Source organism: Vipera berus (genome assembly GCF_964194415.1).
Source record: "Vipera berus genome assembly, chromosome: 6".
In the NCBI taxonomy this organism is placed as follows: Eukaryota; Metazoa; Chordata; class Lepidosauria; order Squamata; family Viperidae; genus Vipera; species Vipera berus.
The window spans coordinates 61178610-61322788 of record NC_138208.1 but is presented as its reverse complement, the minus strand read 5'-3'; the positions used below and the strand labels follow the sequence as shown (position 1 = coordinate 61322788).

The window sequence follows — 144179 nt, the reverse complement described above, 5'->3', positions numbered from 1 at the left end:
TAATTGGGGGTACAGCAGACAGGATGCACGTAAAACATTCAGGCAGTAAGAAGAGAGTTCCGACGCGGGCTGGGGCGGATTTTGCCGAGACCAGATGAACTGCCAACGCTGCGACTCACTCGAAATTTATAGGGGCGACTCTTAGCACTTGGTTCTGAAGCTCCGAGTGGCGTGACTTGGCCCTTCCTTAGCGCTATAGATTTGGGCTACTGCACCTTCTATTTTATCAGCCCCCTCTCTCGCTTAACCCCCCCCCCTTTAATTATCCCCATGTGTTTATTTCGGGCCGCGCGAATCCCGACAATCACTAGTTGGCAACAAGGAAATAAAAGGTAGGGCCACCAGATTTGGAAAGCCTGCCTTTTCTGCGGCTGAGATCAACTGACGTTGAGTAATTCGGGAGTATCTCTTTAAACGAGCGTCTACGAGGCTCTACCCCGCTTCCTCCACCCTCCCTACCAGCGTCGGGCAACCGGCGATGAGCGACAGCGAAGAGTACGCGAGGGCCTGCGTAAAGGGCCCCGCCTTGGCCAGCGCCTTTAAGAGGGAAGTGGGACGTGATCAGGCCCCACCTCGCGCTCCCTTTTCGTTCACACCTGCTTGTAGGAAGGGGAGGGGGTCAGCCACCGAACATTACAATATTAAGGGGGGGAGGAAGCTATCGCGTGGCTTTTATATTTAGTCACGCGCATGCGGGTTGAGGGTAGACCGCTGCAGGGATTTCCTCGTCCAAAATGGCTGCCGCGATGGATGTTGATACTCCAAGTGGGACAAACAGTGGTGCCGGTAAAAAGCGCTTTGAAGTAAAGAAGGTGAGAAAAGGGAAAGCGATTTGACCTGTTATGGTAACGAAGCCGAACGGACTAGAGAGGGTGTCGCTTCTTTATTATATGTGAATGGGCAGATGTTTAGATTAGGCAGCATCCTCCTGGACCGAGTTTGAGAAGGGGCTGTCATGCGTGGGAATGAGCCGCCAAAGGCTATGGGAAGAAGAGAGGGATGATAGGAAAGTGAGGGAGAGGTTTACCGGTGGACTAAACTAGTCACTAGGCTTTTTAAAGACGGCATTTCGATTACCAGCTCTCGTAGTTCTTTGATTTGGGATGCTTGCGGGGGGCGGGGGGGACGGGACAGTCAGATCTGTGACCAAAAAATTACTGGATAAATGATACATCAGGGAATTGGCCCTTCTTGCTCCGTTCTAACGTCATACCAATCGGTCTTCCTAACCTACATGTATATGGCAATGTTTGTAAATATGAACATATTAATTTCCAATCAATATATGTCCTTATGACTTAGTCCCACAACTTAGTTCACTAGAAATGAAAGTGTTAGGTGTGTATGAGACTACAGGTGATTTGTAAGGATACTTGTAGCTGTCACTGTGGTTGGCTAATTGGAGTAAAAGCTAAAGACGAAGATGTATATAGGACCATCTCCATGGAACAATAATTCTTCTGAAATTTCATAGTAAAGGAAAATGAAATGCTTAAAAATAATCTTTGCTAACAGACTGAAAGCAACTGCAGCAAAATTTAGTTATATTTACTTGAAATAACATTTTTTCAGTTTTGAGTTACAAAACAATCTTTTCTAATTGGAGGGCACATTGAAGGAAAAAAGTCAAATTTAATTGCTATTAAAATGGATGTAACTAATGTGCGTTAAATTATTAAAACATTAAATATTACTATATTGTAGCTTTTAGCATATGTATTGAGTCAGATTGAGAAAAAGGTACTGGCTCAGCTTTAATGATCCACTGGTTATTGAAAATGTTTTTTTGTTTTTCTTATATTTCTTGTATGGGGTTCACATACACACACCTTATTTGATTTGGATTAATATGATGTATTAATATGGTAATTTGGAAACAGTAGTTTGAAACTTTAGCATGTAATCCATAGTTAAATCAAGTATGGCTTAATATGAAATATGAATAAGGCTTTGGGGGTTTTTTTGTTAATGAGAACAATAGAATACATTTGTGCAATAACACTAATGGTTGGGAAAAATCACTGGGACTGAATGAAAAGTGTTAATAAAATAACTAGATACGATTGATTCTGTGTATTGCTATTCAATGAAACATACTGAATGAAATATTGGGTCAGGGATGATGGAGGAAATAGGCAAAATTTATTTTTTTGTAGATACCTATATGCACTTAAATGTCTCTTTTTATAGTGGAATGCAGTTGCTCTCTGGGCTTGGGACATCGTGGTTGACAACTGTGCAATATGCAGAAACCATATTATGGATCTCTGTGAGTACCTTTAGAGAGAATATATGTGTTTGTGCATTGCAAGTCCTATAATTACAGATGTGCAAAGACTAATAGAAAAGTCCAGTGACATAATGAAAAAATAACTTCAAATGGAAACTAGAAGAACTTTGTGAAGTGTGACATAAAGCCTTCTGTTAATTTACTGAAAATACTGGAGATCTGCTGTAATGGATTTCATAAATTCTGTCAAGATAGCAATTTGATGCAGATTGTAGTAAAACATCTCTTGCTGTATCTTTTCTGTGTGATCAATTTTCCTTCCCTGCTTCAGAATATTGATAAGATTCTTGAAAAAAATATGCCCAGATTGTTTCACATAATATGGCATAAAAAAGCTAGCTGAAAGGAATGGCTAGATGCATCCAGGATTTGTTACTGTATCAGGAATCCAGAGATTATCTATTTTAAATGGACATATATTGTATTTCCACTGCAGTGCTTGTAGATTTACTGAAGGAGCATATCATCTTGGAGGCCAACACCATTCTTGGGCTGATACATCATATATGTTTTCCTTAGGGACAACCCTGGTGCTCTAATGCTAACCTCAGATTTGTAATATTGCTATATACTCTGTACATCTTCCTTAAAGAGTAATCCAAAGATGAAAGTTAGATCAAGAAGCCACAAATATATTACAACTAAGCTAAATGCATTATACTGTCTGCCAGTTGACTGCTGAGCCATTTATAAAATAGTGGTGTTAAATGTTAATGTGAAACTGTCTGTATGCATATCGCCATCCTTTTTACACTTAGGAAGGGATATCCAGCTTACTAGGATTGCAGATAAGAACTAACCAGTGATGCATATAAAAATATGAATGTCCCAGAACTTTGAAATAAGAATAGAAAACCTCTTTTTCTAGGTGAAAAACAAATTTGGGAGGAAATGGAAGAATAGATCATTTTTTAAGGATTTGACAGATTATATCAACTTGGTTTGCTTATGAAACTATGAATAGAAAAATGAAAAAGGTTTATTCAAACGGTAATTATAAATACATTGATTGTGTTTACTTAAAATGTTTAATTTCTGTCAAACCAAAATATAAGCTGCTAAAATCTAACAAATGTAGTACCTCTTCATTTTTCACTTTTTTGATTAGCTGCTTCTAATGTCGAAAACAGAAAAACCATTTACAGAACGATAAAATAACCTTTCAAATTGACAGAAAACAGGAAAAAATGAGAAAGGGAAGAAACATGACCCTGAATATACATATTGCCACATGAACAAGTATTGTGAGGATATTTTTGTGCTTCTAAATGGATTCATATAGATATACAGTGAAAACTAGATCTGTGTCTGTTTGTTTCAAATCTATCCTTTGGTGTTAAAATGGCCATATTATGTATATTCAACCAAATAAATGAAATTAAACCATTCTGCAACCGTATTCCAAATGTACATTTGTCTATGTTCATCACAGAAGGAAAGAGGTAAACATGATAAATCCTACCTTTGCTGGTATGACCCTGATTACTTCCTTTGAGAAAATGGGGATCTCAGATTAAAAGGGCTCTTCATTCTTAGGTTAGAAAAATCCTGCTGTATTTAGGTATCTAAAATCTGATTTTATAGTTTTTAGGAAATAGCTAGTTAAAGATTATATGCATATATATACATGATGCCCCAGGTATGGCACATTACAGCAATCTTAACTTTTTGATATTATCTACTGTCTCATTGTTCTGAAACCCCTATATAAAACTGGGCAGTAGAAACGGTATAAATAACATGGTTTTTAGAATATAAGTGGACTCTAGAATTTGGTTGCGAAATTTTCAACTCCATAAAATATTGCTACAAGACGCTACAAGTTTGTATTGGTTTAAAATTTACAATAATTGCTGAGAAAAATCAAACCAGCTGCCAGTGGAGTTGAGGACTGCCCCCGACCTCCGTTCATTCCGCCGGGGCCTGAAGACCTGGCTCTTCGAGCTCTCTGGCCCAGGCTGAGGAAATTTGATTTTAATGGGGGTTTTATTTGACAGGGGCACATACAATTTTTTCTTTTAAAACTTGTTTTAACTTTTGTATTCGGTTTTTTAATTTACCCTGTAAACCGCCCTGAGTCCTTCGGGAAAGGGCGGTATAGAAATGTAATAAAATAAATAAAATAAATAAATAAATAGTAATTTGGAGTTAATTTGGAATTAAGTTGCTTCTAATGGAATAGTAATTTGGAGTTAATTTGGAATTAAGTTGCTTCTAATGGAATCTAGTTCTCTTTCTCTTTTTCAGCTTAACTAGTGCCCTGAATGAATGGTTACTTGATAAAGGCTAGGAAATTAAAGCTACAAAAGTAAAATGGAATTCACAGTGGTTTATGACACAAATATTGTATTATCAATACTGTAGCTTGTTTTTAATAGCATTTGATTGTCCTTAAGAATCAGAATGATGGATTCAAAATGTAGTTAAATTTCAACTCTGCTTGTGAAGACCCATATGCAATCCTTAGTTTTCTGCCAAAGGCAGTTCATATTCTTCCTATGAACTATTTTGGTGAACATAATTTGCCAAAAATAAATTGATAATCCCAATTTGCCTTGAGCACCATTTCTTAATTTTGAGATTTGCAGTAAATAACCATTCAAAATTCAAATTAATGATTCAAATTAATAAATTTCCTTTGCCATTTGCAAAAAAATCATTGAGTCTGAAATATTGTTATTCCTCTTGATTTGTTTTCTTTTTACTTATTTTATCTATTTTTAATGTCTTGATATTAAATTTATTGTAAACTGTTAAGAGATTTCAATAGCAAGTATACCACATTAAATAAATAGAATTCATTTAAATTACATTAGCTAAATGTAGATAGCATAATTATGCCAGTGTTTTTACTAATTTTCCCTTTCTGTCACATTGCAAATTATTATTTGATGGCAGTATTTGAAGGCATTTAGGGCTGCACTCAGCCTTTGGAGAGCTATCAGTTACACATCCATGAAGTATATTCTAGTAGAAGGAATATTTTTATGCCCAGCCCCCCCCTTTCGGGGGGGGGGCTTTAAGACTCATTCCAGTCATGCATGGACACATTAGTCCGTGTCACTATGATTATGAAAATCAAGGTTGTATGCTTGGTCTGTTGGCTTCTATAGCTTCTTATGATGTAATGAAAATAAATGGAGAAATTGTCTATTATGTCTTATTAAGCCTTTTTTGTTACTCATGCAATATAGCTGTCTCATTTCTCCAGTCCCACATTTAGCAGAGAACATACTTGTTGTCACAGGTTCTTGTTTCAGCTATTCAAATAAATAGCTATGAATCCTAACATTAATGTTGTTCTTGTTCTTGCAGGTATAGAATGCCAAGCTAACCAAGCATCAGCTACCTCTGAAGAATGCACTGTTGCGTGGGGTGTTTGTAATGTAAGGAATCTATTTTTATACTATTTAAATACATTTATTATTCAAATTACTAATAATTATTTCCAGTAATAAAAAGATTACTAGAAGTCTTAAGAAGAAAAATATTTACAGCCAGCTTCTAAATTTGGAGGAATGCAGTGAACCTAATAGCATTCTCCTTTGTAACATAATTGAAACTTGTTTACTCTATTGTATTTAGTTGAAACTATTGTATTTATTTACTAATTTTTTATGCTGCCCATCTCATTGATATAGTGACTCTGGACAGCTTACAATAAAAAGGTAAAAAACAATACAAAGCAATTAAAATTAAAAGGATTACCGTATTTTTCGGACCATAAGATGCACCGGACCATAAGACGCACCCAGTTTTTAGAGCAGGAAAACAAGAAAAAAAATTCTTTCTCCTTCTCTCTCTCTCTCCCTCTCTCTTTCTCTCCCTCCCTCTCCCATTGTCCCTTCCTTCCTTCCTTCCTTCCTTCCCTCCCTCTTTGTCCTTCCCTCTCTGCATTAGAGCAGTACCCGCGGAGGCGGCCCTGCAGCCCGGCTTTCTCTTGCAGAAAGCAAGCTGAAACGGAGTGAGGAAGATTGCCAGAAATGCGAATCGGCCGATCTCGCGCTCCTGCAAACTCCCTCGCTCGGTTTCAGCTTCCCTTGCTACAAGAGAAAGCAAGCTGAAACGAGGCAGATTGCAGCAGCGCGAGATCAGCCGATTCGCATTCCTGGCAATCTCCTCACTCCGTTTCAGCCTGCTTTCTCTTGTAGCAAGGGAAGCTGAAACCAAGCGAGGGAGAGTGCAGGAGCGTGAGATCGGCGTTTCTCAGCACGTGCCGATTCGTGCTCCACTTGCAGAGGTTGGGGCTGGCCATACGGATCACCTTCGGACCATAAGACGCACCCTCGTTTTCCCCCCCACTTTGGGGGGAAAAAAGTGCGTCTTATGGTCCGAAAAATATGGTAAATAGAAAGCTAAAAGCTGAGAGGATGGGTCACATAGAGGGTGGAGATCTATATATCAGGCTTTGCCTTGTAATTCCTGGTGATAATTTTTACCCCAAATATGCTGCTGATCTCATCCTCTGAAGCAATTCTACAAAGTAAAAATAGAAATAAAAAAGTTTACAGCATGCTATTTTCATAACTTTCCCCCCTTTTTTTTAGCATGCTTTCCATTTTCATTGCATTTCCCGCTGGCTTAAGACTCGACAGGTATGCCCATTAGATAATCGAGAATGGGAGTTTCAGAAGTAAGTATCATACACTTGCCTAAATAACGGAAATATTGTTAACCACAGCATATATCTAATTTCAGCTAGGTGTTTTGATTATAGGTAGAGTTACATTAAAAGTGTTTTGGCAAGCTGAAATTGGCACTTCCATCTGCTTTAAAGGGATGTAGATGAAGTACAACATTACCACATTTGCTTAAAGGGAAAATGCATGAGCATGTATGAATTAACCCTTTAGGCAGAAAAAAAGTGTCATTGATAAAAGTATAGCATATACTTGTATGCAGATATTCAAGATTGCACATATATTTCATTACATTAGAATGATTGAGTACAAGTCCTCAGGTTAAAAATTCCCTGGTTTAAGAATAACCCCCAGTTAAGAATGGAGCCTACTGCAGCAAAATTTGAGTTAAATATACAGTGATTCAAGTTAAATAATGGTTCAAGTGCAATATACAATATTACTTATACAATAATATTGTTCCAGCTTACATACAAATTTGACTTAAGGGTAAACCTTGGGAACGGTAGAGCTTAAAATAGAATCCTGTACTCAGGATTAAGCATTTTTGGAAATAAAGTTAGTTAATCTAATGTCTATTAAGATACCAATAACAGTATAAAGTATATTTGTAAACTTAATTTGATAAATACAGATTTGCAACCAAAGAATGAGGCAGATTTGCAACTACATTAGTAACATTTATGGCCAAATGACTGTTAAATTTGATAAAGTATCAGTATTTATTGTAATAAGCAGCAATACAATCTCTGTAACATTGAGAGATTTCTGTTGACCTTAATTAATATATAAAGAATAAAATCGCAGCATCATAAAAGAATCAATAGAACTTCAGAGCAAGGTGATAATATTGCTTAAGATTTACAGAGATTTTGAACATTCTGTGTCATGTAATGTAGTGTGCAATACATTTCATATCAACTGCCCATGAGTTAAATATGGTATAAGCATGACGTTTCATTCCTTTTTAAATGGCAGAACTGCCAGCTTGTGCAAAACAGCCGTTAACAAGCAGTGTAATTTTCTTACCAACCAGAAGTGATTTACTTACACTTTCTTCTAGTACGTTTTTTCAAAACCAATTTAGCTAACTTTCCTGCTATTTCCTATTGTTCTCCAATCCAAGTACTAACCAGATAATGCACAGGCCAGGTTATTTGCAGGAACATCTCTCCCTGAGAATATCTGCCCATCCCACTTTGTTAGATATGCGCACTCCAGGTCCCCTTCCCTTAAATGTTGTCATCTGATGGGACTTCAGAGACATGTCTTTTTTCTGGCTGCCCCAGCCCTTTGGAGTAGTCCCCCCCATCTGAAATCTGAGGGATCTTACCCTTTTAACTTTCTGGTAGTCCATGGAGACTGACTTTTCCTTTATGCTAGGATGGGAGTTTTGTTGGGAAGCTGTTTGGCCTGGTGCCAGAAGGAGGTGTGTGTGTGTGTGTGTGTGTGTGTGCGTGCGCACGTGCACGCATGCATATATATACACACACACATGTATGTATATATGTATATATTATTTTCAATGGATTATTTTGAACCAATTAGAATCATTACATGAGATAAGCAGTTCTATAAATAAATAAATTTATCCCTGCCATAAATTATAAAGCTAAATAATTTTTTTGTAGCTTAGAAAAATGATTGTATTCTGACATAATTGCTGGTTAGTCCTAAAAGGAAAATACTTTTTTTTCTAGGTATGGACATTAGCAGGAGAGCCAAGATCCCCAAGTTTATTCTGTCTTAACTTAAGCCTTTCACAGTGCAAGTGGGCTGATTCTGTTATGCCATTTTTGTTTTTTCTTAATGCAGTCATTGTGAGTAATAATAAACCTTTTTGGTCTCCTGTTTGAGTTGCTTCTTGAATTTTCATAACTTTAATTATTTTAGTCATCAGTTCCTTGCAATTACATATTCTGAATAATTATTTACACATAATCCATAATTTGCATACAGTTGACTAATGCAACCTATAAAAAGCACATGGTCAAAAACCCTTGTGTAAACAAATGCAGCTGTCATCAAATCATAACATTTAAAACTTGTAGAGATCAGCAATATGAAGCCACTTTTCCATTTCTTACAAAAGGTAAGTATACTAGAACATGTTTCATGATCTACAACAGCAAAACCTATGCTAAATTAACTACATCATTCCTATGGGGAATTAGAGAAGTCCAGTAAGGTAGGTTTTTCTAAGTTAAGACAAGATGCTCATATAACAAGTAAAGAAAACTGGTAATTTCAATAAGCAATGAGCAATTCAGCTTGAATCTGATCGTGGGTTTTTCTGATTTCAGAAATAAATCCAGATTTATAACAGTAATGTTCATACTGCCAAAAGATGATACGAAACTGATCAGAAGTTTATAATTTTTCACAACTTCTCAATACCTCTACAAATGCATATATAGCATGGTTGTAGGAATTTTTAAACAATTTTTAAGCAAATAGTATAGTGGCATGTAATATCTCACAGACTGGTGAATATAAAATATTTTAATTATTCTGATCCACAGGTATCCAGACTGGTGCAGAGCAAAATGTTTGCAGGGCAGAAATTTTAGTAACATTATTTGTTCTTGTCCTATATATGCAGAGAATAAGAAGGCACTCAAAAGCTTCTAAACACATTTTAAGGCATATTTTATACAAATTTGTATAATTGAGTCTTAAATGTTCATGAATCTCTAATAAAAATAGTTTCATTCGACAATTAAAGGGGGGGAGGTGCTTGGGGAGGGGAAGGGTGGATGAATCCAAAAGGGATGAAATCCAATCCCTTATACTTTCAGTTCTTCCAGTATCACCCCTATGCACAACATCTTTTCTCAGGGTCTTCCTTCGGCTTTGGATAGGCAGTTGTTGCTTTATTGGTTGTTCCTATTAACACCAAATGAACTATGAATTATCCAGTAAGTAGTAATTTAGAGTGCCTCAACCTTTTCTGTTATTTATTTGAAACTCGGATCACATACATATTTTGTCATAATATCGAGTAATGCTAAGCATAAATTAACAGAAAAAGTATGCAGTGTACCTTTTTTCTAGGAAAAATTCAAGAAGTTTAGATATAAACTAGATAGTTCTTTATAAAAGGAGACATTCTGTAGCTGATACCACATTGAAAATACTCTCTTACTAATATTCGTGCAAATGAATTGGATACCCAAAATTGTGAGGTTTGAATGAGTAGCAATGGGAGAGGAAGACCTATGAGATAAGCTGATCCCAAGGTTTTAAATACAAATAGAAGCATTTTAAATTAAAGTCTACAAATAGATTGGAGTCCTATAAATTAGTAAAATACTACAATAATGTTCAAGCTTTGTTTTTAACAAGCTGCAACTTCTGAACTATTTTTAAAGATAATTCAGAGCACATCTTGTAATAGTTTAAATGGGAGGTTATTAGAATTAAAAATATTATATTAGCCTTTAATTATGTTACATTCAAAAGGATGTGAAATCTTTGGTTTCTTCCAGAGCTTAGTTATTTGCTTGTAAATGTTTCGTTACCCAAGTTGGTAACATCAGTGCTAGTGAGTATGAGATTTACTCCCTGTTTATATATAGTATCTTACCCTGCTAGTGTTGGTGAGGGTGTTTTTTTTTCTTGGTAGTGTCTATCTGGGTTTTGGCTGCTGGAGGGGGTTTTCTGGTCTTTTTGTTTCCTTCTTAACTTTTATTGTCTTTTGAATGGTATAAATATGGTTTATTTCTGTGCATCTGTTGATGGCTGATTTATCTGAATGTCAAACTTCTAGCTTTTCTGGATTTGGCAGGTACTAGGATGCTTACAGTTTATTAGCTGAAATTGTGGCTGAGTCCATGTGTTATAAGCTTAAGGAGATTTCATTGTGTCTTTTTACTGCTGGTTGGTATTCATGGATGTACTTTGCTAGTCTTCTGCCTATTTGTCCTACAGGCCAGCTGTTACAGCCCTTACACTGCTTAGTATGTTGTAGATGACTCCTGTTTTTTGTTCTTGGGGTCTTTTGGTTTACTTAATATGTTTTGGAGATCTTTATTTGATTTGTGTGTTACAATGAAGCTATGTGGTTGTAGTACTGTAGTCTGTTGATTGTCTCTGAGATGTTTTTGATGAATGGCAATGTTACCATTTTGATAGCTTTGTTGGTTGTGCTTGTAGTGAGTTGTGGACAAGCACTTTTTGATAAAGTTAAACCCCTCTTTCCCATACTGTACTACTTTTCAGATATGGGACAGAATTCTTGAAGCTTTTTTTAAAAAAAGTCACAAATGGCAATAATTAATCACATTAAGACACTGGCTACGTTTGACTCATCACTTTAAAGTTTTTCTTTCACAAACTTTCATAAAGTTAAATCAATTTTATGAATACATTATTCGCTTGCTCAGTCTAACATTTACAGTACATAATAGAAGAGGCATTTGTGGGGGTAGGGTAGGGTGGAATTACTGTAACAGAAAAATAAAGAATTGGAAGGGACCTTGGAGGTCTTCTAATCCAACCCCCTGCTCAGGCGGGAAACCCTATACCGTTTCAGACAAATGTTTCTCCAATTTCTTCTTTAAAACTTCCAGTGTTGGAGCACTCACAACTTCTGGAGGCAAGTTCTTCCACTGATTAATTGTTCTAACTGTCAGGAAATTTCTCCTTAGTTCTAGGTAGCTTCTTTCTACCCATTGCCTCTTGTCCTACCCTCAGGTCCTTTGGAAAATAGGTTGACTCAATCTTCTTTGTGGCAACTCCTTAGATATTGGAACACTGCTATCATGTCACCCTTAAGATCTCTTCATAGGATCTCCACTCTCTTAATCTTTATACTTGACTTAAGTATAGCAATATCTTAGTGATAAAGCTCCAGCCAGGCACGTAGTTTTTCTTTAGAAATGAAATATCACCTCATCTGAAATTTGGATGGAGTGAAAAAGCAGATTTTCCCAGTCTGATGGAGCATAAAGATAAACTGGCTTAGACATTTTTGGATTGTGTGATTATTGCTAGAGCAAACCTAACAGTGGCATAACAGAAATGAAATGTTTTTATTTTATTAAAAAAAACTATGTAAGGCATAGATCTATAGACCAAAACTAATAATCATGCAGTTGTAAACAGATACAAGAGCAAAAATAAGTACAATATCTACAACTGAGCAAAACAGCACTGAAAAACATAAAATAACCCTGACATATTTTTTCTGCCCCTTTTATCTCATTGGTTCCATTTCTGTTACGGCTTTTAAGAGCCTGTATCTTAGGTCCAATAAGGAAAAATGTGTTTATGTATCCTTTGAGATATTCCACGTACTGTGAATTGTTTCTAAGAATTTAATAAAACGCCTGTTAAAAATTACTATAAAACATAAAAAATAAAGTGGAGAAAAGAAACAATACCAACGACTTTTTCAATACTTGTACTTTTATTTATTATTGATATTGTTACTTATTTCTCACTTTGAAAGATGAGTATCTTAAAAGGTGAATTAGAAATAATTGTAATAAAAGAATAAATTTTAGAATTGTATGCTAAAAAAAACCCACCTTTAGTGTAGAATTAAATGGTTAACTAACTAATCCAACAAAAACATTAAATATAAATGGATTGAATAATATCACTGCTTCCCATTTTTAATTCCAAACTGATTAACAACTTTGGAGTTGCTGGCCTTGGGTGAGTTGCCAGATTATGGCCATTATTCCTCAAGGGCTGGGAACCTTCTATTCAGGACAGTCCCTTAGCACAGGGATGTCAAACTCAATTTCATCGAGGGCCGCATCAGCATTGTGGTTGCCCTCAGGGGGCTGGGTGGGCGTGGCCTACTGGGTGGGCGTGGCTAGAGTGTGTATGGCCTACTGGGTGGGCATGGCCAGCTCTACATCGTTCGCATCAAGGGTGCCTATGGGGGCCTGGGCAGGAGTGGGACAGATCTGAGGGTCTCTGGCAGAAGGAGGGTCTCTGGGCCAGGGCCAAGGCAGTGGGGGCCGTTCCCTCACTGTTTCCAGGATGGCTTCGCGGGCCACATGAAACCACTTCACGGGCTGGATCTGGCCCCCGGGCCTTGTGTTTGACATGTCTGCCTTAGCAGGTAATGGGCCTTTCCTTCAGTACCTCTCTGTGCTTCTAATGTCCTTTCCCTTCTACACACGCAAAGGAATGGAGAGATTGGCCCTCAACCCAAGAGAATATTTGTAGCTCAGGGTTGAACTGTGGGGTCCTTGGTGCTCTCTGAGCATGACTGTTTTCTTGAGACATTCTAGGTACCTAGTATGGTAATGAAACATCTGCAAGGAAACAACCTCAGAGAGCACCAAGGACCCCACAGATTGGTCTTCATTCAGCAGTCATCTTTTTGCTTTCAGGTGAAGACCTTGTGTGGTTGTGTTCACACAGTATACTTCTTTAGTTAATTATCCTTTTACTAATGATAAATTTTCTGAATTAGCAAGATACATTGAACCATATTATTTAGCATGCTGACTTAAAAGTTTTTGGCTAGTTTCAGTGTGCTACACACTTTTTGAATTGACATGTCATGTACCCACAGCAGATATGTTCAAACAATGCATTTGAGCCACATTTCAGCAAACATGTTGCATGAGCACAGGCAGTACAGTATTGCTTCTGCATGCAAACCCAGACAATTGGAATAACTGATCAAGCTAAATTTATTTTAATCAGAGATAAACATGCCATGAGAATTAATCATACAGAAATTCCTTTTCAGCATTAACTTCTAGTCATCCATCTGTCTTTTAGTAAGGGTTATTTTTAAGCTGCATTCACACAACTTGCTATATCATCAATCATTGTTAACAAACAATCTGTTCTAGGATATAGTGAGAATGGCGTTATGCTAAAGCATAATGTATATTTTTAACATAGCTATTATAAAAAATAAATGTGATTTTGATTTTTGGCATTTGAATAAGCTTTATAGGTAAACCCTTGATTAGCCAAATTCAAAGTAGGCAGTCATCAGTTAAATACACACAACCTTCAGAAATATTGATTTTACATTTATATTAAACTGCAAAAATACTGACATCAGTAGATGATTTTATAACATTCCATGATTGTTAGTGCTCTAACTTTTGCAACTAATTCACTCTGTTGCTATGGAGTAAAAGATATTTACTCAATCTATCCCTGTCTGCATTGCTGCAACATTTTATTACTTGCTGGTTCTTTCTTTACAAAAGTAGATAGTTTATTCGGTCTCCACAGGCTTAAAAATTAACTCATGCTGATATATTGGTTTCCATACACGTATGGAGATATGCATTTAACATTTCATGCTTTTCTTTTTATATACAAAATGAAATCTCTATAATGGGGCAGAGTAGGAAAAAAATAAAATCCAAATTAAATTATATTTTTTGAAGAAAATAACTATATGTATGGTAACATAAATGAAAATTACAAACATTAAATAAAAAACCTCACACAATTTCAAATTGTGAAATATAGAAACCATGGAGAAAAAGCAAGGTTAACCTTTTTAAAAGGGGGTTTGACTAGAAAATTCTAAAGCTTGGGAAATGTCCTCCCACTGTGGTTTGCTTACCTATGGTTTATTGAACAAGCTGATGTGGCTTTGTATTAGCCAAATACTAGTAAGGAAGGGTTACCACCATCAGGCAGCATGGTTACCACCAAAGCCTTCCCCCAGCAGCTGAAGCAGGAGCTGCAAACCAGTGCATAATTTGGAGCTCACCGGAGAGAGCTAACCCTGAGGGAAGGGTTGGTGTGGAAGTGGGGACAGCTTGCAGCTACAAATTTTGCAGCATATCTACGATGCTAAGCAAGCTGGCCATTTTGGGTTCTTAAAAACTTTGCATCTTGCCAATCGCCAGTTCTGGTGGCCAAAGATGATGAAGGACATTGAGAGCTATGTGAAAAGCTGTGTAATTTGTGCATCCAGCAAGAGACTGCCAGGGAAAAGCCCAGGGTAATTGCACCTGGTCAGACCCTGCACGGGATGCCCAAGCACATCATCTCTGACCGAGGGGTCCAGTTTACTACTAGGTTCTGGAAGGAGTTTGTGAGGATGGTGGGTCCTCCCAGGGGCTTAGTTTGGCTTTTCATCTGAATATGAACAGGGGCCACAAAATGAGCCAACGCAATAGTGGAGCAGTACCTGCGTTGTTATATCAACTATTGGCAAACTAACTGGGCAGGACTCCTGCTGTTTGTGGAAGTGGCATATAACAATGCAGTACACAGCAGCATTGGTTTCACCCCTTTCAGCTACCCATGGGGGTGGAGTTAGTGCCCATGACAGAATGCCCTTAGGAGCCTCCCTCCTCAGGCACCTGAACTGAGTGGGTAAATTTGTTCCAATATGTTTGGAGCGATGCAAAGAAAGCTTTAGCCAAAGCAACAGAGAGGCAGAAGAAACAGGCAGACAAAAAGCAAGCACCCCAAGGGAAATTCCATATAAGCCCCCCTTCCTATTGTGAAAATCATAAACCCGGTGACAGTAGAACTCAAACTGCTTAAAATACTGAGTAAGGTACATCCAGTATTCCACTACAGCCTACTGAAACCATTTTGAGGCTCTACAATGAGACCAGTGGGGAAGGCAGTCCCCAATCCAGTAATTGGGGAGGAGACACACTATAAGGTCAAGCGGAAGTTACAATACCTAATTCAATGGAAAGGTTATCTCATCTCAGAGGCTAGATGGATAAAGACTCACAATGTGGAAAGCAGATCGCTTAGTAGACCAATTCCATAAAAGCACCCCTGGAAGCCGAGGGCATTGCAACAGAAGTAATGGGTACTTAAGGTTTCAGGGTTCTCACCAAGTTTTAGGGGTTCAGCCTGTCAAGCTTCAAAATTTCTTATTTTGTTTTAGCAGTTATTATTTCTTAAACTGCCAACAGACGCAGATGGGAGGGGTATGATTGGAATGTGTTTGGAGCAGCTTAGTCTGGGAAGCAAGGTCATGCTAGATTGTTGCTAGGAAATGAAACAGTTTTCTCATAACAATTATCTGGTGCTTAATTGGGGAATGTAACTTATACCGTCATGGGGAAGGGGAGTTCCTATACATTTAAGTTGCTATTCTGGCGCCAAAAGGCCAGAGCAGTTTTTCAACTCATTAGTGCCGGTATGCTTTGCCTAATAAATTTTTTCATTAAAGATTAGAATGTCTCCAGGGTGCTTACTTCGTTGGGATCTCTAGCTGGAACTATGACAGTAAGATATGAGCCTTAGTTAACAAGTTACATGACAGAATAAGATTTAGGCCTCTTTAATTGCCCCCTTCATGGATTACTGCCTTGTCGTGGCGAAGGGGCTTGCGTAATTCAATGAAGCTATGAGCTATGCCGTGCAGGGCCACCCAAGACGGAAAGGTCATAGCAGAGAGTTCTGACAAAACGTGATCCACTGGAGAAGGAAATGGCAAACCACTCCAGTATCTTTGCCATGAAAACCCTATGGACAGTACCAAAAGGCAAAACGATATGACGCTGGAAGATGAGCCCCTCAGGTCGGAAGGCGTCCAATATGCTACTGGGGAAGAGCAGAGGGCTAGTACTAGTAGCGTCAGAAAGAATGAAGCGACTGGGCCAAAGCCGAAAGGACGCTCAGCTGTGGATATGTCTGGTGGTGAAAGGAAAGTCCAATGCTGTAAAGATTTTTTCTCCATAGGAACCTGGAATGTAAGATCCATGAATCAAGGAAAGCTGGACGTGGTCAAACAAGAGATGACAAGACTAAACATCGACATCTTAGGTATCAGCGAACTAAAATGGACAGGAATGGGTGAATTTAATTCAGATGACCATCAGGTATACTACAAGAATCTCTCAGAAGAAATGGAGTAGCCTTCATAGTCAATAAAAGAGTAGGAAAAGCAATACTGGGATACAATCCTCAAAATGACAGAATGATCTCAGTTCGAATCCAAGGCAAACCATTCAATATCACAGTAGTCCAAGTCTATGCCCCAACCACTGGTTCTGAAGAGGATGAAATTGACCGGTTCTATGAAGCCCTACAGCACCTTATAGAACTAACACCCAAAAATGATGTCCTTATCATCATGGGGGATTGGAATGCTAAAGTAGGAAGCCAAAAGATAACTGGAATAACAGGCAAGTTTGGCCTTGGAGTACAAAATGAAGCAGGGCACAGGCTGATAGAATTTTGTCAAGAGAATACGATGGTCATAGCAAACACTCTTTTCCAAAAACCCAAGAGACGGCTCAACACATGGACATCACCAGACGGTCAACACAGAAATCAGATTGACTATATGCTCTGCAGCCAAAGATGGAGAAGCTCTATACAGTCAGTAAAAACAAGACCAGGAGCTGACTGTGGCTCAGACCATGAGCTTCTTGTTGCAAAGTTTAGGCTTAAATTAAAGAAAGTAGGGAAAAGCGCTAGGCCAGTCAGGTATGAATTAAATCATATCCCTGTTCAATATACAGTAGAGGTGACAAATAGATTTAAGGAATTAGATCTGATAGACAGAGTGCCTGAAGAACTATGGACAGAGGTTTGCAACATTGTACAACAGGTAGCAACCAAAACCATCCCAAAGAAAAAGAAATGCAAGAAAGCAAAATGGCTGTCTGAGGAAGCTTTGCAAATAGCTGAGGAAAGGAGGGAAGCGAAAGGCAAGGGAGAAAAAGAAAGATACGCCCAATTAAAATGCAGAATTCCAAAGAATAGCTAGAAGAGATAAGAATGCCTTCTTAAATGAACAATACAAAGAAATAGAAGAAAACAATAGAATAGGGAGGACCAGAGATCTTTTCAAGAAAATTGGAGAGATGAAAGGAACGTTTCATGCAAAAATGGGCATGATAAAGGACCAAAATGGCAGGGACCTAACAGAGGCAGAAGAGACTAAGAAGAGGTGGCAAAATTACACAGAAGAACTATACAAGAATGAGCTTAATGTCCCTGATAATCACAATGAGGTGGTCACTGACCTCGAGCCAGACATCCTAGAATGTGAAGTGAAGTGGGCCTTAGAAAAGCTGAGCAACAACAAAGCTAGTGGAGGTGACAGTATTCCAGCTGAGCTATTCAAAATCTTAAAAGACGATGCAGTAAAAGTGCTACACTCAATTTGCCAGCAAATTTGGAAAACTCAACAGTGGCCACAGGATTGGAAAAGATCAGTTTACATTCCAATTCCAAAGAAAGGCAGTGCCAAAGAATGTTCAAACTATCGCACCATTGCACTCATTTCTCATGCTAGTAAAGTTATGCTTAAAATTCTACAAGCTAGACTCCAGCAGTATGTGGATCAAGAACTACCAGAAGTACAGGCAGGATTTCGAAGAGACAGAGGAACTAGAGATCAAATTGCTAACATACACTGGATCATGGAGAAAGCTAGAGAGTTCCAGAAAAACATCTACTTCTGCTTCATTGACTATGCTAAAGCCTTTGATTGTGTGGATCATAACAAACTGTGGCAAGTCCTTAAAGAGATGGGCATACCAGACCATCTTATTTGTCTCTTGAGAAACCTATATGTGGGCCAAGAAGCAACAGTGAGAACTGGATACGGAACCACTGATTGGTTCAAAATTGGGAAAGGAGTCCGGCAAGGCTGTATACTGTCGCCTTGCCTATTTAACTTATATGCAGAGCACATCATGAGAAAGGCAGGGCTAGATGAATCAAAAGTTGGAATTAAGATTGCCGGAAGAAACATCAGCAACCTAAGATATGCAGATGATACCACTCTAATGGCAGAAAGTGAAGAGCAACTAAAGAGCCTCTTGTTGCGAGTGAAGAAGGAGAGTGCAAAACTTGGGTTGAAACTAAACATTAAGAAAACCAAGATCATGGCATCCGGCCCTCTCAATTCCTGGCAAATAGATGGGGAAGAAATGGAGGTAGTGACAGATTTTATTTTCCTAGGCTCCAAGATCACTGCAGATGGGGACTGTAGCCAAGAAATTAAAAGACGCTTGCTTCTTGGGAGGAAAGCCATGGCAAATCTAGACAGCACACTAAAAAGCAGAGACATCACCCTGTCAACAAAAGTGCGTATAGTCAAGGCTATGGTCTTCCCACTTGCAATGTATGGCAGTGAAAGCTGGACCATAAGAAAGGCTGAGCGCCAAAGAATTGAAGCCTTTGAACTATGGTGCTGGAGAAGACTCCTGCGAGTTCCTTGGACTGCAAGACGATAAAACTGGTCAGTCCTAGAGGAGATCAACCCTGACTGCTCTTTAGAAGGCCAGATCCTGAAGCTAAAACTCAAATACTTTGGCCACCAAATGAGAAGGAAGGACTCACCGGAGAAGAGCCTAATGCTGGGAAAGATTGAGGGCAATAGAAGAAGGGGACAACAGAGAATGAGGTGGCTGGATGGAGTCACTGAAGCAGTAGGCATGAGCTTAAATGGACTCCAGAAGATGGTAGAGGACAGGAAGGCCTGGAGGAACATTGTCCATAGGATCACGATCGGTTGGACACGACTTCGCAACTAACAACAACAACAACAAATTCTAATTGCTGTAACCCTTTCCTTTGGTTTTGAGTACTGTGTGAATGTAGCCAAATAATAGATGTACTGGTTTAACATACTTTGTTCCAGTTATGTGATTTATCATTTGTAGCATAATCTTAGCATATTTATTCAAAGTCCTACTGTATTCAGTGTAGTTTATTGCCAGGTAAGTGAATATACTATTGAAACCTCAACTGAATTGGGGAAAAGGGACAGAATTTAAACTTATCTTAAATCAGGATTCTGTCAACTAAACAATTGCTTGTCAATTGATAACATAGTTCATGTTGATAACATATTTTAAAATAGGAAAATCCATGTATTTTGCAAAAATATGGATATGAAAATATTTTAGAGACAAATCTATACTTACCAACACATTGGAATATGTAGTGCTCTTTATAAATGTTGCACCATTTATTTTAGGTACATATCTACTGATGGATATTTGACACTCTTCTGTCTATATGAACTCTGCAATGCAAATTTTACATAGTTTATTGAGCTCCAAAAACAAAAATAATACAGAACAAATAATTTAAGAATTCAGTTTTTTGTATTCAGTTTTTTGGTTTTGTTTCCAGGGATTTTGCAATTTTTGTTGTTGTTACGTGGTGAGAAATAAATAAAACATTATAGTCAGCACTCATTTCAGAAAGTAATATAGCTAGTTAACCAGAGAAAAAGTTCTCAGCATGAAGTAACACATTGTTTTGACCACTACTAACATGGTGTTCCTCAAACGTGGCAATTGGAGTTGAGCTCCACATATCTTAAAGATGCCAAATTTGAGAAACATTGTACAGATAGTCCTCAACTTACAACAGTTCATTTAGTGATTGTTCAAAGTTACAATGGCACTGAAAAAAGTGACTTAAGACCATTTTTCACATTTACAACCATTGCAGTATCTCTATGGTCATGTGATCAAAATTCAAACACTTGACAACTGACTCACTTGGCAACCTTCTGACAAGCAAAGTCAATGGGGAAGCCAGAATCACTTAAGAACCGTGATTCTAATTTAACAACTGCAGTGATTCACTTAACAACTGTGGCAAGAAAGGTTGTAAAATAGGGCAAAACTCACTTAACAACTGTTTCACTTAGCCACGGAAATTTTGGGCTCAATTGTAGTTGTAAGTTGAGGACTACCTGTAGTAGCATATAATTAACAAGCTTTTCTATGGGAGTTGGTATTGCAGGGTTTAATCTGATTGGCTCAGATAGCCTTCAGCAGCTGTCCGCTTAGCTAAAAAGTGGCTACTGTCAGAAATTTTAAATTGCATCATTTCTTTCTTCAGAAAAAAAGTCACTACTAACTGAATGACAATCATATCAGATTCCCTATCTTAGCATGTAAAAACTAAATGAAGACAGGGATATATTTTACTTTCTGACATCACCCCAGCCTTTAATTATTACATACTGTAGCATTAAAAAAAATTCATAAAAAGCATTACAGTGGTACCTCAGTACTCCGTGTTAATTGGTTCTGGGAGGCACAATGAGTACCAAAAATGATGAGTACCAAACAAATTTTTCCCATAAGGAACAATGTAGTGAGTCACAAAGCAGCCGATTCCGACAGGTTCTAGCTTGTGCGTTGAGTACCCAACAAACGATAAGTAACAGGACAAAATGTTCATATCAAAATGCATTAAGTACCAAATTTGATGAGTTTCAAAGCAGTTAAGTACCAAGCTACCGCTGTACCCAGATATTCAAAATATGCACACTGAACACAAAAAGTAGTTTTCCTGCTTTAAAATAGTCTGCACAAAGATCAATAGAGATTTAAGTTTTATTGTCTGTGTGCTGAAACAAGTAATCCAACAGCTGATAAGAAAATGTTTAGAAAATGAAACTTCATACAAAATGGATAATTATAAAACATATCAATATTCTCCATTCTCCATAGTCATATTCTCCATTCTAAATAAAACCATATTATTAAGAAACCATTTCTAAAAAATAAGGGTTAGAAGGCAACCCATGCTGGATTTATTTTTTGCCTTGCCTTAAACCAGCAGGCTTGGGGGGGTTGGTGGTAATTCGCTTAAGAAAGAGAAAGTGCATTTTTTTGTGTGTATGCTTATGCTTATAGAAACATGCTTATGAAATATATACTTATAAGCTATATGCTTATAAAATGGTCCAATCAATAAGAATAAAGCTGGAAGGGACCTTGGAGGTCTTCTAGTCCAACCCCTTGCTCAAGCAGGAGACCCTATACCAGGGGTAGGCAACCTCGGCTCTTTTATGACTCGTGGACTTCAACTCCCAGAATTCCTGAGCCAGCTATGCTGGCTCGGGAATTCTGGGAGTTGAAGTCCACGAGTCATAAAAGAGCCGAGGTTGCCGACCCCTGCCCTATACCATTTCAGACAAGTGACAAGTCTCTTTTTAAAAAACCTCCATTGATGAAGCACCCACAACTTCTAACAGCAAGCTGTTCCACTGGTTAACTCTCCTCCCTGTTAAGAAGTTTCTCCTTAATTCCAGGTTGCTTCTCTCCTTGATTATGTTCCATCCATTGTTTCTTGTCTTGCCTTCTAGTGCTTTGGAAAATAAGTTGATCCCTTCCTCTTTGTGGCAGCCTCTCAAATACTGGAATATTGCTATCATGTCCCCCCTCGTCCTTCTTTTCTCTACACAAGGTAAACCCAAATCCTGCAACCGTTCTTCACGTTTCAGTCTCCAGGACTTTAATCATCTTAATTGCTCTTCTTCCAAAGTCTCAACATCTTTTTGTAATGTGACCAAAAGTAAATAAAATATTCCTTACTAAGGCTTTATAAAACAGTAATGATACTTCATGTGATTTTGATTCTGTGCCTCAATTTATACAACCAAGTATTGTATTAGCTTTTTGCCTGCTGCCACACACCGCTGGCTCATATTTAAGTGATCATCCACTAGGTCCCTCTCACAGTTACTGTGTCATGGTTCCGATAGATGAAACCCATCAAAAGAACTTCGAGGCAAAATTCTTCCTTAAAGAACATTTATTTGGGAAACAAAGTATCGGCACTACATAGTTGAACCCAAAAACTAAATTCCCTTCCCCCAGATACAAAGTAACAAATCAAGATCATGTGAAGTATTAACACCACTTTACAATGCCTTGATAAAGCCACACTTGGAATACTGCATCCAGTTTTGGTCACCACGATGTAAAAAAGATGTTGAGACTCTGGAAAGAGTACAGATAAGAGCAACAAAGATGATTAGAGGTCTGGAGGCTAAAACATATAAGGAACGGCTGCTGGAATTGCGTATGTCTAGTTTAATCAAGAGAAGGACTAGGGGTGACATGATAGCAGTGTTCTAATATCTCAGGGGCTGCCACAAAGAAGAGGGAGTCAAGCTATTCTCCAAAGCGCCCAAAGGCAGGACAAGAAGCTACGGATGGAAACTAATCAAGGAGAGAAGCAACTTAGAACTAAGGAGAAACTTCCTGATAGTTAGAACAATTAATCAGTGGAACAACCTGCCTCCAGAAGCTGTGAATGCTGCAACACTGGAAGTTTTTAAGAAGAGACTGGACAGCCATTTGTCTGAAATTGTATAGGGTTTCCTGCCTGAGCAGGGGGTTGGACTAGATGACCTCCAAGGTCCCTTCCAACTTTACTATTATGATTATGATTATGATAAAGTACAATTCCCACCTCCACTAAACTGTCATAAAGCACATTCCCCAATTAACTTAAAGCGTGGGCTTTCTCCTCAGGTCCTCACCCTGCCAAAACGTTATCAGCTTGTTCTTGGGTTCCCACAGCAGCGTTATTATTATGGCTAGCTGAGCTTATATCCCAACCCCCAACCCCCGCTGCACCTGATTTCTAAAAACAAGAAAAAGCATGTTAAAGGAGAAGAGAAAATGGCTGCATTTTCATCAGTTGTCAGAGCAGGAACATCCAATGTTAGCAGCGTTGACATCCGGCCCTCCTTACAAAAAGGACAAATCCTGTAATTCAAACAAAATCATATGTTAGGGGTTACCCCTTGGTTTGTTGGGGTGTTTTTCATAGAATTTACTAATGAGCCTGTCAGCTTTTACATCACTAGATTTTACCCATGTGGCTTTAGACAATGGATATCCTTTCCACTGCACTAAGTACTGTAACTTTCCCTTAAAAAGTCTTGAACAGGGGTAGGTAACCTCAGCTTTTTTATGACTGATGGACTTCAACTCCCAGAATTCATAAGTCAGCATAGCTGACTCAGATGTTAAGACTACCCCTGGTCTAGAATCAAAAATACACTTCACTTCATAATGAGTCTGTCCGGCTACCACAAGAGGCCCAGGTGCCTTCTTAGGGGGAGGTTATAAGGTGGAACCCCGAAAAGGTTTCAGTAGGCTACAATGGAACACACCCATCCCCCACCCTCCAGGGTGGAGTTAAATTGGTTAAAGTATTGCGCCCAACGTACTTGTTTCAGGGACAGCTTGTGGGGAGTTTTCAGTGCCTCTAGGTTTTTGTGATCAGTCCATATCTTGAAAGGCACCTTGTTCCCTTCTAGGTAGTGTTGCCAGTTTAATAGAGCCCAACAAATTACGAAGGCTTCCTTCCTCCACACTGCACATCTTCTCTCACAATTGGTGAACTGTTTCGAGGTGTAAGCACAGGGCTGTAGGACTCTGTCATGGTTCTTTTGCAATAGTACAGCTTCGATGGCCACGTTGCTGGCATCGGCTTGAATCACATTGGCTTTAGGACTGGCTCGACCACAAATAGTCTTTTCAAATTCTCAAAAGCATTTTGACAATTCATAGTCCATATTAGTGGCTGGCCCGGTCACGGCTTTCCCCCCTCTCTGCCTGTTTTCAATAAGTCCGTGAGGGGTAAAGCAATTTCGGCAAAGAAGGGGATGAACTGTTGGTAAAAGTTGGTGTATCCCAGAAAGCTCTGAAGCTGTTTGCGAGTCTTTGGGGTTTGCCATTAGATTACAGCTTTCACTTTAGCAGGGTCTATTTCAATGCCCTCATTGGAAATTCTGGAGCCTAGGTAATCCAGTCGGGTCTGATGGAACTCACACTTTGACAGTTTAACATATAGTTTGGCATTTAACATTTTTTAACACTTCTCGCACTAGTTTTATGTGGTCAGCCATATTTGTGCTGTATATCAGGATATCATCAAGATACACAAAAACTCCTTTGTACAAATGATCATGTAGTACCTGCATGAAGACAGCTGGAGCCCCCCTCTAGTCCGAAATGCATGACTTTAAACTGATAGCAACCCATGGAGCAGTTAAAAGCGGTTTTCCATTCATCTACTTCTCTTACCCGTACTCGGTAATATTCCTCTCTTAGATCCAATTTAGTGAAGATGCTCCCCTTTGCCAGGTGGGTTAGTAGGTCCTTCAGGAGGGGGAGGGGGTACTTGTTTTCTACACTCACAGCATTTAACCCTTTATAGTCTATGCACAGACAAAGCAACCTGTCTTTTTTCTCTTTAAATAACACCGGGGCTCCCACCTGAGATTTGGCCACCTCAATAAAACCTCTTGCTAGGTTCTTGTTCACAAACTGTTACAGTTCATCCATTTCGAGGGGGGTCATGGCATACATCCTCAGCCATGGGAGTTTAGCTCCTGGTAACAGCTCAATGTTGCAATCATTGGACCGATGGGGAGGCAGAATGTCGCATTCTTTCTCATTAAACACCTCCGCTAGATCTCGGTATTCTCTGGGGATGAATGGCTCGCCTGGTTGAGACAGGGTAGTTATCTTTGCTAACTCAGTGGGTGGCCTGGACTCCCCAGTAATGTTGGCCAAATTAAGGGGGGGCTTGGATCCTATAGGTAATCTCACAGTCCTCATTCCCTTTTCCCACCAAATAAACAGTTTCCATTTCTCCAACCAGGCTAGCCCTAGAACCACAGCCTCAGTCATCTTTGAAGCCACCATGAAGCGAATGAACTCCCAGTGTTCACCTATTTCTAAGCATATTGGCTCAGTCAATTGTGTGACTAAAGTTCCTCCCATTAAAGAGCCATTGGCTTGCTCAAATCTCACGGATTTAGAGAGCAACTTTGCTTGTATACACATTTTAAGGGCAAGTGGCAATCTAATAATGTACCAGGAGCACCCCGAATCCACTAGCACTTTCATATCTACTCGTGCACCAATCTTAGGGACTATGAGCTTGGCAGCGAGAGAAAAAGGTGGAACGGGTCGACTCACCATTGGATCGTTCTCCCATTCATTGTCACTGTCATAGGAGGACAGAGCAGTGGCAGGTCCAGCTTGGGCCTCGGCGCTCTCCTGTGTGGGCGACATGACTTGGGCAGTGGGTTCTTCAGTTTGACCTCTCTTTCGCTGGCTGCTGGGCTGGTTTCTTTCTCACCGGTGGTCCCGATCTACTTTGCTGTTGGGGCTATGGGACTTGCTGACTCACCGCCCAGTGTCCTTGCTGCCCACATCTGAAGCACTTGATCGGTGGACTGGCAGGTAACCTGGGGGTTTCTGTGGCCGCAATGGCTGGCAGGGGGGGCGCCTGGTCTGGTCTGGTTTCTACCTGGCTTCCTGAGGTGGTGGCTTCTTATTACAGGCAAGCTCAATGTCTAACCTTACGGCCACCTGATACCACTTCTGCAATAGGTTAGGGACAACTCAATAGACTCAAGCCTAGGAAAGGTGATTATCTAGTCCTTCCTTGAAGTGATGAACTGGAGACTGCTCAGGCCACCTCTCTATTCAGCCAGCTACTTTGCAAAACTATCATACATATTCCAATGCAGTCCTGCCGTCTTGTTTTATCTTATGAATTTGTTTCTCTGCTTTGGGGGCTATGGATGGGTCCTCGAACCTGGCTCTTAATCCAAGGAGGAAGAGGTGGAGGTTCCCCAGCTCAGGTGCTTGCTTGTTGTACAAATTGTTTAGCCACTCAGATGCTTCACCTTCTAAATTGGCCGTGACCACATCGACCAAAGCAGCTGGATTTGGGTAGAAATTATCATTGCGATTCATGTGGGAGCGTACTTGATTGAGGAAGAAGATCAGCCTCTCTGGGTCACCATCAAAAGTTGCTCTAAGAGGTGGTGCCACTATGGGCTGCCGCCCCCCGCCTCAGTGTGGCTGCATTCCCAATGGTTGCTGGCCTCCCAGCTGTGGTTGTTGCACCAATGGCCGCTGACCTCCCAATGGTGGCTGCAGCGTCCACTGTTGCTGCAGGTCCCCCAGCAGTTATATTTATATATTTTATATTTATTAAATTTTTATACCGCCCTTCTCCCGAAGGACTCAGGGTGGTGTACAGGGCAATAAATATCAAAATATACATACAAAAGTTAAAAAAGATTAAATAATTATGCCCAATATAATACAATAATTAAAACAATGTTAAAACCAAATCCAAACCCCAAACCCATCAGACCAGGCCGGATTGTTCAAATAGATAGGTTTTTAAATCGCGCCAGAAGGAGCAAAGGTCGGGGGCCATCCGGAGCTCAACCGGCAAGCGGTTCCATAGGTCTGGCGCGCCCACAGAGAACGCCCTCCCGCTGGGGGCCACCAATCAACATTCTCTGATCGGAGGCACCCTGAGGAGGCCCACTCTGTGGGAGCGCACTGGACGGAGGGAAGTTGACGCAGGTGCTGCTGTAGGTAATCCGGAACCAAGCCATGTAGGGCTTTATAGGTCATTACCAGCACCTTGAATCTCACCCGGAGGGCAGCTGGCAGCCAATGCAGCTCGCGGAGCAGAGGTGTAACATGGGAGTATCGGGAGACTCCCAACACTACTCGCGCGGCTGCATTCTGCACCAGCTGAAGCCTCCGAGTGGTCCTCAAGGGCAGCCCCATGTAGGGAGCGTTGCAGTAGTCCAAACGAGAGGTCACGAGCGCATGAGTGACTGTGCGCAAGGCATCCCGGTCTAGATAGGACCGCAACTGGCGCACCAGGCGAACCTGGGCGAAGGCCCCCCTAGTCACAGCTCCTATATGGTCTTCTAAGGAGAGCTGTGAATCTAGGAGGACCCCCAAGTTGCGAGCCCGATCTACAGGGGGTAATAACGCACCCCCCATAGTAAGAGATGGAATAATCTGCATTTCCCGAGATGCCGGCACGCACAGCCACTCAATCTTGTCAGGGTTGAGCTGAAGCCTGTTCCTCCCCATCCAGACCCGGACCGCCTCCAGGCAATGGGACATCACGTCGAGGGCATCACTGGGGTGGTTTTGGGTTGAAATAAAAAGTTGTTGTACATTCACCCCCACTGCTGCTGCATTCCCAATGGCTGCTGACCTCCTGGTGGCTGTGGCATCCCCAGTTGTTGCAGGCCCCCCAGCGGGCCTAGCGGCGGCTACTGCAACATCCCCAGGTGCTGCCTGCCCCCCAGCGGTTGCTGCACATTCAGGGGCTGTTGCCAACTCCACTGCTGCTGCGCTCCCACCTGTTGCTGATCTCCTAGTGGTGGTGGCTGCTGCATCCCCAATTGCTGCAGGGGCCCCAACAGTTGTGATGTGCAGGGCTATGTGATCAATAGTCACAATGGTCAGGGCTTTCACGGTACCTGTGGTGATTGGGACTTCGGCTGCCCCTGACGGTGGCTCAGCTCTTGTGTTGTAAATGGCACTCTGGAGTTCTGGAGGAGTGACAATGTCACATAGCTCTGCACATCACCATCAGTGCCACCTAAGCCCAGGACCTACTCAGGAGGGGGACTCAGATGTGAGCATTCAACAAGGTATAATGCAACAGCTGCGTGATCTCTTGGCTGGGCAGCAACAGGTGGGAGCGCCGCAACTGTTGGAGCCCCTGCAGCAATTGAGGATGCTGCAGCCATCACCACTGGGCAGTCAGCCCCTGAATGTGCAGCAACAGCTGGGGGGCCTGCAGCAGCTGGGGATGAATATGTAAAAAATTGCTTGTCTTTTGTTTGGTGGTGGTGATGATAGCAAAGTCATGGTAGGCATTTTCCAAATTTTTGACATGCCAAGCCCAAAAGGTTCACCACCACTGCCCTAAAATCAGGGAGAAGTGACTCTTAAAGAAGAGACTTATCTGGAGTCTGTTTATTAGGGCCCATATTAATTTGCTTTCCAGTAGCATATCATTTGGCCTTGGAGTACAAAATGAAGCAGGGCACAGGCTGATAGAATTTTGTCACGATGGTCATAGCAAACACTCTTTTCCAACAACCCAAGAGACGGCTCTACACATGGACATCACCAGACGGTCAACACAGAAATAAGATTGACTGTATGCTCTGCAGCCAAAGATGGAGAAGCTCTATACAGTCAGTAAAAACAAGACCAGGAGCTGACTATGGCTCAGACCATGAGCTTCTCATTGCAAAGTTTAGGCTTAAACTGAAGAAAGTAGGAAAAAGCACTAGGCCACTCAGGTATGAATTAAATCATATCCCTGTTCAATATACAGTAGAGGTGACAAATAGATTTAAGGAATTAGATCTGATAGACAGAGTGCCTGAAGAACTATGGACAGAGGTTCGCAACATTGTACAACAGGTAGCAACCAAAACCATCCCAAAGAAAAAGAAATGCAAGAAAGCAAAATGGCTGCCTGAGGAAGCTTTGCAAATAGCTGAGGAAAGGAGGGAAGCGAAAGGCAAGGGAGAAAAAGAAAGATACGCCCAATTGAATGCAGAATTCCAGAGAATAGCTAGAAGAGATAAGAATGGCTTCTTAAATGAACAGTGCAAAGAAATAGAAGAAAACAATAGAATAGGGAGGACCAGAGATCTTTTCAAGAAAATTGGAGAGATGAAGGGAATGTTTCATGCAAAAATGGGCATGATAAAGGACCAAAATGGCAGGGACCTAAAAGAGGCAGAAGAGATTAAGAAGAGGTGGCAAAATTACACAGAAGAACTATACAAGAATGAGCTTAATGTCCCTGATAATCACAATGAGGTGGTCACTGACCTCGAGCCAGACATCCTAGAATGTGAAGTGAAATGGGCCTTAGGAAAGCTGAGCAACAACAAAGTTAGTGGAGGTGACTGTTGAGTATTCCAGTATTCCAGCTGAGCTATTCAAAATCTTAAAAGACGATGCAGTAAAAGTGCTACACTCAATTTGCCAGCAAATTTGGAAAACTCAACAGTGGCCACAGGATTGGAAAAGATCAGTTTACATTCCAATTCCAAAGAAAGGCAGTGCCAAAGAATGTTCAAACTACCGCACCATTGCACTCATTTCTCATGCTAGTAAAGTTATGCTTAAAATCCTACAAGCTAGACTACAGCAGTATGTGGACCGAGAACTACCAGAAGTACAGGCAGGATTTCGAAGAGGCAGAGGAACTAGAGATCAAATTGCCAACATACGTTGGATCATGGAGAAAGCTAGGGAGTTCCAGAAAAACATCTACTTCTGCTTCATTGACTATGCCAAAGCCTTTGATTGTGTAGATCATAACAAACTGTGGCAAGTTCTTAAAGAGATGGGAGTACCAGACCATCTTATTTGTCTCTTGAGAAACCTATATGTGGGCCAAGAAGCAACAGTGAGAACTGGACACAGAACCACTGATTGGTTCAAAATTGGGAAAGGAGTCTGGCAAGGCTGTATACTGTCGCCCTGCCTATTTAACTTATATGAAGAGCACATCATGAGAAAGGCAAGGTTAGAGGAATCAAAAGTTGGAATTAAGATTGCCAGAAGAAATATCAACAACCTAAGATATGCAGATGATACCACTCTAATGGCAGAAAGTGAAGAAGAACTAAAGAGCCTCTTGTTGCAGGTGAAGAAGGAGAGTGCAAAACTTGGGTTGAAACTTAACATTAAGAAAACCAAGATCATGGCATCCGGCCCTCTCAATTCCTGGCAAATAGATGGGGAAGAAATGGAGGTAGTGACAGATTTTATTTTCCTGGGCTCCAAGATCACTGCAGATGGGGACTGTACCCAAGAAATTAAAAGACGCTTGCTCCTGGGGAGGAAAGCAATGGCAAATCTAGACAGCACACTAAAAAGCAGAGACATCACCCTGTCAACAAAAGTGCGTATAGTCAAGGCTATGGTCTTCCCAGTTGCAATGTATGGCAGGGAAAGCTGGACCATTAAAAAAGGCTGAGCGCCAAAGAATTGAGGCCTTTGAACTATGGTGCTGGAGAAGTCTCCTGCGAGTCCCTTGGACTGCAAGGCGATCAAACCGGTCAGTCCTAGAGGAGATCAACCCTGACTGCTCTTTAGAAGGCCAGATCCTGAAGCTAAAACTCAAATACTTTGGCCACCTAATGAGAAAGAAGGACTCACTGAAGAAGAGCCTAATGCTGGGAAAGATTGAGGGCAATAGAAGAAGGGGACGACAGAGAATGAGGTGGCTGGATGGAGTCACTGAAGCAGTAGGCGTGAGCTTAAATGGACTCCAGAAGATGGTAGAGGACAGGAAGGCCTGGAGGAACGTTGTCCATAGGGTCGCGATGAGTCGGACACAACTTCGCAGCTAACAACAACAAAGCATATCATATTCATGTGATTATTTTGATGATTGTCATGCCAATTATTAGAAGTAGGAAGTATGGCTCCCCTCATTCTCCTGAACTTTTCAGCAGTTTTCTGTACCCTTGACAACAGCATAATTCTCATTTAACTAGCAGGGCTGGATTTTGAAGCTACGGCTTTGCTATGTGTTCTGGGATTGTATCTAAAAGGTGGTATTGTTTAATATCTAGATTAAATTGCAGAGTGACTATAGTTCTATCTGTGCCAGCATGGTTAAATTGTGCCAACAATCTAAGAACATGACACAGTACCATAATATTGTGCAGTTGTTTTAATTAGATTTTACAGTACATCAAGTGCAACTTCCAAGCACTTTTTAAGAGTAGTCCTATTTAGAATGCATTGCAACAATCAAGCTGGATGTCAGCAAGGGGTTACAGTAGAGCTGAATGGTTAAGGAAGTGACACAGCTGGTCATAATTGTAAAAAGACAGTTCTCATAGTAGCTGCCACTTGCAAATCAAAGTATAACTGAAGATCAAAAAGCTCTCCGACTGAAAAATTACTTTTTCAGGGAGAGCCAAACAGGCCGAACAGCCCTGGGTCCAGCCATGGATCTATTTGGAGATTGCTCCAAGTCCAGTTTCCTACTTATTTATAACATTTTCATCTTGTCTGGATAATATTACAGCATTTTCCTGTCATTCAGCCCATTATTAAATTAAATTGTGGTACCATGCTCAAAGATTACAAGTGAGTATTGTAAAGAAAAAAATAAATGAGGGCATCTAACTAAGTGAATAAGCATTCCTCTCTATGTGCATTATTTTTATCCTGTATATAGTATACAAAACGTGGCTGAAATGTCACATGATTAGGGCAAAGTGGAAGTTGCTTGGACTATGGATCATACAGAAATTTCTTTCCCTGGTTCTTCAGAGAAGAGAACATACATTTGTCCCCATTTACAGCTCTCCCCAGGTAACATCATGGTAAGCTGATCTGTTTAATTCCTTTCCTTCAATTGTTGGTACTCAGAATTACAGTATGATAAAATTTATTTAGAAAGGACTTGGGAATGATGCTTATCATTTACATTGTAATGCAGTAAATCTCACTGAATGTATTCACTTTTCTATAGATATAGCTAAATATGATTCACAGTTTAAACTGATGATTATCCAAACACCTCAAATTCAGTTTTGGACTGACTGCTGTTCATGGCTCCAAATTCAGACAGCGTAGTTCTCTTTTCTGCAGTCAGAAAACTCCCCGCTAGGCTGGCTTGCTTTCCCTCTGACTTTGTCATATATACTTAGCAATGCTGTTTGATGCTATTTCTTCATTGCATCACTTTGGAAGTCTGGTTGCTATGGCAACTGAGCACAGCCTTAATAATCTGTAGTCCCCCTTTTACATGTAGATCTTATTCTGGATACCTCCTATGTCCATTGTGATATTCATTTCATTAATTAGCATAAGAAATTTATTTTAAAAAACACAAATTTGGAGTGGCCATCTAATTCAGGAAAGTGTCTTGTAGTACTAGCTTAACATAAAAGGGCTCATAATTTGTTATAGATTAGAAATGAATGGAAACAGTTTAACACTGGTATAACCCTGGGTCCAGCCCTCCACAGTGCTCCCTCACTTAGGCACCTCTGCTTGGCTGGAACAGGTGATGGGGTGGTGCTCAGTCTCTGTCAGCAGGCAGGTCATGTGATAGGGTGAGAGTCAGTTGCTCTTAGCAAGCAGGTCACGTGCAGGGAAAGTGTTCAGGTGGCTGGTCAGCTCCTTCTTCTTCTTCTTCTTCTTCTTCTTCTTCTTCTTCTTCTTCTTCTTCTTCTTCTTCTTCTTCTTCTTCTTCTTCTTCTTCTCTGTCTCTCTTCTTCTCTGTCTCTGTCTCTCTGTCTCTCTGTCTCTCTGTCTCTCTCTGTCTCTCTCCCTCAGGCTTGCCCCACAGAAACCTCTCCTCTTCTATCTCCTTCTCTCCCTCAGGCTTGCCCGACAGAAGCCTCCCATATCCCATCCCCTTCTCTCCCTCAGGCTTACCCCACAGAAGCCTCCCATATCCTATTCCCTTCTCTCCCTCAGGCTTGCCCCACAGATGCCTCTCATATCCTATTCCCTTCTCCCTCAGGCTTACCTCCTAAAAGCCTCTCCCATTCTCCCTTATTGTCTCCTCTCCCCGGCTTATCTTCCCCAACCTAGGCCTCAGCAGGCGCAACTCCTTCCTGCCCTCTCCTGACTCCTCCCCCGGGCATCTCCTCTCCCCAGGTATGTCTCTTCAACTCACCCTACTCCTGCTACATACTCCTCCTGCCCAAAATTCTTTGGTCCCCCAAAGAGTGGTAAGTGCTCACCAAGAATCTGGGGTGTCAGGGGATGGGTTAAAATTTCATCTAGCAGTGAGTACTGCCTCTTCTGTGCTGTGGCCCGGAGTATCATATGTTAGTCTCCTATGGGGATGTATTGCACATTTTGGTCTTTGTACCTTTGGTTCAGCTATAACAAATGAGTCATCCTCCCAAAACTTCTTGCACCCAAAGGTCTCTGGGGCTGGATGCCCATTCTCTGGTTCTAGCTGTTGTGAGGCAAGTAGAAGGATTGAGACTTTCTCCACAGGCTCCTCCATCCCAGGAGCCTCTGGAGCTGGTGGCACTCTCTGCAGTTCTCACAGCTGCTCAGACTGCTCATCAGCCTTCCACTCAGGTTCTCTAAGAACTTCTTCCCATTCCCAAGCTCTAGGTACAAACTCAGGGGCATCTGGCCAGAGCTGCTTAGACCCCATCTCAGTGCCTGATGTAGGGGGAGCTGTTGCAATGTTTTCCAATGACCACAAAGAGTTCATACAGCCCTCTTCCTCTTCACTGTCCTCCTCTTCTCCTTCCGTGGATTGAGCAGGTTGTGCTCGTCACTGGTCTCCTTGTTGAGCAGGGTTCAGTTGCTTTTGGAGCAGATGGCTGAGAGGCTCATATTGCCTCATTTAGAGGCAATAGATGATTTTGGTGCCATGCTTTCAGAGGCCCTGAACTCCCTTCCGGTCAAATCCGGTACACTGGCAATCCATGTAGCTTCTCACTGATGATGTATGGCTGAGAACTCCATCGGTCTGCCAGTTTATGCTTCCCAGGAGTGCCCATATTTCTCAATAATACCAGATTGCCAGGTTGCAAATCTTGAACTCTCACCTTCAGGTCATAATTTCTCCTGTTTCTCTGTTCTTGAACCTCTGAAATGGCTGGAGCCTTCTCATATGCCATTTTCAGATTCCTCTTCAACCTGTCCACCTAATTGCAGTGTGAAAAAAAATTGAATGAGGTTTTGTCCATTGAGATGCCAAATGCTATATCTACCAGCAGTCAAGCCTCCCTGCCAAACATCAGTCGATATGGAGAATACCCCGTAGCATCATTTTTCATGCTATTATATGCGTGCACAATGGTAGAAATGTGTTGTGTCCAATGTTGCTTCTTCTCTGCAGTCAGCGTCCCTAACATGTCAAGAAGAGTACAATTGAACCTCTCAGGATGTGGGTCTCCTTGTGGGTGATAGGGAGTGGTGCGTGACTTCTGAATACCCAGTATGTCCCACAGTTGTTTGACAAGCTTGCTTTTGAAATCTCTGCCTTGATTGGAATGTATGCACTGAGGTAGCCCATAGTGTACAAAGAACTTTTCTACAAGTACCTTGGCTACCGTAATGGCACACTGATCCTGTTGGGAAGGCTTGTCCGTAGTGAGTGAAATGATCAGTCACAACCAATACATTGTCCACTTGTATCTGGTTCCAGACAGAGGAAGTCAATGCAAACTAGATCTATGGGCCCATGACTTTGCAGGTGGCCCATTGGTGCGGCCCTGGATGGTAGGGACTTTCTTTGGATATAGCGCAGGCAGGATTAACAATAGTCTCCAACCTCCATTTTCATACAAGGCCAGTAGAACCGATCCCTCACTAACTTGAAGATCTTCTCTGGCCCCAGATGTCCATGCTCATCATGCAGTGCAATCAGGAGGAGAAGCTGACCATCTAACACTTCGGTGAGAGGACGCTGGCGGCTGGGCGGGGCTGACCTGTTTCTTTGTTGTGCCGAGCCTTTGTTGTGCTGAGCGGAGCTGGACCCCGAGTGAACTTGAGTCGGAATTTGGGCTCTGCTCATGCTTGTTTGCTTTATTGTGAGACTTGGGTTATGGCAGGGGGGAAGGGGGCTTCGATATCATGTTTTCCCCCCTCTCTGCCGCTCGGAGAGTTGGCTCCGTGAGCGCAGTGGACGTAGTGGACCTGGTGGCACTGTGGTTGCGGCTGTGGGGTCTGCTGTTTATTTATTATTTATTTATTTTTGGGACTTATATGCCGCCCTATCTCCCGAAGGACTCAGGGCGGCTAACAACAATAAAAACAACAATACAAAAGTTTTTTTAAAAATTAAATAAACAGCCCCAATAAATAAGTCAAACTAAACAATTAAAAATTAAAAAAACATTTTAAAAAACCCTGTCGCCAGTCCAGGTCAGCCTGATGAAAAAGGAAAGTTTTAAGGCCACGGCGAAAGGACCGGAAATCCAGGGCCATCCGGAGCTCAAGGGGGAGTTGGTTCCACAGGGCTGGCGCTCCCACAGAGAAGGCCCTCCCCCTGGGGGTCGCCAGCTGACATTGTCTAGCCGACGGCACCCTGAGGAGGCCCTCTCTGTGTGAGCGCACTGGGCGATGGGAAATTGTTCCCGGCAGCAGATGGTCCTGCAAATATCCCGGGCCTAGGCCATGTAGGGCTTTAAGGTAAGTACCAGCACCTGTTGCTGCTGTTTCTTCTCCTTGCCACTGCAGAGGTCACAGCTGTCCCTGTCGTCATGCCTGAACCCATTGTTTTGGGTCCATCAGCATTGTCATTGGGCTGCCTCCTCCCTCCTCTTCTGGACTTGTCATCTCTACCTCATTATGGCTTTTGCTGTCGCCGCCGTTGATTATTCCATTATCATCATGATTGTGGCTTTGGGACCTGCCACCGGCCGACTGAACTTTTCTGAACTTTTCAACTTTTCATCGATTTCATCTACTGGCACCCTCCATTGCCCGATGTTACCGTTACTGTCTCCCTTTATATGCCAGTGTATACCTTAGAAGAACTTTACTCGCTGCGAGATTCCCCCCTCTCGCAGGAGCATCCATCTGTTTTGCAGAAGCTCTTTCTTGATGATGGGTTGTAGGACCCTGAGAGATGGCATGCTGCAAAGAGGAGTTTGAGGGGATTTTTATTGAGATTTTTATTGAGATTTTTAAATAAAATTTTAAGTGGATCTGGGAGGGGGGAGGCCCAAGGGATCCGGAATTAACTTGGGGGAGTTCGACCCGGACAGCAGTCCAGACCATCGGATGGTCACGGGGGGGGAGTAGGGATTTGGGGGTGGACTCAGCTCCAAGTGAGGAGGGTCTTCCTATTTTGACAGTGATTGGGAGGGGCAGAGAGTGTGGGAGCAGAGAGCTCTATCGTAATCAGGGAACGGACCACCGCTGTCTTCAAGTGGTTGTCTGTTCCTGCCCTCATTGCTCTTCTCGCTCCCCCGGGGGCATAGGATTGCAGGACCCTGGGCTTAGGCTGGTTTATTTCAACGCCAGGTCTGTGGTGAACAAGGCTCCCCTCATACATGATCTCATTGAGGAGAACGTGGACCTGGCCTGCATCACGGAGACCTGGTTGGGCCAAGAGGGGGGTGTCCCCTTCTCAGAATTATGCCCACCAGGCTTCCAGGTGCTTCACCAGCCATGGGCCCAGGGCAAGGGCGGGGGCATGACAGTTATTATTAGGGAGAGTCTTTGTCCGCAAGTGGCCACTATCCCTCAAATAGGCGGGTGTGAGTCTCTCCTTTTAAAGTGGGGTCCTGGAGTTCAGTTGGGCCTATTGATTACATACCTGTCTCCCAGTTGCGTGTCAGCGGCCCTGCCCAAACTTCTCGATGTATTGTCCGGGTTGGCGATTGAGTTCCCCAGGCTCATAGTTCTGGGGGACTTCAATCTGCCTTCCATGGGTGAGGCATCTGAGTTGGCTCAGGAGTTCATGTCCTCCATGACGGCCATGGACCTGACTCAAATAATTCAGGACCCAACTCAACCTGGTTTTTATCTCTGGGCAGTGGATTAATGGCCTGGGTAGGGGAGATTTAACCATCCAATCCCTGTCATGGTCCGATCATTTCCTTCTCCAGCTAGACTTTCAGTATTTATTTATTTATTTATTTATTTAATTCAATTTATATACCGCCCTTTTCCTGAAGGACTCAGGGCGGTTTACAGGGCAAAATTAAAACAATACAATATAAAAATTAAAATAAAATTAAATCAATAGCCCCAAAATTTTAAATTAGAATTTAAAAACCTTAAAACCCCTCAGTCCAGGCCAGCTAACTCAAAAAGCCAGTTTTTTAGGTCCCGGCGAAACGAACGAAGGTCGGGGGTGATCCGGAGTTCCACCGGCAATTTATTCCATAGGGCAGGTGCGCCCACAGAGAACGCCCTCCCCCTGGGGATCGCCCGCCGGCATTCCCTGACCGGCGGGACCCTGAGGAGGCCCTCCCTGTGGAAGCGCACAGGACGATGGGAAGTTGATGCTGGCAGCAGGTGCTCCCTGAGATAATCCGGACCCATGCCATTTAGGGCTTTATAGGTCATCACCAGCACCTTGAATCTCTTCTGGTCCAAATCACTTCTGGTCCAAACTACTTGAGCACTAAACAAAGCCTGCAACAACATACAACCAAGCAGCCATCTGAGGTCCACTGGTACCTTTTGAAAAATAATTCACTGCCAACAAATGCCACTATCAGGAAAGATTCATTGCCACCTGTGTTTTCCCAGTCACAGATACTGACAGCTCCGATACTGCTCTGCACTGCTAGTACCAAATAGCTGACTGGCATGCCTGGTATTTGTGGCCAACAAACACTGGGAGGCGGAACCGACTAGGTGGTTCCACCCCAGTTGCCTGATGGACCCTGAGAGATTCCAGACGGAGCTTGGGACATTTCCTGCTTCCCTTGCCCACGACTCTGCCGAGGCCCTAGTGGCGGCCTGGGAGACGGTGGCTGCTGGGCCCTTGGATCGAGTTGTGCCTTTGCGGCCTCTGACCCGTTGCAAATCCCAGGTATCCCCCTGGTTTACCAAGGGACTCTGAGAGATGAAGTGCCGGAAAAGACGCCTAGAGAGCTGTTGGAGGTTCAACAGATCCGAATCAGATCGAACACAGCTAAGAACTTATCTTAAGTCTTACCTAGTGGCGATGGAAGCGGCAAAGCATGTTTACTTTTCCGCTCTCATTGCGTCCGCAGATAACCACCCAGCCGCCTTGTTTAGAGTGACCCGCTCACTGCTTATCTTAAGTCTTACCTAGTGGCGATAGAAGCGGCAAAGCGTGTTTACCTTTCAACTCTCATTGCGTCCACAGATAACCACCCAGCCGCCTTGTTTAGAGTGACCAGCTCACTGCTTAATCAGCGACCGAGGGATGACCCCTTGCAAGGTAGGGCTGAGGAATTTGTTACAGTATCTGCAGGACAAAATTGGTCAGATCCGGACTGGTTTGGACTCCGACTGGGTGGATAACAGCAGACATATGCAGACGCTGGGAGTATTACCATTTTCTGACTATTCTGAATCAAAGCTGTTGTATGGTAATTAATCCGTTGTTAAGACTTCTATGGTCTATATAAGCAGATGCCATTACCATTAACAGCTCTCTCTTTCCAGATAGCTGAACTCGTGGAAACACCTTTTATCATCTAAAAAAATACCTTTATTGCTTGTAGAGTAGGATACAACAGGTGGGGTGCGTTAAGATGATGCCTGAAGCATTTCCAAGGTCAGAAAATGGCAATACTCCCAGTGTCTGCACATGTCTGCTGTTATCACATGTTTGCTGGTTAATGGAGGATATCAGGCACAGAGCCAACAAGAAGGAAGTTAGCTCAGAAAAAGGGAAAATACATCACAAAGAGGGAGGGGTTAGCTGGCCCATTAGCATAATGTATAATTTCCCAAAACAGCCATGTGGTGGCAGCACAATATGTGTCAGGTGCCTGTCATAGAAATCCCGGTACAGCAGGGGTGTCAAACTGCCAGCCTTCAGGCTGGATGCATCATAGTGAAACCGCGCCCACCCCATTGTCGGCAATGGCAAAAAAGTCACGATATGTTGCAACACATCACGTGATGTGATTTTGACACCCCTGTGGCACCTGAGTCACTTACGCACCTGAGTCCAAGACGGTCCTCGTGTAGATGCCTTCCACTTGTACCAGCACCTTTGAAGAAGGGCACATCAAATGTTTTGGGATTTTGGCAGTGAGACAAACAGCATCTGGTCGGACAGCCCATGGTTGAGTCCTCAAAGGCTGTTGCTGAAGTCTTGTCACGTTGACCTCTGTAGGCCCTAAGATATAGGAGTCCTTCACTAAGGGAGATGCTCCCATCACTCCTATCACTGAGGGGAGCTTTGGGGCACTCTGTTCATGATGGGTGACACCAAGGCTGCCCTTGGTCACCGCTTTGACTGGAACTAACTAGTATTGCTGGGCACCCAATTGGTTCCCTCACTGGGGCCTCTCTGTAGTTTCCCAACTGGGCCGAATTTTGTGGTTTTTGCGGCTTTGTACAAGTATGCATGTAATGCTTTGCACCCCCACAGTTATAACAGATCACTGACCTTGCCAACTTGTCAGCTGAAGCGAAAAAGCCCATTCCTCCACTGACTAGCATAGTCAGACCTCCATTCAAAGGTGAACCACCCACTGCCGTCCATGAGGCCATCATATTGATCAAGTTAGATATTTGAGCTTGAATAGTGGTGAGCTAGGCATCATCACCTCCAGCTTTTCTCACTCAAGAGAAGGCCGCAAAGGCACAGAGACGAGCACTCTAACAGTTAGTAGGTACTGCTCTGATTCCACTGGCTGCCTAACCTTTCCTCTAATGTTATGGGCAGAGAAGTATAACTGACTTTACCAGCCAGTGGACAAAGGCAACTTAAGGGGGATACACATATTTTAACATTGATATATAATACCTAAGGACAATGTCTATGGAGATTCTCAGTCATCCAGGTCAGATGGGATGGGGTTGGGTTTTATAAATTTGTTTTAACTTTTTTAATGTGTACTAACTTATTCATGGGCATTGTTGTTTAATCGCTTTTAATTTTTGTATCTTGTTTTTTAATATGTATTGCCCTGTTCACCGCCCTGAGTCCTTCGGGAGAAGGGCGGTATACAAATTAAATTAATAATAATAATAATAATAATAATAATAATAATAATAATAATAATAATAATAATAATAATAATAATAATATTTATCCCAAAGTTGCTTTTTCACAAGGCAACTGGAGGTTTCTTGGATGAAAAGCGAAATGTCTTCAAAGAAAAACAAGAAAGACCAGTTGCCTTGAGAAAAAGCACCTTTGGGATACCTAAGGACAACTTAAGGTTGACACAGTCATTGGCTGCTGGGGACAAAGATAAAGCCAATATCTTACAGAGCCATCAGAAAGAAAAACTTGCTAGATATGTTTATACTATGGTTAGATATGAGAGGAGCTCCTCTTGTAGTGCCTTGTTTAATCTGTTAAGCCTGTACCTTTTCTCATCAGTTGAAGCATGCCATTCACTGTTCCAGTCCTTTAACTTTTTTGTTTAAGAACCACGTTGGCACTTCCTGCAAATATATCTGAGTTTGTTCTCATACAAAATACAAATCTGCATAAACATTGCAAGTCACAACTGCAGAGTCCATCACTTATGTTCAATGCTGCAGCAGTAAAATACTTGTACTGGTTATTCCAATCATCCCAGTTTTCTAAATTCATATAGTGCTGCATTTAAAGAACACATGCCTTCAGTGGCGTAGCGTGGGGGGTGCAGGGGGGGCCGGCCGCACCGGGTGCAACATCTGGGGGGGCGCGCTCGCACTCGCAGCTCTCTGCCCCTGCCTGGGTCACTCACTCTCTCTCACTGCAGTGCTGGCTGTGCGAATCCGATCCAAGCCGCCGGGTCGCCGCCCACTGTGGAGGGGGGGTGCAAATTACTTGCCTTGCCCCGGGTGCTGACAACCCACGCTACGCCACTGCATGCCTTTTCCCTCCGGCGTGCACTGCCTTTCCCTCATAGACTTCAACTCTTAATCAGTGAAACAGGATCCCACCTTCGTCACCACTGTTAAATAGTGGGTTCTTTGGCGCAAGAATGAAGACGCGAAGCTGAGTACAAGGTAACTCATAGTTTATTTCATGCAGAAACTGTACTGGGGAAAAGGCTGCAACTAGCCGCAATATACAGGTGAAACTCAAAAAATTAGAATATCGTGCAAAAGTTCATTTATTTCAGTAATGCAACTTAAAAGGGGAAACTAATATATGAGATAGACTCATTACATGCAAAGCAAGATAGTTCAAGCCATGATTTGTTATAATTGTGATGATTATGGCGTACAGCTCATAAAAACCCCAAATCCACAATCTCAGAAAATTAGAATATTACATGCAATCAATAAAACAAGGTGTGTACATAGAACAATATCCTTCCTAACTGAGGTGGAACTGGAGGGAGAACTGGGGAGCCCTGGAGTGCAACATGGGTCCCCTGAAGGAGCAAGCTAACTGAACTTCAGCAACCGCTCTGCCTACTCTGCCGAACAGTCTGACTCTGGGGTGGGCCAACCTGGAGAGGCCAGCCAGAGTGCATCAAATCCCCTTGACTCGGGAGCACAAAGGGACACAAGTCTACCCAGCCCACTGGGTAAGCTGGTAGACCACAAAGTGGCGGGAACTCCGAGATGTTCCTCTAGGGCACACAAGCCTCCTTCATATTTTGCAGATTACGTTGTAAAATAAAGAGCTATATATTGTTGTAATTCCTGTTGGCACTACACTACAGAAACTAGTGCTATGATGTAACTGTCTAATAGTGCCATTTTTGAAGCCTATTCATTGAGACATTGTTTAATAACATTGTAACCTACATTGTTTTTTTTTACTTTTATTATTATTATCACTTTTATTTTAGTATGTTTGGATAATGAGTCTTGACAATTGTTGAGACTAATTGGTGTTATTATGGTCTGGTCTAAGAGGGGAGGGGTGTTATGTACTGGGCTCTTAAAGATTACCACGTGGGTTGCTGGAGCAGCTAACGGCTCTCCAGCAACCCAGACTACAAGTCTCCTGTTCTGCAATTGGCTATCTCCAGGCAGCAATGGTTGATTCAAACCTATTGGCTGCCGCCTAGGGGCTAGGCTATATATTACAGCTAGTTGCAGCCTTTTCCCCAGTACAGTTTCTGCATGAAGTAAACTATGAGTTACCTTGTACTCAGCTTCGCGTCTTCATTCCTGTGCCAAAGAACCCGCTATTTAACACTTTCTGTAGAGGATCAGTGTGGAAATGTGTTGTCCTCACTGGTGGCTATGTTGATACCACCACTATACCATTCTTGCTTATCTATTTTCTGGTGTTGTCAGCCTTCTCATTTGTCAGTTTAACTTCCTGGCATGCACAAATCAAGGGTATGTAACAAGGAAGAGAAAGGCTGCTGTGCTTATCCTGAAATAATTTCAGATTTATTTTTGGTGTATCAAATAGTTTATGTTGTTGTTAGTTGCGAAGTCGTGTCCGACCCATCGCGACCCTATGGACAACGTTCCTCCAGGCCTTCCTGTCCTCTACCATCTTCTGGAGTCCATTTAAGCTCACGCCTACTGCTTCAGTGACTCCATCCAGCCACCTCATTCTCTGTCGTCCCCTTCTTCTATTGCCCTCAATTTTTCCCAGCATTAGACTCTTCTCCAGTGACTCCTTCCTTCTCATTAGGTGGCCAAAGTATTTGAGTTTTAGCTTCAGGATCTGGCCTTCTAAAGAGCAGTCAGGGTTGATCTCCTCTAGGACTGACCAGTTTGATCGCCTTGCAGTCCAAGGGACTCGCAGGAGTCTTCTCCAGCACCATAGTTCAAAGGCTTCAATTCTTTGGCGCTCAGTCTTTTTTATGGTCCAACTTTCACTGCCATACATTGCAACTGGGAAGACCATAGCCTTGACTATATGCACTTTTGTTGACAGGGTGATGTCTCTGCTTTTTAGTATGCTGTCTAGATTTGCCATTGCTTTCCTCCCCAGGAGCAAGCGTCTTTTAATTTCTTGGCTACAGTCCCCATCTGCAGTGATCTTGGAGCCCAGGAAAATAAAATCTGTCACTACCTCCATTTCTTCCCCATCTATTTGCCAGGAATTGAGAGGGCCGGATGCCATGGTTTTCTTAAAGCCAATGGAGAAATTTGCATTTGTGCTGACTATAAATGCACATTAAATAAGGCCCTCAAGCAACATGCTTACCCGGTCCCAGTGGTCAACCATATTTTAGCCTCCTTGCAAGGGGGTACTATTTTTGCTAAACTTCATTCAGCACAGGCCTATCAGCAATTGCCGGTTGATGAGGCCACAGCCGCAGCTCAAACGATCATGACTCACAGAGGGGCCTTCAAGGTTAAACAATTATAGTTTGGAGTCAGTGTTGCACCAGGTATTTTTCAGGGAATTATGGAGCAAGCACTAAAGGGTATTCAGGGCGTCTGCCCTTATTTTGATGATGTTCTTATTGCAGGGGAATCCCCAGAAGTGTTGGCCAGAAGGTTTAGGGCTGTTTTGCAGAGGCTTCGCGAAGCAGGCCTCAAATTAAAAAAGAACAAGTGTAGTATTGGGGTTTCTTCAACAGAATTCCTGGGTTTCCGAATTGATGCTAACAGCATTAACCCCACTGATTCTAAAGTGAAGGCCATTAAAATGGCTCCTAGGCCCAGATCAAAAGGAGAGCTACAAGCATTCTTGTGTCTCTTAAATGTCTATCGCACATTTCTACCTCATAAAACAGCAATAGCAGAGCCCCTCCACAGGCTTCTAGATAAGAAAGCTCCATGGAAATGGACTAACGTACATGAAAAAAGTTTCCAAGACTTAAAAGCACTGCTGTCAAAAAAGTCCACTGTAACTCACTACAAAGAGTCTAAACCTGTATGTCTTGCATGTGATGCATCTCCCTAAGGGATGGGGGCAGTTTTAAGCCACATAGAAAAAAATGGGAAACAGGTTCCTATAGCATTTTACTCAAGAACTTTGTCCTCTCCTGAGCGCAACTATGCTCAGATTGACAAAGAGGCCCTGGCCATCGTTGCTGGAATAAAACAATTCCATGATTATTTATATCGCAGGGATTTCATAGTCTACACTGACCACAAACCTCTATTGGGTCTGTTCACAACGGACAAACAAACCCCCCACATGCTATCTCCAAGAATGTTGAGAAGATCTATTTTTCTATCTGCATACAATTTTAAATTAAGTCACAAACCAGGCAAGGAAATGGGCCATGCTGATGGCCTCAGCAGACTACCACTGCCACTAATGGATCCAGATCCAGCTCTTGCTGCTAGAATATTGTCCATACAGGACATACCTGATTTTCCCCTCCATGCAGGGGACATTTCTGCTGAAACTGCCACAGATAAAATACTTAGTAGAGTGTTGTCATGGGTATACACGGGTTGGTTGGAAAAAAGTCCTGGCTCAGAATTTCAAAGCTATTTTGTCAGGAGGCATGAGTTATCTGCACATAAAGGGTGCATATTATGGGGGAACAGAGTCATAATTCCCACTTTCCTAAGAGACAGGGTTTTACAATCATTACATTAAGGCCATCCAGGCATTGTCAGAATGAAAGCTTTAGCTAGAAGCTACCTCTGGTGGCCTGGCCTTGATAAGGCCATTGAGGCTCAAGTCCATGGTTGTTATACATGCCAGCAATCTAGGCCTGAAATGCCACAGGCTCCAGTTCACAGGTGGGAGGAAATGCATACTCCCTGGTCTAGGGTTCACATAGACTACGCTGGGCCCTTTCAGGGGCAGCTCTTCCTGATAGTAGTGGATAGCCACTCAAAATGGCTGGAAGTAATTCCAGTTCTTAACATGACTACTGCTAGGGCCATCCAGGTGCTGAGAAAACTCTTTGCCACACATGGGTTGCCAGATGTCTTAATTTCAGACAATGGGGCCCAATTCACTACTGCTGAATTTCAGGCCTTTCTTAGAGCTAATCTCATCAGACATGCAACGTCTGCGCCTTTTCATCCATCTTCTAATGGGCAAGCTGGACGCATGGTGAGGACAACAAAGGAAGCACTCAAGTGCATTGGTGGCCCCCAGGGGGAGAGCGTTCTCTGTGGGCGCGCCAGACCTTTGGAACCGCTTACCGGTTGAGCTCCAGATAGCCCCCGAACTTCGCTCCTTCCGGCGCGATCTCAAAACCTTCTTTTTCGAACAAGCTGGCCTGGTCTGACGGGATGGGGTTGGGTTTTTATAAATAGTTCTAATTTTAATATGTATTAATTATTATGGGCATAATGGTTTAATTGATTTTTAATTTTTGTATGCTTTTTATTATGTATTGCCCTGTTCACCACCCTGAGTCCTTCGGGAGAAGGGCGGTATACAAATTAAATTATTATTAAATTATTAAATTGTTACAGGCAGGGCTTTTTTTCTCATAGAACGCTCAGAACAGCGTTCTGGCACCTTTTTTGCAAAAAAAAAAAGAGAAGCTCCCTCTATTGGCTTTCCTAAGCCTATTGCAGGGCTAGGCAATCTTGGCTCTTGTTTATGACTCGTGGACTTCAACTCCCAGAAATCCTGAGCCAGCCATGCTGAGGGGAAAGGGAGAGGTTTCCAAGCTGAGCCAGGCTGGCTCAGGAATTCTGGGAGTTGAAATCCATGAGTCTTATGAGCCAAGGTTGCCTACCCATGCACTAGAGGAGGACATTAAAATTATTTACAGGGTTACTTCTTTAGGAACTAAACTTTTAGAATCTAAAGCAGCTAATTCAAAAAAGCCAACAGGAAATAACCTCACATTTTTCATCTGCTTCTGTCTTTTGGAAGGTAAAATTAGATAACAAAATAATCTATTTCCTATGTTAACATCTCTGCAATGATGATTTCATAAAGGTAACAGGAAAGAAATGAGAAACATTTTTCTCAATGTAATATGTCTAATTTAGCTGATGCTAGAAAAAAAATAGTATCTTTTGTACTATTTTGTACTATTGAAAACTATTTTGAATCTAACCGTCTATTACAACTAAACCACTTTAAATTAAACAATTCTTAAGAATGAAATATTCTTAATTTGGACTTTACTTTTACTGCTTGGACTGTTGTGTGTTTTGAAAAATAGATTATTTAGAATCTAATTATTTATTATTATTTATTTATTTTAATCCCATTTATATCCCACCCTTCTCCGAAGACTCAGGTATGTTGCACTTCAGTCTTTAAATAATTAACCTAGTATATACATAACAATATATGATGTTTTCCATGGTGAGCTTAACATCAATAACAACATTTATTAAAAAGGCTAAAATAATTTCTGGTGGTATTATCTGTACATTAAATTTTGTTTAGTCACAGTCTTTCACTTTTCACATTCTGGAAAAGCAGTGGTCATGTATTCTAGCAAAAGATGTTACATATGTGCATAAGCGTAGTCAGTAGCATATGCCTTTTTAAAAATATCAAACATGCAAAGAAACAAAAATAAGTCCAGCACCTGCTCCGGCCCCGGGGGACAGCCCGCCGCCAACACCCCTCATGCCCGTGACCGCAACAGCGCCACCCCCCACCCCCCGCCTCCTGCGCCTGCCAAGATGAGAGGGTTTTTTAGAAAAAAAGCCCTAGTTACAGGTGACTCGCATCACAGATTGGCAGATTTTTACTCTGCCAGCATTCTACGCCCTGCACTGCTACAGGTAAAAGTCCAGCAGAACTGCATTGGGGGAGGCGTTTGATTACTAAACTGGACAAGTTGCATCCAGATAGAGTGGCAGCAGAAGCCTGTTGACCAAAGCCCCCAAGGGGGCTGCACATTGGCCATTGGGTTTGGGCCAGGAACTATGGTCATGGGAATCTGTGGGTTCCTGGTCAAATCACCAAGGCATCTGGACCCCTATCTTATGAAATGGGGGTGGAGGGAGGGCACGTTGTAAGACGACACATTGATCAGCTCAGGAAACAGTTTCCAGAACAGCCACTAAGCGAGGACTGCATCATAAGTCCCTCCCAAGGTCCTCAAACGTGCGGCCAAGCCAGCCCTCATATGCACTACCAGGATTTTTCCTTCTTCACTGAGGTGGAACCAGAGGGAGAACTGGGGAGCTCTGGAGTGCAACATGGACCCCCTGAAGGAGCAAGCTAACCAAATCGCAGCAACCACTGTGCCTACTCTGCCAAACAGTCTGACTCTGGGGTGGGCCAACCTGGTGAGGCCAGCCAGAGTACATCGAATCCCCTTGACTCAGGAGCACAAAGGGACACAAGTCTACCCAGCCCACTGGGTAAGCTGGTAGACCACAAAGTGACGGGAACTCCCAGACGTTCCTCTAGGGCACACAAGCCTCCTTCATATCTTGCACATTACATTGTAAAATAAAGAGCTATATATTGTTGTAAAACCTGTTGCCACTAGACTACAGAAACTAGTGCTTTGTTGTAACTGTCTATTACTGCAAAGAGAAGCCTGATCATTGAGACGTTGTTTAATCTCATTGTAACCTACATTGTTTTTTATTATTTTTATTTTTCATTAATATCATGTTACTTTAGTATGTTTGAATAATGAGTCTTGACAATTGTTGAGACTAATTGGTGTTGTTATAGTCTGATCTAAGAGGGGAAGGGTGTTATGTACTGGGCTCTTGTGAAACACCACGTGGGTTGCTGGAGCAGCTAACGGCTCTCCAGCAACCCAGACATTAAGTCTCCTGTGCTGCAATTGGCTATCTCCAGGTGGCAATGGTTGATTCAAACCTATTGGCTGCCACCTAGGGGCTAGACCATATATTGCGGCTTGTTGCAGCCATTTCCCCAGTACAGTTCCAGCACAAAATAAACAATGAGTTATTCTGTACTCAGCTTCGTGTCTTCATTCCTGCACCAAAGAACCCGCTATTTAACATAAACCATTTAGGTCAGCACCAAAACCTTAAAACTATTCTTATCAGACAACTGGCAACAGTGGAGATCTTTCAATACAAGCTTCATGTGATTTCTGATCCTTGCAACCTACTATCTTACTTATTGCAATTTCAAGACATTTTTCAAGGTTAGCTCCACATCATACAGATCATAGTAGTCAAGATAGAATGCTACCAGGAACTAAACAGCTGATGCTCTGTCTACCCCTCGCCCTAGAAAACATCATAGCTGCCACACTAGTAGCAACTGTGCCAAATTTTACATGTTTGTGTTTTAACTCTTTTACTGTAAGAAGGGAATATAACTTGCTAAGAGTCCTATTGGACTGGAATTACATATGTACCAAAAGAGGAGAGGAGAGGAGTGGGGAGGGGAGGGGAGGGGAGGGGAGGGAAGGGCTCATCATCAGTACTTCCTGTTGATCAACTTATAGCTGAAGTCCATTTCTTTTTGCAGACCTGCTCTTTTATGATGGGTGCAGTCTTATCAAAACCAACTTTCTCATTGACTTCCCTTATTTAGCCCATTATTGGAGTTAGATAGTAAAGAGTTGTATGTTATCAGTGCATTGGTGGCAGCCAGGATCTCACCTAGTAGATGTCAACATAAGAATAAAGTAAGATTTCATTGTAAGATTTCATAGGTCACTGATATAAGTGCTGAACAGTATTCCCTTAGAACTAAATTGTGGTTGCAGCTCAGCAACAAAGATGAGACCTACTACAAAATGCTGCCTCCAAGATCCAAACCCATCAGACAGATCAGGAGGACCCTAGGGTCAATGGTATTGAAAGCCAGTGGGATATGTTGTACAATTAGCAGGGTTACATTTCTATAGTTTAATTTCCAGCAAAAGTTATCTATCACAACAATGGAAACAATTACATTATGATAATCCATTCCTAACTGAAATGGGTCCAGAAAATCTCTTTCACCTCAGTGCTTTTGGAACAGTTTTTTTTACAATTGCAGGGTTGATGTAATCTCCTGGAGAGTGGAATCATGGATCTGGGAGAAGTTTAGGCAGTCCTGGGCCTACAAAAAGGCTATGTCACCCAAGCAGCAGTTGGTAAAGAGATTCTCAGTTATAAAACTTCTCCATTCTGTTTCATGATGTCTGCCTAGCAAGACAGCAATTTTTTCCCGATAGCCTCTCCTACAATGAACACTACCATTAAGCAAATCCCAGAAGACTATTATGCTTTAAGGCAGCGTTTCTCAACCTTAGCAACCGTAAGATGTATGGACGTTAAGTCCCAGAATTCCCCATCCAATATGTTCGGGAATTCTAAGAGACGAAGTTCACATATCCCAAAGTTGCTAAGGTTGATAGAAATATTGCTTTAAGAGATAAATTTAGCTTTATAAAAACCTACATATAACAAACACTTCTAATTCTTTTGCTTACTTCTTTGGTTTCTTTGTTTCATATGTGACAAACACTTGTCTTCCATTTTTACAAAACTATTTACAACATCTAGAAAAAAGGTAATACAAATGATATAACTAAAAACAAAACAAATCTGAAAAAATATTATTGATTCATTTCCTATAGTTCAGAAGTCCCCAACCTTTCTGGCACTAGGGACTGGTTTCGGAAGAAAAAGACTTGGGGTAGAGTGGTTTCGTGTACAACTTAAAACCCATACATGTGCAGTTGAAGCTTTGCTCGCTCGCTTGCTCACTTGCCACTTTCAATGCCTGATTCCTAACAGGGCACAGAATGGTACCAGCCCATGGCCCTGGGGGTTGGGGACTCTTGCTGTAGTTAGATGGAAGTTTTGTTATAAGTAACTGAATAATATCTCCTACTGATTCCACAGTATTTGAAATGTAGGAAATTACTTTGTTTTAAAACAATGCAAAAAATAACGTTTGGAAAAATCTTACAGCGAGGGACATGTTCATTTAAATCTGGTCATGATTCATTAGCTTTATTAACAAAAAAAAATTCCTAAAGTGTTTTTCTTGCCTGAACTTGTTGTGTTGAACATAACTATTAAATGTGGATTTTAATGCTTCTATTTTTTTTAAGAACACATATTTAAATACGGTATGTATTTGATTTCTCAACAAGTGATTCTGGGCAGTGTACATCACAAAATTTAAAAACAATTAAAATAATATATATTTAAATGAATATATACTGCTAATTTTAATTCTCTTTTTCCATTGCTCTTGATTCATTTTCTTTAACTTTTAGATTTTTCCCCTTCTGTTTTGCTTTGCTCCTTCAATAATAATAATAATATATTATACTAATATAACATAATGTAACATAATGTAGTATAAAATAACATAATATAAAATAAACATATGTAAACATAATAATATAAAGAAGAATAGAATAATAATTTCTTATTTGAAATGCTGTTATAACTTATTCTAATTTGCCCAGCATTGTTCAGATTATACTGATTCCAATCTATTACATAATAAAATAAAGCTTGTAGGAAGAAAATCTATGAGAAGGTCAATGACTCTCTTATTTTTTAAAAATTAAAATGGTATTACATGTATATTACTTTGTGTGTGTATTTGTAGACATTCCAATTTGTATAGAAAACTGACACAATGTTTATTTATCAAAAAGAACATATCTATCACTTAAGCTTACTGCTTTCTGCTTACTGAACAACATAATTGCTTGAATATAAACACAATGGAGAAGGATGACATGTGGCAAAAACAATCACCTCTAATATTGAAAAGTAATTAGTATGGAAAATTTACTGTTAATCCTATTACTTTACCCTGTTCAAGAACACTGGGCTTTGGGAATAGGTTAATTATTGACTTTTGTTTGTGCAAATACTGAGTAGTTATGAAGGCATGTGTTTCTCTTAACAAGGTAAAGAGATGAAACAAGCATGAGCAACTTCAGATAGCTGGAAAAGCAGAAGGGCAGGCCAGCCTGTAGAGAATTTTCTTTTGTTTTGAATGAATCCTAGCCTGCTATACAACACCTCTGCTTTACTTTACTGCTGTGCTGCCCCATACACAGAAGGATCAATTTATTTTTTCAGATAATTGTCAGGCATCAAACCATATAAACAGTGTGAATTCTTTCCTTGGGAAGGGGCAGCATGCAAGCTATGTGGTATTAGTTATGAGCAATTAACAGTTGTTAACTGGTTTGCTTAAATGGTGATTTAAAATATTGATTAGAAGTATAATTGCTATATTACGGGCTTAAAGATTGAGTTTAGGGACAAAACTTTACTTGAGGTCATGTTTTTTGTAGAATCCAAAACAACTACTAGTGTAAGTTTGCAGAAGCAGAATTTGAAACCTGTGAGTGATTTGAAATGCTGATTTCTGCCAATTTAAAATAATAAAATACATATATTTAGGCAGTGCATTCATTTCTGTAAGACAGTGGTACTTTCATCTTTTTATCCCTTTTCTTATAGCTTAACATGTTGTCATAGAGCTTATTAAGCAGAATTTTCTATGGGGAGGAAAAGGGGAGACAAATTACAAACAGCATTGTCTCCTCATGGCACGTCTGCCCATTTTGTACACACACACACACACACACACACACACACACACACACACACACATTGTATGAACACACATACATATATACACATACATACAGTAGATACACACAACAGTTATGCAAGCTCATTGTGATGGCACAACATTGCTTTCCTCATTTTGACAAAAGCTTGCAATCTTGGAAACATTTTTGTTTTCAATAATAATTTATTTGTGGCTATTTCTACATCCATCTTCTAATGTCTATGGCTCACATTTATTCTGAATTGCTATTGGATTATGTGCAATTAAGCCATATCAGTGGTGTATCTTTAATAGGTGAGATACTGTATTAATGGAAGAGCTACATATTTTATTATGATTTACCTTTAAAATTAGTATTATAAATATGTAGGGTGAATTTACAAAGCTGCCCTACCTCTTCTAATAATTTATCAATCAATGTTTACAGACATTCCAACTAGTATGAACTGTTATGTCAAAAACTCACTTTAAGGACTAGTCAAAATAATTGGAGAGGTTCAAGCGAGTTTATTAAGCTACTACGGTAAGTTTCAGGAATCACTTGGCTCCTGGTCAGCAAGAGCTAAGAGTGCAGAGAACGGTCAGTGTAGTTCTCTGACCATTGAAAGTGGTCTTGACTGACCATTCTCTGCACTCTTAGCTCTTGCTGACCAGAAGTCAAGTAATTCCTGCAACTTACTAGCTTAAAAGGAATATGAGTATTGTCAGAGAATTAGTTTATAGCTAAATAAGAATGCAGATAGAGTTGCCCAAGGATTTTTGTCCATGTCCAGGACAGCAACGTTCTGTATTCCTATGGCCCAGCTTATCAAAAACATAAATGTCCATTTATTACTGTTAAATAATTCATTGTCATTTATTACTATTTTAAATAGTAATATTTAAAATCTGACTCTCATCCCACTTCAAACAGGGGAAGCTATAAAGATATTATGTGCATTCTTGAAGAGGTTACAGAAGTGAAAATATGCAGTTTCTAAATCCAAGCCATATATGATTTTGGGAGAATGTATGCTTAAGGAAACTGATTTTCAATGTATAGAACGAGATTGTTACAATTAAGTCTATTGTGATTGATCTCTCAGATATAGGAGATAGAAATAAATTTAGAGTCTTAATAAATGCATAAAAACATGAGGTGAACTGAAGTATAAAGTCACAACTTTGCCTCCACAGAACAGACAACAAAATGTATTATTTATACTATCCCAATAATATGCTTTAGATTACTTATTTTAAACAAACATAGAGGGCTCTGGTGAATGCTTCCTTGAGAGATGGGATAGTCTCACCTGCTCTGAAAGAGGCATTGCTTGATCCCATAGATTTGGACAGTTTTCATTCAGCTATCAAATTTACTTTCTGGGTTGTTGAGGTGATAGTTGGGTATAAGTTCCAAAGGATCTTGGAGTAATTGGAAATGGGCAGCATGCAAATTTTAACAATAATAACAACAATAATTAATCAACTTGACCCCTCCCAGGTAGGTTTCAGACCAAGGTAGCTTTATTTTTGTTTGTCAAGGACCCGCTGCAGGCTCAGTGCATCCAACTAGACCTTCCTTGATCTTTCAGAAGCATTTGGTATTCTTTGGGGAGGGCTAAGAGTGGAAGACATTGTTTTGCTTGCATTTTCCCCTTCCTGCAGAGCCATTTAGTGATGATGATGGGTGAGCTGTCTAGTCCTGTTTTACATCTATATGAAGCCACTGGAAAAGGTCCACATGGCAAGACTTTGATGATACTCAGTTGTATATCTCTTTTCTTGGCTGCCCAAATGAACATGTCAGGGTCCTGTCCCAATGACTGAATGCTGTGGGGATCCATATGGGGAGGAACAGGCAACATCTAAACTCTTCCAAGGATGTGTGTTTGGGCCTCAACAAGTTCTAGAATTAGAAAGATTTCATCTTTGATTCTGGGCAGGGTTACAGTACCCCTCTCAAACAATGTGCATAGTAATAACAAGAATAATATTCACTGGAATATCTGTCAATATTATCACATGCCAGTAATTCAAAATTTATGCTAACATATAGTTGAAAAAGTAATAAAAATGAGGTTAAAATATTATGAAATTTCAGAATACAAACTGATAAAATCTTGGCACATACAGTAACACACCAGATTTAACTGTTTTTCAAAAGAAGAAAGTGTGGATAATTTAAGTGGCAATGCCAGGAGTTAGTAGAATAGGGTAGTCCTTGACTACAATTAGGGCTGGAATTTCTGTTGCTAAGCAATGTGGTCATAAAATGAGACTTCATGTGAGTGCAATACAACAATCCCTGTTGCCATCATTAAGCAAATTTTACTGGTTGTTGGCCAAGAACCTACCCTACTCCAAGCCATTCTGGGCTTGTTCTTTCCCAGCCTCAAGTTTTAGTAAGGTAAGGGACTGTCTCCAGCTCACCACATTCACCTATCTCTCCCCATCTTTGGCCTTTTGGCCTCCCAACACCCTGCCTTATGGGTGCAGCCCCAAAACTGTGCAGCTTTGGGACTGTTTGCCATGCCTGGGAAGTTGTAACCAGCCAGCCCATCCCAGTTGCCCATGCCATTCTTTGACTCATCACTGCCCCAGGTGACATTTGCCACCATCTTCTTGTTCCTCCTGCTGATGTGGTAAGCCTGGCCTGACTGTTGGGCCATATGGGATAGGCTTTACTAGCAAAAAAAAAGGGGGGGGGAAGCATACTTTAAAGGGGATTGAGTGCACCAAAACATCACTTTACACTGTGCTCCTAGGTCATTGGTTGTTCACGTTGGACAAAAATAAAGGAGAAAAAATGCAAAGCAGCCCCTCTCTGAGTCAAGGTATGCCAAAACACCCCTTTTTGCCATATTTCTGGGTCAGATAGGCTGGCTTTGCACTGTAAAAAAGGGGAGGAAAGCCAAAAGCAGGCTTTCCCTAAGCTGGAGTGCGCCAAAATACCTTTTTGTATTGTGCTCCTGGACCATATAAGGCTGGCTTTGTGCTGTGAAAAAGGGAAAAAAATAAGCTAAAAGCAGCCTTTCCCCACTTTTTTGCACAGTAAAGCCAGCCCTATTCTTGTTCAGGAGCTCTTTGCAAATTTTGGCTGTGCCTTGCAGGCTTTTTAGAACAGGGGTTAAACCTGTCATTTTCCCTGGACATTCATAAGTAGTTATAATATCTTTTAGTCTTGATTGTCATTTAATTGGTTTAGTTTGCTTTAGTAGTGTATGTCATTCTTCTTTTGTATTTTTGTTTAATGATTTTGTACACTGCCCAATGCCATATAGTTTGAGATGGATGGCCAAATAAGTGTTCTAAATAAATAAATGAAGAAATAACTATTTTCTGCAATTGCCGGGAAATGCTTCTGTTTTATAAGGTCAACAAGACCTTTCAAACTTTTTCTATTTCTCTTGTAATTACAACACCATGTGTGTATTTGTTGGTGCAATGGTTCAAGACATTTTGTAAAGAATTATTAAGCATGCATATGCTGCCATCTTACGCTTTCTGTCATACATGGCTAAGAAGGGGCAAATCAGGTATATTATGCAACTCAGATCATATGCAGAGATTGCTCTAGAAGTGGACAAACTTCTTTTGCCCAGGGTCCCATACCGGATGGTGCTTCCAATTTTAGCACAATATCAGCAATTTTTTAAAAAGGCAGTTGAAGGACCCTCTTCCCCTTAGCTAGGCAGCCAGCTGCACCTATATATTTATATGATGACATTTTATATACAGCCTATTTTTACTAAGGAAATTTTCAATCAGTAAACTAGCAATGGTCTCAACTGATAATAAAATTGAAAAAGACTGGCATTCTGATGGTTTCATTGAAGACTTTTCATCCAAAAGGTTTAATTTTAGTAAGCTCTTGCTATGTCGTGAAGTCACCAGTTTGTATTCCTGATATCAGAGGAAAGTATATGAAGATCGAATGAATTCATGATGTATATATAAATGTAGTCCTGGACTTACAACTATTTGTTTAGTGACCATTTAAAGTTATGACAGCATTGAAAAAAGTGACCTAAGACTATTTTTCACACTTATGACCATCGCAGCATGGTCATATGATCAAAATATGGCCGCTTGGCAATTGGCTTGCATTTATGATGGCTGCAATGTCCCAGCATCATATGATCCTTTTGTGAACTTCTAACAAGCAATGTCAATGGGAAAGCCAGATTCACTTAATAATCATGTTAGTAATTTAACAACTGCAGTGGCAAGAAAGGTATAAAATGGAGCAAACTCACTTAACAACTGTCTTGCTTAGCAGTGGAAATTTTGGGTTCAATTCTGTTCATAAGTCAAGGATTACCTGAAATAAAGAACAGAATTTTGGTTGTTTGGTTTCGTTTATGAATTAAAATAACTGTTTTGATTTGAATTTGATTTGATTTGAATACTGTTTTGAATTGGTGGAAATAAAGCTTAATACTGGTAACACTGATAAATGTTGGCTTCAGATTTGGTTTCTGCACACTGCTACTGACCTCCATCTGTAACCAATGGCCCGCATGCATCTTGCAAATTCTCTTATATATTTACTGCAAAAGAAACAGCTGTTAGCATAACATGTGTTAAATAGTGGGTTCTTTGGCGCAGGAATGAAGACGCGGAACAGAGTACAAGGTAACTCATTGTTTATTTCATGCTGGAACTGTACTGGGGAAATGTCTGCAACTAGCCGCAATATATAGCCTAGCCCCTAGGCGGCAGCCAATAGGTTTGAATCAACCATTGCCGCCTGGAGATAGCCAATTGCAGAACAGGAGACTTGTAGTCTGGGTTGCTGGAGAGCCGTTAGCTGCTCCAGCAACCCACATGGTGTTTCACAAGAGCCGAGTACATAACACCCCTCCCCCTTAGATCAGACTATAACACCAATTAGTCTCAATAATTGCCAAGACTCATTATCCAAACACACTAAAGTAAGGTAATAATAATAATAATAATAATAATAATAATAATAATAATAATAATAATAATAATAATAATAATAATAATAATAATGAAAACAATGTAGGTTACAGTGAGATTAAACAACGTCTCAATGAACAGGCTTCACAATTTGCACTATTAGACAGTTACAACATAGCACTAGTTTCTGTAGTCTAGTGGCAACAGGATTTACAACAATATATAGCTCTTTATTTTACAATGTAATCTGCAAGATATGAAGGAGGCTTGTGTGCCCTAGAGGAACATCTGGGAGTTCCCGTCACTTTGTGGTCTACCAGCTTACCCAGTGGGCTGGGTAGACTTGTGTCCCTTTGTGTTCCTGAGTCAAGGGGATTCGATGCACTCTGGCTGGCCTCACCAGGTTGGCCCACCCCAGAGTCAGACTGTTCAGCAGAGTAGGCAGAACAGTTGCTGAAGTTCTGTTGGCTTGCTCCTTCAGGGGATCCATGTTGCACTCCAGAGCTCCCCAGTTCTCCCTCTGGTTCCACCTCAGTTAAGAAGGAAAAGTCCTGGTAGTCCATGTGAGGACTGGATTGGCCGCACGTTTGAGGACCTTGGGAGGGACTTATGATGCAGTCCTCGCTTAGTGGCCATTCTGAGGGTCTTAGTTTGGCCCAATTGTTACTGCGCCTACACATGAAGTTAAAAGTGTCTTGACAAATGATTGAGACTGCAGAGCCAGAGTCCAATTCCATCTTACATGGAACTCCTTGTAGCTCTACCATGAGGTTAAGTTTGGGTTTGAGGGGGCGTCGAAACCCGGTGCAGCATACGCTTCTACGGCTTCTGAAAAATCCCACACTAACTGGACCCTGGGCCCCAGTACCTCTCCTAGTTGGTTCTTTCGACTGGTGTTTGGGTGGCCGGTCTCTCTGGTGGGCTCTGCAAACCATCACGATGTGGCCTGTCCTTCTGCAAGCTCTACACGTGGCTGAACGAAATCTGCAGTTGGCGCGAAAATGGTTGCCTCCGCATCCCTTATATCTTGGTAAGAGAACTGCCTTGTAATTGTCCTCTCGCGGCTGGCCGTTGCGGTGTGATACGTTGGGTTGCTTTTGGAGTCGGTTGATTTCAGGTTCTTCTTCCTCGGAGAGTTCTTCGGTGTGTTTGGCGTCCTCACGGTAGACCATTTCTTTGAACTTTGTCAATTTGGTGGGCTGTACAGTTTGAACGGCGCCCCCAGCAGCTTCGTAAGCCATCACCTCATCTTGTACTTCAGAAAACGTTAAATTTGGCCTAGTAAATAGTCTCTGCTGAAGCATTCTGTCCCATAGGCCGCAGACGAGCTGGTCTTGTAGTCGTTCTTCTAAATTTGAAAATTTGCATAGGCATGCGGCCTGCCTTAGGCCCGCTATGAACTCCGATGCTGACTCTCCGGGAAGCTGCACTCTTTGGTCAAACTTGAACCGCCAAGCCATTTCAGACATCTTGGGTTGGAAGTGCCCGGTTAGCTTCTTTTTGAGATCTGCGTAGGAGACCACTTCAATTGGTGTCAGCGCAAAAAGGTTCTTGGCTAAATCAAAGGTAGCTGGGCTGCACACACAGAGTAGCGTTGCAGCCTTCAGTCCTTCTTCCATGATCTGATTGGCTCTGAGGTAGTTTTCTACTTGAGATAGATATGATGGCCATTCCTTCGGGTGTTTCACGTCAAATTCTCGCAGTTTGCCAACCTTTGGCATTCTTTCTTGCTGGTTCCTGCGTTCTTCCGGATCCTGCTTCAGGCTCAGGGAATGAATCCACTGAGCACGAGGTCACTAGCGTAGCTTGCTAGCCGACCTTGAGACGGGGGGAAATGCCTCTTCCCTCCGGCGTGCACTGCCTTCCCTCGTAGACTTCAACTCTTAATCAGTGAAGCAGGATCCCACCTTCATCACCACTGTTAAATAGCGGATTCTTTGGCGCAGGAATGAAGACACAGAACAGAGTACAGGGTAACTCATTGTTTATTTCGTGCTGGAACTGTACTGGGGAAATGTCTGCAACTAGCCGCAATATATAGTCTAGCTCCTAGGCGGCAGCCAATAGGTTTGAATCAACCATTGCTGCCTGGAGATAGCCAATTGCAGCACAGGAGACTTGTAGTCTGGGTTGCTGGAGAGCCATTAGCTGCTCCAGCACGTGGTGTTTCACAAGAGCCCAGTACATAACAACATGTATCTTTTTTATTGTCTTTATTCTGATCCTCTGAATTTTATTGAAAGAAAGCAATTCCTTTGCTTCCCAGGATTAACCCAACCTCTGAAGCACTTTTACTAGATCATTTTAGGAATTATATAATTCAGTAAAGAGGCTGAATGAACAGAACAAAGTTATAATTTAATCAACGCTTAAGAAGCAAACTACAATACTGGCAAAATATATGAAGACCTGCAAAGTACAGCTGGTAATTTTACACATTGTTCTAAGCCAGCTGCAAGAAAATTGTATTTGGCACAGCACAATTTGTAAAAATACTAGCTATTTGTGATATAGAAAACTTAGAGAAACTTGTTTTGAAAGTAAAAATAGAAATTGTGCTAACAGTAAATACTAAAAGAAAAGATAATGTCAATCTACATATTAAAAAACGTAGAAATTAAATTCAAGAAAGCACCAGCAGTAGATAGTTCAGTTTTCTTTGGCTAGCTAGAGAACAAATCTCTTATATTTAGTATTAAAAATATTGGCCTTGTCAATTGCTTTCATGTCATATAAGCAGTTGGAAGTTGAACACAAATTGCAATTACCGGTAATATAAGCTATCATTGATAAATTAAACAAAAACCTGTATTATCAATAGAACAGTTTAATAAATTGTCAGCTTATTCAACTAAATGTGGTAAATTTCATATGCTTCCTATAGGCTGTAATGTTTCTCCAGATATCTGTAAAAATGTAAGACTTGGTGTTCAAATTTTTTTGCCTTGGAAAAATGATTCCAAGAATAACGTCTTTATTTTCAAGTGTAAATATTTTAAATTACTTATCTCAGATTAATATTGCTATAAATATATGATTATTAACATGTCTAGGGAATATTACTTCATGTATGTGTATATATAGATCAAAGATAAAGAGGCAGATAGACAGACAATTTATTGGAGGGTTTCCTATGTAAATTTAAAGCATTTTTTAATTATTAAAAACTATGGGAATAGTTACCATACACTCATGGGATTTTAAATCTTTCCTGACTTTCCTGCATTTAGACTTTATTTCTATATGAATATAAATAATCGATTCCAAACCCTACTACGCATACAACTCACAATTATTATGTGACCTCTCTATTATCATGGCAGGAGCATAGGGTTTTTTAGTCATAATTTCAGATATTTCTAGAATTAAAGACTGCAATATATATTTGAAAGATTTAAAAAGGAAATTAAATTTTAATCCTTATTTACATGATAAATTTATCCTTTGACATAATCTCAATTTGAAAATAGCATGTAAAACATTTGGGTTATTTTGTAATTTTGGCCTAATATGATATTGATTTTTTAAATTAACTTATTGCCAATCAGGTTTTTGAAACATATTAGGATTTTGGATTGTCTAAAATTGTGGAATGGCAGTACTATATGTCCAAGTAAAACATATTTTCATTTTAGAATTTGGCCTAGACCCATCTAAGTTAAAGAAAGGCCTGTTGGGCTTTAGAATCCCACTTAAAGGGAATCACAATGCAACCAATGCAAGGAAATTAGGAATATATGTTAAAAATTGACAAAGCTTCCAAACTTTTGGGAGTAGTATGGAGACTTCCAGGTCAAATTAAAGTCTACTTTGGCTGGATCCATCTGAATTTCTTTGAAGAAAATAAGATACCTAAATAGTCCAACCCAAGCAGGTCAAAATCACATTTTTCTAGCTTATCTTGATGAAAAATTGATTGACTATAATTGTCATGAAGAACAGGATCACTACAAGAAATTAATATCAAGAAATCATCTTTCAAGTATCAAAAACCTGTTCAGAACATTATGAAAATATGATTCAAAATATTTTGAAAAGTCATGGGGCTGCTGTCAAATACAAGCAGTACTAGACTTTCCATTGGGAGAATAAAAGCATTTAAACAGTCATGTCCTTCTGTCCATCAGAGTTCATACCAAGCATAGCAGTAAATCTCAGCCCTCCAAATATTTAACTTTGTATTTAAGAATTTGCTTACAACAGCTCACAGACTTGACATGGCTAGATTAGTTATTTTATTGCAGACAAGAATGAAGCCATAGACCACTTTTTTCATAATTTTGAGATTGGAAGACACACCTGATCATTGTTTATACCTTGTTTATGTTTTGTCTGGGAGATACTAGTTACTGTCTTGCCATATTAATTCATTAAATGGTACTTTTAGCAGATATCATATTCCTCCATTTTAAACCATCAACATTAGTTGCCACTTGTTTCCAAGTCCAATTCAAAATGTTCACTTTGGTGTATAAAACTTTATATGGCTTAGGCACAAATTACCTGAAGATCCAGCAGAGTCTGTCTCACATTGTTAGATCCTGAATGGTGCACCTTTTGTAGGTTCATTAATAGAATCATTGGCTTAGGAAGCATAACATTGTATAAATAAATAAACAACTGGAAAGAAAGGAAAACAGGTAAGTTGCATATCTCTGATATTTTAAAAGAAAAAGGAAGAATTTAACAACTGAATTAAGGTGGTGTGGGTTTTCTGAAGAGACAATGCTGAAGGTAAGCATGGCACAAAAAATGTGTTTCGCTATTAATTGTGGTGAAAATGTATATCAGAAAGTGTTGTCTTCTGAATTGTGGTAGATGCATTTGAACATGAGAATTTTAGGTTGGTGACAGATATGCTGCTTTAGCGAATGATGATAGTGAAAGACCGTGGTTGAGTTTTAGGGAAAATAATGTAACATTATGAATGAATTTGACCAGGGGAAAAAATATTTTGTTAGGTTACATGAATGGATATGGGAACAAAGAGAACCAAGGATGACTGAGAATGGTAATTGATCAATATCTGATTAGAAAAATGATGGTTTGTTTTTGAACATGAGATTTTAAAATAAAGCTATCCATATTTACAAAGATAAAGTAATCAAAAGCATGACTGTTTTGCTTATAAGTGATGAATGACTAACAGAATTTTAAAAAAGATACAAGTGTGATGAGAGATCCTGAATGACCATTACATGATCATTAAGTGTGAACCATGGGGGCAAAAGGTCTTGAAAATAGTAAAAAAAGAATAACCGCAGAAATAAAAAATATTAATCTATACAAAAAAACCCTGTCATCTCCCCACAAAATGAATAGAAAGTGAACATAAGAAAGCAGATATGGAACCATCCTGGATCAGAGTAACAATTATTTTTCAGCACATGAAATAGAAATGTATGGAGTTATATTAGTGAAAAAAATGAAAAATAATACTAGGTGGAATGAAGTGAAAAAAGTTATGAGTTAGAAAACAACCTGTACACATAAAACAAGGTTTATGCAAAAAATGTGGACAAGAGAAATATATTGTATAACTGTAGAAAAAACAGAATTGAATGTATCCCAAAGCATTAAGGAACAATTAAGATTAAGTAGAAACAGAGAAACTGCAGAATGGTGTTGATGAAAATATAAAATGATTTTGGAAGTGGGCAAAAACAGCTAAAGAAGGAACTCCAACAGACTGAATGGAATTAAAAATAATCAGATGATTTGTGATGAGAGAATACTGGAAAGAATATTTTAAATGTTTGGATGGAAATCATAGGGATGTATTGAAGAGAGGAACTGAAATTAATGAATGCTATAAACATTAATGTCCAGGAAAAGAAAGTGGTTAACCTGCAAACATACATGTGACTAGAGATATGTTAATATATAGGTATGAAATAGCCATAGGGTTTGTTTAACATTTCCTATGTGATTGAGATGGTTTCTAAATTTGATAAATAAATAAATAAATAAATAAATAAATGTGCATAAATACTATATAGATGATTAAGAATCACTTACAAAGGGAAAAATAAGGAGGATGAATGATTACAGTGAAATTAATTTGTTGAAAAACCTTGAGATAGTATCAGTGCTTTTTTTGTAAAAGAAAAAGGTGCCGGAACTCACACATGTCATACAACCTGCCTTGCCTACCCTACAAGGTTCCATCCAAAAAAGGTGCTAGAACTCAGTTCTGAGAGTTCTATGACAAAAAAAGCCCTGGATAGTATTCTTCAGAATTCTGACTGAAAGGGTAAAAGAGGTGATAATTCACACAACTTAGGATATGTAGTGCAATATTATGCTGAACAGCAGATTGTGTATATTTTTGCTTTTTAGCAAATTATTGAAAAAGGTATGTGAGAAAAATATTTTATATTTATTTAGATAAAGCATATAATAAAATAAATTTTCAATTATGGAAAATGTTGCACAAACATGGAAGTTGGTTGCAGAGTATGATAAGGAAGATATATGATGTAGATACAGCATGCAAGAGAAAATGGAATAATTGGCAAATAAGTATTAAGCAGGGAGGAAGCTGAGGATGCATTACTTCCTGATTATGTTATAGATTTATACAATCTGAAAGAAACCCAGGTCATATAAAAACATCTCAGCCTTTTGGCTAAGATTAAGTACAGACGTTATGGATATTTTGATTGGAGGTATGAATGTGTATATTTTTATATGCAGAGAAACTCACTTTATTGGTTGAGAAGCCAAATATCTCATACTGAATGTTAAATATAATGTATGATACAAAAATAGGTAAATTAATGTGATAATCAATATAATTGTGTTGGACGGAGAAGATAGAAAAAACTATCACAAATTGTACATAAATTGTGAAACACTAGAGAGCATTTAGATGAATTTGTGTAGAGTGGTGGAATATGTATTAAAAATTAAAAATGGAGAAATGTTAAAACAAGCAAATACTCTTAAAAAGTTAGCAGAAGGTATGCAAAAATAAGACTATTTTGAGAGAAATAGAAATGGCTATACAGAAATGTGCTTCTGCCCATTTTGTTACCTGGAGGTGAGAACTAGGTATGCCAGGAGAAACATAAGAGTAAACTGGATTTAGAGGGAATATTATTTAGAAGTGTACATGGTAAAATTAAAATAGGGTAAAAATGAGTAGGCGCTGAATGTGTGCTGAAATCAAATTTGAATGAATAGTATGAAAATAAATTGAGATAGCTTGGTGACAGGAAGAATCAAATTGTAAAAAATATATATGAAGGAAGGCTGAGGGGATTATAACAAAGAGAAAACAAAGACTGAGAAAATTGGAATTGGGTGGAATTCATGAGATCTTCCAAAAGAGAATTTAAGGAACGAAAGGCAATGTATGAAGTAATAAATTGTCCTAATGAAAGGAAGGATTGAAAAATATTAAGATGTATAGTGTTGGTCTAAACTACATTTAGCTTTTATTTTCTGGTTTAATCTTAGGCTTTTAATTTATTTTGCATAAAAGTACAAAAAGGGAATAAAAACATGGTACTAGAAAGCAAAATTAATACATAGCCATATCTGGATACACTTGAAATATGATATACAAGTCAAAGCACTGTAATGCAACCAGAAGACTATTCTTAAAAAGTGTAAGTAAAAACAAGAATATGAAGAACTAATAGATGCTGAATGAATTTGAACACAAAGAGTGAATGACCAATGAGAAAGACTTTTATGTAGTTTAGTTATAGAGAATGAGAAACAAATTACAAAATGAAAATATGAGGGAAGACTGAGAAAACTGGTTGGATGGAGATGAAAAGATCCCCAAAAGAAAGGAGAAGTGTAAACAACAAAAAGGTAATGTAGAATCAGTGAATAATGTAATGGAAGCAAGGATGATTGGAAAAGGAAATTTACATAAATATAGCTTACACAAGCACAAATTACTAGATGTCTCTGTACAGGAGAGATATATTGAATTGCATTTGTACAAACTAGATTTTTGTAGATTTCTTTTATTCCCTGCATTTAATTCTCCTCACTACTTCATACCCTTTCTAATCTTTGCCCAACTTTGCTTAGCCTGAAAGTGAATATCAAGGTAATATGTACGTTCAAATGACCAGGCAGTTTTAATTACTGACTAGAAGGAGGCCACGTAGCCAATAGTTTAATGAACTGGCTCCTCATCTCCCATGATAAGGATCTAGGAGAGAAAGAGTGGAATCCTCACGTTTCACAAATACAAATATATGACAGGAGAAAGTGCTGTTATTTATGCTTAGGTGCTTCCCATTAGAATGTTCCGTTCACAGAGAATTTGAAGGACAAATGGCAAACATGCTTATCTATACGTCCCGCCGATCTGCGTTCCTTTAACCTATACAGAGCCTGATTTTTGTAGGAAGTCACAGGCACTAGACTAGAGAAACAGTTCGGCTCATGGTATTACAGGAAACGCACATCAATCCAAGCACAACGAAGTCCCACGTCCTCCTGCGTAATAAAAAAAAAACCCTCTTCTTCGCTCATCTGATTTTCCTTTTCCTTTAGGAGCGTCAGACATTGATTCTGACAGGAAAGCGATAATTCTGTGTTGGGCAACACGGATTGCTTAATAAAAGTCCTTTCCAACCCCACCTTGAGTCTGTAGCTTGATTGGGGTCTCGGCCATATTATGATACAGAATGGCTAACATTAATGATTTATATGTTGGTGGACACAGGCGCACAGCGTCATCGTCCTCTTTCCAGTTGTATCTACACGAGAAACTGTTTCGCTGACCAAATCTTTTCGCCACTACGTGTTATGTTAAGACAAATGAGTAAAGGAGAGAAGGAGGCCCCTTGTCACACAAATAGCTTCTGGTGCGCGTTTCGGGCACGATACACAATCTCTCCCCCTGCTTCTGGGTTATAATAGGACTGGACTAAGGAACAACCTCGCGACACATTTCGGCCGACTGAAAAACAGTAAGGAGGAAAAAAAACCCGACGAGACGTTCTCCTGCCCCTTTAAGAAATTTAGGCGAGAGAGTTTGCGGAAGGGATCACTTAAGGATCGCAAGCCGACTGGGTGAGCTAGTCTCGTGATCGGGGCTGGCCCCGCCTCGGGATCTCCCCCCGCCTAGCCCTCCGCGTTCCATTGTGTGTGCGAGCTGCGTGCGTCCCCGCCTCTCCTTTTTTGGACACGCCCTTTTTTCTCTTGGCTCATTTCCGGCGCGGCCGCTCGCTTCCCTCTGAGGAATCGGGAGAGTGAAGAAACAACAGCCGCCATTTTGTTGGTGTGTGAGCGATTGAGGGGAGGGAGCGAACGAAAAGAACCGAGCTAGGCGGGTACAGCCCTGGAGGTGGAAAACAGCGGCAGAGACTTTCAGCAACTCAGGGCCCCCGGCCGGCCAGACCCGAGACAACCTGAAACCTCCGTGATATACCCACTGTACTAGCCTCGTAGCCAGTAGTGGAGTACGCACTCTCGGTTTCGGCTAGAAGCTCGGGACCCCGGGTGGACTCCACCCCAATTCCTTCTGGCAATCGAGCACCTTCGCGGGTCTGGGAAACCGCTTCGCCTCGATTTGGAGAGCTGCAGCTGTTTCTCGGAACATCTTTCCTGTGGGTCTCTATGGTGGAGAGGAGACGGGGCCGCTGCTGAAACGCCTGAGGCACGGCGTCTCCAGTGCCGAGGAGAGCCTTATCCTTTCCATAGATCAAGCGCTCGTAACCATCCGTATCCTCCGGGGAGGGGGGAGAGGCTGAGAGAAGGGGGGAGGGGCCGCTCCTGCCGCTTCCTCCTCCTCCTCCTCGCTTTGGGATCGATCCCGTCGTCTCACCAGAAAGGGGTACCCTGCCAGAGGGAAAGAAAGGAAGAAAAGGAGAGGTGGCAGGCGCGCGTCCTGAAGCCCACCCTCTCCAGCTCCCATCCCGGGATCTCTGCTGCCTCCATCGGGACAACAATCTCTCCTCCGCCTCCTTGTTCCTGCACAACAAGATGTGAAGCGGAGACTCCTGGGACTTCGCTTCATCCTCCTCCTCCTCCTCTTCACGGCTCCCTTTTCTGCAGCCATTAGCGATTAGCAGGAACGGCGCAGGGGGAGTTGGGGGACCCTCGGTACGTTCCGTCTGTGATCCCCTTCCCCAGCCCCTCGTCCACCAGCGTAGGCATTTTCCTCCGCTGCAGGCTGGTTTTGGAAGGAGTCGGAAAGAACTGCGAGCAAAGAAAAACGATTCTTTCTCTCTTCGTCTCTCCTCCTTCGCCCGCCTCCTTGTGGCGATGAGGAGGAGGAGGACGACGCCGAGGAGGAAGAGGTTGATGGCGGCGAAGAGGCAGCAGCAGGAGGAAAAGACGACGACCCCCCGGAGGATGAAGATAGTGCTATTGGCGGCGGCGGCGAGGAGGCACCAACTGTTCTACGGCCGGATTTAATTCGATTTGTAAATTTACCAAGCCCCTTTAATTGATTATAGGAAGGGTTTGTTCTGTTCTTTTCATCCTTGTTTTTCCCTGTGGCCCGGAGAAAAGACTGCTTCCACACCCTGTTTCCCATCTCTGTTCCCCCTTACTGCTATCCAACAGAAATCGATCTCGAGGAGCAGAAAAAGAGGAACTTTGTCTATTTCTTCAGTCCATTTCCATACTGCTTTTCGGTTGATTTTGGATCACAGAAAACGGCTGAGGGCATTGGGGATCCCCATCTTTAATTTGGGCTCTGTTTGCCTAAAAAGAATTAAAAATGGCCGAGAATGTGGTGGAGTCGGGCCCGCCTTCAGCCAAGAGGCCTAAACTCTCTTCACCGGCGCTCTCTGTCTCTGCAAGCGATGGCACAGGTCAGTCTTGGGCATAGATCCCTTAATTTTACCTTACCACAAATGGACTCTCTTTTTTGCCAGTCTTTTTGCCAGTCTGTTACATTTCTTTCCTCTGTCTGTCTACATGTTTTTAGTCTATATTTTGCAATATTACTTTGGATATTTAATTTAGATTAATCTTTATTTCTTTGAAGAGGCTGTAAATGAGTTGATGCTTACCTCTGAGTGTTTGCAGCGCTTGAAATTGTGTAAAAAGTGATCTTCATTGCATAGTTATTATCTCTGTGTTGTTATAGAGTATTTTCTTTAAATCTTAAACATTTAATCTGAAGAGTCCTTATTTTTCATCTTACCAGTGGTCTGATGGCTTACGTTTTCATTTCCTTTATTTCCATCAATCATTTAATGCTAATATTGTTTCATAAAGAGCTGATTACAGTTGTTGATAGAATTCATTTTGATGCTTTTGTTAAGACAGCTTCATTAGATCAATACTGAAAAACAGTATAGACTTGGTCATCTGCTTTTGTTCAGATACTAAAATGTCTGAATTTTCCCTGAAGTCATGCCTTATTTGTAAAGAGTACAGTAACACTTGTTTACTTATTTATTTATTAAACAAATCAGCTAGATAGAAATACTAAAACTCCTTTGAAATTAGGGATGCATGTTACAGGTGTTCATTTGGTAACATCTGTTTTTATAGGTTCTTAGAAGTTTAGGCAACTATACCCATGTGAAGAATAAATTGGCTGCAAAAGAAACATTTTGTTGTTTTCCTGAGATTTCTGAGTGGTATAGGATTAGTTATTTTAATTCATCTTATCAGAAGAAATTAATTTGTCCTTCAGCCAAAAATGTAGACATTCTGATTATTAATAGTAGCCAGACTTATGCATTGAATTTGTTTTGCACTGCATATATAAATGCAAGGGAAAATGGCTGATTGTATTTGATAGATACGCTGTGTGTGTGTGTTTATCTGAATACTGGTTGGATACATTAGGTAATTTGGAAAGCTTCTTGTGTTTAGTATTTACTTCCGAACAATGTTTCTATTTGAATCTGCAATCTATCATGATATCTCCTGCAACTTTAAGGATATGTAGATTATTTGCTACCAAGAGCACTAGTTTCACTATTTTCAGGCCTAATATGCTTACCTGAAAATCAACAAGTTCCATTTTGCTGGTAGGGGAGCAGGATTGGAATCTGCCTTCAGAATTCTTTGGGGTATATAAGACAAATGCTATAAAATAATACATACTTTTTCAGATTTGTTATAGATTAATCCTTAGTAACATTGTACCCCTTTCCTATGCAGACAATTGAAAATAGGCATCCTGATTTAAAGTTGCAAGCCTGTGCACACTTTTCTGAGACTATAGTCCATTGAATGAATTCATAGTCATATAAGTATATTGTGAATGAATACAACCCAATGTATATATACTTGGATATAAATCTTATTGGATTCAATGGAACTTTTTCAATGAATGTTTCTTTTGCCAATAAGAATGATACAATTTTATTCTCAAAAAGCCATAGTTTTTGCCTTTATAAACTATTATATCTTTCCAATTTGTTTTAGAAATATAGATCAAATTTTGTTGTATTGACTGTTTTAATTTGTTACCATAATTTCCAAATAGTTACTAAAGATTTCTTTTCATTAATCATTACAAATGCAAATTTTATTTTTGTTTGTTGAATCCTCTTTGAAATAATAGTTGGGGATTTTCAAATGTAGTAAGCTTAAATATTAAGTTCTTTCAATATATTGCAAGCAGTGAATTGCTAGTTCAGCTTTGTTTTACTATTTGGCTTTCTAAAGGTGTGAAGATATCTGTGATTTAGTGTGTTCTGATAAAGCTATACAGAAAAATGTTACATATGTAAGAATAGTAAACCTCATAGTTGCAACAAATTACTAACATCTTTCCCATAATGCTGCGTCACAGTGCTGCATCTTTTTTTTAGCTATTACATTCTCTAGATTCATCTTTCTGTTCTTTCTTTTTCTTTTTTGCTTACTCTAATTCTCTAGAACACACACAGGTGTAAATGCTAAATTTATTTGGGAGCTATGGGAAAAGAGCCAGGAATCCATATCTGTTGGCAAATTGTAAATGCATCTTACATTATGTAATTACAATAAAAATTATTGTTCAGTCACTAAGTCATGCCTAACTCTTCGGGACTCCATGGGCCACAGCATGCCAAGGCCCCTGTCCTCCACTGTCTCCTGGAGTTTACCAAATTTCATGTTCATTGTGTGATGACACCATCTAACTATCTCATCCTCTGCCATACTCTTCCTTTTGCCTTTAAAACCAGAAAAATAAAGATTAATAGATATAATTCTGTCTTTATCCCCAAAAATAGTTTTATTCCTTAGAATTTCTACATAAGATTATCTACTAATACAGTTCTCCCCGAAACATTTTGCTATAGTTATGAAGAATACCTTGTATACTGAGCATTTTTCATATAGGATTTTCATGTTTATTGTTGGAATATAATCAAGGCCATTCCAAATGAATTAGGCAAAAAAAATCTGCTTAACAACATAAGCATGAAGTGAATCAAATAACACAACTACAGTTATTTACTGAGGTAGTGTTTTTTGCTTATAATCCTGCTCACAGAACATGTTTCATTTTATTGCATTTCTGCAATTAAGATATGCCAGTCCTATTATGCCTGCTAGTAAACTGTAATTTCTCTTCAGTTTAATGATACTACATGTAGAAGCTCTCTTTTTCCTTCCCAGAAATGAGCTGTTTCTGTCATCGTACTTATTTTGTGACTACCGAAACATCTGTAAATATGTGTAGTGTATGCTAAGTAACTTGGCAGATACCAAATTATTTGGACTCATAAATTAGGTCTAGGAATTCTGAAAGGAGTATTTGACTGTATCTTTCATCCTTAAAGCATATGTTTTAAAGTCATCACAGTTTTAAATGGTTTTGTGCTTTTATTGGAATCTTGAGATTCCTTTTTTTTGGAAAGAAAATTTATTCCAAATGTCTGAAGAATTATAACAGTATTTGATACTTTTATATAGAGAGTCTAACTGAAATAGATAATATTACATTAATAGTTTAGCATTTTCTATGGGCATTTATAAAAAATGATGTGAGTGGAACTTACCATCTTTGGGTATATGTAAGGAAAAAGGTAATTGAAGTGAGAAACTCTTATAATGTTCCTTGTTTCTGGTTTTGTCATTTCATGACAGAAATGATTATCACTTTCCTAGGATTCAGGAACACTAAGGAAGTGGTAGCAGGTGTTTTTGCTTTTATGTAGTATAGGATCCTGTGGATTTCATATCCCAGGGGGAGTTCTGGCAAAGAAGCATGCCATTTCAGTTTCCATCTGTGTTATATGTGGTTGCTTTTGGCTCTTTAAGGAGCCCTAAGATAAACTTCTGGGGGGGGTGTAGAATGTATAGCCTTTTCTTTCCTTCATGCAGAATCTCCAAAATTTGCTATTAAGATTAGAGAAGTTGTTGTTGTTGTTAGTTGCGAAGTCGTGTCCGACCCATCGCGACCCTATGGACAATGTTCCTCCAGGCCTTCCTGTCCTCTACCATCTTCTGGAGTCCAGTTAAGCTCACGCCTACTGCTTCAGTGACTCCATCCAGCCACCTCATTCTCTGTCGTCCCCTTCTTCTATTGCCCTCAATCTTTCCCAGCATTAGGCTCTTCTCCAGTGAGTCCTTCCTCCTCATTAGGTGGCCAAAGTATTTGAGTTTTAGCTTCAGGATCTGGCCTTCTAAAGAGCAGTCAGGGTTGATCTCCTCTAGGACTGACCGGTTTGATCGCCTTGCAGTCCAAGGGACTCGCAGGAGTCTTCTCCAGCACCAGAGTTCAAAGGCCTCAATTCTTTGGCGCTCAGCCTTTCTTATGGTCCAACTTTCACTGCCATACATTGCAACTGGGAAGACCATAGCCTTGACTATACGCACTTTTGTTGACAGGGTGATGTCTCTGCTTTTTAGTGTGCTGTCTAGATTTGCCATGGCTTTCCTCCCTAGGAGCAAGCGTCTTTTAATTTCTTGACTACAGTCCCCATCTGCAGTGATCTTGGAGCCCAGGAAAATAAAATCTGTCACTACCTCCATTTCTTCCCCATCTATTTGCCAGGAATTAAGAGGGCCGGATGCCATGATCTTAGTTTTCTTAATGTTTAGTTTCAACCCAACTTTTGCACTCTCCTTCTTCACTCGCAACAAGAGACTCTTCAGTTCCTCTTCACTTTCTGCCATTAGAGTGGTATCATCTGCAAGATTAGAGAAGAGGTTTGTTCAAATTCTCACTTAAAGCTGCTATTACTTATAGCATTTATGTCATCTGCTATAATTGTATTTTAGGCATGTTTCAATAAATGCTACTAAACTAAACATACATCATAAAATGCTTTCTCCATCAACCAATGCCCACAGCCTTTGATACCTTCTGATATTTAAAATAGAAATTGCTTGCTTACCGAAAATTATATTTTTTAAAAAGATCTTTAAAGGAAGTTTGTCTTGTATGTCAGAATTTAATTTCCAATGAACGTGCAAATGAAGTTTCAAAAGTTATTTTTGGAAATATACTAATTGAATAGTTGCAGATAAATTACATGGCCTTAAAATTGGAAAAGAGAAAGTTCTGAAAAGTATTCAGTTCCATATGTACAAATTATATCTCTGAATAGCCACCAGTGTGATGTAGTTGTTAAACAATATGCAATAGTGTGCTCTACAACTCTGAATTGAATAATCCCACGAATGGAGAAGGAGATGATCATGTTGATTCACTTTCCCCCAAATGTGCTCTGTGTTAATGAGCCTGTGTGAGGAAGTAGCAATAAAATTGATTCCCTGCCGCCTTTCTCTAGAAGACATTGAATTTTTGTAGCTTTCAACAATATGGAGTACATGTTGGTATACTTCTGGAACCATCCTTAAGTTAGTAGGATTATGAAGACTTTACTTGCAAGTAAATAAGATTTTACTACCATGCTTAAATTGAATTTAAGAACTTAACTGTCAATTTAGCTCCTGTTTAAGGGGTAAATCATAAAATTAAAGTGAAAACTACATTAATAACATTAGTATTTATGCTCCTTATCATTAATATTTGAATCATATCCTGAGTACCTTAGAGATATTTCCTTCAAATAAGTTGAAAATTGTTCATTTATATTTCTTCAGTGTACAAGTCCAATCATGTGCCATGCACTTTTTTTCACATATAAATAGTGTGGTAAAGGACATCACTTTTCTGTAGGTATAGTTCTTGATTACCAGGTTGTCTTATCAGCTGCCCTAGAAATACTTTAGTTTTTGAAAAGTGGCATACATACTCTGATTTAAAATTAGCAACATATCTTGAATATTTTACTAAAACCCACTGTTTTGGTCTGATCTGCCTTGTCACATGAGACGCTGCTACATTTGTTTGTAAATGTTACATTTTCAGAACTACTGTTGAGGTATATTAACACTCTTTAAAGCTCTTTGAAGTAGTATGGTAAACTATTAAAACTTGTTTGGTAGGAGAATTTGTGCCTCTTGGAGCAATATTTGATTAATAATTTTAAAAATAAAGTCACCCTAGAATTTGCCATACTTCCTAAATTAATTTTAAGAGGAACTGCTTGTAGGCATTGGTAGTCTAGCAGCTCTTAGGGGGGATTCTGGAATTTTGAAAAGCTGTTAAAGTAGTTCAAGATTTCAGGAAGCTTTTGAAAGGCAAATAGTATAAAAGCCAAAGGACTTGGCTTAGTTTTATATTTCTTTTAAGATCTTTACCTATTGAATATCATGGAATAAAGACTGTAGAATTAGAAATGTTCATCCTTCACATATTGTGTCTGGGCTACCACATTGAATAAATTTGGCAATAGACCCAAAATGAGATTGCAGTTGACTTTTTTATCATTTAGGAATATGGAATAAGTTGATCTCACGTTTCTATGTCTTCTAATTACATAATCTTTAAACTTGTAAATTTTCTAGGCCAGTTTCAGCAAAATAGAACAATTTGTCTATTCAGTTTTCATCTGGTAAACTTTCCTACTATATGTGATGGATCATTTTTAGCTCACAAGTTATAGAACTAAAAATTAGACAAAGAATGGAATTACTGAATAGTGTTTAATGCCATCTATTTTCCAGCAAAGTGTTGCTGAAACAATGGTGTTTGCTGCTATTAGTTTTTAAGCACTGGGGTTAGTAGCAACTGTAAGATGTCACATTTAATATTTGAGAGATATTTAAAAGCTTATAATCAATGGAACCAATGTGAGTTAATTGATAGTGAACTGGGTATATTAAAAAATGTCATTAATACAAATTTGAGAGGATTGTTGAGGTGACTTTTTGTTTTAAAAAATTGGTCTCAAGCAAATTAGATAAATAGCTATTCTATCAATACTGAAAAAATATTCAGCTGAAATGTTTGCTGAAGTGCTCTAAATCATTTTTTTTACTTTTCTTTTTAGATTTTGGATCTCTTTTTGATTTGGAACATGACTTACCAGATGAACTTATCAGCTCTACAGAACTGGGGCTTACTAATGGTGGTGACATTAATCAACTGCAGACTAGCCTTGGTATGGCACAAGATGCTGCTTCTAAACACAAACAGTTGTCAGAACTGCTACGAGCTGGCAGCTCACCAAACCTTAATATGGGAGTTGCTGGGCCAGCACAGAATATGGCCAGTCAACCACAACAGAACAATCCTGGAATGGGAATCTTAAACAGTATGGTCAAAAGTCCCATGGCACAGGCTGCACTGACATCTCCAAATTTGGGGATGGGTACAGGTGGGCCAAATCAAGGTCCATCAACTCAGTCCACTGCAGGAATGATGCCAACAGTAAATAGTCCAGTAAATCAGCCTGGAATGGGAATGAATGCAGGAATAAATGCTGGCATGAATCCTGGTATGTTGTCTGCAGGAAATGGGCAAGGAATGATGCAAGGACAAGTTATGAACGGTTCAATTGGAGCTGGAAGAGGACGTTCCAATATGTCATATCCAAACCCAGGAATGGGAAATGCTGGTACTCTAATTGCAGAGACATTACAGCAAGGTTCTCCTCAAATGGGAGGGCAGGCGAGCTTGAGAGGTCCACAGCCTGGAGCAATGAACAAGGTACGTCAAATATTTTATTTTGAACACTGATATTGAAAAAATAGAGTTTGAACGTGCCATCCTTTAGGGATGTTTTGCCAGATGTCTTCAGCATATTTGCAGATGAAACATATAATACATAACCTTATCAATGCATATTAAGGATAAATTTTACATAGGTGTGAACTGTATAATAAACCTATATTGGAGTCTAGGCATAGTATATTCAAAACAATTGCTTGGATTTATAAATATGGAAGGTTTTCCATATGATTGTGCATGAGGTAATAAGTTAATAATAATTTGTCTAAATTGCAAGTGTTAAAAACTACTTTAAAGGCTAATAGCTGTCGTTCTAAAGTGTAGCATTAATAGAATATGTGAGAGAAGATTATATTGGCTTTGTGTCTTGAATCTTGTATTTTGCAAAACATTTTAGATGCAAAATAACATGGATTTGAAATGCTACTTTTCAAGACCCAAATGATTGCATTGAATGCAAAATACTTATTTTGCAGATTAAAACAAAGTTTTCAATCATTTTGAAAGTGTTTTGAATCAAAACAGCAATTTTGGACTTGAAACAACATTTTGAATTAAAATTAGTTCAAATTCAAAACATTTTCCATGCCACTACTTTAAGGGGTGTGTTATTTTGTATGTTCCTTTGTTGAGAAGTGGTCAGAAAAATAATTGAAAATTTTTACTATTATGGTATCTAATTGGCACCTACAACAGAATATATTTCTAAATGTGAATGATGGCTTTCATACACTGCTTATACAATTCTGTAGGAATATTCACGAACTATTTCTAGAAACTAGAAATAGCTGGGGTTAAATTTGAACTTATAGTTTAATTGAATAAACTGTTTATATAAAATAATAACATGATTGAGTTCAAACTTGTTAAATCAAAAATTATTTCAATCCAGTCTGATGGATAAACCAGAGCAGATTGGTTATTACAATGCTAATATATAAACCAGTTTCCAAATCACAATAGCTGAGTTTACATACCACACTAAACTTTGAAACAAAGCATATTATATTGTCCTCAGTCTTTCTCTCTCTCTGCTAAAACGTAGGATGAGCTTATTCTAATGCATAGTGATATGTTTCAATTTGACTTTTCAGGCAACTCTAATATGTATTCAATGAACCATGGTTAAAATTAACCGTGGTTTAGTAATTTGTCATGCTCATTTTTTCATTGGTGAGATCAGTGGAAAAGCAGATAAATATTGAATAAAACGTATACTGATAATCCTAGCGTACCACTCTAATTGGGAATGGCAACACTGTAACTGCAGTCTTTAAAGAAATCACCCATGATCCTTAACAAAGATATCACATGACCAAAATGTGACTTCCTGGGATTCCCCATTGACTTTGCTTTTCGGAGGCCCTCTGGGATGGTCGCAGATGGTGGTCATGTGACCATTGTTAAAGCACAATGGTTATCAAACACCTGAATTGCAATCAGGTGACTTCAGGAATGATCTTAAATGTGTATGTCACTTTTTTCAGAACTGTCAAAACTTTGAAGATTTGCTAAACAAATCTATTTTGCTCATTGTGTATAGTTTTCGGAGAAATTTAATGACTAGTTTTATTAAACATGTTTAGGAAATTGGTATTCTGAATTAATAAATTGCCAACTTTTTCCATTCAATGTTCTGAAGTAAGATTTGAAATTACATCTAAGCCAAATCTTTCCTATACTTGTCCAAGTATGATTGTATGGGAGATGGTTGATAATGCTGAGTTGGAGCACTAGAAAGTCAATGTAGTTCCCTGCACAAAGCAGCAGCTGAGGGGCATAGTCTAAACAGAACTGTTTTACTTAGGGAGATCAACATGGATCAGTGACTCTACTGATTTCTGAAAATTTTCACAATAAACACTTAAGGTGGCATTGTAGCACTGTTCCCTTAATTCCTTGTTAGATTCTTTTGCCTTTTTTATTACCTATTAACCAAATGACGGTCTTATAACTGTATTGAAATCAGTTATAAGTATGTAACATAAGTACGGAGATGGTTCCAAATTCTCGTTATTCTGTATATCTGCTATTGAAAACTAGCAGGTAGAACATACTATGGAAACAGTGCAGTAAAATAATCTGGAATATAAACAATGGGAGCAGAATAACTCTTGGTTTTTTGTGGAATTCAGCTGTTTCTGGTTGCAGTTTAGCAGAATGCTAGTTTAAATTCTTAATATATTTTGTATATTTAAAATGTTTCAGACTGCTTTTTAGGGTAGAACCTAAATCATCTCAAAAATAGTATTAAAAACCTGTTAAACAAAGCAGACAGCATATCCCAGAACATATTAAAACTTTAAAAAGTTTCGAATGCCATTGGTAATCCATAACCTGGTTCATAAAGTGCTCTATACCAAAATTGGTTTCTGGCTTAATGTATAAACCCAATTATTGTAGTTGGCTTAGTAAATAATGCTTAAAAGCTATGGTATAGCACTTACAAAGCTAGTAGGTGACTTGTGAATCAATGACTTGATTTCCATTAATACTTGGATAATATTAAACTCAGTAAATATTACATATGAAATTATGTATTACGATATCTTATTCTGTATGATTATGGTATCTGTCTGGCCATGGGAAAAAGATTACAATAGATAACATTTAACCTGGGTACGGATGAACATTAATTTTATTTTTTTTTCTCTATTCAAAGACAGTACTAATCCAACCTGACTTATTAAGCACCAGAAAGACCCTGGGATCATTTTTATGTTGAGTAGGTGTTTAATTTAACACTTCTGATTTTAGTTAGCTTAAATTTGGGTATGTGTTTAATGTACTTCTGTTATCATATTGTTTTAATTGCTCTGACCACAGGTGTCTTCTCAAATCCTAGCTCTTTCACCAAAAACAACTCAAGACTTTTTAAATGAGAGTGCATATTAATGTACAATTTTTGTTGGTTCTATTTCTACTTTCAGAGCTTTTAAAGAACCTGGCTCTAATATGGAAACATACTCCTGAATTCAACCATTATATTGTGAGATTGCATTACTAATTATACAGTTTACTGTTTTAGAAAAATAATATTTGCCTTATGACTCCAGTTTATTTGAACCAAGAAAACAAATCATCTTGAAGATTTGTTTTAATTTTTTCAGATGTTGCTTTTATGTTTCTAAGTATCATGATTGCAGATGCATTATGTTAGTTATATTTATGTCAAAGAAGATTGCTACAGAATGCTACAAAATTGAATTCAAACCTGCAATTTCAGAATTATTATCTAAATACTATACTTGTTAAGCATAACTTGGATCACATAGTCTAGTAAAATTAATTTACCTTTGTAAATCTAGAAGATTGCAGGGGAAAAACCTTAATTATCACTGCTTTCCAATAAATTGTGATATGAAAGAAATTTGTCACAGGTTATTCAGATTTATTTAATAATTTCTCAAACATGGCAGCAAAAATTGTATTATTTACTCAGTTTTGTCAGTTGCTGAATTATAATGCTTAAGATTAGGATTTTTGCTAACATTGGTGGCAGTCTCTTAAATTGTATTATCAAAGGTACTTTTGGAAAGAAATGTTCTGTCAGTTACATAAATCTCATTGTCCAATTAATCTATGAATAAGAATCTCTGATTCATCAGAATCTAGCATCTTTATAGGCTTTATTTCATAAGAATCATAATGGACACCATTCTCTCATAATTGCTGGAAACGGGTGATAGTGTTCTGATGTTCTCAGAACCTAATAAAAGCAAATTAATTCATAAAAATAAAGCTACTAAAAATGACCCTTGCAATTAATAAACAAAGGAGTTACCTGGAAAATGCAACCAGTTTCAAACACTTTATACTGCATTTGATGGTATTGGTTTATAATTGATAATCCTCTTGAATAGTATGTGTCCATTCCTGTTTTTAAAATTGCTGCAAGCAACATATTTTAGATGGGTTTACATTTCAAGCTACGTTAGTCTCTTTAAGCATGTTTTTAATGTATGGTTAAAAAACAAAGGACTGTTCAAAGTTACAGTGGCACTGAAAAAAGTGCCCCCCAAGCCACAGACGAGCAAGACACCTGCCTGCCTACCCAGTGGTGCTCTTCCTCCTGTCCGAGGTTTCCATTGTTGTGAGCATTTCTGTTGAGGATTGGCAGTGGGGGTGGGGTGGGGTGGGTGTTTGGTTTTTATTCCCCCCATCTGCTGGGTGGTTGCAGCAGGTTTTGGTCACTTCACATGACCCTGGGACACTGTGACGGTCATAAATATGAATCAGTTGTAAAGTATCTGAATGTAAATCACAAGACCCTGGAGATGCTGCAACATTCCAGCTGATTGGCACTTCTTCTGGGCTCAGCAGAAGCACTGGGATCAGCGCCAAGCTCCAGTTGGAGACTGGCGCTGATCCTGGCGCTTCCGCTGAGCCCTGACAGCCCTGCAGCTCCAGCCATCTCTCGCTCAGGCTTGTGCCGTGCTGCCACCGGTTCAGCTCATTCCCCTCCCCCACTACTTTTCTCAGATGGTTGCGTACCACTTGCCAGGTGCCAATGTACCACAGGTGGTACCCATACCTCTGGTTGAAAAGCCCTGATATACGTCAAGAATTTCCCTGCAAGAAGATAAAGGCAAGCCTTTGTAAAGCTGTTGAAAAATTGTATAGGAATGGTCCAAGAGTATCTTTTATTTTACCGTGATACCATCTCTGTGTTTATGGTAGCTAGGCTATGTTTTGGAAATGGACGCAAATTACATTTGATTGAATTGGATGGGCCTTTTGCAAAAAAGTTAACATTTGACATTAGATGTAAATTTGCAGTTAGAACTAAGGGAAATAAGAATGGTTACAAAGTTTCATCTCGTAATAAGAGTTTATTAAATATCATTTGAAAACTATATTATATTAATGAATCAGGAAACAAATCTTCCGTGGGTCAAAAAAGTACTATCCCTTGAAGACCTCTTTTAAATGAGAATGGATTAATTAATGAGATAATTAGTGTTATACTATCAACTTTTGTCTTCATTATACTATTAAAATGTAAACTTGTTAGCATGTTTCTGGCTAAATGATGGTAGTCTTTTGCTTGGCAGATTCCCCCAGTGCACTTATGCATCAGATAACCCATAGGTGTTCTCTGTTCTTCAACTTCTGAAAATTCTGAGTTTCAGTATTAGCTAACATAGCTAGTGTAACAGTCTAATACAGAGGTCCCCAACCTCCAGTCTGTGGACCGGTACTGGGCCGTAGCATTCCAGCAATCGGGCTGTACAAACAAGCAAAGCCCCATCTGCGGGGCAGCACTCAAAACCATCTTAAGAGTTTCATGTTCAACTCTCTTCCCAGCTCTAGTATTTCCGACTTCCTATTTTCCCATTTGGAAGTAATTTATAAAAAATGCATTTCAGCAACATAAGGGAAATACTTTATGAAAAATTTATAACTTCACAACAATGCATTAATATAATTTGGGCATCCCAACTGCAAATGCATAGGTTCTTTTTTATATATAGTTACTGGAATATCTTTTTTTAAAAAATTCTCCCTGACATATGAGCAAAGCCTGGAGTTTTATAAATTAAGTATGTACCTTATGTTCAGGGCCAACTTTTTGGAGAGTTAGGTTGATTTGGAGTTTCATGAAAATCAGGCTTATTTTAATTCAGACATACATTAATACAGGGAAAAATTACTATTGTTTTATAAGTTATCTTTTTTTAACATTTCACTGAGTTGTAAAATTAATAAATACAAGTACAGATAGTTCTTGAGTTACACCCACAATTGGGACTGGATTTTCCATCTTAAGTCATTGCAATTGTTTCAGATTTTATAACAGTTGTTATGACAGTCATTAAGCAAAACACTGCAGTTAAAAGGATCCAGTTTCCCTAATGGGCGGGGCTTTTTCCCAGAAATTAGAAAAAAAGGTTGCAAATCATGATCATATGGCCAATCATAAGACACTGCAGTTGGTCAAAAATTTAAACCAGTTGCCAATCCACCAAAATTGCAATTCCGTGACTGCAGAGCATAAGTCATTTTTTCCAAGGTGGTAGTAACTTTGAACTATTGTTAAACAAATGGTCATAAATTGTGGACTAGCTTTATATCTTTTGATGGGGATTAGTGAAATGAGTAGATGTTATTTAGCTTAACTTGGATACAAGTAGGTTTTTTCATATATTTCACTATATAAAATGTAGTGACCACTTGTATTTTGAATTGTAAACCACGAGTAGTAAATGAATAAAACAACCTGGATTAAGTTCAGACTTCAGGACCTGAGCAAATTATTTTGAATGTTTACTATTTGTAATGGTGTGTTATATGTACCAGCATGGTCTGGAAAACAGTCTGTAGAACATTCCAACCCAAATCTTAGAATTTTAGCCAGTTGTAAATTATATAAACTATCTGAATTAATTCTGTACTACAAAATTCTACATTGCAAAATATAACAGTGTAATTTATAAGCAATAAAAAATAATAAAGTTTAAAATCAATATAGTCTGAGGAAAATCCAGTAATTTTTGGTCATTTTCTTAGCAGATTTTGTAAAATTACAAGCTTTTTAGGAACAGTTTGTGGGAAAATATTACAGATTACAGCTTTCCTTGTCAGAGTAAGCAGTAAGCATCTTCTGAGATTGCACCAGTAAAAAGATGTATAAAAAAACTAAAGTGATTTTAGTTCTGTTCTTTTTTTAAAGATATGAATTTAAAGATATGAATCTGGTTTTGTGCTTTTTCCTCAAAATTACAATTGGAACAAAGTAGGATTACTACTTGTTTTGAAAAATAATTACAATATGTATTATTTTTTTAAATAGTCAAGGATGCTTATTTTGGAGTAACAATAATTTACTATGATTCTTTTTATGTTTTATGATGCATACAAATAAAGAAAAAGACTTGTGAATTTTTCCCTTGTGTCACTTAGATAAACACCAATCCTTTACAGTAACTATATGTGAGACTGTGCATTCTAGGCCTGCCTTAGACATGAAAGCCACACATTTTATTTCAGATTTCTTAGTAGCCCTTTAATCTGTAAAATGCTTGGTCAAGTATAGAGTGAATAATGACTTTTTCAGCCATTACATAATTGATGGAGAATGGTATCCTTCCCACTTCATATCAATTTTTTTTAAATCATAAAAGTAAACAATACTTTTTGTTGGCTGTTTTGATTTGTTTATAATTCAAAAGTACGTATCTTGTATCCAACTGATTGCTAGCCAATTAGGCAGAAGGGAAGACCATATAAACAAATTTTACAGTGTTATAAGCTTTGTATCTCCAGTAATTACATATTCTCACTGAAAATCTAGGTGTATATTCAGTAGGTATCAAATAATCTGTTGAAGTGCTCTCCATACACTTGGAAGCTATTTTGGTCTGGATAGGGAGAACAGGCTTAGATTGAATCATAGCAAATGGAACAGCTCTGGGTTCAAAGGCCTGCAGTTTCCAAAGATACATGTTTAATTCTGAAAGGAGTTGCACTTCTCTGTTTACAGGGGGACTAGTTGCTGTGGCCAAGAGGCCTTTGCACAGCCCCATGTTGTGTGCCACTTACAACATTTTTCGAAATATGAAGCTTTACTTGCTGTCATTCATACATTAGCCACTTTTTGATGGGCTATTCTTTACATAAGATGACCCTGAAAAGCACTTGTAAATTAGCTGGTCAAGAATGCAGCAGCTCAAGAGGTTATAGGTACACCTTGAGATGCCCATATAACACTTCGTGAAGTGCTGCTTTTAGATGCTGTTGGCTTCCAGGTGCGAATCAGGATACTGATTACTAGTCCGTTGGATTTGCCTCCTCTCAAAAACATCTTGCTACTTGGTAAGATCTAGTAAGGTGGATTCTTTATGTATTCTCTTGATTGGAGATTGCCAGCTAAAGGGGCCTTGGAAACATCTTTTCAGTTTTTTGTCTCCATCCTGTGGAATGCTGTACCCCACCCATTCAGATAAGCCCCTTCCTCCTGATCTTCAGAATGTCAGTAAAGATGGCTAAGCATTAGACACAGGTTTACTATGTCTCTCTGGATAAGTAATTATTTTTAATTGTGTTTGAGGATTATTGATTTCCAATATAAATTGATGTTTTATATAATATATGAAGTTGATTTTAATCTTTGGTTATTTTATTTTTATTTTAACCCATAGTTTGGGGAATTGTATGCCACTTAGAATATTTTGATGGATAGATGTTATGATAGATAAGTAGTATAGTATCTTTATAATATATGAAATATGAAAATATTGGGATGATATATTTAAATGGAAAATTTGAATATTTAGTTGTTAAATACTGGGAAAATATGATTGACAAGAATTGTTTGAATATTATGGAGAAATTGAGGTTAAACAAGATTTATGAAAATAAGATACATGGTGAATCAATAAGATGACTTAGGAAAAACAAGCTGATAAAAAAGCTACATATGGACGCTACTTTGTTGGTATATAGAAGAAAATGTTTTTATTTAATCATTTAAATATGGAAAATATCAAATATTAGAAATTATATTTAATGTAGAAGGAGAATACTACTGGGTGAAGAGAAGATCAAGGAAATATCAATATACTAATTATGGAAATATAAAAATTAATTTTTGATTGTTTATTAACTATTATTAATTGTATATTCTTTTCTAAAAAATTTATGAACCAATAAAACTTTTACAAAAGTAAAAGAATATTTTGATTGGAGTAGCCTATAAACTCAGTAAATTAACACATATTGAATTAATCTTCATTTTAAATCTCTAAAACTTACACAGCTGTCAAAGTGATCTGTGTTTGTCTGCATGCTTGTATATCTAATGTAGCATATTATAAAACAGTTTATAAACAGTTTCTATTGACTATTTTGTAAAATGTGTGCATTGAAACTAGAGGCACTTAGATGTGATACAGAATATATTGGCAGTTTGAATCAAATACATTGTTCTTCAATAACTTATATGCTTAAGTTATGCTTATAACTTAATTTTGTACATTGATATAAGATTTACCTACTGTATACCATGTGCGGATCCTCCTGTAAAAAAAGATTGCCTATTTTCAAGTTACGATTACTTGTACTAATTTAACAGAATCATAAAATACAAATTGGAATTGGTATACTACTGCATATCATGTCTTCCTACCGTAGCAGTCAATTTATGTACAGTTTCTAATCTAAATAGAACCTAAGATGTAATAATTTATAATAGATGTTGAATATCCTGATTCTAAGATGGCTAATGAAGGCAAACTTTCAATAAAATAAAACTTTGGAATTTTAAAACTATAATGCAAACGCCTTATGAAGTTATACGTAAAAAATTAATGTTTCTTAAATCATTAATTGTATTTCTTAGATTCAGCCTGTACTTTATTATTACATTTAGTAAGTTGTCATTCTCTGAAAAATTAAACATTTGAGTTTTTGTGGATGTTACTGAATTTGAATGAAATAGTAATTCTGAAGAGTCCTGAGGGACCAGCAGGTTACAGAACAAAGTGATAAAGCAAACAAAATTTGCCCAAAGAACTGTATAAAACTTCGGGGCAGAGTGAGTTCCAAATGCCAGTACTGTACATTTACGTGGTTCCAATACAATAAAATAACAGTTGCACAAAAGACAAATACAGAAAAAGTATAGATATGTGGTGCACAGAAAACTGCAGATATGTGCATACAGAGGGAGAAACACAAAATCACAAAATGATGTCAAGTTGTTCCTTGAAACTTTTTAAACTGTTTTTGGATTCTTCCTGCTACTTCATTAATTCACTATCTCTAACTTATTTCATGCATTCTTTGGTGTTTGAGATGGCTGAACATGATTCAAAACAGCTCTCCTCAGCTGCATGCCATTTTCAGCCTAGCTCAGAGGCATTTTCAAAATAATAAAATAGGCAATGGAAATCAGTAGTATGATTTATAGCATCACAGGTAGATTACAGACAGTAATAAGTATTGGATAGTTTTTGGACTTGGAATGTGTGAGCCTCCTGTGTTTCATACATTATTTAAACAGTACACATAACTTCCAACTCATGCTTTTATTGAGTTGTGTCAAGTAGAACTTTTTTCTTAGGTTGAAAAGTATAAAGCCTTGCACATATTTTTAAAAGTAAAACATAATTGTCACAGCTGATGGTAGTCAAGCGGGCTGAACAAATTAGTGCTTATATGGGAGATTTCCAAGGAATCTTAAGGGTGCACAATAGACTGAGAAGTTGAAAAATATTTTCAGTTGCTTTCAGAAGGCAGACAAAATTGGAACTAAAGTTCAGCAGAAAACCATTCCAACCATACCCTCAGCCTCCTACACCAGTTAAAGTAGGAAACCATTAACTGCTTTTCCCCAGCAAGATTGAATATGTTGGACCAATTCTAGTAGGTGAATGCAGTCCTGAATGCCAAGTCATAAAGAGCTTTGTAGGTTAACACTAGCATTTTAAATAGTACTAGGAAGTTAGCGCAGTGTCCATAATACAGGTGTATGAGCTCCCCCTGGCAAGATACTATTCAGGCTGCTCTATTTTTGACTAACTGACTTCCAAGTGGTCTTGGAAGTAATAGCAAAAGACTTATTAACATGGTATATTAACGTGCAGTTAAGCCTGAACAAATGTGTTTACAATTGTGAACCAAACATATAATTTGATCTTCACAAAGGGGAAGCAATTATGATTAATCTTACAATCAAGCAATAATATGTGCATGCTTAAGTGTTCATAAAAGTGCATTTCTGCACAGTGTACTGTCTTTTTGCTGTCTGGGAATACTTGTTTTCAGTTTGATTACATTGGTATGGTGAAGTAAGATTTTATATAAATTTTGTTTTCATGTGGATGTAATATTAAAAAATAGAGGAGTCCACAATTCACTAATTGTTTACATTTCCATGTTTTAAGAACATGTAACAATTTAAATTGGCTGCCTTCTAAAACATTGAATTCTACTTTATTGTTTGTCGCTTGAACTGAATTTAAAACTTTTCACCAATGGTGGTCATGCCCTTGTTGTTATTACAGTTGTATATTTTACTTCCAACAAACTTCTAGGTCCCAACTGTTCTGAGGTAGTGGGTTTGTAAGTCACTCCTGAATTTACACTGTTCTTTGGGAGTGATCTCAGTACCCTGCAAAATGCACTACTATGCAACTGCAGGAATGCTCTGTTTCTAGAAATCTTAAACAAAATGTTCTGCAATCTCAAAAGTAAATTTGCAAATTATGTATTATGCAGAACTTTTTCATAATTTATGATGAAATATTGGATAACAAGACTGCTTTATTTTAGGGGATTTGGGGTATAATTAATTTCTGTTGTAACAGGGCAATTATCCTTGCCACTCAATAGCATCTGTTGCTGCACCTGCCCTCTTTCATGTGGTGAGGTGATTATTCCTTGTAATCTTTTTATTGCATCTGTAAAGCAACCTAGCTCTATAATATCAAGAATAAAGAAATACTAAAGGGCTCCTTAATCTATCACACTAGAAACTGTGAAGTATGTTTTACAGATAATAATTTGGTCTGTAAAATATTTGGGCAAATAGGGATAAGATCTAAAGGATTGTGCATTATGTTCCATTTTTATATTGGGCTTTCCTGTTGCTCATCTTGCTACTCTGTCTGCTGCAGCTGTTCACCCTTCTTCTGAAAGTGAATGGCAGGATTGAATAGGATGCCAAAAGTTGTAGTGAAAGTTAACTTGACAATCTCTTTTCCCATTTATTCATGAAATTGTCTACTTGCTCTGGTAGTGAACACAGCTATTTTAGCCCCATCTATTATCAAATAATATTTATCTTATTTATTTATTTAATAAAATTTATATGGTCACCCAACTTACTTTCAGTGACTCTGGACAGCTTACAAAGATAAAAATCTCATAAAAAAACAATAAAAAGTTATACCCCACCCCTGTGGTGACAACAATCAGTCAAATAAGCCACTTGATGAGCTCCATTCCACTCTGGGTTCCTCAGACCTCTTGACAAAACCAAGTCTTCAGGCCCTTGCAAAAGATGGAGGGGGGTGTCTTACTTCTGTGGGGACGATGTTCCACAGGGAGGGAGTTACCACAGAGAAAAACCTTCTTGGTCCCACTAGATGTACTCTTTAGGAGAGGGGACCCACAGCATTCCTTGCCTCCTCTCTCTGGTAGGTCCTGTAGATGTGAGTGGGAGACGATATCCTTCAAATAATCTGGTGCCAAGCCATACAGGACTTAGACCTGGTGTCAAGGTTCCGATAGACAAGGCCAAATAAATCAGAACTGTGAGGCTTGAGATTTCCTCCAAGAATATGTTTGTTGGTTACATAGTATCAGAACGGTCAAAAGTGAAACCAAGTCTGAAGTTCCCTTCAGAAAACAACAATATTGCAAAGTTGAACTTCCCACCCCAATGCTATGCAATTAGCCACATTCCCCAAATGAAGAATTTCGCGGGCTTTCTAACTAAATGCTCCGGCCCCTATTTAACTGACAAAAATGACCTTGGTTCCCACGGGACAGTGTAAATGTTTAGACTAGTAGAAATCCTCCATCTCCCTCCCAATCTTGTGGCAACTTAGAAGGAAGAAAATGGCTGCAGCCAAGTTCATTGTAGAGTTGACACCTGTAAGAAAATCAACAGTCAATGCACCTGTGCACATTTGCCATCTCTCCTGTGGGAGCTGCATTGGCTGTTGATTTGCTTCCAAGTCCAAGGTGTTAGCTGTCACCTAAAGTTTACATATTTCTTAAATTGTAGGAACTAGAAAGTATAAATTAATCGTTTAATTTATAAGCCACCTATCTTGCTATCCAAAGTGACTCCACGCAGTCTGTTTAAAAACTGGCTTTAAGTCATTTTTTTTCTGGTGATTGCTCCCTTCAGTTTTCTTGACAGTGGTTGGTGAGTTCCTTTTTTACTAGGGCTGAGAGAAGTGACTGACCCAAGGCCCGGTAGCTGCAAGATGGAATTACAACTCACTATCTTCTGGTTTCTAGTTTGATGACTTGGTCACTATACCAGATTATCTCTATGTATATTCACTTAAGAGATTATAATATAAACTTGCTAATCACTGTTAATTGATAATTGCAAACACTGCAAGAGTTTAGTTATGAACTCTTTAATTTCAATGTGAATAGTACCAATTAAAATTATATTTAATAAGTAATTATCTAGGAAAAACATGTAAGAATGAACTAGAAATTACCATTAATAGTAATGAATGATTTTGCTTTGGGGTTTTTTTAAGAATTCATTATTAGAATAGCATTCATGAAAGATTGGGAAGGAGATAGAGATAGGGCTATTCCAAGTATATTACACTACATCAGGATAGTTTGTGACATCAAAATATTCATTGCTTACTTTATATTCCATGATATGAAAGTCAAAATTAAAAATCCTTAACTGATCTATGACTTTTTATTTAATTTTTAGATGGGAATGATGAACAACCCCAGTCCTTATGTTCCTTCATATAGCCAAAACACTGGGCAGCCAATTGGAGCCAGTGGACTTGGTCCCCAGATGCAAAGTAAGCCGGTATTACCTAACAGTTTGCCACAGTTTCCAATGGACAAGAAACCAGTGCCTGCTCCTGTGATGCCTAACATGGTAAGTAGCGATTTTAGTAGAAAATTCTTCTACAACTAATTCGGAATACTGCAGTATTTCTATGTTAATGGTTTGCATACTGTTTCATCGCTTAATTGTCTCTGAAACTATGGTGGGAAAAGTTGGAGTGGGGGACTAAATTATCCTTGGAGTCTAACTAGAAATAAGTTACTGGACCTACAAGAAGGAACTGAAATATAATTTCTTCTGAACAATTTTTTCTCTGATCTCTCTATCATTTGCCATACTTTTGTCATAAGATTTTATTGCACCATTGAATCACAGGTGGGGCTGCTGAAAGATATCATTCAGCATCATTGAAAGTCACAAGTCCTCTTCTGATTTAAAGTATAGAGTTAGTTTTCTTTTTCTGGTTGACATTCTGGAAGGTCAAAGAAGAAAAACAGTCTGTAATGTGTTCTGAAGTAATGGCCATACAATTAATGTGGTAATGATTTAGGAATATATAAATGATGTAAAAAACTTTATATTACTAAAACTATGGTTACTATTTCTTAGATTATTATGCTGAAAATTAGTTTAAAAATGTACACAATTGTTGTAGAACATTATAACATTTTTCATCTCTTCTGTATTTTCAAGTAGAAAAGATGCAGGATTTATGTGCATGCATACCAGTTGCCATAGGTTTCAATGTTAACTGAAACTGGCTATGGAGATGGTGTTATACTTTGCAAGGGGATGTTTATAGAGTAGAGTGATGGCCATTCTTTAAATATAAAGAATAGGAACTTTTTGAGGATAGCAGATACTGAAAAAGAACTGAATAACCTTCACTAGAAAAACTGAATGGGGGAAAGCTTTATAGTTGGAGAAATAAAATAATATATATGGTATTTTTGGAATAAAACTGAGGCAGTAAATTATTGGGAAGTTTGAAGAATGTGATAGCAGCAATAGAGTAACCTGGGAGAAAGGGAAAAAGTGATAACAACCATAAGAGCAATGTGTTAGGTAAATATACAGGTAAAGACTACCTGTATCAGTTGGACATTTATAGCTCCAAATAAAATCAGGTACACATGCACAGAATCTCTCACCAGAATAATAAGTCTGAAGTCACCTACAGAAATCTTTCAAATAGTTTTATCTTTTGAAGTAAGCTGAATCAAAGAAGAAAGTTGTATACTTTTTCTACAGAATGTCCTTCCCAGAGAATCTCATTGCCACCATATCTCTTTCAATATCTTAAGAATCCCTGGGGGTTGAGTGGCATATAAATTTAATAAATAAATGTTTATTTTAATTTTTTAATTTGTCTTTTTTGTTACTGTAATGTATTTGTGCTGGCTTGATACATTTATCAAAGCTTCGTTGCAGATTTGGTGTTGAGGCATCCCAGAATGCCCATGCAGGGATTTGGAGCTGCTTGGGGCTTTGGGTTTGCCATAACAACCATGGATTTGTCTTGTATTTCTGGATAACACACATTGCATTTCATTTCATTCATTCATTCGCTCACTCACTCATGCACTGATTCATTCATTCTACTTGGGTAAGTGGAAGGTGGTCTGAAAGGAAGGGATTTTATAGCCATTCCCCTCTCCTGGTGAATTTACTTTCTATTTAGACTAGGCTTGCAGCAGTTATCCCTCTATGCAAAAAAAAAAGGCATGACTTCTTTAAGGAGGCACAGAGAGCATTCCCACCAGATCCCAAGCATTTTTCCCACTTTGGATCTGAACAGCTGCATTCTGTCCACAAATATCCTGATGTCTGTTTCAGAACACTTGCAAATATCTTTAGTAAGGATCTTTCCTTTCTAAAATTTTAAGTTTCAACTTACATTGATCCACTTAGTGCTTATATTTCATAAATATGAGTTACCTAAATTAGTTACATGTTGAATTGTTTGAAAATTGAAAAAGACTAGTGATACCACCTGTACAGTGCCTGCAGTTGCACTTCTTTATTTCAAATTCCATGATATTTTTGTCAAGTAATTATTTTTATATTGGAGAGGATTTGGTGTAGCAGTTAAGCTGCCATGCTTGAAACCAGGAGACTCTGAATGGCAAACCACTTCCAAAAACATTTTGTTAAGAAAACTGCATGTAGTCATCTCAGTCGAAAACTGACTCAATGGCCAACACAGTTTATTTGAACTATGTAAATTTGTTGCTGTCTTGCTTTACTCAGATATTCAATGCTATGAATATCTGAATGGATTGTTCTATGAACTTGAATGTTTCTTGGTGTTCATCTTGTCTAGGTTGCATGCTACCTCACATCATGCTGATTAAGAAGAATGGACTACACATCTTGTATAAAAATTGTTAAATTAACGATATTTTTAAAAATCACTATTCAATGCTTATCTTCAGAAATTGTTGGGGGATAGTAAATTGGAGGACCCAGAAGATTTTATGCAGTTCCCTTTGATAATCTTGAATTAAAGAATTTAAACCATCAAGTCAAATCCCACTCAGTGCAGGATTCAAACTAAAATGTCAACCGATGCCTGAGTTTTTAAAATTATCTAACCAATCTAAAATGTTATTGAAAACAATTGCACTACAATATGCGTCTTCCCAGATATTTTTATTTGGTAAATTTATATAACCAGCCATCTCACCCAGGCAATGTACAAAATTTTAAAAACACAACGCAACAAAATAAAACAATAAAAAGCATAATTTGCAAGGAAGTACACGTGATTTCCCTAGCAGTACAGCCACTTTGCAGGCTCCATTCATGCCCATGTTATTGGATCCCCTGGCCAGACAGCAAAACTATGTTTTCAGGTCATTCTGGAATGCCAGTTAGTTCAGGGCCAATCTCATCTAAGTAGGAATGATGTTCCAAAAGATGGAGGCCACTGTGCAAAATTGTTGTGTAATTGTATTGCTTTTGGGGGAGGTAACTGAAGTATCTTCAGTTACTTCAAACAGGATTAGGATAATTAATGTCTTCTAGTTATTTTTTTTTAAAGATCTACACTTTGTTCATCTTTTCTTTGATTGGGCAAACATTCAAATCTTTATTTGTTCCTTCACTTATTTTAATCCAGATTCTCTCTACACTGAGATCATTCAGAGTAATTATACTTACAATGTAACTCCTCCCTCTCTCCATAGTTTCTGTATCTTTTGAACAAACTGTATCCTTCAGTTGCAGTATTCCTGTCTGAGTTCTCAGCTTGCCAGTATTCCAGTATGTCTATTAATTAAGCCATACTTGCTTTTGGTTCTGAAAGTTCATACTCATCTTGTTTATTTCCCATACTCTGAACATTAGTGTCAAAATTTTTATTTCATCCAGTGAACTTGCTCTTTTGTTTGACCACTTTCCTTATGGAAACTTACCTCTTCTATCAGTTTTTCTGCTAATATCTCATTTGTATAATCTGATAAGTGTTCTTCCTTTCTTATCTCAAGTGTGGCCACTTGCTTTGCCAATCCTCTTTTTACTTCAGGAGGTGCTACATGGTTCTGCTTGCTGCATAATAGCCAGGTTGTTTTACAAATCACAATCACAGATTTCTCTCTATATTTCTGTTTTTTAATGTCCTACCAGTTGAGGCTTATTTCTTGTTCCCATTACAGGCCAGGCAAAAACACATTGATGAGTTAGGGGGGAAATGTTAATTGAACTCAAACTTATAAACTCTTGTTTGGTCTTTCAGTAACTTTACTTCTTGGAAATGCTCCACTTTTTATTCTTTCTTCAATCTCCATTTATGTAATAGGAATAGCTATTTCATCACCAATATAGGGAAATCAGCACCTTTATAACCCTTGGTATAGTGATTTACTTTTTTATATTTCATAATTGGGTACACAATCACTCAGAACACAGAACTACTCAAGTTGCTTGTGTACTTGTCTGTTCCTGCTGTACTCTATCTGGAAACGTAATGTTTCTCCCCCCCTTAATTGTGGTTGTACTTTCCTTTTATTGTTTCTGTTCATTTAATTTTTATGCTATCCAATCCTGAAAGCTCTAGGTAGTTTACAATTTTACCTGAAAATATTTTCTGCTTACCTCAGAAGGAAACATGAACACAAAATGAACAGTCAATAGATCTTAGGGTATACAGGTAGTCTTCAACTTACAACCATTCATTTAGTGGCCATTAGAAGTTACAACAGTGACTTATGACCGTTTTTCACACGACCTATGCAGCATTCTTGTGATCAGAATTTGGACACTTTTCAACTGGAATATATTTATGATGGTTGCAGTATCCTGGAGTCATGTGATCCCCTTTTGTCACCCTCTGACAAGCAAAGTCAATGGGGAAGCCAGATTCACTTAACCATGTTACTAACTTATCAACTGCAATGATTCACTTAATTGTGGCAAAAAGTTGTAAAATGGGACAAAACTCACTTAACATTTGTCTGGCTTAATGGAAATTTTGGGCTCAATTGTGGTTGTATGTCACGGACTGCTTGTATCTCTTTTTTGTACACTGAAATAATCCAAAATAATTGTAGAAAATATGGACAAAATTTGTCACACATAGAATTTGATTTATCTTCATGGTCAGAAATCAAATAAGGGCAGAAATAGTATGTTCTTTATCAAGATTTCTGTAAATCATATGTCACCTATATGTTGTTCTCCTTTGGAACATTCAGGAGCTAAAATATGTTTCTCTGGAGTTCAGCTCCCTGTACACTGTGCAGTTAGGCATGGATTGAACCTTTTCTCCTCAGATTTTTGTTGTTGTAGTTATTGGCAAGGTAATAGTGTAGCAGGGATGTGTTCGTTCATTAAATAAATTTTTAGCGTTTTAGTTCAGAGTTCTGGAAATGCTGTTGCTGTCTCCAGAAAGGGCAGAAAATTGTTGTCCATTGCTTTTACAAGATAGTTTTCTTGCTAGAGGAGAAATAAGTTTTGTCTTGTCTATTTTAAATGTATAAATTATATAGAGTTTTTCCCAATTGCAGAGAAATGTTATTTAGAAGTTGATTAGCCTATATCTAGTTTGGAAGAGTAACTTTTAGCAGTCTGCTAGAATTCCCCAAAATAGTTGAATTGATATGATCTGGAGAGGAAATGGAACATTTTGGCATTACAGCTTTTGCACATATGATAGGATTTTGTTTCTTTATATTAATGATAAGATATAAGGTAGGAAGCTATATTTGAAAAGTAACAGTGATCATGTTTCTTCTTAATAAGATCTAAGGTTAAGGTTGAAATAAAGTACTGGAGTGGTTTTATAATAACACCAATATAGTTATAAAACTTTAAAATCAAATATAGTAATCATATATTCTAAACAGTTATGTTCTCTCAAAAGATTAAAAACAGGTATAAGCAGTGTTCTAAGTAACTTTTATTAAGCTGAATGAACACTGTATAATCAATTTACCACTTATCTACGTAGTGTGAGGCTGGACAAAGAAACAAAAAAGCTTGATCTTTCTTAGAAAGCAGTAGCATTTCCCTCACCCTGATTTGAACAATTTCACCCTTTATTGACTGAACATATATTGGCAGGTTCTTCATATACCTAAAAAAAATAATAACTTACATTAAGTAACTTGAGATAAATAGATTCCTCCCTATTAGATCAGCAGATATTATACTTATCTGGGAGTAAGGGTCATTGAACTCATTAATTTTACTTATAGAGTATATGTAGATGGCTTATGTACAGCAGGGGTGTCAAACTCCCAGCCCACGGGCTGGACACGTCATTGGGAAACCACACCCATCCCATTGCCGGCAATGGTGAAAAAGCTCTGATACGTTGTGCGACGTTGCGAGTTTGACACATCTGATGTACAGAGTAATTATGCCTTTTGTTTTTTAGAGCAATGTTCTTAGCCGTGGCAGCTTTCAAATGTGGCCTCCAACTCCCAGAATTCCTTAGCCAGCCTCATTACTGGCTAATGAGATAAAAATATATACAAGGCCAAGGGTAATCCACAATTGATTTTGATAGGGGTGGGCAAGCTTGATTGTCAGGGAAGGAAGCAAAGGGTAGTGTAGCATACATGTCTATATTTTTTTCTTTTGTCTTGAGAGATTGTTTAGGGTTCTTTTCTTTTCAGATAACTCTGAACAGGCGTCAAAGTTAATATCTTGGGGGGGGAGGGAAAATATATTGCTTTGATTTCAATAAGTTACCAATTCAACTTAAAAGGAAAGGCCACTTGACTTCGTTTCCTAAAGTGCAGCCAACATATTTATCTATTTGACTAACCAAACAGATTTCAATTAAAAGATTTTTTTTAGAATAACTCACAATATTGGAGATGAAGGCAAGACAAAAGCAATAGAATTACATTACATTAAATGATGTAAGTATAGTTTATAAAATTGTTCCATGTATTTATGTCAGCTCTTTGAGATAGGTCAGTGAGAAACAGAGTCCATAATAGCTACTGGAACTGTATTGTTATAGGTGTAATAACAGAATCTTTTTTCTCTCCCTCTTAATCAAAGAGAATCAAGATGGGGCAATCCTGAGTTTCTCTCTCACCCCTCCTCTCTTTTTAAGACTAAACTGTTGGTTATATAGCTGCATTTCATCTTCAAGCTTTTTTGGTTTTCCACAGCTTTTAACAGTTTATCTCGTATGAAAACTCCACTGTGATTGTAATGTTTGAAGGAGTCATGCGTAGTGATTTCAAGAGTTGGTATTACAGGATGACCACTTTTTACTCCTCTGGTTTATTTTGTATACTTCAGATAGTTCAGGATGAACTTTGAAAGAATCCCCCTATTTATGTTCTGAACACAAGGCAAAATGTCATTATTTCTTACTGATCTGTGCTTAAGGGAGCCTGGAGATCCTTAAGATTGGTAATAAATGTCACACAAAAATTATACAGGCTAGCGCTGAACTAATATTTACTATAGTCAGTTGCATATCTGGTATCTCAGTGGAGGTTTTATGCTGAAAAGACCCACTTTCATTTATCTATTTTCAGTGATTCTATAATTCAATATATGACAGTGATAGAAGTCCATGAACTTATTTCTTCTACACTTTATGTATTTGTGTTACTCCATATGAAGGGATGATACAGTTCTATGTTGGTTATCAAAGACTACAACTAATACTAATAATGAGATTACTCTAGTAATGAAGTCATTTCATATGAAATACTGTTTGGGGGGTGATAATAATTTGAGTGTGAGCTTTATGAGATTATATGTAGTGGGGAATTCAAAACAAAATAGCAGTTTTCATCTTGTAGAACCAACCTCTTGAGAAAGTTAACTTCTTTCTGGTTTGTATTCAAAATAATAGTTATATTTCCTTCAAGTTAAGGCTTTAAAAAATCACTTTTCTAATTTTTGTTGAATTCAAAGAATGCTTTGTCTCTTTTTGATAGTGTCAGCAGCAGCAGACTGCTTCAGTTCAGCAGGCTAGTATGGTATCAACTGCTATGGGATCAGGAGCACCTACAGCAGATCCAGAAAAACGCAAGCTTATACAGCAGCAACTTGTTCTCCTCTTGCATGCTCACAAATGTCAGCGGAGGGAGCAAGCAAATGGAGAAGTACGACAGTGTAACCTCCCTCACTGTCGAACCATGAAGAATGTCCTCAACCACATGACACATTGCCAGGCTGGAAAATCTTGTCAGGGTAAGTACAATATTTGATTGCCTATATACTTGTGGTCATCTTCTATACAGCAGAGTAGCGGAAATTAGATCTGAATCCGATGTTAGTACTTCGGATGATTATGTTTGAAGTCAGCAAGAGTTTATGTTAAACTTCCAGTTGTTTAACATAAGCAACAATAAAACTACTTGCTTTTGCTCAGGCAATATTATACTGCTGAAATGAAAAATGGTTTGTAGTTCCAGTATTTAATAGAATGATGAATTTGAGATCAGATTTATTGATTTATTTAGCACATGGTGTTTGTACATGCCAGGGAATCTACAATGTTACTACATAATAGTTTGGCTGTCTTAAGATTGCTAGTTTGTTTAGTTCACACCTGCGCACTATCCAGGGTGCATCACGGGAGGGGGATTAGCTCCACCCACAGCGTCTAACAGTGTTCTGTGCAAGCATCATCTGGAGCTTTTCTCCGCTTGATTTTTCCTCACATTCTGGCAGGTCCAGTGGCAGTTGGTTTCTTGCTACCTCACAAAGCACCATTAGCTTCCCATCGTAATGGTACTTGTATTTTGTGTAATTTTGAACAGCTAGGTTGACAGAAGCTGAGGCAAGTGACAAGAGCCCACTACATTGCACGGTGCTAGGGCTCAAACTGCTGGAGTAAAGAGAGAGATGACCTTTTCCACCTGACAAATCCAGCATTTTTAAGCCACTGAGCTACAGTACCTCTTGAGATCAGAGTTATAAATGCACGGAAAGTTTAGTAAGCATCTTGGTTTCTACTATGCAAGAAAAAAGAGCGGTCTAAATGATTTATTACAATATGTCCAGAAACTATAACCTGTGCTTGGCTGAAATGAATCCGCAAGGTATTTCATTATTAATAATTTAATGGTCACAACAGGGTTAGGCTTTCTAGTTCTAGGAGCTTACATGTTTTAAAAGTTGAAAATATATATTGTACAACTGTTTTAGTTCTTGGAATCAACAGCAGATTTCAGTTTGTATAGATAGTTCAAAAAATATTCAGGTTTGTATGAGTCACAATTTTTTTTAAACTTTCTTTTAGTGGCTCATTGTGCATCTTCACGACAAATCATATCTCACTGGAAGAATTGTACCCGGCATGATTGTCCTGTGTGTCTTCCTCTTAAAAATGCTGGGGATAAAAGAAACCAACAATGTAAGAAGTCCCCTGATACCCATTATATTTGTTGTTATAATATCATTGTTAGGCTATTAACAAAATCAGAATCTTATCCTTACATATATTGTAATTTCATAGGTTTTTTTAATCAAAAGATGTATTGTTTATTGCATTATTTTGTGTGCTGCCTCCTAGGACACTAAGCACTTATAATGTAATAAAGATGCCTGCTCATTTTTTAGTTTTCTTCCTTTACTTTCATCTATTGCAGCCTTTGCTATCCTGCATTTACAAAAGTTATAACATATAGAAAAGTCCACAAAAGCTTTCGGAACCAAATTCCCTTAAATTGAATTTCTCAGTTAACAGTTGCAGTAGTTTAATTAATAAGACTTTGCTTGGCTGAGAACAATCAGTATGCCAGGTTATGTTAGGCCATGTTAAAAAAGTAACATATTTAGCTTCTCAGTGCCTGCAGGAATGACATTTTAGTAAATCAATATTTCTTCATTGATGAAAGGTATATACCATGCTTTCCTTATATTTGTAGATTTATTTTTCTATTTTTCCTTGCGTCTCCTCTACATAACTCTTGATTAAACTGAATAATTGGCAAAAAATGACCAAGACATACTGAGTATGTAATAATAATTTTAAAATACTACGAAAGTTTATAAACTGAGCATAAAATTATTTCATGAAAACTTAATTCTGAGGAGTTTAACACTTTAGATATTAATGTTGTTGGATGGGCTCCATTTTTGCTTCAAAATAGCATTCCTTGAGAGGGAAAAAGCCTTTAACAGCTACAATAACTACTATTTCCTCATTTCATTGCTATGAATGGGCTTCTTAGAAAGCTCTTTTGACTAGGCTTGTCTCTAATTCTGTAATTTGATCAATATAATAAAATCAGGAAAAAAATTCCCGCTTGAGTCTGATCCAAAAGATTTATGTTTCTCATCAAGAACTAGAAGAGTATTTATCTCAACAATTTGTTGATGTCCTGCTTCTGCCCAAAATATAATGTGGCTTATTTGATTTTGATATGGTATGCTATATGGTCCCAAGTTTTTGATGTTTATTTAAAAATCTGGATTAATCTGGTTTAATGTCAGTCCAGCTGGTTTTTCTTTAATCACTTCTCCATCTTTGTGTTTTCATTGCTTCTAGCATTATTAGGTGGTGCTGCAGTAGGAATTGGAAATTCTGGTTCAGTGGGAGTAGGGCAGCAGACAACACCCAATATAAATGCTACTAACCAGATTGACCCCAGCTCTATTGAGAGGGCTTATGCAGCTTTGGGGCTGACATATCAAGGAAATCAGATGCCAACGCAGACACAGGCTCAAGTGAAAAGCCAGCAGCAAGGACAGTCACCACAAGGGCTTCGCCCTATGAATCCCACAAGTAAGTACATAGAAGACAAAATATATGTCTCATATCCAATAAAACGTTTGCCATTTATATATGCTTAGCACTGTCTTTATCCTCTGGACGAGCATTTCTCTCTGAAATGCTAAAAGAAATCTTAAGGCAAAAAATTATTACAAAAATTGAAAAAAGTCTTAAATTTGATACCTTTTCTTTTAACTTACATATACCTACAAAGGGGGAGGGGAAGCATTTTGGAAGAAGTGTGGCTGTAATTTTTGTTTGATGTGCCTGAGGTCTCAGCAATTTACTAGGTCTCCCTTAAGAGTCCTACTGTATTTTGTTGTGAAGGGAAATTACTAATGATAATTGTATGATGCAAATGTTACAAACTTTGAATAGGTTTAAGCTAATCAGGAATGGGGTGGAATCTTACATTGTATAGGTATAATACAAACTATAATAAACTTTAAGGCTTTGCTTTTTGTAAAACAGCACAGTAAAAATTTAATGAGGAGGTTTGGGTTTTGTTTTGTTTTTCTTATATAGGTGCTAATCCTATGGGAGTGAATGGAGGAGTTGGAGTTCAAGCCCAGAATCTGCTACCAGATTCAATGTTGCATTCAGCTGTAAATTCTCAAAAGTAAGATTACTTTCATTTAACATATGATGTGTAAAATTAGCATAGATGGGTAGTTGCTGTAGTTCAGGGGTGTCAAACTGCCGGCCCACGGGCCGGATGCGTCATGGCAAAACCACACCCACCCCATTGCTGGCAGTGGGGAAAAAGTTTGACACCCCTGCTGTAGTTGAAAGAAGATTTTCAGGTAACTTAACAGCAAAAAGAAACTTTACAGATTGATTCCAGTATCCTAATCTGGGCTTGAAAATGCATTAATTAGTGCATCCACTATTTATTAAATTACCCATGCCATGTAAAAATCACTAAGACTGGGAATAGCATTTTGTACCAGCTGAATTTTCCATTACTACATTACCCTGTGAGGTAGTAATTCAGACTGGATATTACTATTACTGGGATTGGAGGAATTTTTTTTTCTTCTGGTAAAGCTACAGCTGCTATATATTCTAAATTGGTTAAAAATTTTTCCTAAATATAGCATGATCTGTCTTGGATGATGCCAAATCAAGGAAAACATCCAAGTAGTGCATTTGAAATGCAATGCTATAAAAGACCAATTATAATCCTCATTCAAGGCAGTTCCTTAGTGTTTTACAAAGGATTAGAACTGCATGTTATCCTCAAGAAAAGGGGACAGGAATAAAATCTTGTAATCACACAAATATTGAAATTTCCTTGGTTTTGAATTTTCTTGTTTGAAAGATTATCATAACATCTAGAAATTCTAGGTTTCCACGTTTCCTTTCTCAATAAAAAATGATGATTGTATTGGGGTATTAAAAATAGTTTGACCATAGTCACTAGAAAGATCAGAGTTTTGGATATAAAAGAAGATATGATTAAGCTGACTGAAGTAATATCTCCACTGGAAGTATGAGTAAATACTTCTGCTTATTTTTCTACATTTTTCCCTAATATACTTAGTAATTCATTGCATTTTAGGACGGGTGGAAATAAAACGTATTTCATTTTACTCTTTATCAGGTAGTCCTCAATCTACAAACACAATTGAGCTCAAAATTTCCATTGCTAAGCAACACAGTTGTTAAGTGAGTTTTTTCCCATTTTGCGACCTTTCCTGCCACAGTGGTTAAGTGAATCACTGCAGTTTTTAAGTCAGCGACACAATTGTAAAGTGAACCTGGCTTCCCCATTGACTATGTTGACAGAAGGTCACAAAAGATGGTCACATGATTCCAGGATACTGCAACCATCATAAATATGAGTCAGTGACCATAAAGATGGTCCTAAGTATGAAAAATGGTCATAAGTCATTTTCAGTGCCGTTGTAACTTCAGACAATTACTAAATAATGGGTCGAGGACTACCTGTATATTGAGGTAACTGAACATGAGTTTATATTTCATTATAATTGGTGTAAATTAAGAGAATATAAATTACTAATAAAAAGACCGTTAAAAATAATTGATTGGGTGTTCTATTTGGAAATGCATAGATTTTCTGAAGAAGCATGTATTCAGAAGTACCTTTACTTTTAGTGACTGATGACTTGCTGGATTTTTATTCCCAATATCAGACCCATAATATAAGCCTTTTTAAAATGCATCCTTATCTCCCAAAATTAATCTTTCAGAGGTATATAAGAGAATTATGAGTTCTTTTTCTAATTTTTGTTTGATTTTAATCTTGATAATTTTTGCAAGAGAGATTGAAGTTCACATTCAGGAAATAAAAATCATTTGAGGGGAAACACAAAGGTTTGTCTAAGATGATATAACACACCTGATCATGCCAGAGCAGGAAACCTCTTATAAGAGGGATACATCAGTAGAATAAACTATCTTGTTTTCTGTATAGGGTATCACTAAATTATGTTTTAAGGGCCTCATAAGATTCCATTTTGTTTTCAGTCCTATGTTGAATGAAAATGCAAATGTTGCTGGTCTGGGGGCCATGCCAACTGCAACACATCCTTCTGGCATTGGAATGCGAAAACAGTGGCATGAAGATATTACTCAGGATCTCAGAAACCACCTTGTTCATAAACTGTATGTACTGATAAAATGTTCAAACTTCTAAACAAATAGGTCTTATAAATAAGAGTTGATATAATGGGAGAGGTAAACATAGTATAACAAAGTATAAATCTGTAATGCTTTCTCACAATATGTGATAATAGCTATTGATTTCTTTTTTACTTATGTAACTGTTGAAACTGTCTTTATAGGATGTGGAACTAAATATAGGGAGGGCACGGATCTAAAGTTAATACTATACATTTCTAATGAAAGGACAAATTGATCTTATGCTGAGAACTATTCATAATTTGCTGCTTTGTTAAGTGGATCCTATCATGGGGCAATAAAATCTATGATCAGGAGGCAATCAGTGTCAGAAAGTGTGACCCATATCTGGAAACCCATTTCTTCTATGTTGCCTTGAACTAATTTTATTTTGTGAGCTTTAAAAATTAGTTTCATTGAATTGCCATACATTGACCCTTCAGTAAGATATCTACATTATTTCCAGGGCTAAAATATTGATACACAGGAACATTGTATAGTTAAAAAAAATTATATGCATGCACACCCATCATGCTGTTTTCTTTCAATATAAGCAGTGTTGGGCAAAGCAAAGAAAAATTGTTAAATAAATAAATGTCAGAAGATAATAGAAACTTCAAAACCAATTTTAAAATAAAACTATTCACTATACCTCCCCAGGATTTTCTTTCCTTTCATGCCAGCCTTGCTTCCACCATATCAATACACCATATGTTGCCTTTTGTTCTTTAAAGTTTTCACCTGTCTCTTTTTGAGACAGTATCAACTTCAATTAACTACAGTTTTCTTGATTTTTCCCTTTCCTCTTAACTAATTTTGTCTTCCTGCATGACCAAACCATTTCAGTATATTAGTTTTGTATAACTTCCTTTTGTATTCAATCCATTTTGTTGTCAAATGTATAGTGCCTTTTTCTCTCAGATTCATACATTTGGACTGTATACACTCTTACTTGGCATTAAACCATGTCACACTTCCCAAATTTTGCTCATTTTCAGTTTCCTCTCAATCATAATTATACCCAACACAACCCCACACTTTATAATGAACAAATCTCACTGTAGATTTTGTGTTCACTGTTGTATCTTTCCTTTGAATAAATTAACTATAATAGCATTATTCCAGTTGCCGTACACAACCATATAAATTCCTATTTTCATATACAGTATACCAAAAGTAGAAGCAGATCATCATAAAGAAAATATATCTATGTAGTTGTTAAGAGCTGAAACAAGCTAGATGGCACCTGATCAGTCAATCTAGATTAAATCAGTTTCTACCCTCTTTATGTCATATATTTTAACTCTTCCATTCATAATTTAAACCATGTATTGATCAAGGTCTTAGGTAATTATGCTGAGTTTGTAGTTGTAAGATGGAGAAAGCGGACAAGATCGTTAGATCTGCTAACCTGGCTACCTGTCTATTAGATTGTTATCCCTTGTGGCTCATGAAAACTGCTTGGAGAGGATATAAGATTGCTCCCATGCAGTAGTTTTTTTTTTAAGGAGTGGGTAATTTTGGCCATCACTGGAGTCAATGGTTCCTTGACAATTTTTGTCCAGGCTGCATGGCATCCCCTAACCCTGTTTTATGAGCTGCATTGGTTAACAGCAGGAGTCTGGATGCAATTCAATGCACCTATTATTACCTCTAAAGCCATTTATGATATAGGACCTGGTTATCTGAAGGACCATCTGTCTTTCATAATTTCTGCTATCCTGTATGATCAGGCAGAGTCAGCACGCTTCAAGTGCCATCCATTGAACAGTGTTATCTGATGGGACCTAGGAAGCATGCCTTTCTATAGCCTATGCCTGCCATCTGGAACAGTCCCTTAGAGATTATTCAGAGGCATTCTTAAAACGTGACATTTCCCCCCCCCCCCCGCCGCCACCAAGCCCTTGGGCTGTAATGGGTGCAGTATTGTGTGTTATATGGCTCTTTTTTAAAGCTTGGGGTAGGGGTTGTTTTGTTTTATGGATGTCTAATCTTTGGTTTGCATTTTCTGAATAATGCTAATATAAATAATTAAATGCAGTAGAATTGGGTGGCCTTATAAATATAACTATAAAATTCCCTCTATTCCATATAATCAGATAACTGTTATTCCGATATGGTATATCCTTTCCTTTTCTCCTAGTCTTATCATACATCATGGTTGTAATTTTTTGGGGCATGGATACATGGCCCCAGATACTAATTGTATTTTAAGTGTTGGCTGAAATAAAATACATTGATAAAAAAAGCTATTATAACTTCAGTAATCACTGGCAATGTGTTTATTATTTTATTTATCATTCAGAGTGCCTACAAATAGTTAAAAATACATTGCAATACCTGCAAGTATTTATTCTGTTTGTAGAAAGTTATCCTAATTTTCCTTTGCAGAAGAACAGCATCTCCTTTTTATAAAGGAGCTAAAAATAAACCAGGTAGATTTTTTTTTTAATGGGACATCCATTGGTCCCCAGGATTTAGGATTCTGTAGGACCTATTGAATATCCATGGATATTTGTAAAATTGCAGCTCCTTACAAGGCATGAGTGGATCAATGGCAACAAAAAGTTGTCTTGTCTCTAGAGAAAATGGCAAGACAGAAAAGTTTAGTATAGTTCCATTGAATTGGAATTAACCAAGAAAGGAACTTGATTCTTTCTCTATATATTAGTTGGGAAACCAAAGTTGCTAGTTTTGTGGCTAAGTTTGAAAATCAAATAATGATCTTAAGTTACAAGAATACAGATTTCAGTTGAGTGTTAGGACATTTAAAAAAGTTAAGGGAAGTAGTGAGTTTACTTTCAGTATATGTTTGTGAGCAGAGGCTGGAAAGCCCTTTGTTGATAGAGCTTTAATTTGGATCCCTGCATTAACCACGAATATAGACTTGATGGTAAAAGCAAAAAAGCATACACAGAGATAGCTAGGAACAACTTATAAAGTAACAAAGCAAGCTGGTTAAAGACATGGTAGTTATAATGATTAAAAGAAAAGTACTTCATTCATACTTCTGCACATTGTCAGTCATCTTTTTCAAACAGTATCCATAGCTCTAATAGTTAGAAATCCTTTGGGCCTAGACTTCAGCAGCTATGATCTACTGGCTCTTGTGGTAAACCACTGAAAGAGTCGACTATAATTTTCTATCATAGCTACAGTATGAAAGCTACAAAGTAATTCCAGAAAGCCAAGTAATCCAGTACTTTCTGTTGATCTGATAGGACTGTAAAAAGGTTGCATTGACTGTGTAGCAGTCAACACGATCTTTTGTGCCTGGCTATATTCTGTATTGTATTGAGCTACAATTCCTGTTACTTCCAGGTAGCACGGGCAGTGAAAGCTATGGTCTGGCACATTTTGGAGGGGTCCTGAGTCAAGGAAGGCTGCTCTGTTAGATATCCTTTATTTATTTGTGCTGCTGTGATTTGGCAAGGCTATTTTGTATTAAACTTAAATAAGCTTTCAGTAAGTTTTTTAATTTTTTGGGAGGGGCAACATAGCTGCAGAGTTCCTATATGCTTCTCACCTATAGCAGCATTGATAAAAATACCATAAGAAAGATAAAATACTTGTTGGCTAAATAAATGCCTGCTCACTCTTATTTTGATGTTACTAAATTAAAATTACCTGAGTTGCTTCCCTCCCTTCTTGGCACCGATATTTTAGTTCACAAGGGTAACGTTTTCTGGATTCGTAAATATACTGGGAAGTGTTGGGAAGTGTTTTGATTTATCAGCCAACCAACTGCTTTTTATTCCTAAAGGAAATATGAATGCCACATTAAAGTGGAACATGGTAGCGTTTTGTAATACAAAGCTTCACAATTTGTGGTTTGCTTGCTTATGAAATAGTAGCTGTTTGATTTGAGGGTCAGATTTAACATTTGTTCCTTATATTCCTCTAGAGTACAAGCCATATTTCCAACTCCTGATCCTGCAGCACTGAAAGATAGGCGTATGGCGAATCTTGTCTCCTATGCTCGGAAAGTTGAAGGGGACATGTATGAATCTGCAAATAGCAGGGTATGCTATTAGTATTTTCTGGAGTCATATTTCTCACACATTACTAAATACCTGATCCTTTTCTATGTATACTCTGCTAAAAATGTATTCTTTTCTATCATTGTGAGATGTGTATAAAGCAAATAATATAAAGAGACTACTTCGGTGATGCTAGTGAACCATTATGTGTATATAGTTGGATTACAAAATCAATTACAGTCTTTGAAACTCATTGAGTTCAAGGAACAAAATTCACCCCAAAGCAGTGTAGGTGAATGTAGTTTTCGTGGTGCTCTAACATAATTGGATAGATCCTAATAGTGAGGAGCAGCCTGCTATTCATTCCTGTGGTAGGATGTTGCATTAGAGGCAGTGTTGCAGATATGCCTTAGAATGAGGATTAAAATCATACAGTGTATGATATGTTTTATATGGCCTTGAGGATACATGTAACATCAAACCTCATATTACACTCCTGATGGTATTACAGTTTAATGTCCCAGTTTGTAATGCAGAGTTCTGATGGCAAGAGAGGGAAATCTGATTATCTAGGAGCCTTGGCGCTTACTACAGTCTAACCTCTAGATATTCTTAACTCCCACCTACCTATCCAACCAATCCACATCACTACATTGTTTAGCTTTCTATATGCAGAACATGCGTTACAGTGATAGCTCTTTTATTAGTATTGAATAAATATCAAATTCTAAGGAGTAAAATCCATATTGTACACCTGGAAGTTTAAAATTAGAAATACATATGTATCATTAATTTTTATTTAATATGCATATCTTTCCCATTATAGGCAGAGTACTACCACTTACTAGCAGAGAAAATTTATAAAATCCAGAAGGAATTGGAGGAAAAGAGAAGGACCAGATTGCAGAGGCAAAATATGATACCAAATGCCCCAGTCATGCCACCGGCTCCTATGAGTCAAGGACCCATGGGGCAGCCACAGCCTGGAATGACAGCAAGTAAGTGTTTAAATTAACCTGAGTAATTAATATTTGAAAAACCTAATCCTTAGCCAGTGAAGAATCAAAATAAGAGTTGTGATATCTTAGAAATGGGCTCATCAGCTTATTTAGAATTTATAAATGACAATTTCCATGTGGAACAAGTTGGCAAAAATGATTGGTGAATTTCCTACCAGTGGGAAAAACATTCACCAACTGCTCTCCATACCATGGGCTGGCACTGGGGAAAGAATCTGATTTTGAAGATGTTTAGGTTTAGTAATCTATCAGATCTTAATTTGTGGGACAACGGGATTTCCCATCTTTTCTGCTTTACATTCCTACTGTTTCTGTTGCTTACACTAGCACTTTCTTACGTATTCAGTCTTGCTTGTTTTTCTCATCTGGTAAACAATGAGCAAAAATTACACACTGGTACCTGACTTCTCCTTTCTAAGCCAAGATGGCGATACAGGGAAATCACCTCTACCAGAAGGGAGAAGGTGTGCCCACAATAGCCAGAAGCAGCCAACAGCCCCTGCTATAACATCAGCTTGATTGTTACCAAGGCATCACAAACTGAGCATACAGAAAGGCTTGTGATAGAAGATGAAAAACAGCAGTTGGATCAGATAAATATTCCCCACTTTGGGTTGGGGATCAAACAAAGGTTCTATTTATTTATTTATTTGTTAAACTGATTTGCTGCCCATCTTGCCATGGGGCTGTTCTGGGTAGCTTACAAGAATAAAATGAAAAAAATAAATAAAAATGTAAACATAGCAATAGCAAAGGAATAAAACAATAAAATACAATAATATGAATTTTAAAAAGATGGGCTGAGGGGGACCAGGAAGCCTAGTGGGAAGTTGGGGTCAGTTAATTAGTCCCAATAGCTGTCTCCAGTGATGTTCTCCCCTAGCAGGACCCCAAACGTGAGAACATGTGTTTAAAGAATCATTTACCAAGCATCCTAGGAGGAGCATAATTGGAGGGATATGTGAATGAGCCTTTATAAAGTACCTAGGATTTGTGACAAAAAGTCTTAATTTAATTTTTGGGATTTTGTCTACATTACAGATGGTCCTCTTCCTGACCCAAATATGATCCGTTCCAATGTGCCAAACCAAATGGTAAATCGCATGCAGACACCACCAGGTGAGAATTTAGAAACCCCCCTCATATGACGTTTATCATTAAATTTAGGAAATTTTATATGTGTTCTCATTCTGCCCTAACAATTTCTTACTACAGTGACTGGCTTTCCACATTCAGTATTTCAGTTCTCGAATACTGTATCTACTTTTGTTTTGCCACTTTATACTTTTTCTCAATGTCATTTATCTCTGTCATGTTATTGCTTTTTCTTATGTGACATAATCCACTGACATTAACACCCAGTATAACCAAGCAAAGCACCTTCAGATGAATGCTTTCTGTTCTAGGCAAAGTAGTTTCCTTTATCTCAGAGGGTCATATACCATTCACGTTTTTTCCTTTTTATCAAGCAATTGTCAACATTTTTGCAAATTTTAATTTTTAACCCATCTTTGTCTGTTGGTTTGTCAGGTCTTGCTAATGGAAACAATATATGGCTTATCTAGGCCAACATTAGTAATTACACATAGGGTCTTGCTTTGTACTTTTTATCTTTGTATTTTTATATTAGCCTCTAGCTGTGTTACAAAATTCCTGTGCTAAATGGCTCTCAAATAACACGATAAAGCCTTTGCATCAGTTTAACTTAAAGCTTCATACATGTAGCATTTCAAAAATCATTGCTTTCCCATTGTTTATTTCAATGTTGTCAGATCAAAATCTCTTTCTAAATAATTATTTATTGATTGCTGATATTTATTTATTTATCCATTATTTTCTCCTTATTTTCTCACTAGTACTAAGTTGCCCCTAATTGCTCTTCCTTTTTGCACCTTTTTAAAAAATACGTGTAGCACATCAATATTCTCTAGTGAACACTGTAAACTTTTATTTAAACATGAACATTCACAGGAATGAATCAGTTTGGCCCAATAACTATGTCGATGCCATCAGTTGGACCCCGGCAAACCCCTCCTCTTCCACACCCTGGACAGCTAAACCAGACTGGGAATATAAATCAGGTTGGTTGATTCTTCTATGTGTTATTAGTTGTGATTTCTATATTTTCTGATAAATTAGCTGGTAAAGATAGTCTTTTGTATAAGTGTGATGTTTTGACCATATTTTAATTAGTTCTGTCTTGAAGCATTCTTTGGAGAATGGATTGATCAGTTGGTGGAAAATCTATAGATAGGCATATAAATATTACTTGCAATTTAGAAGGGGATATTTTGAAACGTATCAGTTTTATTGGAATATTAGCTAATATGAAAATTAGTGCCATTATACAGGGTTTCTATTCATTGATGTTTTCTTATAGATTGGATTTTCTCCACGTATGCAACCACAAGGGGTTGGTCAGTCTTCTGGTCAAAGTCAGTTTGTACCACAGAACCAATTTCCTGCATTGTCCCCTGGAATGACTCCAGCTAGCGCACCTATGACTCAGCCTGCCAATCAGACTCCAGCTTCTCAAGTATGTCTTGAGAAGATCTTTTAATAACCTCTTTTGATTACAGACCTGTCTATCTATAGCTAAAGTAGAGAAATGAAATGTACAAAACTGAAACAAGGTTCTTCATATAAGCTTGTCAGTGACATCATCGGTTTTCTTTGTAACTTTGTTTTTGCTGAATTTTTATCTTTTTTTCCTTTACATCTTAATTAATTGACTGTAGCTAATTTTTCTGTGAGTGGAGAGGGGTAGGCCAGTGTTATGCTCATTTCCCAGAAGGCATTACCAGAAAGTCCAATTGCTATTGCTTCCTCAGCATGTCTTGTTTTTGAGATAATAGTTGAAGGAGGGATGGGAAGATGGGAGTGAATTTGGACCTCAAATCTCCAAATACAGTATATTCAGAATCTTTTTTTTAAAATTTGCAGGCACAAATGACCAACTCTTCATGTCCTGTAACATCTCCAGCAGTGGCTCCTGGCTCTCAAGGGGGTCATATTCATTGTCCCCCCATTCCACAGTCTGCATTGCATCGTAACTCTCCTTCTCCAGTACCAAGTCGTACTCCTACACCTCATCATACGCCCCCAGGATTGGTTTCCCAGCAGCAGCAGCCGCCACCTGCACCACAACAGGCAACTATTCCCTCTGCCCCTGCTGCTGTTTCTCAAATACCACCTTCTGGGCCCCAGTCACAAACTATGCACCCCTCTCAGAGGCAGACTCCAACACCCCCACAGGCTCAGTTGACTCCTCAAGTGCAGCCTCCTGTTTCTGTTACCCCTTCTGCAGAGCAGCAGTTGCCACAACAACCTCTTTCACAACAGAGCACAACTGCATCTGTACCCACCCCAACTGCGACACTGCAACCTCAACACCCTACAACACCTGTAAGAAAACTTCTATTATTTTTCAAAACTGCAACTTCAAACAAAAATCTTTTGGAGTGTACATTTCATGAGGGAATTGAACTGTAGTAGATGTTGAAACTTGTCCTTTCTTCTCCACAATGGTGTTTTAGTGGAATTTAATATTATGAAAAACAACTGTCATCACCTTAAGCTGTGAAAAAAAATGAAATGGTTCCATAGTGGATAAGTATAAGCTAATAGTAAATTTATTGTATGGCATCTCTTTTGTGCCAGAGCTAACATAATTTATAAGGACAAAAAGAAGCAAAAAATAAATTTGGTAAAGTCATGTGGCTTCACTCCTTATTATCTGGCTTTATTGTTTTTCTTTTCTAGCTTTCACAGCCAGGTGCAAATATTGATGGGCAGGTATCAAATCCACCATCCACCAGCAGTGCAGATGTAAACATTCAGCAAGCTGCCCCTGAGCAGCAGCAACAGCAACAAACTTTACCTGAAATTAAAATGGAGGTTAAAATGGAAGAGGAGGATTCTGAACATACAGATCATCAAATAGATGAGAAACCAGAGGTGACTATAAAATGCATAAGCTGGAAGACTCGATGGGCAGGTTTTCTTTATTATAGAATTTTTCTTTGTATCTCTTGCTGATGTTAGGTCCAGTACCAGCAACAGGGTCATGAGTAGTTATATAGATACATTGAAATGAAAACATGCCATCATGAAGGAAAGGCGATTTTTCTCTCCTTTTAACCTAATTCTGTGTTCAGAATATGAGTGTCTTGGAAAAGGTACTTTAGTCAAGGAGAACATATAAAAAATAGCAAAGGGATAATGGTGATCTAACTAAATTTAGATTATCTATAATATTGGGTAGAGGGAAAGGTTATATCTCTGGATACTTTGGATTTCATGTTTCATCAGCCATAGTCACCGTAGCCAATGGCAAAGTATTGTAATCCAGAATTCATGGGAGGCACAACGCTAAATATGCCTAGCCTACATGTGCTATAAAGCCTGCATTTGATTGTGGCCAAATCTGTGCATTTCTCATGGCCGTACATGCAGTTTAGATGTTTTCTATGACCTTTCCTATAGGTTCAGAGGGAATGTATTTCTATCAGTGTTGACAATACAAAAATATCTTTGCAGGAGAGGAGTAATCTCTTAAACTGCTATATATAGAAAATATATGTATTGTTAAATTTACTGTCTGTTTTCCAGATTAAAGTAGAACCCCTAGCAGATGAATGTAAATCTGAACCAATGCAACAGGAGGAAAAGAAACCAGAAATGAAGCAAGAAGTAAAGGAAGAGGAGGAAAGGCCAAGTACTCCAGGTACCCAGTCTTCACCAGCTTCTGGGCAGTCAAAGAGAAAAAGTAAGTTGATTTTTTTTTTGCCATCATCATATGGAGGCAAAGTCATTTTCTTCAACTGAAATTTGAATTTATGTTTTAACATTTTGGTACTAGAAATACTTTTCCAGAAATGTCTTATCTGTTAGAAGAAATATCTATGAAATGCAGCTGTTTAATATTAGAAAAACAGAATATATTGTATAAATTAACCCTACAATAATCCTAATCCTAACTCTTGTCGAAGTCTAGATTAATAAATTCTGTCCAGCATTGGACACTGAATACTGACACTGCACTTAAAGCATTACTTGGATATTAAAATAGGTAACTAATCTTCGTGGGTATGTCATCTTCAATCTTTCATATTTTTTTTCAGTTTTCAAGCCAGAAGAGTTGAGACAGGCACTTATGCCAACTTTGGAGGCACTATATCGCCAGGACCCAGAGTCCCTTCCTTTCCGGCAGCCTGTGGATCCTCAGCTACTAGGAATTCCTGTAAGTGCATTTTTTAAAAAATTATTTTTGTCTTAACATGTCATTATGTTGCCAAACCTTATATATATATGGAGTCCTTGCTTAATCCTAACTGGGTCCGGAATTTCAAATCACTAAGCAATGCATTCATTAGGCAAAACATCAGATGACCATACTACTTAGCAATGGCAGTTTTGGTAGTCCCAGTTGCAATTTTCAGCCTCTTGCTTCTCCTGCCCTGCCACTCTGACCTCCACTTCAACTTCCCCCACTTGCCTATTTCTTCTTATCTGTGTCCTTTTGACCAGGGCTTTTCAACCGGTGGTATGCGTACCACCAGTGGTACTTTGGCACCTGACAGGTGGTACGCAACCGTCCTAGAGAAGTGGTAGCAGAGGGGGAGAGGAATGAGCTGAAGCGGCTGCAGCACTGCACAAGCCGGAGGGAGAGAGAGCTGGAGCTGTAGGGCTGTCAGGGCTCGGCAGAAGCCCCAGGATCGGCGACGGGCACCAGCTGATCGGCACGTCCGGGAGCTGGAGGTGCACTGAAGAGAAAAGGAGATGGGGGGAGAGAGGAGAGGAAATAAAAGGGCCAGTGAAGGGCTGCCCCGCCCCACCCCCTGGGCGCGCAAAGAGGAGGCGGCGAGCACCCAGCATCGCTGCTGACCGTCCCTGCTGACCATTGAGAAAGGAAAAAGGTAGGAGAAGTGCTTCCTTTTCCCCCAGGACACCAGCGCTGGTGCGCTCGCCACCTTCCCCGTGCACCCCCTGGGGGCAGGGCAGAGACGGTGGGAGGGCCTTCACTGACTCCAGGCTGCCCTGCAGAACTAAAGCTGAGTGCGTTGCATATTTGATGGCCTCCACTGGTAGATCAGTGCCAAGCCTGCTTACTGACCTAACCTTGCAGCCACCAGGTTTCCCTTTCACCGGGACCGCCCCTGCCTGCGTGAGATAACTATGGCCGGTGGCAACATGGCCACCAGCACTGCTGGCAATCTCTCCCCCTCCTGTCATCCCTTCCTGAGCATGGAGGAAGAAAAGAGGGAGGGAGGGAGGGAGGAAGGAAAGAAGGAAGGAGTGAGCTTTGAAAGGTACTGCATTCTGAGTGCTTCGCAGGTTCATTTTTTAAAGCTGCCAGAGGCTCTGGGTAGGAGGCTTCCCATTTTGAGCCCCCACCCCACCCCTCCCGGTCATTGCCTCTGCCTGAAGGGCCTCTGCGTGGCTCTCAGCTAACCTCTCCCACACCCATGCAGGTTGTGTGTGTGTGTGTGTGTGTGCGCGCGCGTGCATGTGCACGCGTGGGGGGCTGTCTCACCTCTTTCAGCCCACGCTGTGACATTGAGGAGGAAAAGAACGAGAGAGGTAAGAAGCTGCAACAGGAGCTTCTTGCAGCCATCCAAGGGGCTAGGGATGGGAGTTGAGGGGGGCAGGGCACAATGCGTTTGGCGGCAGGTTGAGAAAAAGAAACAAGTATTCAAAAAAAACCCAGCTTTCATTAGTTTACAGCCTGCCATTGCGCGTGCGCACACACACACATAGAGAGAGAGAGAGAGATCTGGGAAAGGTGAGCTGAGCCATGCAGAGGCAATGACGGGGGAGGGGAAGCCTCTGCCCACTGCTGCCTGCCTGTTGCCACCTCTGCCTGGAGCCTCTGGCAGTTTAAAAAGAAAGGGAGGGAAGAAGGAAGGAAGGAGGGAGGGAACTTGGTTGGAAATGCCCCAGTTCGAAGGAGGGCTGTTGGGGCTGGGCAACTGATCGGCACTTCTGCAGGACTACGGGGGCTGAGCAAAACCCAGGATCACCGCAAGAAGCTACAGCTGATCGGCATGCACTTTGCAGGGTTGCAGGGACAAGACAGAAGCCCCTATGGTCAGCGTTTCCAGTGCACATGGGAGAGAAAAGGAGGTGGGAGAGTGGAGAGGCTATAAAAGGAGAAGGTTTTGGCAGGAGAGGGAGAGAAAAAAAAGATGGGGTGGGAAGAGAAGGGGACTGCAAAAGAGAGACAGAAGCACAGCCTTGAGAGGAATCAGCTGGAAGTTCACGGAAGAGAAAAGGGGGGGAGAGGCTATAAAAGAAGGGAAGAAAAGAGAGGATATACAAGAAGGAGGGGGGGAGAAAGGATATAAAAGAAGGGAGGAAAGGAGAGGATATAAAAGGAGGGGAGAGGAGGATATAAGAAGAGAAAGGAGGATATAAAAGATGGAGGGGAAGAAAAGATGAAGGGAAAATATAAGGCGGGAGAGAAGATATAAAAGAAGGGAAGAGGAGAGGATATAAAAGCGGAGGGTGGAGAAGATAAAGGGGGAAGGATATAAAAGGGAGGAGAGAAGAGAGGATATAAAAGGGGAAAGAGAAGAGACAATATAAAAGGAGGAATGGATCTGGTTTCTCCATTGACTTTGTTTGTCAGAAGGTTGCAAAAGGAGATCACATGATCCTGGGACATTGTGACCATCCTAAATATGAATCAGTTGCCAAGCATCCAAATGTAGATTGACCATGGGGATGCTGCAATGGTCATAAGTGTGAAACATGGTCATAAATCACTTTTTCAGTGCCATTGTAACTTTGAACAGTCACTAAGTGAACTGTTGTAAGTTGACAACTGCCTGTGTTGCCCCCCCCCCTTTTTGTGGTTACCAAGTTTTTGACACCTTGCTAGATGTACTGGCGGTATTCGAATATTGCCATATCCTAAAAGTGGTACAATCTGTGAAAAGGTTGAAAAGCCCTGCTTTTGACCACCCTGCACTCCTCGCCCACTGCCTTCATGAGGCAGCTGATGGCCACATGCAGCCTTCCTGAAGCCTTGTGTGGCCAGCAGCTGCCTTGCAAAGGATCTGACCGAGTGTTCCTCATCAACAGCAAGAGGAAGAAGACAGTGAAGGTCAGATGCAGGATGGTAGGGGCTGTGGAGAGCAGGTGGTCAAAAGGGCACAGATGCAGATTGAGATAGGTGGGTGGGGGAACTTGAAGCACACCCTGTGGTCATAAGATCATCCTGTGTAGCTGGGCTGCCAAGTGCATAAATTTTGATCATGTGGATGTGAGGACACCACATCGGCCATAACTTTGATGACTGATTATAAATACCATTAATTGAGTTGCAAGCCCAAATAAAATATGCAATGATGGTAGCAAAAAGGAGTTCAGCAACTATTATGATTTTTTTTCTCACACACAAGATGGGGAAGTAAAATGCTACCATCTGCCATTATACGAGGGCAATTCAGAAATAAACCTCCACTTGATTATCAATGACAGAGACTTGGAATTTTTATTCTACGCATTAGAAAACTACAACATTACATTAATTTTTGACATAATCGCCATTCAAATTGAAGCACTTGTTATAACATCTTACAAGGTTACAGTGTGTGGGTGAGCATTATCGTGAACCAACACCACACCGGAAGTCAGCATGCCCCGATGCTTGTTATGGATGGCTCATCTGAGTTTTCCTAACGTTTCACAGTAGACTTCTGAATTGATGATCGAACCACGCTCCATGAACTTCACTAGCAGTACTCCTTTGGCATCTTCACATTTGGCGGGATTTTCTATGGCACCACTTCCAGTGTGGTGTTGGTTCACGATAATGCTTGCCCGCACATCGCTAGACACACCCAAGAACTTTTGAAGAAGTTCCATTGGGATATTTTTGATTTCCCCCCCCCAAAAAAAAATAGCCCAGATTTGGTGCTGAGCAACTACTGCTAAGGAATTTCAGATCTTGTAAGACTTTATGACAAATGCCTCAACTTAAATGGCAATTATGTCAAAAAGTAATGTAATGTAATGTAGTTTTCTAATGTGTATAATAAAAGTTCTGTATCTGCGAGCCTCTGTCACTGATAACCAAATGGAGGTTTATTTCCGAATTTCTGTCCTACCATGTAAGGCAAAATCGGCAGTGCAGGCAGTTTTTGGTGTTTCTTTTTAACATCTATACCCAGCACTCTACAAACTGCACTGACTCATAGGAAGCTTTTGTGTGCAATTCAAGGTGCTGGTTATCTTCTGCAAAGTCCTGTGTGGCATATGGCCAGGCTATTTGCAGGGCTATCTCCCCCCTCCCCGCCCCCTTTTTTTCCTGCTCACCCTACAAGATCTAGTAGGGTGTTCCCAATGTCCTTTCTATGAAACAGTGCCCTCTTAATGGTTGTGCCTTTTTAATGGTTGTGTCTGTCCTGTGGAACAAGGATCCCCCTCAAAGATTTGGATGGTCCCAATCCTGTTAGCCTCTTACAAGATAATGAAAACCTGGCACTTTCCTCAGGAATTTGATTCAGGTGGTTAGATGTACTCTGCTGTTGTCAATGTTATTGTTTATGCTTAACTGTCTAGGATTAGGTTGTGGGTTTTTCTATGTTTTAATCCTTGCAACTTGTGTTAAATGGGCAGCTATATCAATCAGTCACTCAGCACAACATTTCTGTGGTAAACAGCTTGGCCTTTATTGCAACTATAGGTTCTTTGAATTTGGGCAAAGTAGGTTCCTTAGAGCCATCTGTCAGCTAATCATAACTTAAACTTCATTATATCTGTCTTGATGCAGTTTTACGCTGTTCAGATTATGTAAACGTGTGCAGGTGCATGTAAATATTATGCATACATATACACATATGAGTGTGTGTCTTAATGATTATGTTTATTGTCTTTGATAGATTGGTGTAGTTGGTAATAAGTTATTTACAATTTTTATATTATTTTAGTATTACAAAGGATTCAATTTGGGCACTAAAAGTATAATCTGTGAAGTTTTCCATAGGTGTTATGTGGATTATAATTTAGGATACATTATAAAAGTCTCTTACAGAATACAATTGTTGCCTTTCAGTTAATAAAGTAGTGATTTGAAATAAGAACTTGCATTATTTTGTTGTAAACAAACTTTATTAGTTCCTGAGAAGGGCAGCCACTTCTTTGAGATTTAAGGGTTGGTTTGTTTGGCTGAGGAATGAAGTATTGGTATTTATTTTATTCGGTTTATATTGCCATCCACTTGATAAGTGATTGAACAGGTAATAAAGGATTTTAAAAAATCAAAATACATACAAAAATGGTTAAAAGCTCATACACGGTACCAGAGATGGTAACTCATATAGTTCGTACTAAAGCAATTTCACATAGCAACTTGGCCCAGTGCCAGTGAGAAGAACCAAGTCTTCAGGGCCTTCAAAACTGGTAGGATCAGGAGCATCTGGATTTAAGATGTAGATGAAGTTGTTGCTCCAAGAAAAGGGATACCTCCTGGAATCCCATAAAGTGATATTGTAGAGTAGTTGGGACCTGCTTCATGCCAAGCTTGTCTGATCTTGTTGAAAGAGCAGAGATACAGGTAGTCCTCGACTCACAACCACAACTGAGCCCAAAATTTCTGTTAAGTGAATTTTGCCCCATTTTATGAATTTCCTGTCACAGTTATTAAGTGAATCACTGCAGTTGGTAAGTTAGTAATTTGGTTGTTAGTAAATCTGGTTTTCTCATTGACTTTGCTTGCTAGAAGGTTGCAAAAGGTGATCACATAACCTTGGAATGCAGTAACAGTTATAAATATGAACCAGTTGCCAAACATCTGAATTTTGATCATATCATGGGGATGCTGCAAAGGTTGAAGTCACATTTTTCAATGCCCTTGTAACTTTGAACAGTCATGAAATGAACTGTTGTAAGTTGAGGACTGCCTGGAATTGGAGAGAAGACAGTCCCACAAATATCCAAGCCCTGTGCCATGTAGAGCTTTATGGTAACCGTCAGCATTCTTGAATTGTAATTTGAAGTTCATTGATAACTAGCAGCTTTGCACAATATTGCTGTTCCATAGGCATATCGAGGTGCAGTTGTAACTATTTATGCTGCTTGATCTGGATTAGCTGTAGCTTCTAAGTGGATGTCAAGAGCAAACCCATGTGTAGTGTTTTGAATTGTCCAATGAGAAGTTTAAGAGGAAAAAAATGAAGTCCAATATTAGGATTGAAGATTCAGAAGTATAATTTATCAATGTCTTGTCTTGGCAGGATTACTTTGATATAGTAAAGAACCCCATGGATCTTTCTACTATCAAGAGAAAGCTTGATACGGGACAGTACCAGGAACCTTGGCAATATGTGGATGATATTTGGCTTATGTTCAATAATGCCTGGCTTTACAATCGTAAAACATCTAGAGTGTACAAGTACTGTTCAAAATTGGCAGAGGTTTTTGAGCAGGAAATTGATCCAGTTATGCAGAGCCTCGGCTACTGCTGTGGACGAAAGGTAAGGAGCTAACAGGTGGGAAGATAACCGAATACCTAGTCTTAAGCAATGTGCTTATCATATTGATTGTAAATATAAATATATGTGAAATTGAATTCTGTGAATGTCTCTTTCCCATAATTTTGTTTTTATCTTCAGCCTTTAATCTATAGTTTTAAAAAGTGAATGTCTCTTTCCCATAATTTTGTTTTTATCTTCAGCCTTTAATCTATAGTTTTAAAAAGTGAACCTTAAAAAGTTTATCTTATAACTTATAAAAACAATTATAATTTGAGTATTGTTCAATAACCGTAAGATTAAATTATTATAAAGTAGTAAAGTATAGTTATGGACAATACTCAAGTTCATACACTCAGTACACAACACAAAATTTAAGAAAAATTGGGTAACATAATGTTTAATGCTTAAGGTTACAAATGGTGATCATATTGCTCTGGGATAGTGCAACTGTCATAATACATGCTAGTTGCCAAGCACCCAAATTTGGATCATGTGACCATGAGGATGCTGCAAAGGTCGTAAGTGTAAAACCCAGTTATAAGTCATGTTTTTCAGTTCCATTGTAACTTCAGTCACTAAACAATTGATTGTAAGTCGAGGACTGTCTGTTGTGAATTTTCATCAGGTTTGTACTGATGACAGAAACCATTTCTAAATGTAGACAGTGTTGGTTTTGATCCACCAAAACAGAATTTCTTAGGAAGTAAATATTCATTGCATCGACAGCTAGTTATATCTTCACAAATGCTTAAAAATATAAATCTGTGGTTAAGAAATATAATTTCTTAACCACACATTCTTAACCACACATCCATTGACGATTTATGAGCTTATGAATGGCATCACCCAAAAGCTCCCAAAGCAATTTGTTTGAAGCAGTTTGGCGCAAAACAATGCAACCCTTTGTGTTTGTCTGACTGGGTATGGTCTGTGTCTTCCCACTTAATTTCAGTATGCAATACTAATTATATTTGACATTCTTGTGAGTTTCACATGTTTGTAAGCAACCTGTCCCCCTCTTTTTGCAGTTGGAATTTTCACCACAGACTTTATGTTGTTACGGCAAACAATTATGTACAATTCCACGGGATGCTACATATTACAGTTACCAAAACAGGTAAGAAAGCAGTAGTGCACCTACTCACTGTTTTTTGCTTTTTAAAACTTTTCTCTTTAAATCAATGTCACATTAACAGCAGCAAAAACTAATCTGTGTTGTTCAGAAAAACACATTGAAAGTAGATGCTTATTATTTCACAATTCAGTTTTCATACCTTAAGATAATTTAGATATAACTAATGTATGTCAAGTACTATTGTTTAACAACTGGATTAGTTCAAGGCCCACCTGGTTTGGAGTTCCAGCAACAAGCAGATGTTGTATACTGTACTGATGCGCCTCAGTAATAATATGTGTGTGTGAGTGACTGTGTATGTGTATATGTCTATTGTTGTGATGATTTAATCTTTTTAGAAATGCAAGAGATGAAGATTTTCTCTTCTGTTAAACAGAAGGATTGTCATCTGTTTTGGGTTTCTTAGGGAGATAAAGAATTCAAACAAAAAATATTTAATGTATTTTTACAGCTATATACTTTCAGTTAATAAGTCAGATTTATTACTTCAAGGAAAAGGGTTATTTTTTAACTTTTAATTTGCATCCCATATTCATACTGTTACTTGTAATAAAAGAGTTGCTGTTCAAAGTCAAAACCATTTTATTAAATGGCACTTCATGTCCTGATTTTCTGAATATCCAAGCTGATAATATAGCATTACTAGTGTATATAATTTCCTTTTATTGCATGCTAAAAAAAAGGAATGGAGAAGTGACTAGTATGATTCATTCCTTAGCGATTACAGATCTGATAGTGTTGTTTTTGTTTTGCTTTAAAATATTGTCACAATTTTGGGGGTTTTGTGTAGTTGTTTTGGTTTTGGTTTTCCTTTGTCTTTGTGCGCCCTTCCTGAAGCAATAGAGAGACAGCAGTTTCTATAAACTCTTGACATAGTTCAAATCCAAATCAAATGAAGATGGAATCCCCTTAATACAACAGCTATTCCATACATCCAAATTTATGGATTTCACCTGTTAATAATATACAGTGTGCAGCTGCTTGTTATTGCATCTAACATTTCAACAAATCGTGAATAACTGGATAAAATTATTCAAATAACTCCTTTAAAGAGTTGTTGCAAACAAATATTTAAGTATATGCTCCATAAACATTTAAGCATTTGCAGGATAGTTTATTTTCATGTCTATCCTGCTCTTTCATATTAGATGTGAAGAAAGTTGCTAAGTTGATGCAGCTGCCAGAGCAGCAGTTGCACTTATTCTTTTTTCTTCATTTTGATTGGTAATTGAGCATGGGTATACTTAACCAAATATATTTTGTTTGCTATAATTTGCTGCTTGTAATCCCATTTGAGAGATTTAATGCTAATCTGTGCTTTGCCTTGGCTTTCTGCTTTGTGTTGTCCTGTCTTGCTTCTGTGTTTTTTGTTTTTTGTCCTGAAAACCCCATTTCTTTGTTTGTATGTATATTTTTATTTCTCCTTCATGCTTGTCGTTGTCTGCACTTGGCTTTGATTGCAAAAAAACAACCCAAAACAAAACAAAAACAAAAAACAAAACAACCAATATCAAACTCTGGGTCCCATAAATCTTCATCATTGAATGTCCCTGTCGTCGTTGATGACCTGCTCTCTGCTCCCGCCCCCCCTCCTTGGCCTGCTGTGATTGGTGACTTCGTTGCTTGGCTTGGGCTGTGTTGTGTGGACGGAACAGTTCACCCAAATATGGCCTTCTTGCCGACAGGTATCATTTCTGTGAGAAGTGCTTCAACGAAATCCAAGGGGAGAGCGTTTCTTTGGGGGATGATCCATCACAACCACAAACGTGAGTAATTGTGTCCTCTTTAATAACATTTAAGTTTCAGAAGTTATAATTACGGTAGTAGCAAATCTATCATGATGTACATTCTATATCTTTTTGAAAAAGCCATGTTTCAGTAAAAAGTTTTAAGATAAACCTCCAAGTGATAGATTTCAGAACAAATTCTTATTTTAACATTTCAGGTCAAGATGGAATAATAAGAATTTTGTGATTAAGTATATACGGAAAGTGCATAAATGTTACTAATATTAACATTTTTAATCCTATAACTGTAAATTGATTTTGCTGTACAAAAATGGGTCGTTAAAATTTCAAAGTTCAAAGAAAAGCTTAGATCTGGAATAATTATATAATTATATATTTTTTAATTATCTCATTAATTTTTTTAATACTACAAGTTCTAAAGTTAGGGCATTCTCATAGTTTCAAGTGCTATATTTCTACTTGTTTTGTAATAATAAATTTCTTAGATACTGAGCAATGATGTTCTGCAAAGTAGTGTTAAGATTTGTAGCGTACTATGAATTTTCCATAGGTGGTGTCTTGAAATAATTATCTCTTAGCAATATTACATTTATAGAAAACAAAATAAAAATGTAATGTAATAATAAACTTTAAATGTTCGATGGGACTGTAACTTCTTTAATCCTTTGTTTTATTTTACTGGGGAAAATGAAAATAACTGCAATAAATATTTAGCAGGTATATATTTCTCTTCTGACAAACAAATGAATTATTTCTTTATATAACTTTTCAGTTCATAGAAAGTGATAAACTCTTATCACTGTGTTGCCCCAAAGCTATATTTTTGTAACTATACCAAATTTAGCAGACATAATTGTAAACCAGATTAAATTCTGAAATGGTAAATCTTTTCTTTTCCTGAAAATGAATTTACCAATGTCAAAAGATGATAGGAAACTAATCAGACAATTCTGCTGAGGCAACAATGGCATAATCTGAGTTACTGCTTGCTAGAAGTCCTGATTTTGGAGGAACGTATCTGTTAGAAAGGACTTGCAACATTTTTTCAGATAGCTTTTATTTTAGGCCATAGAAATTAAGCCACTAGTTTAAATTGTGCTTGTAACTAGTTAGTTCTCTAGTCTTACAGTTATAATGATTTATATGTGACCTTAATCATGAGAAATTCTGGATCAGCTGGAATTTCTGAACCTCACAAAGTTAACCTTGTACTAAAAAGTACAAATTATGGTATTCCTGGCTTAGTTTGTTTATATAAGAAATTAACTTGAGTTGTGTATGGATAACTGTGTCCTGACCTCTCTGTCAAGAAATGAGAAGTGATAGCCTGATTGATGTAACCAGTAGGTTGTGTTTTCATTCAAGTGACTAAACATGTTTGAAAATGAATGTGTTCTATGCCTCCTGTATGACCAGCCATTAGATAGGTGTATAGCTGATAGATAGTTTACAGACATAGGTGGTTTTTATACCCCATTAGGAAGAAATCTTCTGGAGCTTCTTGCCAGATTGTTCTCAGGTCAGAACCACACAGTTTCCAGTGTCTAAATCCACTGGTTGTTTCTTTGAAAGTATTAGCTTGGGATACTATATCATCTTCTTTAATTCAGACCTTTCCTTTATTCCCAAAACATTCCTAAAAAGCAGTATGCTTAGAAGATCCTACATAAATGTAGATGTATCTGCTGAAGATCTAAAACTATTTTATGATGTTAATACCCATCTTCGTACAACTAAAATTGCCCATTTTTCTCCTCAGCACAATAAATAAAGATCAGTTTTCAAAAAGAAAAAATGATACACTGGATCCAGAACAGTAAGTGATACTTGAGCAACTAAATTTATATCTTTAGAAGAAAACAAATGTGTTACCGTTTTGTTGCTCGTTTATTTTTGCTTTGGGACTGAAAAATATTGATTGCTTTATTCATATTTGATGATACAGGTAGTCTTCAATTAATGACTGTCCTATTTAGTGACTGATCAAAGTTACAGCAGTTTGAACACCCAGTCTTCAAACTTAAAGGCATTGCAGTGTCCTGCACTTATATGATCAACATTTGGACACTTTGCAATTGGTACAAATTTATAACCATTTCAGCATCCTATCACCTTCATAACTGGCTTGTGACAAGCAGTCAATGGAGGATCCTGCATTAAAATCCCAAATTGTGGTCACATGTCTCACCAACCATGGGTGATTTACTTAATTACCACAATGGAACTGACATAAGTCTGGCATGGTGATGTTTTCTTAACTATTAACATCTTTTAGCAATGGCATTTCCAGTCCTAATTCTGGTTGTAAAATGAGGACTACCTATACTAGGGGGGGAAATGACTTGATTTTGGATCCATCTTTGAAACTTTCATCTTAAACATTTAATTAGGTTGTTAAAAAAATACTGATTCATCTTTCCCTCTCCTTTTATACATGTAAGTAGGTAGATACTGTATGTATACTTGCAAACATATTACATATAGGTATGTTGGAGCTTGAGGTACTTTTATTTAAATGGTATAGAATAGTGTAGTGTAGAATTCACATCTCATATCTCTGTTAGTATATGTGAGATAGCATTTTAGTTTTAAATGATATCATTTTGTACTTCAGAATGATACTTTTTATATATTTCTGATTAAAGGTGTGTGTGTGTGTGTGTGTATACATACATATGCATACACATACATACATACCTCTGTAGGCTTAAAAGATTTTGCCACATTGCATAATCTCTTTATCCCTGAAACATAATTTAAATAACTATCAACTTTTTTGAGTGCTTATGGCTCTTTTCTATTCTAGATTTGTTGAATGTATAGAATGTGGAAGAAAGATGCATCAGATTTGTGTACTTCACAATGAAATAATCTGGCCATCTGGGTATGCTGCTTTTCCTTTTGTATTTATTTACAATTGTAAAAATTACACAATGATATTTGGAAAACATGCTAATACTAAAGTTTATTGTAGTTCCATGTGACCTTTGATTACCCTCTAATAGATTAACAAAGTTGTGATGTAATTTTATTTATTCAAAACTTTTATATAGCTGCAATCTTACATCAAACTCTGGGAGCTCACAACCAGAAATTAAAACAATATAAATAATAATACAACACAATGTATAGCTCTATTAAAACCATAAACAAAAAAATCCGATACCAAAGTTAAGCTTCTACATGAGGTCCATTGTTAAATCCTCTTATTTATTTCACCCTGTTCCAGTATCTGGGTGAATAGTCAGGTCTTAAGTGTTTTTTAGAAGGGAGATAGCTGCCTGCTGAACTTCAAGGGGGTGTTTTCCACAGGGCAGGGACTGCCATGGAAAAGGCACATTTCCTAGATCCCATAAGATGACATTTTTAAGGGAAGGGACTAGAAGCGTGCTCATCCTATTTCATCTGGTAGAATGGGTAGATGTCCTTAGGGAAAAGACAATTGCACTGATAATAACCTGGTCCTATGCCATATGGGGCTTTAAAGGTAATGACCAGCACCTTGAATTGTATTCAGAAGAAAACCAGAAGCCAGTGCAGCTTGCACTGCAAAGGGGCACTTGTAATTGTGTGTGTAGCCACATTCTGGACCAGTTGTAACTTTCAATTTGATCTTCAAACACAAACCTAAGTAGAGTACATTGCAATAATTCAAACAGGAACTGACCAAGGCATGAGTGAGTGACCATGAGCAAGATATTAGTATTGCTATTTAGTTTTGGTTTCCATGTACATTTTTTAAAAAATTCCAATAGGGACAAGGCCTGGCATTTCATGAGGCAGCTGCTGTCCTTGTGAGGGTTTCTACTGCAGGTATTGTAAGGAAATCCCCATGTGGAATCTGGGGAAGAAAGCCCCGTAGGACCACCAGCTGTCTTGCAGAGGGCCAGGCCAGACAAGCTTGGCCAATAGTAGGGGCAAGAAATCGGCACAGATCAGCTAGGGCAGCAGGGACCTTGGTGTGTAGGGGGCCACAAGAACATAGATGGGAGGGTGATGTGGGGGAGGGGGGAGATTTGAAGTGCCCCTGTGATTGTAAGTGCAGGTGGGCTGCAACGATTTTTGATCAAGTGACCATTGGGGCGCTGCAGTGGTTGTAACTTCAGGGACTAGTTGTAAGTCACTTTGTTCAGCCCCACTGTAACAGTCATTGAACAAATAGTCGTTATGTCAATGACAATCTGTAGTGATGTTATATATTATTAAACCAGGTGAAACCAGGTGTTCTACTCAGACTTTGATATACTGGAACAAGGATAATTTAGGCTGTTCAGTGACAGTTTGCAATCCATATTTAATAATTAGTATCGTATACTAGAACATGCAGTGGAGATATTTTTATAGAAATATTTTAATTATGTTAGAAATTTAAAGTATTTACTTCTGTTGTAGCTTTGTCTGTGATGGTTGCCTAAAAAAATCCGGACGAACTCGAAGAGAGAACAAATTTTCTGCTAGAAGTAAGTAGAGATTAGTATATTTCTCATTTTTACTTCTATTTGATTTTTTAAATTGATGTATTTATTTAAAATGTTTTTATTTATTCTATTAATACCAAAGCAATTTAAAGTAAAATAAAAACAATGATAATAAAACTGATATAAAAAAAATCAAAATAGAAAAGTAGAATAAAAACAACTTTCTGGAGGAGCCAAATAAAACTATACTGCTCAAAAAAATAAAGGGAACACAAGATAAGACATCCTACTATTAAATACAGTACATTGTGCTGTTTAAGTGTTCCCTTTATTTTTTTGAGCAGTATATTTCTAGCAGATCTGAAGTTGTGTTTCTCAAAGCCTTCTGTAAGAAGTTTCACTCAGGAGAGAGTTCTGTGATCTGACAGAGAATTCAGATGTTTGACATACCGAAGGATATCTACTGTTCTAAATAGATAGATATCCTAACTATCCAAATCAACCAATACGAGAGTCATGAAGCAACGTCATCAAGAGTGCCAAAGGCACGTGTGCGAAGTGCACTCTTGATGACTCGAGTATGGTTGGTTTGGATAGTCTATAATAATAATAATAATTGACAACTACTGGCTTCCAAAAAAGATGAAGTAACGATTATTATTATTATATCCAAATCAACCAACACGAGATAGGATTATTACAATACTAACTAAACATTATGTAGATGTCTTGAGGGTGGGAGCGTGGGAATACTATTCTCTATCAAACCGGTTAGGGTTAGGATAGTTAGGATTGCAATACTTGAGCTGTTTGGATGAATTCGGGTGAATTCCAACACATGTCTACAATATGTGAACAATAAACTTAACAGTATTTTATTTATTTTTATTTTAATTCCATTTATATCCCGCTCTTCTCCGAAGACTCAGGGCGGCTTACAAGCTTAGCAGTAGCCTTCATTCTATGTATATGCCTGCTTATTAGGGCTTTCACCCCACCCCCCCAAGCGGCATTATTACAAAGTCAGCTTATTGCTCCCAACAATCTGGGTCCTGTATGTAGATGTCTTGAGAATACTATTCTCTACCAAACCCTTAACTAAACAAACAAAACATAGATGGTTAGGGTTAGGATAGTTAGGATTGTAATGCTTGGGCTGTTTGAATTTGTTCCATATTTACTAACCATACTAAACTAAACAATGTATGTAATACTATGTACTATTATATCCATACTATTAATATGTAACCATATATACTGTATACTGAACAATATACTATATTAGGATTATTACAATCCTAACTATTGGATTCATTCCAAGACATATTTACTAACCATACTAACAATTTATGTAATATTATGTACTATTATATCCTTACTACTAAAGAGATGGTTAGGGTTAGGGTAATTAGGATTGTAATGCTTGGACTGTTTGAATTCATTCCAAGACATATTTATTAACCATACTAAACTAAACAATCTATGTATTACTAACCATACTAACAATGTATGTAATACTATGTACTATTATATCCATACTATTAATATGTAATCCATTAATATGTACTATTAATATGTAATCCTTTGCAGAAGTTAAAGGTAGTCCTTAATGTACGACCATAATTGAGCCTGGACTTATACTCATAAGTCATTGTGGCCATAAGAATACCCACATAGCCAGCAGTAATTTTCCATCCTTTTTGCATGAGGGTTGTTAAGTGAATCCATTCATTTGAATGGAGCGGTTTTTGCCAATCAAAAACCATCACAAATCTGGATCGTGTGATTGTGGAATGCCATGAATGGTCATAAAGCTGGCCCACCTAACACATGTGCAGTTTTATGACTGGGGGAAGGGCAGCATGACCAAATTATAACAGCCAGCAGTGCTTTACCAGCATAAAGCACCATTCTGTGGTCCTTGTAACTTCAAATAATTGTAACATGACCAGTTGTTAAGTAAGGATAGCCTGTACTCTTTGGGGAGTTATTCCCATTGTTTTCAATGAATTCTATTAACAAATGATGTTTTAGGCTTTCATCCCTACTAATATTGTATGGCATTATCCATCCTTTTTTATAACATACACTGGAGTAAAAGAATTGCAGTTTGTTCATCTGATCAACAATTCCAATACTGAATTCCAGCAGTATTGCACTTTGAGGAACATACGTCTTTAATAAATTGGAGGTTTATTGTTGATCATTTTATAATTAAAAAAACCTGACAAACATAACAATCGTTGACTGTTGATAACCTGCCATGACAGGTGGCTTCGTTCTTGAAAAATGGAAAATATTAACTTCAAGATAACAATCCATGGAGTTTATTCTTCAACTCCATTTTTCTCCATTCAGATGACTCCACTCACTGGCCCCAATGTGATTTTTCTGGTTTCAACATCTTCCTAAATTTGGGCTAGAACAAACTCATTGTCTTCCTATATATTTTAGATTAGTTTCCTTTCTTTGCTTAGGTGGCAGAGTATGTCAAATCTCCTTTGGCAACAGCTTAGAAATGCTTTATCATCTTTTATTTTTGTTTGTTTTTTTACTACCTAGACTTCATCCCTAGGGTTTTCTGGTGCAGCATTTTCCTAGCTAAGAATTACCCAGCTTACCTTTTTTAAGATGAGGCTGTATTATCTTTATTGAAACCTATTACTGGAGTAATTTCAGTGTGCATTTTTAAAGAAGTAAATTAATACAAAATGTATATTTTACTTGCTCAACAAGGTAAATATTTGTAACTTTCTAACTAGGAGCCACAAGTTCAGAGCATCATTTTATAGATTATTTTGTTGCTAATGATAAATTATTCTTCATTTTTGTAGGATTACCAACCACCAGACTTGGTACCTTCTTGGAAAACAGAGTGAATGAGTTTCTGAGACGACAGAATCATCCTGAGTCAGGCGAAGTCATTGTTAGGGTGGTTCATACATCAGAGAAAACTGTGGAAGTTAAACCTGGAATGAAAGCAAGGTATTTTTCCTTAAACCTTTGAATGGCATGGGTTTTTTTCTGTTTGAATATTAAATTGTGTTATTGCTACTTTTGTCTAAGCAATAAAATGTTATTTTGTTAGTCAAAAGAACTTGCAGCATAAAATTTGATAGTTTCATTTTTAAAATTTTTGAGTGATTAGTACTACTTTTGGGACGATTCAACAAATCTACAATTTGTTGCATATTTTGAGCTGCTTTTCATACAGAATATTATTGATTTAAAAGAGATTTGGAAGAAGGAAATGATAAAAATTAAGCTTTGGAGGATCAACAAGTTTATTAAAAGATTTGAATGAATAAACATTATCTTTATATCCTTATTTATTAGATTTATATGCTGCTAGATTGCTGTGATGCTCTATACTTTTGAATGGTTTTAGTTAGGTTTGGTTTATTATTTATATGTTGTTTTACTATAAATGATTCCCTTGGAAAGAGTTAAAATATGGCAGAACAAAATAGATAAAAGTGAATTAATTATTAAAATAAAATGCTAAAATAATATGTTTGTTGGGCAGCTTCCATATTATAGCATCCTATAATGCATGATAGTATTAAATTTACTAGCATTACTTTATATTATGCCTTTTAATTTTGCAGATTTGTAGATAGTGGAGAGATGGCAGAACAATTCCCTTACCGAACAAAAGCACTCTTTGCTTTTGAGGAGATTGATGGTGTAGATTTATGCTTTTTTGGAATGCATGTTCAGGAATATGGATCTGATTGCCCTCAACCCAACCAGAGGTATAAAAAATTTAATTCAGTTATTTTTTTGATAATTCTTAAAATTTGATTATTGCTAGATAAATGCCTAAAAAATGGAAAAAATCATTCAGAAGACTAGCAGGATCTTTTTATAACTGGATCAGGTATAAAAGTTCTTGGGTACATCTAGCGGTGTGTGGGCGAGCATTACCACGACCAACACCACACCAGAAGTTGTGCCATAGAAAATCCCGCCAAAGGAGTACTGCTAGTGAAGTTCATGGAGTGTGGTTCGATCATCAATTCAGAAGTCTACTGTGAAACATTATGAAAACTCAGACAAGCCATCCATAAGAAGCGTCGGGCATGCTGACTTCCAGTGTGGTGTTGGTTCACAATAATGCTTGCCCCCTATAATCAATCCCCCTATAGCCCAGATTTGGCGCCGAGTGACTACTACTAAGGAATTTCAAAGGTGTTATGACAAGTGCCTCAATCTGAATGTCGATTATGTCAAAACTGTAATTCAAGCAAAATGATAAACTGGCTTAGTTCAAGTACAAAAGATATCACAATATGCTGTCTATAATTCCTTGAAAGTTCATTCTTTTAGAGACAAATCTTTTAGATTTCAACTCCTTGGAATTAGTCCCGTATTTATTTAATTGACTGATAGATTGATAGATGCCATCCAAATTCTAGTTGCTCTGGGCATTTTACAGTTGTGAAAAACATTTAAAAATAACGAATATTATTAAAGCAAAAACAAAAAACAAAGATGAGGAAGGAAAATAAACCTGGAGGGAAACAGGAAAAGCAAAAAAGAAGTGTCATTCATCCTTACCAACTTGAATTACTCCCAGAAGGAAACTGGCAACTGTTGCAGTTTGCAAGGCAGACCATACCAAGACATTACATTATTCCAGAGCTGAGTGTGTTAATAGCTTAAAAATCTTGTTTGAGAAATAAGTAAACATAGTTAAATTAAGGTACTAGTTTTAAAAAGAGACTATGAAAGGGGAAGTTAAGGCAAATTTCTTAATGGAAGAAAAAGGAAATAACTGAATACTGCAAAATGTTTCTGGTTATAGCTTATGAACTTTCTCTCTTCTTTAGGCGAGTATACATATCTTACCTTGACAGTGTTCATTTCTTCCGCCCTAAATGCCTGAGGACTGCTGTCTATCATGAAATTCTGATAGGTTACCTAGAGTATGTTAAGAAGTTGGGGTAAGTTTCCTATTTTATTATATTGTGTGCTATTGTGTATTGCAACTTATAAAACAAACATGGAATCTTTTTGGATTAGTGAACAGATTTGAAATTATAAAGTCAAATTGTATTGAGGTCAAGTGGACAGAAACACTGTTGAACATTAAATAAGATCTTTCTAGGCCATGTTGCCAATCCCTTCTTTGTAGCAATCAGAAGTTAAGTATATTTTCAGCAGGTATTTGATTATCTTGGGTGTAGATGCAATTTGATTAGTATACTACTAATAGCAAACAAGAATGTTTAGTTTCTTCACTGAAGAATGTGTATATGGAGTTCCAAGTGAGGATTGTGTGTTAGAAAAGAATAAAATGAAAGAATTCCTAAAATACTGTCATAAAATTATGTTACTATTATAAAAATCAGTTGAAACTAGAGGGATCACCTGAGAGTAGTGTATGGATCTTTAATTTACATTAGAATACTGGTAGCCTTTTATTAAAGGCTTCATTGATGCCTTAATCATTTTGGGAGAGAAATGTAAAATTAAATTATATGTGATACATTGTTAGGCTAGTTTTAATCTAAGTTTAAAATTAGGAAAGGAAAATAGCTTAAAGAAAAGGCAGCACATAAAAAAGTGCTACTCTTATAAAGGAAATTCTGATTATGCCTGCATCATTAACTGCAGAGAGACATGCAGTTAATTGTATTCATTGGTTTGTTTCTTGGTTTATTTCAATGATAACTAATATTGATTTTGGAAAAATAACTTTTCAATGGCAATTTAAGCATGTATTGTGTTGTGTGTGACTATGTATTTATGAACAAGGTTTTTATGTTTCTAAAAATAGAATATGGAAGAACTATTTCAAATGTTCATAATCCTTAATATAAATTAAAGCAGAAATAATTTGGTAAACATTCAGAAAATATGGGGTGAATAATTCCAAGAGAGGAGAATATATTTGTCTTATAGACACAATACTAGTTCTATCTGCTCATCAAGCTGTGGTGTCCTATGATTACAGGTAGTCCTCAAATACGATCATAATTGAGTCCAAAATTACAGTCATTAAACTACTCTGCACCTGACCATGCTCAACGTTATGACTTTTTTTGCAGTAATCATTAAGTAAACCCAATTTCACCAATGGGCATTTTTTATTGGAAACCGAAAGTAAACCCCGAAAGTTGGCCAAAAAACCTGAAAATCGCAGTCACAAGACATTGCAAATGGGCATACATGGAAGTTAGTTGCCAAGTGCCCAAAATGCAATACATGAGAGGGAATGAGAGAAAGAAAGTGCAGCTATTGGAAGTTTGAAAACGGGTCATAAATAGTTCTGGGGTGGTCTCCAGATTGATTTCTACCTCAGAAGGTATTTTTGTCTAGAAAGCTTCTGAACCCCTTTTTGTTTATTACTTCTGAGGTTTTCAGATATGACATACCGTGTTTCCCCGAAAATAAGCCCTAGCTTGATTTTTATGCATAAGCTCTACCCCCAAAATAAACCCCAGTTTTGGGGCGAGGTGCACGCATAAAATTCAAGCTAGAGTGGGGGTGGGTGGAGCTACCCCATGCGCCCTGCACCCGCTTACCTTAGGACTACTGTAGCCAGGGCTCCCGTGCCCTGACACCTATCATGCTGCTGCCCGAGTTCTCTTGCAATGCATTACGCCAGTGCTGCCACTTGCGGCAGGGCGCCATGTGGTGCATTATGCCAGTGCTGCCACTCAGGGCTGGAGGCCGCATAGTGCTTCGCACCGGAGCTGCCACTTGTGGCAGGAGGCCACAGTGCCGCCACTCACGGCAGGAGGCTGCCTGGCTTGCACCGGTGCTGCTCTCAATACACTACGTGGCGTGCAGCTGCAGAAGAACTCAGGCAGCAGCATAACAGGTGTCGAGGTGTGGGAGGCCTAGCTGCAGTGGTCCCAATCTAAGCGGGTAAGACATCTCCCCAAAATAAGAGGCACCAGGCAAAAAAATATGTAAAACCAGGTCTTATTTTCGAGGAAACATGGTAGTTAGAATATTTCAGATTCAGCTATCTTGTGGAGTACATTCTTGCTTTGAAAAGGTAACAAATGATAATAAGGTAAGTATATTTGAAATAATGTATAATAGAACTAATAACTTATTTCTTTCCTACTAGATATACAACTGGACATATCTGGGCCTGCCCACCTAGTGAAGGAGATGATTACATTTTCCATTGCCATCCTCCTGATCAAAAAATTCCCAAACCAAAACGACTGCAAGAATGGTATAAAAAGATGTTGGATAAATCTGTGTCAGAGCGCATTGTCCATGATTATAAGGTTAGTTGTGCATTAGTTGAAGTATTGCATTTGTTTACCTGTTTATTCCTAAGTCATAGTGTTTCAGAAAAGTATAAAAACGTCTTTGAAAGCAATATTGCCTATCTAGTTTTGAAATTTATGAAGCCTATTTGAGATTGTCCAACAGGCTTGGTAGAAACAACATTTCATGTTTCTGCACCTCCAAGTGTGCATTAAATTTTAAAAAATCTAAAAGGTACATAATAAAGATTGGGAAACTATCTTTTGTTGTGAGGCTTAAGAAAATGGACTTTATAAAGTATAATATATGATTACAACAAGAAATACCTACAATTTTATATATTTATCTAATCAAACATGCAACCATATATCTTACTATAGCTATTGTATTTTGTTTAACCTACTGTATTTTTTATAAATGAAACCCATATTTAATTATATTTGTCCATATAAAGTCTACATCTATAATCATCTCATAGGTGGCAAGTGTAATCAGGTCTTTAATCCAGTGATCCCCAACATTTACAGCTTCGCGGCTGGGGGGGGAAGAGGATGGTTCCTCAAGAGTGGCGGGCACGCACAATTGCCGCCCACACAAATGAAGCTGCGCGTGCGCCCACTGCTCACAGAAATGAAGCTGCGCATGCACTCACCTTTTGCTTCCACAGCCCAGTTCCAAACAGGCCACTACTGGGCTGGGGCCTGCAAGGTTGGGGACCCCTGCTTCAATCCATTGAAAGAATGGGGTCATACAAGAATCTTTCTAGTGCTGCAGTATCAGTTTTTTAGCCATAATAAAGGCACAGATAATCCTTTCGCATTTTCCAGTTGTCATATTTTATGTAATAGATATGTAATTTAAAAATTACATATCTATATGGGGGGGTCGTCGGAGTTAGCTCGGGAGTTCATGGCTTCCATGACAGCCATGGGCCTGACCCAGGTTATTGAGGGCCCTACTCACGAGGGGGATCATACTCTCGACCTGGTGTTCCTGTCTGGACAGTGGTTGGATGATCTGGGAGGGGGTTCTCCATCCATCACCCCTCTGTCATGGTCAGATCACCACCTCCTGAGGCTGGTCTTCCGTCATGCCATCCCCCGCCGCTGGGCGGCGGAACCGACCAGGTGGTTCCGCCCCAGGCGCCTAATGGACCCGGACCGGTTCCAGAGGGCGCTTGGGCCGATACCTATCACCCTCACCCACAGCCCAGTCGATGCTCTGGTGGAGGCCTGGGAAACGGCTGCCACCAGGGCACTCGACTGTGTTGTACCCATGCGACCTCTGACTCGGCGCAGATCCCGATGGGCCCCATGGTTCTCTGTGGAGCTCCGGGAGATGAAGCGTCGGAGACGAGGTCTAGAGAGCGGTTGGAGATCCAGCCGATCCGAATCCGACCGATTGCAGTTAAGAACCTTTATAAGGTCTTATCTTGCGGCGATAAGGACGGCAAAGTCTAACTACTTTGCCTCCCTTATCGCGTCCGCAGATAATCGCCCGGCCGCCCTGTTTAGGGTGACTCGCTCCCTCCTTAACCAGGAGGTGAGAGAGGATCCCTTGCAGGGACGAGCCGAGGAGTTTAGTCATCATCTGGCGGACAAAATCGCTCTGATCCGGACCGGCCTGGACTCTGACTGGGCAGAGTCTGACGTGGAGGAATCAGGCGGTCTTGAGCACGTTATCTGGACTGAGTTCGACCCTGTTTCCCCTGATGATGTGGACAGGATCATGGGGAGACTGAGCACCACCACCTGTTTGTTGGATCCGTGCCCCTCCTGGCTAGCTTATGCGGCTCGGGAGGGAACACGAGGCTGGTTCCATGCAGTAATAACTGCTTCTTTGAAGGAGGGTGTCTTCCCTGCCGCCTTGAAGGAGGCGGTGGTGAGGCCCCTTCTCAAGAAGCCTGCTTTGGACCCGGCTGTTTTAAACAACTATCGTCCAGTCTCCAACCTTCGCTTTCTGGCGAAGGTTGTTGAGAGTGTGGTGGCGCATCAGCTCCCTCTGTTCCTGGAGGAAACTGATTATCTGGACCCATACCAATCGGGCTTCAGGCCCGGATACAGCACGGAGACGGCATTGGTCGCGCTGGTGAATGATCTCTGGAGGGCTAGGGACAGGGGTTGCTCCTCTGTCCTGGTCCTATTAGATCTCTCAGCGGCTTTCGATACCATCGACCATGGTATCCTGCTGCGGCGTCTCAGGGGGTTGGGAGTGGGAGGCACCGTTTTACGGTGGTTCTCCTCCTACCTCCAGGGCCGCTCGCAGTCGGTGTTGACAGGAGGGCAGAGATCCACCCCGAGGTCTCTCATTTGTGGAGTTCCGCAGGGGTCGGTCCTCTCGCCTCTCCTGTTCAACATCTATATGAAGCCGCTGGGCGAGATCATTCGTGGTTTCGGTGTGGGGTATCACCAGTACGCTGATGATACCCAACTTTTTCTTTCCACCCCGAACCAACCCAGCGATGCCCTCTCCGTGATGTCCCGGTGCCTGGAGGCGGTTCAGGTCTGGATGGGGAGAAACAGGCTTCGTCTCAATCCCGCCAAGACTGAGTGGCTGTGCATATCGGCATCTCGGGTTAACCAAGTTATTCCACCTCTAACGATGGGGGGTGAGGTGTTACCCCCCGTTGATAGGGCTCGCAACCTGGGCGTCCTCCTGGATTCACGGCTCAATTTTGAAGACCACATAGGAGCCGTGACCAGGGGGGCTTTTGCACAGGTTCGCCTGGTGCGCCAGTTGCGTCCCTATCTGGACCGAGACGCCCTACGCACAGTTACTCATGCGCTTGTGACCTCCCGTTTGGACTACTGTAACGCTCTCTACATGGGGCTGCCCTTGAAGACCACTCGGAGGCTTCAACTGGTGCAGAATGCGGCCGCGCGAGTTGTAATGGGGGTCTCCCGATACTCCCATGTAACACCTCTACTCCGCGAGCTGCATTGGCTTCCGGTTGCCCTCCGGGTGAAATTCAAGGTGCTGGTTATTACCTATAAAGCCCTACATGGCCTGGGTCCGGGCTATTTGAGGGAACACCTGCTGCCGGCATCAAACGCCCTTCGCCCAGTGCGCTCCCACAGGGAGGGTCTGCTCAGGGTGCCGCCGGTGAGAGATTGCCGGCGGGTGACACCCAGGGATAGGGCCTTCTCGGTGGGAGCGCCTGCCCTCTGGAACCAGCTGCCGGTGGAGCTGAGGACTGCCCCCGACCTCCGATCATTCCGCCGGGGCCTGAAGACCTGGCTCTTTGAGCTCTCAGGCCCAGGCTGAGGAGAAATTTTTAATTGGGGTTTTAATGTATACAGGGTAATTTAATATTTTTTTTTAATTGTTTTTTTTTAACTTTTGTATGGTGGATTTTAATTCCCTGTAAACCGCCCTGAGTCCTCAGGGAATAGGGCGGTATATAAATGTAACTATAAATAAATAAATAAATAAATAAAAATCCTTTGAAAATTTTAGCTCTTGCCACACAATCTCATTTATAGGGTCCATTACTTTCTCCGAATATTTTAGTAATTTATAGAATATTATAAAAATGTGTGTTTAAAAAATTGTTGTCCTTATTACATCTCCAACAAAATGCTTTCTTAGATAGTCCCTATCTATACAATTATGATGGAGTCTACTAAATTCTAAATATTATTTAGAATTATAAGTCATAGTTCAATATCCATCAACACTCTTTATATAGAAATGAAGACATTTTTCCATTGTCTAGGCCAGGGATCCCCAACCCCCGGGCCACGGATACTAGTCCATAGCCCACTAGGAACCAGTCCAAACAAGTGGGAAAAGCTTCATATGTGCATGTGTGGGATCTAGATAACATATGAAACAACACTCGTCTATTTCCCCCCCCCCCAGAACTGGTTTCATTAGGGGCCACAGGTCGAGGCAATGTAGGAATCTCTAATTCTATATTCATCTCTTAATATGTCTGCATATCAAATTGACTTATTGATAACAATTATAGATAAAAAACAGTAATAGGATTTTTTTAATTTTAAAGAATTTAACAAGTTCTGGTACCTTAGGTTTCAGTACTTCAGAAGCTGAAAATGCTGCAGGTCCACACTGTGTGTGTGAGAGAGAGGGAGGGAGAGAGAGATTTCATTTTCTTTTTCTGTTGTACTTTTTCATTTGTTTTTTAAGAACTCGTTATATATTTACTTTACAATGTCTGTATCTTTTTGTTTTCTCCTTTTCTATTATTTTAAAAGTAACAAAAATTTAAAAAATAAAAATAAAAATTGACAACTATTTGACTGTTTTCAGATTGTTAAACATGTCCTGAAAAATATTTTATTTTGCAGGATATTTTTAAGCAAGCAACGGAAGACCGTCTAACAAGTGCAAAAGAGCTGCCCTATTTTGAAGGAGATTTCTGGCCAAATGTTCTAGAGGAGAGCATTAAGGAATTAGAGCAAGAGGAGGAAGAGAGGAAAAGGGAAGAGAACACTAGCAATGAAAGCACTGATGTAAGAAAATAGCTTCTGCCAAAAATTCATCTCTGACATTTTAAAATGTAGAGGTAGCGAAAATAAATGATATATTTTGCTCCAGAAATGTTGATAAATTAATTGATGCAGAGGAGCAAGTGACTCAGGCCCAACCAGAGGCACTTTATTTTAATTCAGGAATAATATTAAAATGTTCCATGTTCCACTGTTCTCAATCCTGTTGTAGAGAGATTAAGATATGGTTATAAGTCTTGTTTGGCTCTTTCAGAAGGTCTGTGCTGAATTAATGAAGGTTTTCTTGAACTGATTCTTCAGTTCTTCTGGGGAGGGTAAGACCTCAAACAAAATTTAGTTTGCCGTTCAACTTCACTACGTTCATTTTCAGGTTAGCAAAGGAGACAGTAAAAATGCCAAAAAGAAAAACAACAAGAAGACCAGTAAAAATAAGAGCAGTTTAAGTCGTGGTAACAAAAAGAAGCCAGGCATGCCCAATGTCTCCAATGATCTTTCCCAGAAACTCTATGCCACTATGGAAAAGCACAAGGAGGTAAGAGTGAAGAAAACATTTCCGGGACCTTCTAAAATGAGTTTGGAAGGGAGGGGTTGATGAAGGAAACATGCTCTTGCTAATAAGAAAGCAGGAACAGTATCAATGGCTTTTTAGAAATTAATAGCATTGCTAGCTTTTTAAAGCACTATTATTATGTGTATGTAAGATACTGACCATTTTTGCTAAATTGTAGGATGGGAGTGCAATATAAAATACATTCATGGGCTTACAGTCTAAAGCACATACAAGAAAAAAGTGTGCAAGATATATAAATGGAGGAAAATTGTCTATCCCACAATTCGTTCAATCAGATTAAAATAACCCAATTAATAAAGTTACCAAAGTAGCCTAATGGTTGTAAATTGATTATATTCAGAAAATAAAGTTAGCTGTTTTATTTAAATAACAGATATTGTTTGACAATATCTGTAATGAAATGTTGCCTGAATTCACACAGTGTATTAAGTTGTAATATGTCATTTCTTTTGGCTCTGACTGAATTTTACACAAATTCAACCAATAATTATCATTTCCAGGTAAAAAGAAATAAAATCACACGTTTTAGTTAAGCCCCCATTTACTTGCACTACTACTTACTTGCCATTAATCATAACTGGATCACTAAAGAAAACTAAATGACTGGATTTCAGTGTTTAATTAGTACATGGTAGAAGGATTGCTGCAAATTATACTTACTGCTCTAATAAGCATTTGATGAAATTAAAAAGAATTAAAGCCTGTATCTGATATCTGTAACCTATACAAACATTTAACACTGAAATTAAAAGCATAGATTATTGAACTTTTTATATTCAAAAAATGTTGCTTAGAAGAAAACCTAAAATAGGCCTGTTTCTCTTACAGGTTTTCTTTGTGATCCGTCTTATTGCTGGTCCTCAAGCCAACTCTTTGCCTCCCATCATTGAACCTGACCCACTTATTCCATGTGACTTAATGGACGGGCGTGATGCCTTCCTTACCCTTGCTAGAGACAAACATCTTGAGTTTTCTTCACTACGAAGAGCAATGTGGTCGACTATGTGTATGCTAGTAGAGCTGCATACACAGAGCCAAGACCGTTTTGTGTACACCTGCAATGAGTGCAAGCACCACGTGGAGACAAGATGGCATTGCACTGTTTGTGAGGTATGCCTAACCTATAGTGAAGCAGCTGGTTAAACTTGCATTTCAGGAATTTCTTTGCCTGTTATTTTCCCTTGTAAATGCTTAATCATTGGATAATAAATATATAGGTACCTCTGTCATTCAATATAGCTCCTCCCTGCTTGATAACTTTATATGACAGAGATCCATGAAATGATAGTAATCCCTATTATTTTATTTACCTGAGAATTCTATGGGTTTATGCATATAAGACTACATCAATATAAAATAGGAGAAAGCCCTTGATTTGTGATTCTTTGTATATTAATACCAATGCAATACTTTCTGTGATCTTCATTGTATAGTTTTGATATACTATTAACTCTAGTAAGCGTTTGATTAACTTGCTCAGCTTTTTACTTTTGCCTATTTTAATAAATTTTTCTGTTTTATCTGGACAAAGATGCTTATGTGCATAAAATATATAAATGTTTTCTTAGATAACATTACCATTATCATATTGAAATTGGTAGAACATAATGTAGTCTTCAATTCATACAGTTATTTAGAGTTATAAACTACTGAACTTCTGTTGGTCTAAAATTCCAAGTATCTGACTATAATAATTTCTGTGTTTAGGATTATGACTTGTGCATTACCTGCTATAACACTAAAAACCATGAGCACAAGATGGAGAAACTGGGCCTTGGAATTGATGATGAGAGCAACAACCAACAGACAGCCACCACTCAGAGTCCTGGAGATTCACGTCGCCTGAGTATCCAGCGTTGCATCCAGTCTTTAGTTCATGCCTGCCAGTGTCGCAATGCCAACTGTTCATTGCCATCTTGTCAAAAGATGAAGAGAGTTGTCCAGCACACCAAAGGTTGCAAACGCAAAACCAATGGAGGGTGTCCAATTTGCAAACAACTCATTGCTCTTTGCTGCTACCATGCTAAGCACTGCCAGGAGAACAAGTGCCCAGTGCCATTTTGCCTAAATATCAAACATAAACTTCGTCAGCAACAGCTTCAGCATCGCCTACAACAGGCCCAGATGCTCCGGAGGAGGATGGCAAGTATGCAGAGGACAGGCATAGTAGGACAACAGCAAGGGTTGCCTTCACCTACACCAGCTACACCAACTACTCCAACAGGCCAGCAGCCACCAACTCCTCAAACACCACAGCCTCAGCCTCCCCCACAGCCTGCTTCACAACCACAATCTGCACCTCCTAATAATATGCCTCCATATAGCATTGCAAGAACTCAACCTCCTGGTGCTGTGTCTCAAGGCAAGGCAGGTGGCCAGGTAACTCCTCCAACAACTCCTCAGACTGTTCAGCCACCTATCCAGGGTCCTCCTGCAGCTGCCGTGGAAATAGCCATGCAGATACAACGAGTAGCAGATCACCAGCGGCAGATGGCTCATGTTCCAATCTTCCAGAGGCCTATTCAACACCAGATGCCTCAAATGAATCCAATACAGCCTATGACTGTAACACCACCTCAGATGGCCAGAGGTCCTGGTGGGCACATAGACCAAGGGATGGGATCAGCAGGAATTCAGCAGCAGCAAGCATGGGCCCAAGGTGGGTTGCCACAACCTCAGCAGCTGCAGCCCGGAATGCAAAGACCAACAATGATGTCAATGGCCCAACCTGGACAGCCAATGAATATGTCACAACAACCAGGAATGGGTCAGGTACCTGGTACAGCTCCATCAAAACCAGGGTCTCTGCCTCAGGCAGCCTTACAAAACCTGCTGCGGACTCTCAGGTCTCCCAGCTCTCCCATGCAGCAGCAGCAGGTGCTTAACATCTTGCATTCAAATCCTCAGTTGTTAGCTGCTTTCATTAAGCAGCGGGCTGCCAAGTATGCTGGTAACCCGAATCCACAAGGCATGCCGGGACAGCCTGGAATGCCTCAGGGCCAGCCAGGTCTGCAGCAGCAGCAGCAACAGCAGCAGATCATGCAAGGACAACAAGGTGTTCACTCAAATCCAGCCATGCAGAACATGAATCCAATGCAAGCAGGTGTTCAGAGGCCTAGCATGCCTCAACAGTCACCGCCTCAGCAGCCTCCACCCCAACAAGCCATGGGTGGGATGAATCCTCAGGCACAGCCAATGAACATGAATCATTCGGGAATGTCTCCCCAGTTCCGGGATCTCCTGCTAAGACGACAGATGATTGAACAACAGCGTCAGCAGCAGCAGCAACAAGGAACAGGACCAAATTTAGGTCCTGGCATAGCCAATCATAACCAGTTCCAACAGCCTCAAGGAGTTGGGTATTCGCAGCAGCAGCAGCAGCAGCAGCAGCAGCAGCAGCGAATGCAGCATCATATGCAGCAGTTGCAGCAAGGAAATATGGGACAGATGAGCCAGCTTCCTCAGGCAATGAGTGCAGACACCGGATCAAATTTGCAGCAGGCTTACCAACAGCGATTACTCCAACAGCAAATTGGATCCCCAGCTCAGCCAAATCCTATGAGTCCTCAGCAACACATGCTTCCTAATCAGGCCCAGTCCCCACACTTACAAGGTCAACAGATTCCATCATCGCTTACCAATCAAGTTCGTTCTCCACAACCTGTCCCCTCACCACGCCCCCAATCCCAGCCACCCCACTCCAGCCCTTCCCCTAGGATGCAGCCTCAACCTTCTCCACATCACGTCTCCCCACAAACCAGCTCCCCACATCCAGGACTGGTAGCTGCCCAGGCTAACCCCATGGATCAAGGGCACTTTGCCAGCTCGGACCAGAGTGCAATGCTTTCTCAGCTTGCTAGTAATCCAGGCATGGCAGGGCTCCATGGTGCAGGTGCCACAGAACTGGGACTCAGCTCAGATAATTCAGACTTAAATTCAAATCTTTCACAGAGTACACTAGACATACGCTAAGATACATTGTAGCATTTTGGGAGCAAAAAAAAAACTTATTTTCTCAAGAGGTTTTGTACTGAAGACAATTTTTTGAATCTTTCTTAGCAGAACATTTTCCCTGGAATACACCTGAAATCTGCAACAGTAGTTTGTGGTTTTAAAAACAAACAAAAAAAACCCCAACTGAAATGGGGGACAATGGAATACAAAGAAAATATATTTTTGTTATGGCTGGGACTGTAACCAGTCCTTTTTTGTTGTTTTTGTTTTCCCTTCGCGTGCGTTGGGGAGGTGCTTGGGAGTGGATAGTTGTTTGGCTGCTGACCAAATGACTTCCTTCACTAGCCTCCCAATAGGTTTTATTTTTTTTAAATTAATGAAAATATGTAATATTGATAGTTATAATTTACTGAGGCAAATGGTTAACTTTACCCTATTCTGGTTTTCCTCTTGTCTACTGCAAAAACAGCAACAAAAACAAAACAAAAAGAACATTACCTAAACTGGAGGACAAAAAAAAGGTTGCTTTAAAATTACAGTGCACACACACACACACACACACATATATATATATATATATATATATATATATATATATATATATATATATATATATATATATATATATATATATATATATATATATATATATATATATATATATATATATATATATATATATATATATATATATATATATATATATATATATATATATATATATATATATATATATATATATATATAAAAGATAAATACCAATTTTCTTCCTTGGTTGGAAAGATGTCAATTCTTTTAAAAACTGTAAAAAAAAATATTAAGAAATCCAGTCTCCCCTCTGAAGTCTACTTTTGTCCTCCAAGAATTTTCTATACCAGAGTCTGAGCTTAAACTTCAAGTATTAAAATTTGTACATGTAGAAAAGAAAACTTTTTTGCAAATATATGGGGGCAGCTGCCAAATGGATGTAGTATATATATTGTGGTTTGTTTTCCTGAAAGATTTTTTTTGTTATTTTTACATCTAACAAAGGAAAAAACTAAAGAGGGTAAGAAACTATTCCAAGGGTAAAATTTTAACCTGAGCAAAAATCCCTGGGGTTTCTTCTTTATGCTTGCTTTCTCTTTCCCTTCCTTCCCTTTTTCTCCTCTTCCATTTTCTGTAAAACTTGAAAATAGAAAGCAAAAAACCCTCAAATGTTGTAAATCATGCAATTAAAGTTGATTACTTATAAATACGAACTTTCGATCACTGTATAGACTGTTAATTGATTTCTTATTACCTATTGTTAAATAAACTGTGTGAGACAGACTGGTTTTTTTATGCTTCCCTTCTTCTTTTCCCTACGGTTGGTGCTTATTTTACAATGGGGAAAGAAGATGGTATGCTTTTACAGACAACCTATGGAAATCCAATCCATGTACATATACTTGTGTTTGGTCTTTTTTAAAGGTGGGTATTTTAGACTGTAATGAAGACAATGAATGTCCATTTTGGTGTGCCTTTGTATTTGCTTTTATTTGTGCTTTGAAAAGTACAGACATTTTTAATATCCAGGTGGGTGATAATTGCATATTTGACTTGGTTGCACTTCAGCCTCAAGCAGACATGTTTAATGTGCAGATTTTTGAGCTGTGCAAGCTTACTCTTCTGTGATTCAGAAAGTTGCTTTGCACTCTGATTCAAGAGTAATGAAAGTAATGAAAATTTCAGGCACATTTTGACCACTCCAGCAGTTACAGATTTTAATTATAAAAATCTCTTTATATACCCTTCACCAAGAACAGCAGTATTGTAGTTTGACGTTTTTCATGCCCACTAAATTAGAGTAAATAATTTTTAGCTACATAGCTGCTAATAAGTGCACTGCAATTATACAAGGAATCTAAAGATACATCCTGGTTTCTTCTGATGTGGGTGGACCTGAGAATCTGAGGAAGTTTTTGCCTTGTCATGTATTAAAAATTCTGTCATCTTGATATCTATCTATGTGCTGGTATCTATGTGCTGGTAAAGATAAGGTCTTCTAAATTATATAAGATGTCTTGTATCCATTTCTGGATTGGCTCAAAACTATGGTCAGGTTCTTATTTTGGGTAACCCCTAGGAATAATCAATGTCTTTTTAGAATAGCAGATTAGAGCATTAGTGATTGAACATCAAATAAAGATGAAAGAGTACAGATAAGCTTAATATGGAAATACAGGCAGAAAAGAGAAAAACAGGAATATGCAATACAATATTGTACAATTCCTAGTACAAATATAATTCACACAAAATATGCTAAATTGTACACCTGCAATGGCCTGTGGCATCAAAATTCAATTGAAATTGAAATGGTGATCAATATAACTTGGATGAGTAACCATTTTGCCAAATTTATGTTTTGTAGTTAATAGAAATCCATTTCCATTCATTAAGCATTCTAGTAGTCCTTGACTTACGACAAGTTCAAAGTTATAATGAAACCCACCCACCCCCAAAGATACTTACAATCTGCATTTGAAGTTCTGATGGTCAGCCTCCATGTGCAGTCATGTGATTGCATTTTTGTACTCTGCAATCAGTCCACATTGCAGCATCCTGCAGTCGTGGCTGTGATTTTCTTTTTTTCTTTTTTGCCAGAAACCAGTATTTAACTTATGGTTTCTGTCGAAAGAAATGTCCATTGTGGAAAATGGGTTCTCTTAACAACTGCTGGGAGGAAAAAATATGTAAAATCGGGTCAGTCATATGGGTGGCAAAATTTAACAACTGCCATGACATACAACAGAAATGTCAGGCTCCATTACAGTCATAATTCAAGACTACCTGTAAATTATTGTTTCATTTTTATCTATATAAATTCATTTTTTTGGCATGCTTTATTTAAAAGCATAATGTAGTAGCTAATTAAACTGACATCACTAGTTCCATTTTAAAAAAGATTTATAGTAGCCTTAATCTGTTTTGTCAATGGATGTAGGTTATATATGATGCTACTTTTTAGGGCTTAATTACAGTTAACAATGAGAAATGCTCCTCTAGAAGAATTAGATATGTGGCACTTCTTAGTGCAACTAGACTAAATTTTAATTATGCTTTTGATTGGTGTAGAAAGATGGAGGTATTCCTGTCTGAAGGCCCCATTCTCTTTCATGGTAACTTGTAAACTCAGAAGCTTATTTCTTAATCTCAGACGTCTTAAAGTTGAATTATTCTTTTGTCCTGCAGAATTATTCTTTTGTCCTGCATTTCTGTTATATGTCATGTATAATTTACAAAAACACTTGTATCTTCAAAAATGTTTACGATTTCATTGTAAAGTAACTTGTATATTTCCCAGCTAAGAGCTATACAAAAAGTTATATATATATTTGTTATAATATACAAGATCACAGATTTCTGTTTAATATGAAATCACAGCACATGCAGAGCTATCTCTAAAGCAGTGTTAGTATTAAATCAATAATTAACTTAATAGGTGCTTAGGATGCATTGTTGAATTGAGAAACAAGATATATGTGAATTACGTGCCTTTGAGGTGTTGGATGAGTACATTATCAAATG

At 38.7% G+C, this 144179-nt stretch overlaps 2 protein-coding genes across 2 annotated transcripts; both read left to right on the top strand.

Moving 5' to 3' along the window:
• Nucleotides 1-652: 652 nt before the first annotated feature.
• Nucleotides 653-8779, top strand: RBX1 (ring-box 1). Its single transcript, XM_081331869.1, has 5 exons — nucleotides 653-812; nucleotides 2191-2269; nucleotides 5606-5676; nucleotides 6838-6923; nucleotides 8631-8779. Exons 1-5 carry the CDS (start codon nucleotides 735-737, stop codon nucleotides 8641-8643), a joined length of 327 nt encoding a protein of 108 aa, XP_081187995.1. The 5' UTR covers nucleotides 653-734; the 3' UTR covers nucleotides 8644-8779.
• Nucleotides 8780-66679: 57900 nt separating this feature from the next.
• EP300 (EP300 lysine acetyltransferase) lies at nucleotides 66680-141221 on the top strand. Its single transcript, XM_081330484.1, has 31 exons — nucleotides 66680-67118; nucleotides 73602-74260; nucleotides 87696-87872; nucleotides 95192-95447; nucleotides 96502-96615; nucleotides 97753-97989; nucleotides 98503-98596; nucleotides 100468-100605; nucleotides 104525-104642; nucleotides 105427-105598; nucleotides 106661-106738; nucleotides 107591-107700; nucleotides 108000-108155; nucleotides 108563-109024; nucleotides 109382-109576; nucleotides 110231-110387; nucleotides 110743-110861; nucleotides 116860-117099; nucleotides 118128-118216; nucleotides 119920-120000; nucleotides 121742-121798; nucleotides 122789-122866; nucleotides 124375-124442; nucleotides 127235-127385; nucleotides 128009-128155; nucleotides 129233-129346; nucleotides 131485-131650; nucleotides 135944-136108; nucleotides 136476-136637; nucleotides 137505-137786; nucleotides 138384-141221. Exons 1-31 carry the CDS (start codon nucleotides 67025-67027, stop codon nucleotides 140646-140648), a joined length of 7401 nt encoding a protein of 2466 aa, XP_081186610.1. The 5' UTR covers nucleotides 66680-67024; the 3' UTR covers nucleotides 140649-141221.
• The last annotated feature ends 2958 nt before the right edge of the window (nucleotides 141222-144179 follow it).

Coding starts and splice junctions, on each gene's coding strand:
- RBX1 (XM_081331869.1), top strand. CDS start 735: ATGGCTGCCGCGATGGATGTTGATACTCCAAGTGGGACAAACAGTGGT. Junction 2,270..5,605: donor AAACCATATTATGGATCTCT/GTGAGTACCTTT, acceptor TTGTTCTTGCAG/GTATAGAATGCCAAGCTAAC. Junction 5,677..6,837: donor TTGCGTGGGGTGTTTGTAAT/GTAAGGAATCTA, acceptor CCTTTTTTTTAG/CATGCTTTCCATTTTCATTG.
- EP300 (XM_081330484.1), top strand. CDS start 67,025: ATGGCCGAGAATGTGGTGGAGTCGGGCCCGCCTTCAGCCAAGAGGCCT. Junction 87,873..95,191: donor CTCCTGTGATGCCTAACATG/GTAAGTAGCGAT, acceptor TCTTTTTGATAG/TGTCAGCAGCAGCAGACTGC. Junction 129,347..131,484: donor GAGTATGTTAAGAAGTTGGG/GTAAGTTTCCTA, acceptor CTTTCCTACTAG/ATATACAACTGGACATATCT.